This window comes from Eleutherodactylus coqui, chromosome 4 (assembly GCF_035609145.1).
Source record: "Eleutherodactylus coqui strain aEleCoq1 chromosome 4, aEleCoq1.hap1, whole genome shotgun sequence".
In the NCBI taxonomy this organism is placed as follows: Eukaryota; Metazoa; Chordata; class Amphibia; order Anura; family Eleutherodactylidae; genus Eleutherodactylus; species Eleutherodactylus coqui.
The window spans coordinates 35,927,042-36,048,937 of record NC_089840.1 but is presented as its reverse complement, the minus strand read 5'-3'; the positions used below and the strand labels follow the sequence as shown (position 1 = coordinate 36,048,937).

Here is a 121,896-nt window from a genome sequence, read left to right as displayed (position 1 = left end):
CCTGTCTATAAATCCGAGTGGATATTGAAAGTGGGGTGCACATGAGTTACTGTGGGTGGTATGTGGAGGAAGTTAGCATTTAGGGGTCGCTGTATAACTTTGGATGAGAAGTGGGATAATTTCCGTGTCATGAGTTTACAGAAATATAATAGCAGTACAGTGGAGCAGTAGGGGTTAATGCTGTGTATATACACTGATGGAGCAGAGTTGAGGGGTCCCCCCTATATTGGGGTGTCCTGATCTGACTCCTGCTACGTCACTTGGAGCATAGGGGGTTAATGCTGTGTGTAGGGGAGGGCACTGTGTGGACATATTTGGATCCCCCTCTTCCCCCCCTCTAGGTTGGGACTGTCAGTCATTGAGTTGGGGGGTGTGGAGCCCTCCCGGCCCCGGACACTGCAGCAGTGCGGGCTCAGCAGTCAGTGGGGCAGGAGGGCACATGTAGGGCTCCGGCTTGCAGGACCATGAGTGACAGGAGGAGATGCCCGGGGGTCACTCTCAGCTCCAGGGCTCATGCATTTTCGGTGGAGGCGCTGATCGGGGGGCACAAAAAAAGGAAACTTCGGGACTGGGAGCCGGACAAGGGCCTGGATCTCTCCATGGACGGACTGAGCCCACAGGGGGACCTGGGGGAAGGAGAGGACGCGGGAGCCTGTCTGGATCTCAACCCCGGTAAGTATCAGGAGGGTACAGCCCAAAACCTGCATGTATGTCCCCAATACTATACATTACTGTCTGATATGTGACCTAGTGGTATTATACCCATATGTGTGACTGCCTGGTAGCATTGACCTATATACTACTGCTAGTATTATACCCCTATATGTGATCACCTGGTATTACACCTCTATATACTTTGGCCTGGCATTGTACTCCTATAAATGGCCACCTGGTATTATACACCAATATGTGATCGCCTGCTATTGCACTCCTATATATGGTCGCTTGGCATTGTATTCCATATATGTGACCTAGCAGTGTTATATATAACCCTGTGTGGCTGTTTGATGTTAAATAACTATATGTGACTACTTGGTATTTTACCCCCATATATTAATTTTACCCCTATATATTATTGCCTGATATTGCACCTCATTATGTGCCAGCCGGGTATTATACCACCGTATACAACTGCTTGGTATTATACCCCATTACATGGTGGCTTGGTTTTACATCCCTGTATACCACGGTTTGGTATTATATCACTGTAAAGTACTGCCTGTTATTTTACCCCCATTATATGGTAGCCTGGTATTATAACCTTCATGTGGTTACCTGATTTTACACTCCTATATACCACTGCCTGGTAAAATACCCTTGTATACCATTTCCTGGTATTATATCCCATTAAGTGGTGACTTTATATAAAAAGTGTAGTCCACTGGTATTATATCCCAAAATGTGACTGCTTTATATTCTATCCCTATATACATATAGCTGATATTATAGCCTTCGATGTGATTTCCTGGTACTATATCTTCATATTTGACCGTCGTGTATTATTCTCCTGTATATGACCGTTATTGTAGTATTATATGTAGCCGTTTGGTATTATTTCTCTAAAACCGACCGCCTGGTAAAATAATATATTTAACTATATATTACTGCTTGATGTCACGACATTATACGCTGCGACTAAATATGCGTATACATGCCTGGGGTTATATTCCTATACGTGACTGCCTAGTATTTTTCTTTATATGCGGCTGCCGGCTATTTTATTATTGTTTGTGGCTGCAATATATTATATTTTTTTATGTGTCCGCCTGATATGGATAGTATATGTGACTTCTATTATTATCTATATGTGATATCTCGGCAGTATATATGATTGCCCGGTAGTATATTGTTATATGTGACTGCCTGCTGTTATATTGTTATCTGTAACTGCCCGGTAGTATATTCCTATATATGACTACCCTGCAATATATTGTCATATGTCACCACCTGGTACATTATTATATCATTATATGCGACCACTCAGTATTATATGACTTTCCGGTGTAATATTTCTAAGCGTAACTACATGGGATTCTACTATTAAATGCCCTCACGCTTTACAAGACTGAACAAATTTGTGTAGGGATGCAGGCCCCTATGAGGGACGGTTTGATCCATTATATTGAGCGTCTATATTAAGCAAGGAGACATCATATAAGGGTTGTGTCTATGCCTCTCTGAATCTATGGTGTCTGTAAGTAGGATGGGTGTTTTGGATCACGTTTTGGCTTAACATATAGTGACATGAGATCATCGCATATATCAGGAATATATGTCCAAAAACAGCTACCGCCTATGAATTGGATCATTTTCTGTGTCTGCATAAAACTTGCAAGACACACAGCACATAATTGACAACACATATATGGTAACACATATGTAAGATACACAGGGCTTAATATATAAAGACTTACTGGATGCAATACAGTGCTAACTAGATATTACACAACAAGTACTGTACAAACACATAAACATCATATGAGATAACATAATAAGGTAATACATATATAATAAACGTACTAGACACGCAGCCCATATTAAACAAGTTTCACATAAAAATAACATACATAATACAAGATACATAGTGATAGTATATATAACATGTAACATAATGTAATACAAAATGAATAGCACACTATGTACAAGGTACACGACACATAATACATAACATAACATACCTATAATACAAAATAAATAACATACAATGTGCCGGATATAGCGCATAATACATAACATAACATACATACAATATAAAACAAATAGCACTTTTTCTACTAGAAACACACAGCATACATAACACATAAATAATACAAAGTACAAGGCACACAGCGCATAATATATAACATATAACACTTTTGTAACATAGCTTATCTAGCGTGCAAGATACGTACCACAATATACATAATACATAACATATGTGATACACCAACATGTTACACTGTAAATTACACATGTATAACTAAATAAATAAGATAAGAACTAGCCAAATAATATAACGTACAATGCACAGCACATAATCGCATCTATATAACATATGATACACTATAAATAACACACAGCGTGCAATATGTTACCCTGCGTATATCGTACAATTATACCATTTCATAATGTATACCTTGCGCTATACCATAACTTCCCGCCGGCCTGCTTGTGTTTCTGCTGGATTGGTTCTCTGGGAACTTCGTTGCAGAGCTCTATACGTGGCCGGCTCTTATACCACGATGTATACCAGGGTCTATACTTGACTATATTATCATATTCTCTGCTATATACTGGGCCCTACTATTCGCTTTATACTGTAATGGATATTAGGGTCTATACTTCACCCTATTATCCCATTCTTTGTTGTACTGTTAGCTCTATCATGGAATGTATATTAAGCTCTATAATAGGCTCTATACTAAGCCCTATTATCCGATATTCTGCTCTATACTGAGCCCAGTTATGGGCTGTCTGCACTGTTTTCGGATATACCCTAAGCTTTATTATCCTATAGTCTGCTGTATACCGAAACCTCATTCGAATTCTGTACTCCGCTCTATTATCGGCTCTGTCTATACTTTGCTCTATAATGGGCGCTGTTATCCGCTAAATATTCGGCGCATAACCAAATCTATACTCGGCTCTATAGGTGGTAATATACGCGGCTGTATACTGAGACCTATTATTAGCGCTGTACTTGGCTCCATTATAGGTTGTATACTCTGCTCTATAATGAGCACAGCTATTAGCTATATATTAGACTATATATTCGGGCCTATACTCGGCTCTATAAGCGGTAATGCACTTGGCTCTATGCTGCGATCTATTCTTAGCTCTGCCCTTGGCTCTATTATAGGCTGTATACCCTGATCTATAATGAGCATTGTTATTGGCTATATATTATACTCTATACCCGGGATTATACTTGGTGCTCTATAAACTGTAATACTCTGGGCTCTATGCAGGAACCTATTATTGGCTCTCTACTTGACTAATACTGGGTCCTATTATTGTATATTAGGCTCTATGCCCGGGCCTATGCTTGACTCTATACTTGGCTCTATAAGCGGCTAGGCACTCGCCTCTATACTTGGTTCTATACTTTGCAGTATACTCGGCTCTACACAGTGCTCCAGCCACTTGTTACATTGTGGCATTAGTTGGTGACTTAGCTCCATCCGCCCAGTGCAGGTGTCTTGTCCTCACTGGGGTCACTAGTGGCCAGAGGTCAGAGGTCATGTATAGGAGGTGATCTGTTCCTATATAATTGTTATCCGCATTCCCGCAATGGAATCTCTATTCTATGTTATCTACATGATGAAATATATGTCTTCATATACGAATTGTTATTGTATGTATGTTCCTCCTTATAGGAACTGATGATTATGGGGCATGTTTGGTGTGAGATTAATTACTCTCTCTGCCCTTCCCCATATATACTATAATGTGCAGTGTATCACATATCCTATACGTTCAGCCATGCTTTCCCCATATATTCTCTCCCCTGCAGTCTCCGCAGTTCTATATAACCTGTCTATAATCACAGTCCTGTGTAATAGACACGTCCTTGTTGCATATATACATACACAAACGCGTTACATCAATGACTTATAATATAACATAATCAACATTCAGTTCATATATATGTAACCTCATTGATATATAATATTCACACAGTTGATGTTCCCAGTGGTATATAATATTTTTCACACTGATGTATAATGTGTAGCGATTATAATTAACACTCCTACGTAATACACAGAGATTACGATAATATAACGTACAGATCATTTACAATCATACTGGAGTACATTATAACGAAAGTTTATAATCATACTGCTTATTTGTGTCGTTTCTAATTGCACACAGATAATGTATGATATACTGGGAGTTCCTGAATACACTGATATAATTATGATGTACCGATTATTAATATATTTATAACTGTACTTATATACAGCACTTGTGTAATACCATGATATATTCAACAGAACAATTATAATTACAATGTTAATTACACTTATATATAAAACATATAGTTTATAATGAAACATATATAATATACAAAAAAGGTTACAATACTACAAATACATAATATACAGTACAGAAGGTTGTAAACTACAGCCATATGTAATATAGTTTATAGTAACACTGATATACAACATAAACAGTTTATAATCAGTTATTTATAACAAGTAGAGTGTTTATAATGACAATAACATGAAAAAAAAATATATATACTATTAGGAGAGTTTGTAATTGCACTGGTATATTATTTACTGAGTTTCTAACAAGTTTATAGAATATTCAGAGAGTTTAAAATCGTATTGATATATAATTTGACGTTTCTAATGACCCTGACCAATAATATACAGAGAGCTTAATTATGACACTGATATGTACCTACTGTTTAGCTGCACAATGATATATAGTACACAAAGATATTATAATGACTATGATGTATATAATATGTAGAGTTTATTATAATCACACTGATATAGAATATACAAAGTTAATCGTGACACTTATATTTAGTACACAGTTTGAAAGCACAATGATGTATAGTATACTGAGTTTACAATCATACTGATATATAATATACAGAGAGTGTATAATCACGATGCTGTATGATATGCAGACTTTATAATGGCCCTGGTGTATAATACAGAAAGAGTTTAGAATCACTCATATATAATATACCATTAGTTTGTAGTCATGATATATAATATAGAATGTATAATGATGACATTGATATATGATATACAGAGAGTTTATAATCACTCATATACAGTTTGTTTAAAATCACAATGCTACATTGTACGCTATATGGCAAGTTTATAATAACAATGATATAAAATATACAAAGAGCTTATACTCACACTGATATATAATGTACAGAGTTTATAACTACAATGACATATAATAGTTTACAATCACAATGGTTTATAATATACAAATAGTTTATAATTACAGTGCTATATAATATAATGAGAGTTTATACTCACAACAATATGTAATATAATGAGAGTTTATAATGACACTGGCACAATATACAGATTTATAGTGGACAATCAGTTTATAATCACAATGATGTGAAATATACAGAGGGTTTATAATGACACAGATATACTGTATAATATACATAGAGTTTAGAACAATCATAGTTTATAATCAAAGTGACGTCATTTACAGAGTTTAGAATCATAAGGATGTATAATACAGAATTTTTATTTGTGATCTTGATATATACAAAGGGTTTTTTTTATAATCACCATGATACACACAGATACAGTGTATCACTGCCATTACAAAATATAATATATACAGAGGTTATAATGACAATGACATATACATGCAGTTAATGACACTTGATGTATAATGTAGAGAGTTTAGAACTATATGCATTGTACATATAAAATGTCTCATGTATTGTATATGTATATATAGTATCTTGGTCCATATTACCATGTAGTATAGTTAGGTGATTTTCTCAGTATAGATATGATAGATCTATATACAGGTACTCGTATATAGATAGACCACATTCTGTAGATAGGCCAGTGGCCCCCTTTGTTCATCCCCTGTCCCATTTTCCATACTGTCTAATAATACCCTATGATATATTATATTATAGTATACATCTGTAGTTGGCTTCTCCATACAGGTGGTGCTGTATGGAACCCGTATTAGATCCATATGCAGTATGCACGTATAGATGTATAGCACTGTTGTATCTTGACCCTTGTTCCAGCTTGTATCTTTGCCATCTGCAGCTCTCCAGCTGTAGAAATACTACTATTCCCAGCATGTCCTGATAGCCTGCATGTGTCTATAGCCTCACATGTATATATGATGTAGGAGTCAGCACCAGGCATCATATTATACATCTACCATCATGTATATGGGATGTAATAGCAATATTTATGCCATAAATGTTATGGTATGATGTCAGAGAATCATGTACAGCAGGGACATAACTATAGGGAATGCAGGGGATGCGGTTGCTCCCGGGCCCAGGAGTCTTAGGGGGCCCATAAGGCCTCTCTTCTCCATGTAAGGAGCCCAGTACTATGAAAAAAGAATTATAGTTGGGGGCCCTGTTACAGGTTTTGCCTTCAGGCCCAGGAGCTTCAAGTTACGCGCCTGCCCTAGTGGGTTGTAAGCTCTCAGGGCAAGATTCTTCTACAGGATGGGCCACGGAAAATTAGCCCGATGCCATACTCTTTCCTATATTGCTGAGGTAAAATGAAAGCTGCCCTGTGATTGGTTGCTATTTATTATACTGCCGAGGTAAAATGAAAGCTGCGCTATGATTGGTTGCTATGGGCAACAAAAACATATTTTAGTTTAGACAGCTTTCATAAGAGTGGGGTGCTGGCCTATTCTTCCGTGGCCGACCCTGCGTATCATTCTCTTTATTCTGTACATCTTTGTTGCTTCCTGTATATTCTCCTATGACTAAGGTAAGTATGTGAACCCCCTCTTCTACTTCTCATGTTATGGCCTGCAGGTTTATGGTGTGATATAAACCAATCACAGAGCAGCTTTCATTTTACCTCAGCGGTTTGAGAAATGAGCTAATTAATAAATAATTAGTGGCTATGGGCTATGGGCAAGAAGAACATTTCATTCTGTTCGATAGTATACATAGGTTGTATATATATATAATGTGCGTATAGCCATATGTGTATACTGTGTTTCTATATATACAGTTTCCCTGAAAATAAGACCTACCTTGATAATAAGCCCTAGCATGATTTTTCCAGAATTTTTGAGGATGCAGAATGCTTTTTCAGGATTTTTGAGGATTCTTAAACTATTAGCCCTACTCCAAAAATAAGCCCCAGTTACAGTTAATAAAAAAAAAGTAAATTTAAATAGTGTCCAGGCAGCTATACATGTAAAAAAGTGAAATCTTTTGGAGCAAAAATTAATTTAAGACACTGTCTTATTTTAGGGGAAACAGGTAATGTATATACTGTGTATAGGTATATGTACGCATATGTGTACAGTATATTATATATAATGTAGGTTTCTTTCTGTGTACGTACAAGTATTTACAGCATACTGTATGTGTGTGTGTATAAGTCAGGGTATACAGACGTAGCAGTCACAAGCCCACGGTCTCAGTACAGGAGACGGTTAAAGTGATTTGTGCCAAATGTATTATAAAGTTGACGCCTCTAAACATATTTGGTGCATTTTTAGCTCTCTGAAAGTGAAGAAATAAAAACGACATCTGCTCTGAGTAAAATTAGCACAATTTCTTGCTATTCTAGTGAAGAAATCTAGCCGAAACTACGGAGCAAAAACCGCGCTCACTTTTATGTCATTTTACAGTTTCTAAAAGCCAACTGTTTTAGTACTAAAATATCACATTTAGAACACGTGACGTCAGCAGCAAAAGACCTGGCGTAAGTAGATGTGGAGCAGTATATGTATAGTATGTACAGCATAGGGGGTATAGCTAGCAGTGCGTAAAGGGATGCATGTGTACTTACCTACAGAATCTATTGAGGATATATATATCCCAAATATGTAATATGTATGTGTGAGTGTGAATATGCAGTATATACTAGTGGTTTATATCTGAACTCGCATTTGTGTATGTATATTGTAGATAAGGAGAATGTGAAGATATATATATTAGGGCTTCTCCACAGGGTGTATGCCTTTTTTTGCGCATGCATTGGCGCAACGTATTTGTGCTATGCGAGTGGCTTTTTTTGCACACATATCAGCATATTTTGCTGCGCACGCAGGGCATGTTCATTTGTGCGCTGCACACAAGCACGACCTGATTTAAATGGCTGTTTAGCTTAATGATGTGTTCGCTTTTTCACGGAATTGCGCAGTGTATTTCGCATCCTGTTGTGCATTGCATGTGCATTTATATACCTCTCATACACCTCTATTGGGACTTTTACTGCACAAGGGCGCAGAAAGATAGAGCAGGTCCTATTTTTTTGCGCGCGGGACAAATGTGTCTGCAAACTTGGAAAACGTGTATGAATTCATTGACATCAATGGGCTTCATTCCCTGCGCATTTTGTACGTAAATTTTACGCCCGCAAATACGCTCGTGTGCAGGAGTCCTTAGACTGTATTTACACAGGCGATTTTCACGTCTGAGTTCTGCGTATTGCGTGATGGACAGAACTCGCACATGAATAGAGCCATTGTTTTCAGTGGGTTAATTTACTTGAGCAATGTTTTACTGGCAAGTTCGAGTATTTTGGGGCATTTCTGTTACTTCCCATTATTGTCAATGACAGTGTGAAAACACGTTGCAGCACAATTGCGCGCCTTGCACTTTTCCATATAATTTTAACGGTTGGAACCACTTGCGATTTTTTTTCACGGATATGAAAAATGCAAGTAAATCTGATTCATATTGTGCGATTTGCACACAAAATGCATCAAACACGCTTCAAAATTGCGTGTAAAATTGAAGATAAATGAGTGAAAAATAGGTCAGATATTTATGGACCTATATCACAGTGGAAAATCTGCCTTTACTAATGACCACTTACCTCTGTGTACGCGGTCAGATGATCTGCACTATGAGGGCGACCGATGGCTTGTCCCCGTACAGCTGGTGCTGATCAGCTGCACATCTCCCCGTTTGCACAGGAGGATTGAACTCGAGCAACGAGCATTTCTTTTTAGAATTGTCATTTTATTACATTTTTCAAAAATACACTTATAAAAATAACAATAAAAGAGTCCAAACAAATACAGAAAAGCAGAAGGTACAAAACAAAGAGGCCTCAACATCAAGATACCTAAAAAAAAAAGATCTTTGCAGTAAAAGTAGGTCCGTACAAAAATATAATCACGCAATATCTTATCATGTCTGCTTGGAAATGTAATGGAGCATTTCCCAGTTTTTATCGTCCGGACCTAAGACAAACAAACGAGACATCCATCTGTAGAAATAGGTACTGTGTGATAAAATAGAAACCAAGTACTGAGCGCCAAACCACGGCGTCATATATAACAAAACGACAGCAAATAAAGAAGTGGGGTAGACATCCAAGGAGACATTACGGAAGGGCGGATGAGAAGAAGTCAGAGCGAGCATATTTATGATCACGTAAACGAGCTGATCCGTCAAATAACAAGCATTTGCTCCTTCCATGGCTGATCTTTGGTCCCTTTACATGATCTGATTGTTGGCCGAATGAGTATTTGGAGACCCATGTAAAAGGACCATTAGGCTTCATTCACACCCGTGCTTAACCTTCCAGCGACATTTCCATTGTTTGGAGCTGAACAATGAAAATACCAGAACCACCAGACCTGAACTGAGCTAGATACGACCTGTTGACTATAATGGTGTTTATCCGGCTTCTGTTATGCCATCTGTAATTTTATACCATAGCACAGCAAGCTGCGCTATTGCGTCCAAGGTTTTGTGCTGGATTTGCAATGGAGCCTCTGATGCAAAAGTGAATGGTGCTTTATATGATTGCATCTATGGCTCTAGGTAGATATGATGTAGCTTATTAAACAGTATATATTTGGAATGCTGAATGCAGTAGTTCTCTATGTAAATAATATAATTGCTCTCTATAATGTAATATCCCGATATAAACCATGTAGGATTTCTCTATAATGTAATATCCCTGTATAAATAATATATCATCTCTGTATAATAATATACCACCATATAAATGACATCTCCAGTTTGTATAACTTGACATTATTATCATTTTGTTACATTGTATAGACCGGCCTGATCCTCCACACTCTTGCCTATTACTGTAAAGCTAGCTGTACTCAATAATGTTGGCTGAACCCACTAATTGTCGCGGGCAGATGACTAACCAATGTGTTTGAGGGTGTCTGGCAGCCACTCTTCCCATTCAGCACACACAGACCAGTGTGCATTAGGGGTCAGCTGCTCTCTGAGGTGTATGGCCACTTTGCATGCAATAATCATTGGAAACTAGTCTTCACTGTCTGTACTGGTCTACATCAGATTTGCTGACCGCATGATAATATTTGATCTCTGTAGATTTCTACAAGTATCGCATTCATTTATTCCATCTAGTTCCAGTTTCCCTAGAAATCGCTGATATTGATTTTGATTGCCATACTGTTCATTGAGTGTCTATTGAACACATATGACATATCTCTATCATTGACATATGAAATATATGCACTAGTATCTGAAGACGGATCAAAGAGATATTAATGATTGATCATTTGAAATTAAATTTAGCAAATAGAAAGCTAGAACTGATAAATAAAGATGAACTCCTCCATGATTCCGGTATATGGATAAAGGCGGTATTATACATTAATCCTATTGCTGTATCAGTACTTCAATAGACAGTTAACATCTAATTAATTCAGTAGCTCGTTATTCTTGTGAAAGAACGTGTGAGGCAAGAATGCAATAAACTGGACAATATAGATAGTCCTACAAATTAGAAGCCGGTAGATATAAGTCGTAGCCGCACTGAGTGTCTACAAGAGATCATCATTGTGCCAAGAAGAGGTAAAGGCTGTGCCACACTTTTCACTTTAACCGATTGAGCAACATAGGACTGATTAGACTAGATATCATACACCATATTTTATAGTTTTAAGCTCATTGCTACTCATTCCGACACTAACATGCAATGTTGGCATACATACATACGGGCATGTCTTACATGCTACTATGTAACAAGCTATAAGGTGCCTTTAGCAGATAGCTAAAGAATATACGTTGTTGTTAGCCGTTTAGTCGTTCACGACCCTCGGTGACCCTAAAGGTGAGCTCCCTCCATGTTTTCCGGTTGTGCACTGCTTCTTTCAGTTGGTTGATATCTAATAATTAATAATCGTTATTTGTATAGCGCCAACATATTCCGCAGCGCTTACATAGACAGGGGGAATACAGAAAGAGAAAAGTACAAACATTACAGAACCACGGTTACATAGTAATCAGCTGATGGAAACAATAGTGGTGCGGGTCCTGCTCCAACGAGCTTACATACTACAAGCATCTATGCCAGGATCAGCTTTCACAGTATCAAGCTAGAATATATAGAAGATAAAAAGAAATGTTGTGCCAAACTGTTAGTTATTTACAGAACTATCAATCTTTTCTTTCGTTTACAAACATGTCTTTTTGCACTAGACCAATATTATGTGTTAGGCCTCCTTCCCACGAACGGATTTCCGCCGCGTAATTCGCGGCGAAAATCCGCTGCGTTGCACGCAGCTATTAGGTTCTATTGAACCTAATAGCTCCATGCTCACGATGCGTAATTCCACCGCGGAATTACGCACCGCGATTTCTCCCGTCCTCACCCGCAGCATGCTCTATTTTCTGCGGGTGAGGACGGGCTGTACGCACTGACGGCTTCCATTGCAGTCAATGGAAGCCGTCCATTCACGCTATCTCCCGCTGTAACCAGCGGGAGATAGCGTGAAAAAACGCTTTCCCGCCCACCGCCGAGCGTCATATGACGCCAAATGACGCGGTCCGGCCGCGTCACGTGACACGGCTGGTGACGCGAGAGCGGTGGGCGGTGACGAGCGGTGACGAGCGGTGACGCGGCGGTGGTGGGCGGGGAAGCGATTTCACGCTATCTCCCGCAGGTAAGTATAGGGGCTCTGGGGGGCGCCGTGACGGGCTTCACAGCGGAATATTACGCTGCGGAGCCCGTCACGCTCGTGGGAAGGAGGCCTTATTCTGTTCTTCACAAGTTTGTCAATTCCTCACCTTATACTAAACAATGTCTAAACAGACATTTCTCATTTGTAAACGATTTTGACCTGATGCATCACTTCTGACTTCATATATCAGCATCTTCAAATTGTATAGGACCAGTACAAATAGGTCAGCAGTAGAGATGAGTGAACGTACTCGTTTAGGGCGATTTCGCAATCGAGCACCGCTTTTTTCGAGTAACTGACTACTAAAGATTCGGGGGGCGCCGGGGCCGGCCTGGTGGAGCGGGAGTAGCAGTGGGGAACAGGGGGGAGCTCTCTCTCCCCCCCCCCTCTGCAACCCCCCGCTCACCCCGGGCACCCCCTTAATCTTTACGCCCGAGTAGTCAGTTACTCAAAAAAAGCGGTGCTCGATTGCGAAATCGCCCTAAACGAGTACGTTCGCTCATCTCTAGTCAGCACCAAAAATGTTCATATGTAGACCAAATTTGATGCATGACGTGCCACGATGATAGGGGTGGTTGTGCAGATGACACGGATTCTCATTGTTGTGCACTAAAAGTCCTAACAGATCTTTCTTGATCATTTCTATAGGATTCATGCTGCCACGTCCGCCTCATGTGTCACACTTGTGGTTTTCTACAGCAATGGTCTCCAGCCTGTGGCTGCTGAGAAACTACAACTCCCAGCATGCTCTGGCCCTTTCTTTAGGGTGCTTTCACAGGGGCGAGTGCGAAATCATACTTGCATTCTTTTATGCAAGTGTGATACGTTTTGTGAGAAAAACGCATTGCATCGCTGCACTTGTGATTTTCACGCAGGTGAAAAACACACATGAGAAACGCATGTTGGTCCAATGGCAAAAAAAAAAAAATTGCATCAAACTCGTATGAAACTCGCATTTACATGCAAGTGCAATGCAATTTTTTTTTTGCTCCCAAAGAGAAAAATTGGCGATTCTTGAACGGAATCCCCCCAAAATAGGATATGCTGCAATTTTTCTATATCGCAGCGTGAGATAAATCACCATATAAATTAATCTATTTAAAATCTTACAACACACGGAAATCGTGCATGAAAATCACCCGTGAATACACCCGCAGGGCTTAGGCAGATGAATGTGTTTACGGAAGGTTTTGCATGCGGGAAAATCGCGCCCGCAAAATGTAATAAAGCAAAGCCATTGATTTCAATGCTTTCGTTCTTACGCGCAATTCCTACGCACAAGAAAAGATAGGCCTTGCCTTATCTTTCTTGTAATTATTTTCTATACGTGTGAGAAAAAATAGGCCTTGGCCCATCTTTTTAGCGTTTGGTTTTTTTTTTGCATGCGCAATAGCATGGAGTTTGAACTGTAAAAAAAAAATACTATTGACTTATGTATGCATTAATATGCTCCGTAGCGGCGAGCGTATTTGCGCATGCGTTCGTCTGTTTAACCCCTTACAGTAATAAGTTATGTATGTTTTGATGATCAGTCTTTGTACCGTCAGTGTTATCTGTAATAACATGATGTGAGGACGGCTTTACCCTGCATAGACTGCCCCCCTATGTGGCACATGGTACTAAGGTGGGGGTGTATGTATGTCGGTGTGGCGTCTTCTTGAGGGTTGTACAACGGCAGGTTAATCCCAAACAGAATGAATATTGTACAGAGAATATAACATGACTCTACATTTAGAATTTGGATTTCCTTCCACATAAACGATAGTTGATAATATTCCCGCAGAGCCCTGTCATCTGCGGCTCTCCAGCTGTTGTCCAACTACGACTCCCATCATGGCTTGGCAGCCTATGCGTGTGAATCTATGGCCAAGCACGTTTATACGATGTAAGAGGCATCATATGATGTCAGATAATCTATAGCATGGGGCGCGCTATATCTGCTCCCAGATCACTCCGTGAAGGTTCACACACATCTAGAAGGTTGGGGGCTTTCTCCTTCTGCATTAGTCTCTTTATTTTGTAAATGTATGTTCTTTCCTTGATTTGAACATGTGACTGCGGTAAGTATGTGAACCTCTAGATGTAATAATAACAATGGCAATATTAATTATACGATCAGAATTATTAGTAGTTTTAGCAATATAGATTTTTTTTGTTATTATTGCAGCTTTTGATGTTATTTTCCTATTATTACTTCCAGCCGTATTGATGGTATTTTACTATTCGTTGTTTTATTCTATTATTATCCTGTGTATATTGTTATTTTTTCTGGTTATTTAACACATTATTAAAGTCATATGAATACTTTAATCTCACAATGGAACGGTAATATTTACATTATGATGTAGTGTTATATTTGCTGGTATCACACGAGTTCTGATTCATTATTTAATGATGATGATGGTGATTATTATTGACCAATATGATAAAAATATTATTATATTATTTTTTAATTGCTTTGTATCTCTAGCCAATAATTGTATAGTCCATTTATATTTATAATTACTACTGATAAATTATTTATGAGCGATGTTGGTAGAACATCGGCTTTGTCCCATGTCTCATAAAAATACATACAGAGAAGGCGACAATTTCTCCATACTACGGCCTTCCTCAAGCCACTGTACTGTATGTATTTTTATGAAATGTGCAAGAAAGCTGTTTGACTGACACCTTTTGTCCGATGTCTGGCACCGTAGCGTATTTGAATACTTGATTGAATGCTGGAGCGGTGGTGGAGCTTTGGGCCACTTGTGCGCAACAATCCCCACTGATGGTGCTGGAGGATCTGTTCTACTTTTTGATATGATATATTTTATTATTACTACTAATTTTAGTATTATTCATATATTAAGTTTTTTCAGTAGTTACTACTATTATTACTATTCTTTGTAAAATTATTATCATTATTTATATTTTTAGTATTTTTCATATGTGTTTCGAATTGTTTGCCATTTTACTTGTTTGTTACGTTTCCCATTTGTAAACCGCAGCAGAATATGTTGACGCTTTACAGAGATTATTATTATTTACTGCTCTTTTTATTACTACTGCTTTTTGTAATGATTTTTATTTTTCCTACACAATTTTGAGTTGTTAAACCTTTACGGTAAAGGCTCACTCAGATGAGCGTATGCGCCCCATGTATTACGCGCATATTTTTCACGCACGTAAAGCCTATTGATTTCTGTTCGGCCACTCGCACCTTCGTTTTTTTGACACATGTATTGTGCTTGTGAAAAAAACTAAGTATGTCCTATTTTGGTGCGTACCAGTATAGGCTTTGGGGATTTAACATATGCAGTAAATATCTGTATTTGCTTTGTACTGTGTATTTTACGCATGTGTAATATGCAGGGCACATATGCTCATGTGGGTGAGCCCTAAGAGAAAATGAAAGTGATAAAAATTTGTGACGATTCTGAATTCTATGGAGTATCTGATAGCGCTTCATCCTGCAGATATGGCATATCTGTATATAGGAAAGTAATATGGAAGATATTAAGATTTTGCGTGTGGAGAATGTGCTGATATGTGGGAGATGGGGCTGTAACGTGAATGTAATAATGGCCGGAATGATTCCACTGAGGCAGCGCAGTGAGGGATGAAGGAACCGCGGACGAGTGGAGAGACAGTTCTAGAACGGCATGGAATATATCATCGTACGTGCTGTGTTATTACAGTCACTGGTTGTCCCTGCTGATCTGTTAACAGCAGGACAGCAAGGGGTTAATGTTTAAAAATATATAGAACAACATTCTTTTATTCCCGGCCTGGACTGAGCCCGCAACTGACTCTCACCACATTCCCAGATACTAGTTAATACACTTCAAGGCAACATCCCAAGTACGATGATGAGGATGATAAGGGGGATAATAATGGGAATGATTATATTAGCATTGTATTTATTGGATGGCAATAACATTCCATCTGTACATGATGAGCTCAGATGCAACCTATATGTTTTCTTATATATGAGTGCTATATACACATATAAACAATATACGAATGTCCCAAAAAATGTATAGGATTATTAATGCCTAGGCATACATTAACCATCAACCTGATTATTAAATGTCCGATCTTTATTCACTGGAGGACAATCCTACATCACTGGGAGTTTAACATCCTCATGATGGTAGACAGATGGGGTTTAGATATTTTTGTGTGACAGCTGTCAGTGTTGTGTTAGTAACTGCGGATGACCGTCAGAACAAAAAGTTTATCATTGGTCTTAGTCAGTTCAGTAGACTCAACATTGTACACACGCCTCTATAGTGGGCATCTAGGCTCCAAATTGAATATATGGTGGCAATATGTAGCTTTTGTCTGTAAAGATGTCAGTAGTGGAACGATTGCTAAAGCCAACATGTAGCCGTCAGGAGAGTCAAATAAAATGGTGAAGGTGTACTTGATCTTGCAGGCACCGATGTTGCTTCGAGCTGAAGTTCTCCAAAATGAAAAGTCTCTGGACGTTGATGGCGACTACTTTGAGCACCTAGTGCAACCGTGTCAGACATGACTTATAGCAATTAGAGATGAGCGAACGTGCTCGTTTAGGACAATAACTCGATCGAGCATCGCTTTTTTCGAGTAACTGCTTACTCGGGCGAAAAGATTCGGGGGGCGGGGGTGGTGGAGCGGGGGGTAGCAGGGGGAACAGGGGGGAGCTCTCTCTCTTTTTCCCCCCCACTCCCTCTTGCAACCCCCCGCTCACCCCTGGTGCCCCCTGAATCTTTTCGCCCGATTAGGCAGTTACTCGAAAAAAGCGATGCTCGATCGAGTAATTGCTCTAAATGAGCACGGTCGCTCATCTCTAATAGCATCCAATCCTTTGATGTCTATATAAATTTAGTAATACAGCTTTAATGCAGATATATTTCATGTGGAAGTGTGTATATATCTTTTGGGACACCCTGTATGTTCTACTTGTTATACAGTAATGAATAGATAGGCTGCAGTCTCAGTGATGTCACTGCTGCTCTCTAGTGAATCGATAGGCTGCAGTCTCAGTGATGTCACTGCTGCTCTCTAGTGAATCGATAGGCTGCACTCTCAGTGATGTCACTGCTGCTCTCTAGTGAATCGATAGGCTGCAGTCTCAGTGATGTCACTGCTGCTCTCTAGTGAATTGATAGGCCACATTCTCAGTGATGTCACTGCTGCTCTCTAGTGAATCGATAGGCCACATTCTCAGTGATGTCACTGCTGCTCTCTAGTGAATCGATAGGCCGCATTCTCAGTGATGTCACTGCTGCTCTCTAGTGAATCGATAGGCTGCAGTCTCAGTGATGTCACTGCTGCTCTCTAGTGAATCAATAGGCCGCATTCTCAGTGATGTCCCTGCTGCTCTCTAGTGAATCGATAGGCCGCATTCTCAGAGATGTCACTGCTGCTCTCTAGTGAATCGATAGGCTGCAGTCTCAGTGATGTCACCGCTGCTCTCTAGTGAATCGATAGGCTGCAGTCTCAGTGATGTCACTGCTGCTCTCTAGTGAATCAATAGGCTGCATTCTCAGTGATGTCACTGCTGCTCTCTAGTGAATTGATAGGCCGCAGTCTCAGTGATGTCACTGCTGCTCTCTAGTGAATCAATAGGCTGCATTCTCAGTGATGTCACTGCTGCTCTCTAGTGAATCGATAGGCCGCATTCTCAGTGATGTCACCGCTGCTCTCTAGTGAATCGATAGGCTGCAGTCTCAGTGATGTCACTGCTGCTCTCTAGTGAATCAATAGGCTGCATTCTCAGTGATGTCACTGCTGCTCTCTAGTGAATTGATAGGCCGCAGTTTCAGTGATGTCACTGCTGCTCTCTAGTGAATCAATAGGCTGCATTCTCAGTGATGTCACTGCTGCTCTCTAGTGAATCGATAGGCTGCAGTCTCAGTGATGTCACTGCTGCTCTCTAGTGAATCGATAGGCCGCATTCTCAGTGATGTCCCTGATGTTCTCTACAGGATGGATAGGCTGGATTCTTAGTGATGCCAATGCTGCTTTCTAGTAAATGGATAGACTGCGTTCTCAGTCACGCCACTATGGCTCGCTAGTGAATGGGTAGGCTGCCTTCTCAGTCGATCTTCTCCCAACTTTTCAGGCATGCAAGTAGGGAAAGTTAAAATGTTTTGCGTTAGCCATGTCTCTATCCCCAGCCATTCCTCATCCCGGTCTAGTGTCACTTATCTCATCTTTATAGCACTCTGGGCCCCTAATCTCTTCTACCCTATACAGTACATATCACACTGTAGCCCCAGTCTTCTCCTTTGCTTTGTCCTATGTACCCCAGGCACTGGCGTAACTATAGAGGGTGCAGGGGATGCGGTTGCACCCGGGCCCAGGAGCCTTAGGTGGCCCATAAGGCCTCTCTTCTCCATATAGGAGCCCAATACTATGAATAAAGCATTATAGTTGGGGGCCCTGTTACAGATTATGCATTGAGGCCCAGAAGCTTCAAGTTACCCCAATGTACCTCCTCCTGTGATGCTGTCTTCTCTCTGCAGCTCATCTGGGTACTGGAGAGGAACTGTGGTTTGAGCTGCTGTGAGGGAGCAATACATTAATACTGTCGTGGCAATGGTGGCCTGTTAGTGCCATGCGCCATGATACTGATGCCCTGGACATAGAAAGGTGAACGGTTCCAGGTAAATAGGAAGTAACTATAGGCTATGTGGTGGAGGGATGTGTGGCAATAGAGATAATTCAAGGTATCTCTGCCACCAAGCTGAACAACCCCAGATCTCCCAGGGCGTGGGACAGCCACGGAAATCTGGGAAGTTTGGTGATGTCATTGCTGCTCTCTAGTGAATGACCAGTAATGAATATACCTGCAGTACAGAATGAGGCTGTGGGCATTGACATTACTTTGTGGACTGGTTTAGTAGTCTGGGATTTGTGTAAGTGTGGAGTGACAGGATAAGGCTGGGTTCACACACACACACACACACACATATATATATATATATATATATATATATATATATCACTTGTGTCTGGGTAGTTGTTTCATCCCTGTGATGGACACAACTGAGGCCATTTTTGCGCACTTTGTGCACCGTTGCGGCAACCATAGACAGAAAAACTGTGTATGTAGTGTTTTATTCGCTGCAGAATATGTTTTTGCGCTGCGGAATATGTTGGCGCTATATAAGTAAAGATTATTATTATTATTTGGTCCAGTGCAGAGAGACAACAAATGAGTAGTCCTTGCAAATGTACAATATGCCATATCCACAATATGATACAATATCAGGGAACCCTTTTCTGCTGAGCTGCTGTATCTAATCCTATCATGTGTTACTGTCTGTAGACCTGATGTATCTGATCCTTGTTTGTCTGCTGAGCTGTGTATCTAAGCATATCATGCATGATACTATCTGCTGGGCTGTGTATCTAATCCTATTATGCGTGATACTATCTGCTGGGCTGTGTATCTAATCCTATCATGCGTGATACTATTTGCTGAGCTGCTTTATGCAATCCTATTATGTGTGATACTGCCTGTTGAGCTGATGTAGCTAAGCTGATCATGTGAGATACCGTTGGCTTACCTACTATTGTAAAAGACAGGACAGAAACTTTAGTGAATGGTCGGATCCGTGTTAGGCCGGGCTCATACGAGTGGACTCCGGCTGTGAGCCTGGCCGGTGACCTCACTTAACAGTATTGCGGATGACTGCGGAGGCTTGCAGGCGGTCATGCGTAGTATTTTGCACGCCGTCACTAAGCCATGACACGGGTATCCGCAGCCCATATGCTTATTCACACCATTGTACAAGTTGAGCTACAAGTCAGAAGTCGACTAGTAACGGGACATTACCCGGAGTCGAGCCTGTAAGCACAGACTCAGTGATGTTGGACCGTATGCAAACCATGTTCCCAAATTACCGACTCCCCGAGAAGGGGAGCATTATTCCTCTAGAGATGACCTGTGGGGAATGTTCTGTGAGTTGCCATTCTGTTCCACTGTACTGACTTTCGGACTACATTATTGATACTGTTTTGCCTGTGTTAGGCCTCCTGCACACGGGCGGATTTGAATTGCGGAATCCGCGATCGGCACCCGTGAAGAAGATCCACAGTTCAAGCCGCCCATGGAAAAGCATGGAGCGTCCGCACCTCCATGCACACATGTGGATTTGTTTTGCGCATTTTAAGTGTGGAAAGGAAATCGCAGCATGCTCCATTTTACCGCGGATGGGCTCCATTGACTTCTATGGAAGTGAGCGATCCACAATGCATCCGCGCAGAAAAAAAAATTGCATCCGCGATTCCCAGCAAGCATTTAGAGATCATTTCCGTACTGACTCGCAGGTCTTTTGCTGTTAAAATCCGCATGTGCCGTATGCATGAGCCCTTATTTCGTACTGCATATAAAGCATTGGATTTAGCTAGTGTTGTTAGCACTGAACAATACAGTAAAGGTTGGTTTGCGTTGAGTGGTTTCACATGGCCATGCAACGCTTCTTCTTCTGTCCAAAAGCCAGCCAGTTGGGTGGAAAGTGGGCAGATCTCATTATAGTCAATGGATTCCGTCCGTCGCTGTTCAGTTCTGTCCAGAGACGCAACTCTTCAGCCGCGGGTTTTCCCTTTTCCTGCTCTCCAAACAGAGTAGCAAAGCAGAGTCTGCAACGCAAATGTGTACGGACCCTTACATATTGTCTATTTTTGTAACTCCGTCTGCTGCATCGTATCCTGAAACTACATTGTGATACCACCACCCGCGGCTCTATCATGTCTGATACCGTCTGCTGAGCTCCTGTATGTGTGATACTGCTATTCTGTAGCAAGGTATCTAGAACAGTTTCATTACATTTTCTAAAAGCAATGAATATGATGTAACTTTGGGGAGTTCTCGGTGTATACAGTGAAGTCTTCCTGATGACACTTGCCGCTCCCTGTCACTGCTGGTCGCTGTCATTCTTCAGTCTCTAGTTACAATGTTTTCCCTGGTGTTCATGTAACAGACACTTGTAATATGTGCCGGAACGTGTGGGGCCTGACAGCCAGAGAGAAAATCATTACTGCTCCTCGTAACACTGCAGAAAACATTATCTCTGTACTGTACGGTCTCTAGACTCCCCCTTATCAGCAATGGGATTCTGGGGTGCAACTCACATATTGGTGTGTGAATGTGGCCTTACACACATGGTCACCCATGAAATGAAGAAAGCAGTTTTCTAGGGACCAATGCCGATTGGAGGGAGATCCCAGCTATGGGATTTCCTCATACCGTTTCTTTAGCTAAGGTTCAGTTTGAAGGACATGTATACTTTTGCTAAATTTATAACTCCACTGCATCTAAAATAAAAATGAAGCCCCTTTGTACACAGTACTGAAAAACGAAATCTCTCATTTTGTGTATTCATCTCCTATACAGAGCTATGAGTTTCCTTGGTTACAGACTACAAACACAGTGTAGTCTGATCCTGCAGTCATGTGTTATTCCACTCTCATTGCCTACTTGTCACATCTGGATTGACTAGTTTGCACAACTGGAGATGATTAGACAGAATGTGGTAATACAGGTTTTAAACTAGTATAGCAGAGCTGAATATTCCAAGTTACAGAGGATTTCACAGACTAAACATCCAGAAGAGCCTAAACCAGATTAGTCCCTCAAGTTGAACACCCACCCCAAAAAGGGCGACCCAACTACAGGAAGGAGACCAGAGACGAGTCTGAGACTACAGGCACCGAGAACACTAAACATTAAATCTAATATGCTGCAAAACCAAAGATACAAAGCTGGCTAAAACCCCAGTACAAAGCACTAATCTGCTAGGAACTTCACTCAGAGATCTCTTCCATAGCGTGGCCAGTACACGAGTAGTATAACCAGCAACCTATGTTCAGAGCACCAAAAAGATCCTGATTGACTGGTTGAATTTATAATCATCTCAGCCAGCCCAGCAGCTAAAGAGAAGAGATGATGACCCCTTTGACTGCCAAGGCTGAGCGAAACATGGGTGTGCCGGCAGGCGCATCATGAACCTGGAAGTCATGGCACAGTCAACGCTGTCACACTTCTTCTCTAGAGTCTGTAGATAATCAAGAAGAGCAGTCTGATCATGTAAAGCAGCATCAGACTACACATAGGGATTTTCCGTAGTCTGTAACCATGGAGACATTGATAAAATTTGTAATGAAGGCTATTTATTTTAAGATGCGTTGGAGCAATAAAAAAAAGAAAAATTGGTTGACAAAATATACATTGCGTTAAATTAAAGGGGATTGTCTAAAATTGACTTGTAAATTTATTAAAGCAGCTCTGTCAGGTCTTCATCAGAGAGGATCATAGGATCGGAGGGGGGGGGGGGATGACTGAACTCAAGATATATGGTATGTATAAAGTTGTAATAGAGAAAATCACACATAAAGAAGCCTGTAGGTCCTATGTCCTCCAGTCACATACATGTAGGATTGTCAACCACTGCGTTTGGAGGAAGCAGGACTCCCAGGCTTTCTCTATGGGTAGCTGGAGGGTTTCCAGTTTCTATGCCACAATCAGATAGAGACTTGATAGAACTGCTGTAAAGAAGTAATAATGTATACAGACTGTCTCTGCTCACATTATTCATTGGTTGTCTCTGCTCGGTTATCCTCCCAGTCATATATGTTTAGATTATCCAGGGTGGTCTCTGCTCTGATAACCCACTGGTTGTCTCTACTCAGATTATTTTCTGCTCGTCTCTATTCCTCGGTGGTCTCTGCTCAGATTATTCCTCATGGTCTCTGCTCAGATTATTCCTCATGGTCTCTGCTCGGATTAGCAACTGGTTGTCTGCAGAGATTATTCCCTGATCCGCGCTGCTCAGAATGTTCACTGGTTGTCTCTGCTCAGATTATCCACCGGTTGTCTGCAGAGATTATTCCATGATCCGTGCTGCTCAGAATGTTCACTGGTTGTATCTGCTCTATTATTCCCTGGTGATATCTGTTCAGATTATCCCCCAGTTGTCTCTGTTCTGATTTTACCCTGGTGTTCTCTGCTCAGGTTAACCATCAATGGTCTCCGCTCAGATTATTTGATCGTCATTCCTGCTCACATTATTCCCTTATCATCGCTGCTCAGATTATGCACTAGTTTATCTTTCCTCAATTTATTCCCTGGCTGTCCCTCTTCAGATTAGCCCTTGGTTGTCTCTGCTCAATTTACCCATCTGCCATTGCTGCATGTTATTGTTCAGCTCATCGAATCATCGCTATCTCCATTACCATATGATAACCCTTAGTAAGAGTATGTTCACACCTGGCAATTCTGCATCAAAATCTGCATGAAATTTGCACGATCTTGTGTGCATTGTCCCATGGATTTTGGTATGGATTAGATGCAGGTACTTCTATTGTGCAAATCTGCCATGTGTGAATATATCCTTAAAGGGGTTTTCCAAGGCTTTACTATTGATGAGCTATCCTCAGTATAGGTCACCTATAGTTAATCATTGGGGGTTTGCTTCAATGAGCTGATATTGGCCGTTGAATTCACTGCAAACTATGCCTGCAGTTACCAGCCTGGGCCACTACAAGGGGGACGGAGCTGTCAGATTCCTACGTTTACCCTGGTCAGCTGGCTTGATATCAGCTGATCGCTAGGAGTCCTGCAGAGTGCCAGAAAACCTTTTTAATAATCTGTCAATAATTCTTGATGACTGCGTATAAGGAATACTAGGAATGAATATTTGCTCCGAGTTCTGTATGGAAAGTGATTAGCATCAGTGACTGGGATATGGGCTGGATGAAGGTGGGTGGAGGTCGCTTCCCAGTAACAGCATTATATAACGTGGCTGCTGTAGACTGGGCATGAACTGATATCAACAGGATCTGACAACAATCTAATATGTATGAGAACAGCCTGTCTGTGTTGGGAAACTAGGATTGTCATGCTGACTCTTACCATGCCTGATTAGTTGTTCATTTGGGAGATTAGAGAAGTAAAGGCCCATTTAGACACAACAATTATCGCTCAAAATTAGCTCAAAAGCCATCTTTTGAGCAATGATCGTTGTGTCTAAATGTGCCCATCTTTCAGTTTTCTACCGAACAATGGATTTCAGTTCGGCTTGAAGACCTTTGTGCAGGAGAACATCTGATAAGCAGGACCGCATGCTGTGCTCTGCCCAGGGACTGCTGATAACAGCTGACTGCATTGTCTCAGCTGTTCTCCTCTGTCAGCCCCTCTGGCAGAACAAAAGGTATTTATTCAGAGGACAGTGGGTGGTCCTCTGAATAAATTCAGCTCACAGGGGCTCACAGGCTACTAATTGGTACTAATAGGCATTAGTACCAATTAGCAGATTATGCAAAATGATCGCTCAAAAACCATCTTTTGAGCGATCATCTGTTTGTCTAAACGGGCCCTAAGATTTGCCTGGCAGCCGCTTATCCCCATCACCAACTGTATGGTAAAGGCAGATACCAGGAAGACAGAGCTCCCTCCTGTGTAAAAGCTATTGTTGGAGGTACTCTTTAAATCTTTTCAAACATCCATGTCTTGTGCCAGAAGTGTTTGGGAAGAGCTGGGGAGACTGTGTGGTGAAGGCCCCCTAGGGTCCCCAAAGTATGTGTCCCTTGTGCCCTCTGCAGTATAGTCCTGATTGTGATATTAGGCGATGGGAACCCTAAGAATGACCAAAGGATCAATCTATGCATGGATTCAGTGATTGCAGAATTGTAGCAGCTTTGTTATTTTGTGTTATTAAAAAAAAAAAATCTTATTTGTATAGCGCCAACCTTTTCCACAGGTCCATTTGGACCTCTTTCACACAAGGGTGGCGATTTTTGGCCGGCCACATCGCAGAAGAGAATCACATGAATGATAAAAAGCCACGACCAAGTCACGGCTTAATCTTTCTCGCCCATTCCTTCGGCCAACATAAATCCTTCTAATGGCTCAGTAGAGCCAGCTGACATGCTTTAGCAGCACTAGCCGCAGCTAAACACCCTCCTTGGCTCCCATAGGCTTCTATCAGCTAATGGCTCCCATAGGCTTCTATGGGAGCTGCCGTATTTTTGCCGGCAGCTCCCATAGAAGCCTATGGGAGCCACCAGTTGATCGCGGCCAAAAGATAGGGCAAGACCTATGTTTTCTGGCCACATCAAAACATCGGCCAGCATATTCGGCCTCTGATGTCCTATTTCCTCCGGCCAGACGTTTTTACGTGGCTAATCGGCCATCTGGATGAATGCATTGGAATCCATTGCTTCAGATGGTCATGATTACTCCTGTGAAATAATACTGTAGAGCTGGTGTATATATAATGTGTTAACGGGTTACATGTAATGTGTTGACGGGTTACATGTAATGTGTTGGCGGATTACATGTAATGTGTTGACGGGTTACATGTAATGTCTTGGCGGATTACATGTAATGTGTTGACGGGTTACATATAATGTGTTGGCGGATTACATATAATGTGTTGACGGGTTACATATAATGTGTTGGCGGATTACATGTAATGTGTTGTAATGTGTTACATTCGCTATTAGCTGGTGTGACTTTGAGTCATTGATGAGTCCAGCAGCTCTGGGCTACTGAGTGGTCAGGGCAGGGGGGCACCTATTTCCTCTCTGTTGCTGCCCTTGTATATGTTTTCCCCTGTTGCTGAGCCTGTCTGTAATTTATATCTCTGGGATTGTTGTCCCCCTCCGCACAACACCCCTTCTGGCAGCTGTTTGGTGGGGGAGGGGGGCGGAAAATGGTGTCCCCCCTTTCCGGACTATTTTGGAGTTGGTTGGGCTTAACCCCCTACACGGGGTGAAGAGAACAGTTGCCGCTGACACTTAGGAAAACTGCAGAGAACTATTCACGGAAAACCAGCCTGGAGTATCTGATAAATCTGCAGACATATTTGTGCCCCTCATGGGGCTGGAGATCACGGACCAGGGGCAATTACTGAACCATAGCTCCAAACTGATACCCCAGCCCCAGAAACAAACAGGTGGCACCTGCGGGGGAACGCCAAAGCCTTACCAGGCAGAACTAGAGGGATTGTACTGCAGTCTGTCTCCATCTCCTACACAGCAAGCTATTCTTCCCTGTTATCAGCAACTTCACTCTGGAAGAGCTTTACTAGGATAAAGTCTATTGATCTCTGTTATCAGCCATTTCAGATGGGAGGGGAGGGGGGAAGCTGACTGTCAGACAGGTGAATAAAGCCTATCTGGACCAGAACGAGATTTCTGCTTCTGTTGGATTTACCTCATAGAACATTGTTTAGGCTGATACATTGAAACAAACCCTCATTTATTAGAAATTTGCTCCATTATTAGCGTAATTTTGCATGCAATATCCACAGCCAGATGTAGCAGAGCTGACCCTCTCAAAGTGTTGTTCCTGAGTAGTGTGACTTTCTCCGAGTACAAATAATGTCGTAAATGCTTGCTGCAGTCCTATGTAACGCCACAGGTAACACAGTGATAACTCTCTTAGTACAGATAATGCAGTAGCTATTACCTGCAGTCCTATGTAACACCACATAAAACACACATGATAACATCTACTACTTTATCTGCACTCAGAGAGTTAAGGTACCTTTACAAGGGATGACTGTGGGACACATAAGCGCCCCACAACACAAAAATATTTGACTTCTTTAACAGCAGAGTTCTGGCACACGGCATTCATAATTCCCCCCATAGTCTTCCCCAGTTCTTTAGAGATGTTATCATTATCCTTTCCCCTGCACTAGACCACCAGGGATGATACTATTAACCCCACTGACTGCACTAGACCATCAGGGATGATACCACTAACCCCAGTCACTGCACTAGACCACAAGGGATGATACTACTAAGCCCACTCACTGCACTAAACCTCCAGGGATGATACTACTAACCCCACTCACTGCACTAGACCACCAGGGATGATACCACTAACCCCACTCACTGCACTAGACCACCAGGGATGATACCACTAACCCCACTGACTGCACTAGACCATCAGGGATGATACCACTAACCCCAGTCACTGCACTAGACCACAAGGGATGATACTACTAAGCCCACTCACTGCACTAAACCTCCAGGGATGATACTACTAACCCCACTCACTGCACTAGACCACCAGGGATGATACCACTAACCCCACTCACTGCACTAGACCACTAGGGATGATACTACTAACCCCACTCACTGCACTAGATCACCAGGGATGATACTACTAAGCCCACTCACTGCACTAAACCTCCAGGGATGATACTACTAACCCTACTCACTGCACTAGACCACCAGGGATGATACTACTAACCCCACTCACTGCACTAGACCACCAGGGGTGATACTACTAACCCCATTCACTGCCTTAAATCAGAACTAGTTAAAAAATAGCCAAGTGCAGGTGTTGTGATTACCTGTCATATTGATGTTATAAAAGGGGGGCATTATTAGGATCTCCTCTATCTACCTGTTGATTTAAATGTATCTCTGACAAAATCCAACATGCCGGATTCTGCTTTTCCCCATTGTGACTCGGCTGATCCTGCTAAAATCAGTGAGTTTGGCTGACTTTCATTTCATTTAGCTTTAGACTGAAATCTAATGTGTATTGCCAATCTGCCAAACTTGCCTAGCTGACTGGGTCCAGTCAAACATCTAATGGGCATGGTGGCCTCTGAGCACTCCTCCAAGGGCTGATGTCAGGCGTGAGAAGGATTAGGTAGTTGGATTTTAACTTTCTAATCCTTTTGTTCTCGGGGATATAAACCATTCTGATCGCGTCTTTCTCCTCTCCTTGCATTCAGAACACATCCACGCCCAACTGAGTCGAGAGTATGAGGGCGCCATGCCATCGCTTGACCATCAGCTGTCTCATGTTTATGGGTAGATTTAGTCTGAAACTGCCATCTGATTTCCTATACACCTACTGCCCTCTGGTAACAGGAAACCAGCAGAATTATGATTGCAGCTCTGGACCTGACTGGAGAAAAAAAATTAATAATGATAGGCATTTCTGCATAATTACATGCAGATTTCTGCTATAATATTATTTGGAGTGGAGCTGGATATTGGACCTTCATCCCCTAGCCCTGCACTGACCACTAATTAGATAGGAACACATGAAGTAAATGATTGTGGAGTGTAAGGTTGTTTTTGGAGTTGAGAATGGCGAGAACTTGTTCTGAGCTCCTAGTGCTGTAGCTACTGGAGATGGCAACACTTTTCCTTGCAGTGCTTTTGATGAATCTCCCCATTATCTCCTTGGGGTCTTTTATGACTGCTTGCTCTTCACACTTCAAGGTTCTAGAACAATTAATGGCCACTTACTGTGTTGTAAAGATAGCTGGTCTTTCTGAGACTCATCATTTTATTAATTCAGCAGATTTCCCCTGGTTTCACTTCGATTTAGTGATTTATACACTAAAAAGGGAAGAGAGTCTAGACCCTATGCCTATGGAGGACTTACTGTTGGTTGAGAGGAATAGTAAGGGTCACTGGCGTAAGTATAGAGGATGCCGTTGCACCCGGGCCCAGGAGCCTTAGGGGGCCCATAAGGCCCCTTTTCTCCATATAGGGAGCCCAGTACTATGAATAAAACATTACAGTTGGGGGCCCTGGTACAGGTTTTGCATTGGGGCCCAAGAGCTTCAAGTTACGCTTCTGGTAAGGGTATGTGTACACGCGGCTGATTTTCAGTGGATTTTCCGTGCAGACTACTCACACAAAAAACTGCAGCATTTACAGTAGAAGCAATGTGAGTCTGAGTGGAAATTGACATTGATGCAGAATTTCACAAAGCATGTCAATTAGCTACAGCGGATTTGTGGTCCGGATTTCACTTCTTAAAATAAGGGGGTAAATTCCACACCAAAATCCGTGTTACAATCTGCATAAAAATCCACACTAAAGAGTAGATCTTTCCTGCTTTCTTTATTGTATTTGTTATCTGGTCTCCTAACAACTTGCGAGTGAATCCGCGTCCAAACGCACTGTTAATAGTGTATGCACTGTGGATCGAACGCATCCATAGAGATCAATAGAGATCATACACGCAGAAACCACGGTAAAATAGAGCATGCTGCAATTTTTCTTCCGCTCCTGTAATCCGCAATTCCAACCCGAAAGTGTGAGCGAACCAGCGATAGTCAATGCATTTCAATGCCCACGTATTATCACCTATTGTCCGTGCAGACGGCAATCGCAGGATCTCCTATTCAAATCCGCTTGTGCGAGACCCCCTAAGAAAGAATGAAAGAGAGACAGTGGAACAGAAAGAGAATAAGAATGAGAGGAGGAGATTCTCAGAGTGAAATAATCAGAAAGAGAATGGCAGACAGAAAACATATGATATGATTAGAGAGCAATGAAAGAAGGGAGAGAAAAAGGAGGAAGAGAGAAAATGAAAAAAATTGGGTGAAAGAGAAATAGAAAAAATTTTTGAGAGAGGCATAGAGAGAGTTAAAGAGAAAGGAAGAAAGGAAGAAAGAAAGAAAGAAAGAAAGAAGGGAAGGAAGGAAAAAAGAAAGAAAGGAAGGAAGGAAAAAAGAAAGGAAGGAAGGAAAAAAGAAAGGAAGGAAGGAAAAAAGAAAGGAAGGAAAGAAGGAAAAAAGAAAGGAAGGAAGGAAGGAAAAAAGAAAGGAAAGAAGGAAGGAAAAAAGAAAGAAAGGAAGGAAGGAAAAAAGAAAGGAAAGAAGGAAGGAAAAAAGAAAGAAAGGAAGGAAGGAAAAAAGAAAGAAAGGAAGGAAAAAAGAAAGAAAGAAGGAAGGAAGGAAAGAAAGAAAGAAAGAAAGGAAGGAAGGAAGGAAAAAAGAAAGGAAGGAAAGAAGGAAAGAAAAAAGAAAGGAAGGAAGGAAGGAAAAAAGAAAGAAAGGAAGGAAGGAAAAAAGAAAGAAAGGAAGGAAAAAAGAAAGAAAGAAGGAAGGAAGGAAGGAAAAAAGAAAGAAAGAGGAAGGAAGGAAAAAGAAAGAAAGGAAGGAAGGAAAAAAGAAAGAAAGGAAGGAAAAAAGAAAGAAAGAAGGAAGGAAGGAAAGAAAGAAAGAAAGAAAGGAAGGAAGGAAGGAAAAAAGAAAGGAAGGAAAGAAGGAAGGAAAAAAGAAAGGAAGGAAGGAAGGAAAAAAGAAAGAAAGGAAGGAAGGAAAAAAGAAAGAAAGGAAGGAAAAAAGAAAGAAAGAAGGAAGGAAGGAAAAAAGAAAGAAAGGAAGGAAAAAAGAAAGAAAGAAGGAAGGAAGGAAAGAAAGAAAGAAAGAAAGAAAGGAAGGAAGGAAGGAAGGAAGGAAGGAAAAAAGAAAGGAAGGAAAGAAGGAAGGAAAAAAGAAAGGAAGGAAGGAAGGAAAAAAGAAAGGAAGGAAGGAAAAAAGAAAGAAAGGAAGGAAGGAAAAAACAAAAAAAAAGCGGGGATAGAGAAAAACGACACAGGAAAATGAGAGAAGTACAAAGCAGAAAGAGGCAGAGAGAGCACTGTTGGGGGTCATATTAGAAGGGCATTTCATATTTTCTGGCTGCACCTTAAAGTACCCGTCACACACATAATAATCCCATCAGCCCCTATAACTCGTGGATACAGATCAGTCTCTGTCACATGATTTTTTTCCGGGTGTTATGGGGTTAATACTCCCTGCTTTATACATCTGGGCCTCATTTACACCCGCGTCTTAAAGTTTATTTTGCGCAGCGTCTTTGTTAAGCTCAGATTATGGAATATTTGATGGCGGCTTCCATCGCCGCTTTATTACACAAGACTAATTCCAGAAATAAAGCTGTTAGTCAAATACACACAGGCCTAAGGATAATATTACACGAGCCGATAAAATCTGCGCTAACCGCCGCCACTTTCTATATTCAGCCTGTTCTGCGACTAATGACTAGCAGACTCCGGGGCCCCTCCTCCTGCCAAACGATGATGGTGATGATGATTATTACTGCTGCCTGTAGGGGGCACATGGTACAAATAGAGGGGCAGGTGGCACAAACTGGTGCAGCTTTAAGATGGTGCACATGGTCTTGTAAATCTGGATCAGACTGTGTGTCAGGTGGCGTATTACGTGGAAACAGAGCCCAAAAACACCCAAACTGCACAAACACATCATAAACCATCTGCAAAGCCAATCTAATCCAATTTTGTGTTATATGTTACCTAATAGCTGAGGGTTTGTTACAGTTGTATAAAGTCTAGACAATCCTCTGTGGTGTAAACAATCCATCCTGATACACTGTAGCAAACTCTAAAGCATACCTGACTTTACAACTGACTAAGGTGCCCTGTATATACATAATGAGTAACACTATATTTGGCCATTAGGTTGCTTTCACACTTAGTGGTTTTTGTTGCGGCTGTTTTGAAAACACATTGAAATCAATGGGGAAAAAACATAAAGATAGAAAAGCCCTAAAGGAGCCATAATGCAGATATGAACAAGCCCTAAGCTGCTGTGTGTGGACATGTGCAAGAAGTACACTATTTTCTGCCAGTATTTCCACCAGCTTTCCGCTCTGCAGTACTCATCTCTAATTCTCAGTCTTCTCTAAGCCAGTGAGTGGAGACTGCTGCTATGATGGCGCCATGCCCTCCACACAGAGAAAACAGCAGGTTCTGCTCCCTAACTCTCTGTAGCACAAACAAAGATATAACAGTATCATAGAGGAGAGTGTAAGCAGGACTGAGTAGCGGCTGACTAAGCTAATGTGACTTCAGGAGCTGTAATACAGTAAATGACTTTCTGTTAGTTGCAGGAGTCTCTCTGCTTTTGTCTCCCTCTTGCAGCAGTTTAATCCACCACCCTCAGCTCACTTCGCCATAGACTTCTATGGGCAGAATGACAATAGCTACCTCCACTTCCTGTTATCAATCAGGTAACACTGGTACACATTACTGCAGTAAATAGGGGGTGCTATTACATATAGCTGCAATAAACAGAGGGTGTTATCACACATCCATATGGTAAAAGGAGAACAATATCACTCAGCACTAAATAGAGGGTATTGTCACACAAAACTGCAGTAAACAAGGGGCTCTGTCACACATCACTGTAGTACACGGGGGCTCTACTACACATCATTTCAGTAAATAGGGGGCTCTAGCACATATTACTGCAGTAAATATGGGCACTATTACATATCAGTAGAGTTATTAGGAGGCACTGTCACACTTCACTTCAGTAAATAGGAAGATGGACTAATGCCTCTGCTGCGCCACCTCTTAGGTCTGTTAAAAGGTCAGGATCTTTCCAGCCTGCCCGCCTCTATTCACAGTAACCTGGAGTCGCTCAAACATTGGGTAGCTCCTGTTCCACTTGGGTTTAGCCTGTGATTTCTCGCTCAATGCCCTGTCGGCTGCCATGTGTATATGGGACAATTTTTGGAGAAATTTGCTCTTTCCAGCGAGAAATCGGGTGATAGTCTTACCGTCTAGGGTACCCTTAAGTCTCCTCACACCTTCTAGGTGCTCTCCCTAAGGAAAAACTTTACCCATCCTGACTCACATTGAGTTCTCTCACCCAGCAATGATCAGGGGCAAGAACCCTGAAATGGTCTGTCTGTACATGGAGATCTTTACATGAGGTTCTTTTTCTTCTGGAGAAGATTCTGGCTGACTCATAATTCCCAGTCATTGTTATAAGACCTGTTAAAAGATCAGACATTGACTTGCAGGAATACTGCTTTCTTAGAGGTGGCGCTGTAGAGGCATTGTTCCATCTTCAATTTGCATAAATTTCCCAGAGGAGCATGCATGGCCGTATAAGTCTCTTCAGCCTTACTAGGTGCTCTCCCTAAGGAGAAAGCTTACCTTTTCTGACCTCCAGTAAATAGGGGGCTCTAACACATCACTGCAGTAAATAGGGGGCTCCCCTATATATCACTGCTTTAAGTAGTGGACGCTATCTTACATCACTGCAGTAAACAAGGGGCTGTATCACACAATGCTGGCAGGGACTATTAGTGCAGCTATGTATAGAATGCACATCACCCACAGGGTCTTCTGCTGTCTGGTTTGTGGTATCTCTGTACATTATCAGCTCTGTTCTGGGTTTCAATGGCTCATTGTTCCGGGTAACAGAACCAAGCTGGTCTGCAACAGGTGGTTCAAATCTGAACAAGTCACCTTTTCTGCCCGGACACCATGGGATGCCAGGCAGAACAACATTCTGCCAGCTGCTGCCATCTGTCATGTCATACACCCATCTCTGCTATTTCCTAGGTGTAGTCTCTGTATTATTAAATGATCAAGTGCAGTGCGGTGGTGGCGCAGCATGTCTCCTGTTATAAGTGGTATATGTGAAGGGAGGGGGTATAGTGCCAGGAACAAGTGCTGGACTATTGGAATTTTACTTCTATGTACTGTGTAGTGGCTACACTTCTCCATCAGTTTTAGGCCCAATGCACATGGTGTATTTACCTTGCAGAATCCGCAGCGGTCATCCGCCTCTGGATTCCGCAGCAAATACTGCCCATTGACATGCTATGAAAAATCGCTTTTCCATGTCCACGAGCGGAAATCAATTGCGATTTACCGCACATGGATGGAAAATCGCAGCATGTCCTATTCCATTGAAGTCAACGGAAGCCGTCTGATCCACGAAAGGGTCCCGGATTCCACATCATCGTCTAGCGATGGCATGGCATTTTCTGTACTGCGCATGTGCGCCCGTCTGACCATCCACGATACAGAAAAGATGACTGTGGACAGGTATGCAGGGGTCACTGGCCTTAGGCCGCCTGCAGACGGCCGGGTCGGATCCCACTGCGGGAATTCTCTTAGCGGGATGCGGACCCGTGCCCCTGCAGAGGCCTGCGTCTCACCCGCTTCTGGTGTCTTCTCTCTGCGGTATGTGCCAGCCGGCGCATGCGCAGAGAGGAGCCGTCCCGTTACCACTGACACAGAAATAGGACATGCGGCAATTTGTTTTTCGCATGTGTTTTCATGCGGACAAATCAAGGCCGTCTGCGTAGGATTGCGTTATCTAATGCCGTATAAATGGAATTTCGGCCCGTGTGCAGGGGGCCTTCGTGTGAATGGAGTTGTACAATATGAGCGACAGTGTTATTGTTATGTCCAAAACCGCCACAATGTAGTCTTCACCCTCTATTGGTTAATAAAATGTTTTGGATACAAGATGTGATACGGACAGCATGGAGGCTCTAGTACCCTGTTGTACCGCCTCTAGCTTGGATACAAGATGTGATACAGATGGGCATGGAGGCTCTAGTACCCTGTTGTACCGCCTCTAGCTTGGATACAAGATGTGATACGGACAGCATGGAGGCTCTAGTATCCTGTTGTACTGCCTCTAGCTTGGATACAAGATGTGATACAGACAGGCATGGAGGCTCTAGTACCCTGTTGTACCGCCTCTAGCTTGGATACAAGATGTGATACGGGCCAGCATAGAGGCTCTAGTACCCTGTTGGGCTTCCTCTAGCTTGGATACAAGATATGTTACAGGCAGGCATGGAGGCTCTAGTACCCTGTTGGGCTTCCTCTAGCTTGGATACAAGATATGTTACAGGCAGGCATGGAGGCTCTAGTACCCTGTTGTACCGCCTTTAGGTTGGATACAAGATGCAATATGGGCGGGCATGGAGTCATGCGGCCTATTGCTCAACATTTGCTGTAACTGAGCCTCTAAATCGTGCAAACTCATAAGCTGTTGAAGTTGGCATCCCAGAAGGTCCCATACATGTTCTATTGATGATAAATCTTGTGACCGGGCAGCCACAGAAGTGTGACAGTGTTGTGGGGGCTCCTGTGACCCCCTTGTGTGTGCGGCTGAACATTATCCTGCTAGAAGCCGCCATGAGAGGAACACATGTGGCTGCAGGATGTCCTGAACACATCGCTGAGCTGTCATTGTCCCTCGTACCCCTTTTATGGGGACCAACTGTTGCATACGATAGCCCCACAGACTATCACACCAGCAGGGGGCAGTGTGCCGCTCCACAGCAAGGGCAGGATTAAGGCACTCACCCCGAGGTCTGCAGACACAAACATGGCCATCAACAGCGCCCATACTAAACCTGGATTTGTCACTGAAGACAACCGGGTTCCTTTCCGTAGCGTCCAGTTTTGTTCTTCACGATACCGCTGCAAATGGAGGTAACAGTAGGTGGGTGTCAAAGGCACTATATGTAATGGGTGCTGTGAGGCTGGTATTAAATGGGCATAAGTGCATTTACATGCTCATTTGCACTCTGTATTTGCATGATACGTTTTTTTTGCGTTTTTGCGTACGCCTGCGTGTTTTAATGTATTTTTTGCTCATGCAAAAAAACACGCAAGAATGCTTCTATTGATTGCAATGGGCAAATAAGGTAATTAGTTCAATATGCGCTGCTTTTGTACACAAATGCGCAAAAAAATAAAGCGTGCTGCGTATTTCTTTGTGGGAATGAAATGCATGTGCAAAATATGCCTATATGAACGAACTCAATGGATTGAATTCAATGGATTCTATTCATTGCGTATTGCGCACACAAATACGCTTGTGTGACACATACCTCAGCCAAGTGCCTGGAAATGGATTATGATGGCGCCAGCGCTCTCTGGAAGGCAGAAAACAAAACATTTGGAGTTGCTGGTGCTTGTTGGATGATCAGACGCTCCTCCCTATTGCTGGTCTGTAGAGTGTCCTGACCCCGGTCACCTTGTGTGCCCTCACTGGTCCCAACATCTCCTACCAGTCTGGTCAGAACGGCCGGTGGTGACAGTTCATGGATACGACCATCCAGCTTCTCACATCCCAATAATGTGCCCCCCTCAGACCCTGGTAACGGGTGAAATCTCTTCTCTGCATCGTAGAGGGTCTAGTGGTCAAAAAGCTCTACACAAGCGGAAGAAGAGATCACTACACACAAGGAGCCTCCGAGAGCCTCTTATAGGCCAAGGGGGGAACCAGTTTTAGGGCCTTCAGTGGCAAGACTGTTCATCTAATCACCACAACTTTCAACATTTACATATCCGCCTGAGATGGAACTGCATGCCGAATTTTGCAACAAAATGACAACTTTTTCTAGGACTGGATTTATTTTCTTAAAATTCTCTATTTTACTGCGCATTACGCCCAATAGAGCCTATTGATGCGTATGAAAATGCTGTACATACACAATTACATTGTGCGTATGTGTAGTGTAGTGTTTTATACGCATGTTGCTTGGATACAAAACAAGGAAAGTAAAGTTAAAAAAAGAAACCAGAAGCCAATGCATATGAGCATACGTGAGATATGCTGTCATGCACAGGCATATGCGATCGCCGTGATCACAGCTCCATATGCCGGTAAAACGCTGTGTTTTACATACGTTCGTGTGAGCCTGCCCTACCTTATGGTTTGAGGGATAATTAGTGCCGTCATTTCATTATTATTGATATCTATAACACTATTACGTGTTGTATGTATGAAATGTAGAAGTAGTAGTAGCACCTGTTCCCCACCAGGGTCTCCTGTCCTCTCAGCCTCGTGCACTGACATCTGTAACATGTAGCAGGACTTGGCTCTATTCATGATTATGTAATAACAGGGTGGGGAGTGGGTGGGTGATATTCTGGTGGGCAGGTGCCCTTGTGCTAAGTGCTGGGGCACCAAAAAAATACTCTACCTTAGCTGGGGCATATAAACACAAGGTTAGGGGTCTCTAATGAGCCTTCGTCCCAGGTGATGGAAAGCCTATTTACAACCCCGCTGCCATAGAAAATCTACAATTGCTGATGACTCTAGTACCTAGAAGTGTCCTAATATATAATTTTATCTTCTGACCCTCAAAACTTCTAAGAGTACTTTTACACAGGCCAACAGTTACCCAAGTAACCATTAAAAATAGCCATTATGGTTGACTGTCGTCCCATGTACACACAGGTCTCGACAGGGCAAGTGAGTGATAATGGCAAGTGAGTGAGAATGGCAAGTGAGCTCACGTGTTGAAGTCACTTGGTTTCCAGCTCACAGCTCACCTGACTGTCGGCCCATGTAGACAGGCAGTTGTTCATCTATTAACGATTGCCTGTTTACTCTGAATGGAGACTTAGAAGAGATCTTCGGCAAGCTCTACCTCCTTTCAATGAGCGATTATTGCTCCTGTCTAAAAGCACAGGAGTGATCATCTTTGGAACAGCTGTCAGGGCTTAAAAGCCTGATAGTCGTCCTGTGTAAAAGGATCCTAAAGTTGACCATATACTCTTCCATATCCAACAATTTTGATGGGACAAGCCAACCATCTAATGCATAGGGGGCTGTCCAGATGTGAATGGCAGATGCCAGGGGAGATAAGGATCAGGTAGTTGGATTTCAACTCACTTGATCCTATTGTTCTCAGGGAGATAAGTCATTGCCAGAGGTGTCTGGAGAGGCTAGAGGTGTTTGGAGGGCACAGAGGGGTCTGGAGGTGACAGGGGAGTTTGGAAGTGGCTTACTCCCTTCTCCTCACGCAGAACACATGAACACTCGGTTGGTCTAAACTTAGGCTCAATTCACATCTTATTTTTGTCTCCAGCCAAGGGTTGTCCATTTAAAATTTCAAAAACAGACACCCTGGCTGAAGGGAAAAATGCATGCCACACCTGCCCACAGGTTGTGAGTGATACTACAGCTCTGCTCCATTCACTTCAATGAGCTAAGTTAAAGTACGAGAGACAACAGGTGGACGAGTATAGCGCTAACTCTAGAAGACAGTAGCCATGTTTTTCTAATCACGGACAATCTATATAGGATTCCAGGAATTAATTTTTTTAGTGCAGGTTAGAAAATTAAAGCAGTGATCTGATTGGTCAATGTGGTCGCCTTCTTTAATACATGTCAATATATAAGAAATTACCTATATGTATCTATATGTGCATGTATACACATATCTATACACACAGAATCATAAACAGATAGGTAGGTATACACAGACGCATGTATATAAATACACACATGTACACATCTATACATACACACAGAGACACATACAGGATTGACACACTGGAGCAGTGCCTCATAGTGACCAGCAGGGGGCAAGGGGCTCACAGGGAATCCCAGCAGGACTCCGACCACAGAAAAGTCCACAGAGGAGCAGCCTCACATTAACCCTTACATCTCTGTAGCCCCACATTATACATATGGGAGGATTAAAAAGCAGCAGGAATAACGAACACGGATAGGACTAGTGCAGTCATATACATAGCTCACTGTGTCACAGGAGAGCCTTATATACATTGTGTCCTTTTACATTATGTTACCTGTCATTATAGCTTTATTCTAAAAATTGCATTATTTGCTTTTTTATTATATCATGTTTTATTACATTATGGGACATTTTATTCTATTATGGCCAATTATGTTGCTTGTATTCTATCCTAATAGATCACATTACGTTATATTTTATGGTATGTTTTACATTACATTTTCTTATAGTTTATTATGAGATGGAAATGTTATTAGATTATACAGCGTTTCATTTTATGTTATATTATGTTTCAGTTTATTATATATTATATTTTATTAGATTAAACAGGTTGTAGGTCACCAGGTTATTATAGATATATAGAGTCACAGGCAGTGAGGCTTCTTACATTGCACTAAGGGTGCCTTTACACTGGCGATGAAATTGCACGATCTTCCAGCGCTGTGAGGCTGCGTGAAATTGCAAAATTAAGAAGCCAGTGGCTTCCAATGGTTCCATTCCATTGCAGCATGTCCTATCTTTTTGTGATCTCGCCCATTGTTTCCCACCTCCTGAAAGCGCTGACTCTGGCTGAGCGCTGGGACCAATCAAAGGCAGCGCTCAGCTGTCATTCAATGAATGGCTGAGCGCTGCCTCTGATTGGTCACAGTGCTCAGCCAATCAGAGGCAGTGCTTTCAGGAGGCGGGGATTTTTCAATTCCCGGCCAGAAAAGAAGCTGCTAGAAGACGTGTCAGAGATGATAGCGCTTCTAAAGTGATGTATTATTATTATTTTTATTTGTTTTCTACAGTTAGGGATTATTTTCGGGGTAGGGCTTATATTTCAAGCCCTCTCCCAAACATCCTCGTCGTAGGGAGTCCCCTGCTACTGCTGTCACAGCAGTGGCACAGAATCGCGATCATCTACCATTGATTTCAATGGGGCCGGCGCTGCTGTTGCCAGCCTCATTGAGAACAATGGAAGAACATCAGGATCCACTGCTGCAGTTGTGACAGCTGCAGCAGGGGATTCCTTCAGTGATCATGTCCCATTGAAATCAATGGGGGAATATCACTATCTCCTGCTGTGGCTGTGCAGCCACAGCAGGAGATGCCTTCATCCCTGCTGGGATGGGGGGCTGTTTCCCGTGCCTTCTGTAGTGAAAATCCGCAGCAAATACACACCAAATCTGCAGTGGCAAAATCTGGCCGTGTTTTTAATAGTGGATCCACTGCGGGATTTAACCCTTGTATTTCAAAGGTTGAATTCCCCAACATAAATCTGCAGGATAAATAGACACGCTGTGGATATAGAATTCACAAATTTTCCATGCCATGTGAAAGCGATTCTTTAAATCTCCTCCATGTGACTTCTACTGTAAATACTGTGATTTTTGCAGCAAATCCATCAGCGAAAATTCTGCAGCATTTTGGGCTTGTGTGAAGATGGCTGCTGCGCTATATGTTTCATTTAAAAACGGAACAAAAGCAAATAGGAAGCTTTCTGTTTGCTTTCTGTTTTTAGAAACTCCACTGAAATCAATGGGAGAAAAAAAAAATCGCAGTGTTTATATTACAAGTCGTGTGAATGAGATTTCACAAATCCCCTTGACATGGTATGGAAATTTTCCGTAAAACAATCTTCAGTGTTTTTGAAAAGCACTGTAGATTCCAAATCCGCAGCATGTCTAATTATGCTGCAGATTTCTGCTGCGGAATTCAGTCCTTGAAATACTAGGGTTTAATCACACGCAGCACGTATTTGCTGTGGGTTTTCTGCTATGGAAAGCCTGCAGCAAATATGCCACGTATGAAGGTGGCTTTAAAGCTGTCACAGAATAGGGAGGCACTGTGTTTATCACTGTATATATGGAATTGTGACTATTACTGTACATGGAATGCACTGTAGCTATTCTAATTGCCCGTATTCTCCACCAGGAAATGTTGGAGTAATCACTCACTTTAGGTGATCCGCAATTAAAAATGCAGCCAAATCGGCATCATTTAAGTGCAGATTCAGCCACTGTGGATGTAGTGTTTATTTACTGTGGGTTTTTTGATGTTTATGCAGAACCTGGGAACAGCGATCACTGTAGAGGTGAAGTATGGATGATGTATGTACAGAGTGTATAAACAAGAGTTATTGACCGCAATCACTATAGAGGTGATGTATGAAGAATGTTTAGACAGTTTGTGTATATAAGAGGCAGTGACAATCACTACATAGGTGATGTATATACAGGAAACAATGACAATGATCACTATAGAGGTGATGTATAGATGATGCATATAGAAAATGTATGTACAGGGGTTAGTAACAGCGATCACTAGAAGTGATGTATGATGATGAATATACAGGAGTCAGTAAAGGCAAATAATATAGAAGTGATGTACGGATGATGTATATACAGTGGTCTCTCAGCATTAATCCAAGACAATGGCTCAGAAGCCCCCAAAATGTCAGTTAAAAGTAATATAATAAAAGCATAATTAAAGAAGCAGAACATCAAACAGATAAAGCAAGTTCTTACATATAACAATTAGAGATCACTGCTGGAAGCTGTACATCACTTTCTATGGTGAGGACAGCAGCTTCTTCAGGGTGCTACAGTACACTCCGTGTACGAGAAAAGTAACATAGTCTTCCTCACTGGATGTCCAAAGGAGCTGCTTATTCTGTACAGGTAAATGACAGTACAGAACAAGTAAAACTGCACTGTTGTGTACAGAGGTGCTACCAGACAGCCAATCAGTGCCTCCAATTCAGTAATATAGGGGTTTTGCCTATGAAATGTTCATGCTCATTGGCTGGATTTTCCAGCAAAGTTCACATACTGCAGATCTGGACTGTCTAGAATGTCAGATTCTATGCTAAATCTGCTTTCAAAATACAATGGCCAAGGAAAGACCATTGTAATTTAAGGGGTTACTGTGCAGGAAGGGGCTGCAGCTTCTCTCTCTCTCTCTCTCTCTCTCTCTCTCTCTCTCTCTCTCTCTCTCTGGCTGTGAGACTCATGCTGTGAGAAGGGAGGAGGAGCTGCAGAGTAAAAACATCTGATTTGCTGAGAGCACACAGCTGGGTTCAACCTCACACCAGGAAAAGCCCACCCAGCAGGCCTGGAGAGAGAAAACTTACAGAAGTTATATAGAAAAAAGGAAAGAAAAAACAAATCTGCAGATTATACAGAAAATTTGCATCTGCTCTCCATTTCTGGTTGCTGCTTAATTTGATCCTGGGCGTCAAAGCATTTGGATCCTGAGGCTGAGGGTCTTCTTGGTCTCTATTCTCACTACAGATGTGGTCACTCCTCATTAAAGTGAGGGAAAGATCATTGATTGAATTGTGAGAAACGGCTGATCACTGGCAAACCCATTCAATCTAAATACAGGCTCATCTCTTAGATGACTTTTGGGGAATTGGCCCCAATCCTGGCAATGCACCTCTCCTACCTGGAAGGTGATAATGAGCTGATTAGAATGTGGCATATTTAGGGCGTGTTTGGGGTATGTTTGTGTGTGGGTGTGGCTAGGCAGATGAGCCCCCCCTGCTGGCAGGATAAAGAAATAGCCAGACTATTCTGCTTTTTGCTCCACTGTGTAAAAGGAGAATAAGGGTGTAATGAGCTTCCTAGAACTGATCCCCCGACCTCCTGCGGGAGCAGAAGCAGCTGTAATGTGAATCACATGTAGAAATCGTTGAATAATTCAGCGCTTACTGCAATTGTATGCGTGCGCTTCCAGACAAATAATCACCGTCTGACAGTAAAAACATCCTACCGTATACATTTTCCCTCTAACAGACGAGTTCACAGTAAATGTTAGTACAGCATCCAAACATGTGTCCTAGGATGACCTACTGTCTAACGGGGGAGGGGAGGTAATTATCTATTACTAATCCTATGTCCCATCCCGAAGCATCATGGGAGATGCAATAAGTTTATAATAATGTAATCAGTCAATGTAAACTATAATAAGAACGACAATTGACATGAATGATATATACAAATGTGGGGGCAATTTTAATATGCAAGATCATTTCCACAATATTTATTCATGCACAGTGTATGTCCCTTTAACAACCTGTTACCTCAGAGGTAACGCCGGTGACAACGGGGTTAACCATTCCAAGGATCTTGGCAAAACCAGATTTCAGCACTCATTAATTCATTAAAAGTGTCTTTGTTGGGTCATCTTAGTGATTACCTCCAACGCGTTTTGGTCAGTCAGGCTCTTACTCATAGCATGGTCACCTTCCTGTCCACACGCAATGCAGAAAATATTCAGCATCAATAGCCGATCGCCATTTAGGATGGAAAACACAGTGGTGTGCCGGTTACCATGCTTCGAGGAGGGCCCTATGTCGAAAAATGTTAGCAGTGGCTTTATCTTGGCGTTTCCTTTTGAGATGACCCAGTAAAGAGGAACCAATCTCTGTAAGATCAGTACATAAGTAGACAGCAATATAGTCATGTCAGCTTGAAGTGCGTTACTGGTGACTTCTTTTTGGCGTCTCCGGAGGTAAGCCAATTAAGAGGTACCAGGCACAATGAGATCAGTCCAGACACATGACGACACTTGATCAAAGTGGCTTGAAATGTATTAGTCGCCCAAGTTATCGTTCAAAAGAGCGATTACGTGCAAATGTCACTCCGTGTAAACAAGGGACCCAGCAGGGTAAACGAGCAAGAATCGCTCACTTGTTGGAGTCGCTTTTAGTGTAGCTCAACTAAAGACCAATCAACTATTGGCCCATGTAAACAGGCAGTCTTTCATCTATGAGTGACATCCTGTTCACTCTGAATGGAGGCGGTTGGTCGGATGAGATCTCCGGCACGCTCCACCTCCATTGATTATCGCTCTTGTGAAGACGCTCGAGTGATAATCGTTGGGACGGCTGTCGGACACTGAAGCGCCCAACAATTGTCTCATGTAAAAGTAACCTTAGAGTGTCTTCTTCTTGGTGTTTCTATCTCAGAAGACCCAATGAAGAGGAACCAATCACAGTGTAAGGTCAGTACAGACTAAGACAGCTGTATGGTCATGTTGGCTCGAAACGCATTAGGGAAGAATTTCCTTCTGTCTGTCCCTGCTATGAGGGTATCATTCCTACTCAATAAGTGGGAACTAGTCACAAAGTAAGATCAACCTGTACACAATAAGGATGCGTTCACACAAAACGGATTTGGTGCAGTGGAAAATCGAAAATCTGCTTCAAATTCCATAACAGATTACGCAACATTAGTGCGGATTTTGATGCCAATCCCCAAAAGATTTCATCCCTTCAACTGAAAGGGTGAAATCTGCTGTGGATCTGCGTCACAATCCACACGGAAGAGAGCATTTTTTGCTGCAGATTTTGGTGTGAATCTACACCAAAATGCACAGCGCAAAATATGCTACGGAGTTTGGTGCGGATCCACACAAAAATCCACCACGTGTGAACACACCCTAAAACAGTAGTATGAAAGCTTCGGCTTGAAACGCGTTAGAGTGGCTTCTTCTTGCTGCTGTTGACTTCTGCGTTGACCCAATAAAGAAACTTGTAGTCCATGGCCACAATGACGTCCCCGTTGATGGTTATATCAATAGTGAATGAAGATGCCCTTACCAAACTCTCCCTAGTACAGACCCAATGCATCTCACAGATGCCGATTTGCATCCACAGTTGCTTCCAGAGTAGACAATCTGCTATGAGTTAAACACCTCAACAGCACAAATCTCTCCCCTGTCCCAATAGTTTGCTACTAGGCACCAGAGTGGGTAAGGTTATGTTCATACCACATTTGTGGTGTACATGCGGTGTATATAGCAGCACATTCTGACCTGTCCACCACATGCCTCCATGGGGTATCATGGGGCCTGACTCATGCCAGTAGAGTGTTTCTTTTGGCTTACGTCCCGGTGGTGTACATTGGCGCAGCTTTTTTTCTCCCCTGTATTGAAAAGTGTAGTCAACCGCAACACAGAGCGATACACTTTTTGTCTACGTTGGGAGCCATCGGGTGACATATTGTGGTGATACATTTGATGCACACATCAGGAGATATTTCTGGTGCGAACATATCATCCTGGAGCGCAGACTGTTGAGAGGCGTCTGTCTCCCGGGGGAGTTAACGCCTGAATATTCATCGGCGCTCATCAATCTAATTGTTTGCAGGATTAAGCTCTTGATGCCCAACGCTGTTCACTAAATGTTTCCAGATGTGATGACATCACAGGAATATTGTCCATCAGACTTCACATAGTCAGAAAGCCTACTGTACATGGAGGGGAAGTCACACCATCTGCAATTAGGAAGCTCTGCCTATAATGTGACCATCCAACACAAGGGACAAAACCCACCAGGCTCAGGCCTGATTCTATCAAAGCCACCATTATGGGACGTTTAGAGAACTGCAAAAGTGACTGATCACGAATTATTAGGATCTAAATATAAAAAAAATGGTCAGCATAAACTATGTGACATTTCTTAAAGGGCCAGTGTGATGATTTTTTAAAAATACCATTCATTTTGTAACTAGTTCTCCACTATATATAAGTCCTTCTCCTTAGGTGGGTCATATGATCTCATTTTGAACACCTGAAAATTACTTGGCTTTATGTTTTCTCAAGAAGTCACTTTTTAGCAGAATTTCTGTATGATGAAACTGCATGGACTGTACCGCACAGGCTCTTCATGGAGGAAGAAACTCCTATCAAAGTTGCTGCTGATGATTAGAAGCTTCTCTCAAACACTTATAATGAAAAAGATGACAGTTCAGTCTTCTGACTGTATACTTATGATCCTTAGGTTATTTTGCTGACTGTAGAGGTTAATAATAATTGCATGTCCTCCCAGCAGGCATAGATGGTACTGTCTCTAGCTGGTTATCTGATGCTGTAATGATCCATCATGAGATTGCTACCATAAAGAAAGAGAAAGCAGAGATAAATCTAAAAACCAATATGGTGTCTGATAAGCATCAAACAGGAGCTGCACTGCATGGAAGTGACTGCAATATATACAGGAGACCTCCAGGGTGTGATAGACAATCAGATGAGGGGGGCCAGGGATGGAAAAAAGTATTTTCACTGAAGTGGCCCTTTAAAGTCACCTCCAGAGCTGCGATCATAATTGTGCTGTCATCATATGCCTTATCATTCAGTCACATCCAGAGCTGCATTCATAATTCTGCTATTACGTCCGTATCTTATATTTCAGAGCTGCGTACACACTTCTGCTGCTACATGATGCATTCAGTTGGAAATCTGAGATATTTGTTTTTTATGCAGAACCATGCTCCCCTATGCACCAAAATTTTTTATGGCTGTAACCTGCTTCTCAGCTACAGTTTTTATCTGGAGCTCCTGCAGGGCAAATCATAAGTGTGCAAAGCATTATGGGAGCTCAAGTTATGGGAGTGTCTGTATGTTCAGAGCTGTCAGATTGCACGTAACAAACAGAAGAATTATGAATGCTGCTCTGGAGCTGTTATTTGCTCTCTGATTTGGAGGGAGGTATAGGCAAGTAAAGAGGAGCATGTTGTGCTGTCACCATCTTCTCATTTGTTTTTCTGCTTCTTCCCGGCAGATTCTGAACATAGCACCAGCTCAGACACCGAGGTCCTGGCAGAGAGGACATCCTGCTCCTATGAGACGTGCCCAGATTTGGCTCCTTCTCGAGTACCTGACCCCCAACCTTTATCTGTCTCTTCTATGGACGAGATCCAAGTGGAGCTGCAGTGCGCCGACCTCTGGAAGAGGTTCCACGATATTGGAACAGAGATGATCATCACCAAGGCTGGCAGGTGAGCAACAACAGCAGACTTTAGTGAATATTGAGCCAAGTTATTTGTACGCTCGTATGTCCTCATCTATGTCTGGCTGCCTGATAATGTAGAATCTGCCATGCCCTAGTGATCTAGTGGGATAATTCCTGCTCCTAATTTTCCCAGAAGTGTTATGACCAGTCCCAGATGATCAGAATAAGGACTATACTTGAAGATCCAAAGCTGTAATTTCCAATTCCCAGTGATCTAGTGGGATAATGTATGTTCCTGTTGATTCAATGTGATGTCCTATCCCTGGTGATCTAGTGGGATAATATCCGTCTCTGATGTCTGAGTGTTGTATATCTGATCTCTAGGGTTCTAGAGGGATAATACCTTTGCCTCTGTTGATTTGGTGATACAATGTTTTCAGTGGTGTACTGTATCTAATCCCTGGTGATCTAGTGGGATAATGCCTGTCCCTAATAGCTTATCAGTGTAATGTCCTTGGTGATCTAGTGGAAAAATGTTTGTCCCAGAGTTGCATATCCAATCTCTAGGGATCTAGTGGATAATACATTTTCCTTATGATTTAGTGATATAATGCTTGTCTCCAATGATCCAGTGATGTACTTTATCTAATCCCTGATGATATAAGGGGATAATGCCTGTCCCTGAAGACCCAGAGGTTTAATGTCTCACGTAAGGCGATATAGTGGAAAATCATCAATTAAGACGCTACACAACTGGATCACATGTCATAGGCAGCATAAAGCCCCATTTACATGCAAAGATGATAGCCTAAAATTCATTCAAAAGATAGGATGATTGACAGTTTGAGCGATCATTTTGTATGAGCCGCTAATGAGCACTAATGCCCATTAGCAGTTTATTAGCTTCTTTTGCATGTAAATGAGCCTCCCTGAGCTGTATGCAGAGAACAGCAGGCGGTCTGTTCTCTGCATACAAGTCCTTTGTTCTGCTATGGGACTGCAGCTGAATACACAGAATCAGAGAATAGTAGAGTTGGAAGGGACCTCTGGAGTCATCGGGTCCAACCCCCTGCTCAGTGCAGGATCACTAAATCATCCCAGACAGATATTTGTCCAGACTTTGTTTGAAGACTTCTATTGAAGGAGAGCTCACCACCTCCTGTGGTAACCTGTTCCACTCATTGATCACCCCCACTGTCTAATATCTAATCTGTGTCTCTTCCCTTTCAGTTTCATCCCATTGCTTTTAGTCTTTCCTTGTACAAATGAGAATAGGGCTGATCCCTCTGCACTGTGACAGCCCTTCAGATATTTGTAGACAGCTCTTTAGTCTCCTCTCAGCCTTCTTTTTTTGCAAGCTAAACATTCCCAGATCCTTTAACCGTTCCTCATAGGACATGATTTGCAGACCGCTCACCATCTTGGTAACTCTTCTCTGAACTTGCTCCAGTTTTTCTCTCTCTTTTTTAAAGTGGGGTGCCCAGAACTGGATACAGTATTCCAGATGAGGTCTGACTAAGGAAGAGTAGAGGGTGATAATTACCTCATGTGATCTAGACTCTATGCTTCTCAATACATCCCAGAATTGTGTTTGCCTTTTTGGCTGCTGCATCACATTGTTGACGCATGTTCAGTCTATGATATATTTGTATACCCAAGTCTTTTTCACATGTGCTGCTGCTTAGCCTAATTTCTCTCATTCTGTATGTGCTTTTTCATTTTTCTTGCCCAGATGTAGGACTTTGCATTTTTCCTTGTTAAATACCATTCTGTTAGTCGCTGCCCACTGTACAAGCTTTTCTAGATCTTTTTGAATACTCTCTCTCTCTTCCCTAGTGTTAGCTATCCTTCTTCGCTTTGTGTCGTCGGCAATTTTGATCAGTTTCCCATCAATTCCCTCCTCCAGATCATTTATAAAGATCCTGAACAACACTAGACCTAGGACAGAGCCCTGTGGTACCCCACTTGATACATTCTTCCCTTTGGATGTGCAGCCATTTATGACCACTCTTTGAGTACGATCACTCCGCCAGTTGTGAATCCACCTAACAGTTGTCTTGTCAATCCTATATCTGGTCATTTTTTCAATAAGTATGTCAAATGCTTTACTAAAGTTATCAGTGGTCCCATGGAGAATCACAATGTGCGGTCCCTGCTATCAGCTCTCTGGCCGAACGATGGAGGTTTTTATTTTCCAAACTTCTCTTTATTGATTTTGCATATTTTTTCAATAAAAATAAGTACAGACATTTACATCCCACTTGTCGTTTTACATAGCATTAACCATGTGTATGAACTGATGAATTCTAAATCAGCTGTTTGTATTAAAGAACACCAAAAAAAAAAGAAAAAAGATACATAGTTGGAGCAAACTCGTGCTGTACATATACATATAACTAATAATATTCAAAAACTAAACAAAAAAAAGTTTGTTTTCTTCCTGAAACTATTTTATCCCTGTTATCCAAACAATTGTACTGTAATGTTTTCCCAAGTAAAGGTTAGATTAGGTTCCTTTGGTCAATATTTAGATTACCCTTTTCTTCTTTATTGGGTGGGGGGGGGGCATAGCTGGTTGGGTAAAATATGGGTTGGGGGGAGATAACGATGGTGATCTTTCATATCAATTTGCCTCCGTCGTGTCGTGGTTTGTCAGATCCTTGGGATTTTCTCGCAGATGTGTCAGTTCTCTTTGAGAACAATTGCTTCTCTCTCGCACTGTTAGTCTTCCTGATGTTCCCTTCAGTTCCTCTGTTAGGTACAATTTCGTGTATTTGAAGAAAGCAACTATTGCCGAAATCTCAGAATCTGAGAAATGTGATACCAGAAAATGTTTCCACTTTTTAAAATGGTGTTTTGCCCCTTTTTCCTGGTTGCACTCCACTTCTATTCTTTCTAGCGTCATTACATGTATGAGCTGTGCTTCTACCTCCATTACATCTGGCATTGTTTGTTCTAACCAGTGTTTAAGTAATGCCCGTTTGGCTGCCGAGAGAAAAATATGTAGGAAAGGTGGTAACGTCTGTTGGTCTGTCGTGTCCATTGTCTATTGAGTGAAATCCGAACAATGGATTTTAAACTCAACTAAAAATCATCGTTCAGATGAAAAGTAAACAATAGTAGCATTTACACGCAACAATTCTAGCTTAAAATACATAGTTTGAGCGAATTTTGAGCCATAATCATTGGGTGTAAATGGGATCAAGAATCATGGCCACTAAACCACTGGATCAGGAATTATGGACAGTATACCACTGGATGACAGGTCACAGACACTTAAAAATGGGGATGGGAATTTTCTGTGACCTGTGATCCAATGGTATACTGTCCATGATTCATCATCTAGTGCTGTAGTGCCCATAACCTGTGATCCAATGGTTTAGTGTCCATTAGTTGTGATCCAGTGGTTTAGTGCCAATAACTCACGATCCAGTTATATAGCATCTTGATTGGTGATTCAGTGGTTTAGTGTCCATGATTCATGATCTATAGGTGTAGTTTCCATGACTTGTGATCTAAAGCTTTAATGTCTCTGACTTGTGATCCAGTAGTTTAGTGTCCATGACTTGTGTTCCAGCTGTATAGCATCTTGATTGGTGATCCAGTATTTTAGAGTGTGTGACTTGTGATTTATTTGTGTAGCATCTTGATTGATGATCCAGTGTTGTACTGCATATGACTGATGATCAGGTGGTGTTATGTCCATGACAAGTGATCCTATAGTGTAATGTCCATGATCCAGTTGTGCAATGTCTATAATTGGTGATTTAGTTCTCATTATGGTGATCCAGTAGTCTTATCCCTTCCATGTAATCTAATGGTCAGGGGTAGATCAGGACCCAGTGTTATTTGTAGCCACACAATGACAACCTGTAAAGACGTAAAAGCCCCATTATGGGCAGTAACCTCATTATCATTGCTTCCTTTAACCTACAATGGTAGTATGACCCAGAGACATGGGACATTAATTCTAAACCTTTCTCATATGTTGTTGGGTTAATGTCTGCAGAAACCGAGAAGATGGGAAAAACAGATTAAAATAGTGAGTCTAATCTGGGAGCATAAGGGTAGCAGATCTGCAGCATGTGTTCCATACACAAGGAGTTTTTTTTAGGGATTTTCCACGGATCTCATCCACAAATCCACAACATAGTCCAATTTACACGCATAAAAGGCCTGTATGCAACTGAGAACTGGTTTGACACAAACGTACCCTGACCTGTGTATAGTTTGGGTCAGGATACCCGCTGGCGGACAGGGACGCTCATCTGTATTACACTCTCATCAATGTGCCCATGTCAACTTTGCCCGAGAGTAAGACACTTACCAGACTCTTAAAAGAAAATTCCATCAAGAAAGAACATGAAGGAGCAGTTTGGGAGAGGAAGATATCAGACATCTTGTCATGTATTTACTTTATGGAAGATGAAGTCTGAAGTCTCCGCGTGTTTAGATGGAACTGGAATGTGGGATGAATTTTCCTTTAATTCCCAATTAGCTATTAATAGATGAAATACAAACTCGATCATTCACAAGGAATCTCTGCTTCGAGGACAAATCCTAATAAGCCGGAGCCATAGACTCTGGAATGTTCCAAGCTAAGGCGGGTGAAAGAAGTGTCAATGTCTTCACTCCAAATGCAGCATTAAAACGTGTGATACTCGTAAATCAAATCACGTCGCCCCATCCTGATCAGTGCGCTACTTTCTTCTTATATCTGCAAGTTTTGTTCTTGAACTCTCCTTCCCCTGTTAAGATACTGAAGCCGTCTTAAGCAGCCATCATTTAGTCACAGGGTCGCCCAGTCTGATTGTAAATGAACAGTCCCTCCTTGACTGCTTATATACTTGTCGTAGGTGTTAGAGGGGAGTGACAGTGCCCACACCGCCATGTTTCAGCTTGGAGCTACAGGCTCCTGTACACATTAGATTTTAGTTGTCTAAACCTGCAGCTAATAGTGGAGATGGACAACTCCCTCGTATATAGATGATGTCAAGGGATAAAAGGATCGGGGATGTTGAATTTTAATGGCTGGTCCTTTTTTTCATGGAGAGATAAGCTGGTGCCAAAGCTGTCTGGGTGCAACTTAAGGCCCATTTACACGGAGTGATAATCACTCAAACAACAGTTTAAGTGACAGCTTTGAGCGATCATTTTGCTTAAACTTTTAAGTAGCTACTAAACTACCTAATAACAATTAAGTGTGCAAATGAAGCCTTAGCTGAAAGCAGTTAATAGCCAGAGGGCTCTTATCTGCTTTCAGCTCCTTTGTTCTCCAGCGGGAAACAATGCTATCAGCACTCCCCCTGGAGAACTGCTGATAAGGCTGAAGGACGATTTTTAGGTTGGACTGAATTTAACGATCAGCTAGCAGTGCACAAAAAGTGCACGGTGGGCGCACATTCAGACGCAACGATTATCGCTCAAATGATTGCTTTTCAGCGATTTTTGAGCGATTATCGCTCCTTATAAATGGGCCTATACAGATGCAACACATTCTACCTTGATTGTGATATCATGGTGCAGAAAGTCATCTTATGGTAACCCCTTAAAAAGTTATTGTTCTTTTATCTAAACACAACAAAACCCATTGTAAAGTAATTCAAAGTGTAAGCAAACCACCCCGATAGCGCAGCACACCATTAAGGTATATCACATTGAGTCACGCTAAAGAAAAACCCATCTGTACCTCCATAAACACATGAACACTCGGCTGAGGGTTCAGTCACACGGGCAGTGATCTGCGTGTATTTCCGCATGTGGACGGAAATTTGCATGACCAGCTCCATTGCCACCCATATGTTCTTGTTTTGATAGGTGCGGATGTCTGTGGCGCGGACGGTTTTCTGCATAGAAATACGCACAGATCGCCACTAATACGCACAGATCGCCGCCTGTGTGACTGAGCCCTGAGCCAAACATTCATGTATATAGGGCAGCCGTTCAAACTGCCATAGTAGATATGTGGGCACCTTGAGGCTAGGCACCTTTTTTTTTGTGGCAGTTGCATCTATTGGACCCCTACTGATCAGACTTTTATAGCATATCCGGTAGATGTGCTATGTACGTTTGTAGTGGTGAAACACTTTGGCCCATTTTTATGCGGGCGACAAAATAGCGACAAATCTCATATATGTGAAGCCCATACTTGCCAACAGGTTCCTTCACATTAGTGATGTTTTATAGCCTACTAAATTGCGGGGGAATAAAATCGCGGGTTGCTAAATATTGCCACGATTTGCGAGGTTTTGTAGCCCATGTTTCCCTATGGACCCTTCCTATATGTTGCATTGTGGTACGATGCAACTTTTACAGTAGGAAATCCTACTGTAAAATCCCTAAAATAAGCCCTAGTTGCATTAAAAAAAAAATCACCTAAGAAGCACTGTCCGGCTCCGCCGCACGTCTCTTCAGGTCCCCGGCAGACTTGCTTGTAGTTCTCCCTTAGCGCTTCCTGGTCAGGAGTTTGAAAAACCCCGCCTCCAGGAAGCACTGGCTATGATTGGTTCTTAGGTTATGGTTTATTTTTAATGCAGTTAAGCCTTATTTTCGTTATGCTGCGGGATTTGATGCGGATCAGCACCAAAATACGCAACGTGTGAATCCAAATTTTGATTACTTATCTTGAGGCTAGGTCATTAATAGCTCAGACTCAGACATCCCCGTTAAGGTGTAGCTTCATTTTAAAATTTAATTTGTAATTTAATTTTAATTTAATCCTTACCTTTGCTTATCCGGAATCACATAATGTCTGATACTTTGGTCACACCCAGAGCTGCATTCACAGTTCTGCTAGCTGTAACTTGCAATCTAGTAGGATTGGGCAGACCGACACAGCCTTTACTAGATAGCTGTGTGGCACTGCAGTAGATGCAATATTCTCTTTGTCTAAGCACTACCCTTCTCAGCAATGCAGCACATCAGGGAATATTTGTATGGACATCATCCAGCAGAAGGCAGCTGGCGGATGTGAAGTCCTGCAGCCTAAAAGCTAAGCGGAGACTTTTACAACTTTTTGCTTTTATAGCTTCCTGGTGGTTGCTGAAGTTGTAGGGTAATCTATAAAGGGAACCCCAATAGTAAACTACAGGGAGGTGATAATCTGCACGTCTGGAAAAAAACACCAATTAGTCCAAATTCTGGGCCTGGCTGCCTACAGAGACCGTCTAGGTCAAAGTTCATGTTAAAGCAAGAAAATAAAACCATGTTTGTGTAACCACATTAACCTTCCCTGGATACGATGTGTGTATCCCCGAGATCAGACCCAGAGGCTCCGGAATGTCCCCCCGGAGGGAGGGATGGTAAATGTGCAAACCCCATGGATTCAGTCTCAGCCATTTACGAGAATTTTCCAAATACCCAGCATGGCCCAAGCAGCATACAGAAGAAGAAGCTTCTGGAAACCTGTAATTTGTCCATCGCTGTTTGGTTTGGTGCACATTCTGCGGGTTGGATATATGGACATATTTATGATGTGTGAAAACGTGAAGTAACAACTCCTCCTCTAGGGCAAAATATTTTTTTAAGTGTTTTTGGAAACAATTAGTCCTAGTTCTGTGAAGAGTCCTGTGAACAGTCTCAGGAACCCCGACCTCATTATGTCCCAGTATGACCAGACTAAACTTGATCTCCACATCAATCCTTGTAATGACTTGGTCCCTGTAATACCCAGGGGAAAAAAAACCCAATGGCACAATTTCAGTGAAGCCAGTGGTGCTAAAGGTCTGGTAATGGAGAAGACGCTGAGCCGGGTGTGTGGGACTGTGAGTACAGGAGCGTAGTCAGGAAAGCCAAGGTTCTGGTAAGAGTAGTCTAATAAGGAGATTAGGAATCATCTGCTCATATAAGAGTACAAGGCTGCGGATGGAGATCACACAACTTCTTGGTGACTTCTAATATATGTGGTAATGTATTGTAGGGCTAGAATATTCCTTATAATATTTGCATGGCCTTATAAGCCTCCTCACTCACCTCCTAGGTGCTCTCCTCAAGGAGAGATGACATCCCTCCCGACTCACGTCACAGGCTTCTCACTACCCAAGCCAAAATCCTACTGCACACTGATGAGGAGCAAACACCCCGAAACAGCTGTCTGTGTATGGTATTCTGACTTGGTTTTCAACTCCCAATCATTGTTTTAAAGACGTGTTTAGAGGGTCTGATGTTGATTTGAATGAATGCTGCCATCCAACAAGTGGCACTTAAGAGGCATTCTTCCATCTTGCATATTTGCATATATTTCCCAGAGGAGCATGCATGGCCCTATAAGTCTCCTTACTCACCTCCTAGGTGTCTCCACACACCTTCTAGGTGCTCATCTTAGGGAGAGATGATACAGCCCTTGTTACGGCACTCTGCCCCCCGAGCGCCAGGTGGGGTGCCCTGATCTTCCCGCACCCCACTGTCCCTGCCTACTTGCCTCGGCCCTGGCTAACCCCAGGCGGACAACTGGGCGGCGGTCCCTGCGCTGGCTAGGGACCTGGCGACTACCTAGATGGAACTACTAACAGGGGACAGAGTGCCGACAGAAGAGGCAGGTGGAACAGACCAACAAAACTTACAAAGCAGAGTAAGGCTGGAGATGGAGCTCACAGGCAAACTGACAGGATACTGACGAGCAACTAGAGCAGACTGAGACAGACCTGACTAGAGGCTAGCAGAACCAATAACTGGCAGTGAGCTCAGGTCACTGCCAGCCTTTTAACTTAAAGCCTCCGCCCAGGGGCGGAGAGTGGGAAGAGCCAACTCTCCCACTGTTGCATATGGAAGGTGGAGGAGAGCGGGCGGCACCCTACGGGCGGACACGCCCACGCCGCTGCACGCTGGCTGCTCCACGCCGCCGGGAGAGCCCCGACAGCAGAGCTCCGGGACTCCGGAGCCGACATCGGAGCGCCACGCGCCGGCCGCGGGACCCAGCGCCACCCTGCATGGTAACAGCCCTTCCCTGGAGAACTAGCTGACACAACAGTGGAGAGGGGCAGATTTGACTTCTCATCTCTACCATGAAACTATACGTGTTCTGGCTTTAAAGGACCAGAATAGTCCCAATATCTTTCCTCCAGCTGAGCTGCAGAATTGACCTAAATCCTTTAAGGTTTTATGAGGAGAATGAAGATATTGGAGAATATGATAATTCTTCAGTTCTTCCAGGTCAATGTCTTCTTAAGCATCCCACCACCTGTGCTGACTGCATACTAGGAGAGAACTGTTCTAATGTGGAAGGTCCAAGTTCACCGCTCTCCAAATACTTCAAAGGGGAAAAGATGTGTTATTCTGTAGTTTTCCAGACCATTTGCTATAGGAGCAAGGTTTATTTGAGAACATTGGAAGAACTTGGGAAACGTCCAACATCTTGGAGATCTAAATAGGGATGTCTGACTACACATTTACATCTTGTGCTCAGGGAAGATAAAAAGGTTCGATGTCCAGATCAAGTCAGTAAGGACAAAATTACCCTTATCATCATATCAAGTTAGTGAAAAACACATCTAGATCAAATTTTCTAGGTGAAACTTGAAGGTCTTTTTCACTTTTAGAGATACCAATTGATCACATTTGCAAAGGAAAACCTTAAAGGAGGACTTTAGAATCAACTTACTGTGTTATGCTTAGCGCATGGCCGGAGGGGGCAGAACATGACGCAGTAATACAAAGACCACCAAAGACAGACTCCTAGTGTCATACTTTGCCCTCAGACCCTGCACCAGGTACATCACAATGGATCAGTCCTGCCAAAAGTGTTAAAGTGGTATTCCCATCTTGGTTATCCTATTTCAATATGTTCTAAGTAATATACTCACCCATAAGATGGAGTAGAGGCAACCTGCGCATGCGCACTTGTTACCCCCTCTTTCATTTTCATCCGGTGGATGGGTTCTCAGGAGCGCACTAGCTCCTGGCCTGGCCGCCGATACTGCTGTGGTCTTCTGGTTCTTTCAATAGAAGGACTTCTGGGTAGTGCAAACAAGTCCTTGTTGTCTTCACTGCCCATCAGTCCATGCTCGACTTCTACTCCATTCAAGCAGGGGGACTTAGGAGCACAATTCTAGCAATCAAGTGGATAGGGGATAACTTGATATAACTGGAATGCTCCTTTATCAAGGGTTGTTTTAATTACATATATTGCATCCTGAAAAGTCCTCAACATTCATTGTCTTTAAAGGAATTGTACCAAGATTACAAGTTACTCCGTATCCACAGGATAGGGGATGACTTGCTAATTGTGAGGATCTCACTGCTGAGACTGCTGCAGATCTTCAGAACAGGGGTCCTGTGTCCCCCATCTTGCTCACTGTGGGGTTACTGTACCTTCCGCAGTGAGGAGGAGACTGAATGGAGTGCTGGTTGCACAAGTGTGCTAACGCTCCATTCATTTTCAATGAGACTGCAGAGATAGCTGAGCAACAAGCGCTTGAGTATTTTCGTCAGTCCCATTGAAATGAATTGAGCGCCAATCATGCATGCTCAGCCAGCGCTCTATTCATTCTGACGTCTCTGCGGGGGTAAAAGCAACCCTGCAGTGACAGAAAGAGGAGTACATGGGATTTCCATTCTCAAGATCATCCGGGGTCTCAGCGGTGAGATCCCCATTGATCAGAGAGTTATTCCCTTTCCTGTGGATAGAGGATAACTTGTAATCTTCGTACAACCCGTTTAATCTACTCCATGAAAACCTTTGTTCTTAGTCTTATTGTGTTTTGTTATGTTGATTGTAGGCGAATGTTCCCAGCGATGAGAGTGAAGATCTCAGGGTTGGATCCTCATCAGCAATATTATATAGCGATGGACATCGTACCAGTGGACAACAAAAGATATAGGTGAGAATATACTATATATCAAACAACAAATAATAGGAATATAGACTTGTTTAAAGGGTTGGACTGAGGCATATAGGGCCCACCAGAAGAATTCATTTTAAAGGCCCACTTTCCAATTAAATATTCAGTAGGCGGTACAAATGTATAATAATACACGCCTTATAACATGAAAATTTAACCTATAATATACACCTTATATACACTGCAAGCATAATACACGCCTTATATACATTACACCTATAATATATGCCTAATATACATTATACTTATAACACCTCTTATATACATTACCCCTATAATGCAAACTTAACATACATTATACCTATAATTAGAGATGAGCGAACGTACTTGTTTAGGGCGATTTCGCAATCGAGCACCGCTTTTTTCCAGTAACTGACTACTCGGGCGAAAAGATTCGGGGAGCGTCAGGGGGCGGTGTGGTGGAGGGGGGGGGGGGTAGCAGTGGGGAACAGGAGGGAGCTCTCTCTCTCCCCCCCCACTCCCCTCTGGAACCCCCCGCTCAGCCCCGGAGCCCCCCGAATCTTTTCGCCCGAGTAGTCAGTTACTCGAAAAAAGCGGTGCTCGATTGCAAATCGCCCTAAACGAGTACGTTCGCTCATCTCTACCTATAATACACACCATATATACATTATATCTATATTACATGCCTAATAACATATATATTACACCTATAATGCACACCTTATATACATTATATTATATGCCTTATAATCTATATATTACACATATAATAAATGCTTTATATACATTACACCTATAATATATGGTTTATAACATATACATTACACCTATAATGCACACCGTTTATACATTATATCTATATTACATGCCTTGTAACATATATATTACACCTATAATACATGCTTTATATACATTACACCTATAGTACATACCTTACAACATAATAATTCAGGCATACAGGTATTTTATATGCAATTGCACACACATTACCCAGACTTACCCTCCCTATAGATGTCTTTTACAGGGAGCTCAAGACAGCTCATTTCAAAAAAAGAGTTAAGCAGCCACAAGAGGAGGACAGAGCCTCCTGTACTTCTATCTTCTGGCAGTGGCTAGCCTCCCTCTCCCCCTCCCCTTCCATCTGGCAGTGGCTAGCCTCCCTCTCCCCCTCCCCTTCCATCTGGCAGTGGCTAGCCTCCCTCTCCCCTCCCCTTCCATCTGGCCCAATAGCTCACTGCTGCATTGCTGCATCAAGTTACAATCTAAGAAGCCATGAAGGCAGCAGAGGAGGGTGGTGCATAACCTCAACAGAGGCTCCGCACAACAGGAAGAGCCCTGGCTGTATTAGGAACATGCAGTGCGCTGTGGACTAGCCGGGGAGCTGGTGGAAGAGACCTCCTCTCCTCCTCTGCTTGGACAGTACTGTCAGCAGAGAGAAAGATCTGGAGTTCTGCAATTCCAAAGCATAGTGCTACGCAAGTGCAGGACCCTGGGCCAAGTCCTGTGGCAGGGGCTTACTGGGCGATTCACCGGCGAGCCAGTCCGAGCCTGCTTTTCCCTAATGGACGTGTCCACTTTGTATTGCTCCAACCATATAAAATAAAAATAATGCATATATAATCTAACATTGCAGTTATGTGTTACTCTACATCACCTGCTCCCTCTTCCTGTAACCTACAGAAAGTACATCATTGATAAGATATACCTTGTACATCACTTGTCAGAGCGTCAACTTGTTCTGCATTGTGCTTCCAATAGCGATAGGGCAATAAGCCACTTCCGGACTCCTCCATGGATTGAAATCCAATGTGCCGGATCCTTCTTTCCCCCACATCTGCCACCGGGAAAAAGTCAGAGTACCCCATACAGATAAGAGAGTTATCTAGTTCGGCCAACTTGCATCTAATGTTAAGACTCCCTTCACATCCCAATGAATGTAACCTCTGAAGAGCTCATTATTCAGAGTATTGAGGTCATCTTCACCCCCGATAAATATTGCTGTACATATAAAGCATCACAGAGTCTGTCTTTCATTCTTCTCTTTTAGATATGTTTATCACAGCTCCAAATGGATGGTGGCTGGGAATGCGGACTCCCCGGTTCCTCCTCGTGTTTACATCCATCCAGATTCTTTGGCCTCTGGGGACACCTGGATGAGGCAGGTGGTCAGTTTCGACAAGCTTAAACTCACTAACAATGAGCTGGATGATCAAGGACATGTAAGTTCTGCCTGGTCTTGTGACTTTATTTGGAACATGAATGACTGATCACACATCTCACACATACAGAACATTATATTATTACATACACTGACATGCCAAAAGTTATGGTACAGGAACTAATATCAGTAGGACCCCTAGTAGGACCCTCTCTAGTCCAGCGAAGTGCAGCAACTCAATGTGGAATTGATTCCACAAGAGGACAGAAGATGTCTGGAGAGATGTTGAGCCATACTGTCTGGATAGCGACCCATTGCTGCATGGTATTTGTAGGTGCAGGATCTCAAGTGCGAATGGACCTCTCCACCATAGCCTATAAATGCTCGAATGGGCTCATGTCGGACAAATGTGCAGGCCACACCACAGAAGGAACTCTCCAGAATGCTTTCCATGCTAATGGGCCCAATGGCATATTGCATTACACTGCTGGTACATCCCATCAGTGCGGGGGCACATTAAGTCCATGAGGTGCTGCAAATGGTCACCAAGCAGTGAAACATAGCAGACATTGGTCAATCACATGTCTAGATGGACCAGTGGACCCAACCCATGCCATGAGAACACACCCAACACCAGTATGGAATGACCACCAGCCTACACAGTGCCTTGTTGACAACTGGGTTCCATGGCTTCATAGGATCTGCACCACACACAAACCCTACCATCAGTCTGAAACAATTGGCATCATGACTCATTGGACCATGCTACATATTTCCAGTCCTCTAGGGTCCAGTTATCAACCTCACAAAGCCCAGGTGAGGCACTGGGCCCAGTGTCATGGTGCTAACAGAGGTGCACTGGTGGGTCTTCTGCTTCAATATCCCATGGAAGCTAAAGAACGCTGCAGGTTATACGTGTAGGGCCTCCTGCAGTGAATGCAGATGTAATTTCTGTTGGGGTCACTTGAGTGTTTGCAAAGGCAATTCTAGCCAGATGCCAACAGACGCCATCAGTCGCGATCATTAAGCATCTGTAGGCAGCCACTGTGCTGTTCACTGTCGGCTGGTAATGCTTTTTTTAGTACAAATGTGACACTGTGGATCAAGAAATATTAAACGCCTGCACAACTTCAGAAATGGAATGTCCCATCATTCTAACACCCACTATCATGCTTCGTTCAAGCGCTGATATTTCACGTCGCCTTGCCATGAGCACATTGGCCAGTGTTCGACATCACTCACAAAATAATACCTCATAACCTATACAGGTGTGGACATTCCCACACCGTCCCTTAAAGTAACGCCACTTCATAATCAATTTATATACTGCTATCCCATGATTTTTGGCATGTCACTGTATATAACAAAGCGAGTTATTATAGTTATTAGATGAGTACATCAGAGTTCCTCTACTAGGTCTATGCCCCTTGGACCCATAACCACCAAGAATGTAGTAAACTTGGTGAAGTTCACACTCTCCTCTTGCGTTGCTCTGCTTCACTCAACACCTTCTTCAATCACTGAGCGTCTTGTCCCATTAGTAAAGAGTTAGTTGACCCCATTGCAAATTTTCATAGCTAACTGCATTCGATGCGACACTGCATGCCTCTTAATGCTCCATTGGTCTGTGTTTGGATACAGGAAATAATACCATGACTCCCGTGTATGTGGTTACAGATTATCCTGCACTCCATGCACAAGTATCAACCCCGGGTCCATGTCATTCGAAAGGACTTCAGTAGCGAGTTGTCTCCAACCAAGTCTGTTCCAGCAGGAGAAGGAGTGAAGACTTTCAACTTTCCTGAAACGGTCTTCACAACCGTGACCGCCTATCAGAACCAGCAGGTGAGGCCTCCAGCCAAGAGTCAGGATTCTTCATTATAATATTTGGAATGTGCCGTGTATTTTCTTGCAGAATAATTTATTTCATTGAGGATTATTAGTATTATTTTTAGCATGAGTGAGTCATAAGTGTTGTTTTCTTCCAGATTACAAGGCTGAAGATTGACAGAAACCCCTTTGCCAAAGGATTCCGGGACTCAGGAAGAAACCGGTATGTCAGAGAATTAAAGTACGGGCCAAAAACGAGGGTTTATTTGGCTCCATATCCTTCCTGGGATCATTTACCAAACACATTTTCTTGTTAAAAAAACCCTGAAAATTATATTTTTATGTTGATTTACTTGAAGAATGTTGTGAGAGGAATGTAGAGGCTTCCAAGGCCTAATTCCTAATGGACTCAGATCAAACACAAAAACGTGTCCATTCATCAAGCTGGGGTCCTTCTCCTCACCCCTGCGTGAAACCACATAATCTGAGACTAATGGTCAACATGCCACCACTTATCTCCATCTCTATGAAAATCAATGGAAAGGATCAGTTGCAAATAGTGTTTTAGCCGAGATCAATAATGTGCTGTCAGTGTGGTTTTCTGTTTCTATTTCTGTGAGATGCTCCTTACATTCCCTTCTTGGAATTTCCTCAAACCACCGCACTTTCCTTTGGGCTACCTAAATGAATTAAGATGAACATTTGTGACTGATATTTATAGACTGGTTCATAATCAGAAATTTCACAATACTATGCCAGTTTTTATAGTATGTTTACTGATGAGGTCTTTCACCTTATCTGAATACTTCAGTCCATACTTGTAAACTATAGACCTCCATTGTAGACCAGTGCATCCAGTCCCTTCATGTAAGCCATAGATCTCGACTATAGACTAGTCTTTGTAAGATTTCTTGCATTATTTTGGACAAGTCCATCTATATAAGCCATAAATCTCCACTGTTGACTAGTCCATACAGGTAAGCCAAAGACCTCGACTGTAGAGTAGTCCACCCATGTAAGCCATAGACCTCTATTGTAGAGCAGTGGTTCTATGAAAGCCAAAGATCTCCACTATAGGCTAGTCTATTAAGATTTCTTGCATTATTTTGGACGAGTCCATCCATGTCAGCCATAAACCTCTACTGTTGACTAATCCATACATGTAAGCCATAGACCTCGACTGTAGACTAGTCCATCCATGTAAGCCATTGACCTCTATTGTAGACCAGTCCCTCTATGAAAGACAACGTTCTCAACTATAGACTAGTCTACGTAAGGTTTCTTGCATTGTTTTGGACAAGTCCATCTATATAAGCCATAAACCTCCACTGTTGACTAGCCCATGCATGTAAGCCAGAGACCTTGATTGTAAACTAGTCCACCCATGTAAGCCATAGACCTCTAGTGTAGACCAGTCGCTCTTTGAAAGCTAAAGATCTCCACTATAGACTTGTCTATGTAAGATTCTTTGCATTGTTTTGGATGCCTCCATCCATGTAAGCTGTAGACCTTCACTGTAGACTAGTTCATCCATGTAAGCCATAAAACGCCCTTTATGTGGGTCCTTGGAAAATAGAATTTCAGTGGGCCTCTGTTTTTCCCCCACATTTACTACATGATTAAAGCAATAAGGTAACTTTATATACTGTACCTGGGTATTACTGAAAGAAAGCTTTTGTATACTTGATATAACAGAGCATTATTGGCAACCCATTGTGTGCTATAGAAGTTTTAACCATGTGTATCTGCAGCTTCTAGTATGACTTCAACAATGGTATGGATATGCTGAGAGTTGTACTTCCACAAGCTAGAATGCAGTGGACCTTACATGAGAATATAGTACTGATGTGATGGCATGAGAGACAGAATACACAATGGCACTGAGTGACTCACGGGTGACGTCCTCTCTGATAGGTCCTTTTCTTCTGCATCGTGTCCAGATTTTCTTGACTTCTTCCAGCTATGTTTTGCCTCTGCAGAGTTTTCTGCCCTTTTAACTTTCCTCTAAAATGATGAGAGCCCCCTACTGTATCACCTGAATACTGCTACTCACTGTGCCCCCAGAAAAAATACCTTACGCTGTGCCCCTGAAATGAATAATGCATAGTGTCCCCCAGAAATGACTTATAATAAATGCTGTGCCCCCTGAAATGATCTTTTCTTCTCTATCCGTGTCCAGATTGCCATAAAGACATCTTTCAACCACAATTCTTCTTTGCACATAAACTCCCCATCTTGCTGCTGACTCCAATGCCCCCGACACAACAAATAGCCCCCACCGAGTCCAAAATAATGCCCCCTCTGCTGCCTCCTGCACAGTAATAATCTCCCTTTGCTGCGACACGTTGTAGGTCATCAATTGAAAAAATAAAAATTCCCAGAATACTGCTTTAACTCATTCTGTCCTGGACATGCTGGAAATTGTAGTTCTTTCCTCTAATACAGGGGAGCAACTGGGGGATAATTGAGACATGTAACCTGGACCAAGCTACGATTTCCCTGCGCTAGAACATAGATTACAGCAGGAAGCAGAAAGTGCTGACTGTAGCGCAGTGGTCCAGGTTGGTATTGCAGGTGCAGCTCCCACTGAATTCAATGAGAGCTGTGCCTGCAGTACCAAACCAGGCCACTGTGTTGCAGTCAGCGCAATCTGCAGTGATAGCGGCCCTGTGGTCCCCCGCCGATCCTCTATTGATGACCTGTTGGTCATCAATAGAAAAAAAATAAAAAGTTTCACAATATTTTTTTAACAGAGGCAATTATAAGGGGAGAATATGAGAGATTGAACTACAAGTTCCAGCATGCCTCATGCTGTCATGTGATATTAGAAAACATTACAAAGAGGGGGTATAAAAGAACTTCAACTCCCAGTACACCAGGCTAAGGGAAGCCAGAACAGGAGAGAACTATAACTCCCATCATTTTCCCTGGCTAGGATTTCTCACTCAAAAATCATTAATCTTCAGTTTTCACTGTGGAGTTCCACCCATCACGACATCATTACTGGTCCTGCTTCAGCCCTAGAATAAGGTCTATTCTCCATTGCTGAGCTCTGCTCCTCGTGACATTATCGCAAGTCCTGATCCTCTCCACAGCACAACACAGGTCCTTAACTTCTGTCCTTTTGTTTGCCCTGCCTTCAGTCGCAAGAGGCTTGAGTGTGTCTTAGCACTTGCCCAGGTTTGCCGGGTGCAGGCACTGGACATACATCTATGTAAGCTATAGACCTCCATTGTAGACTAGTCCATCCCTGTACATCATAAACCTCCACTGTAGACTAGTCTATCCATTTAAGCTATAGACCTTCACCGTGGACCAGTCCATCCAAGTAAGCTATAGATCTTCACTGTAAACCAGTCCATCCATGTAAGCTATAGATTTTCATTGTAGACTAGTCCATCCATGTAAGCTATAGATCTTCACTGTAGACCCATCCATTTATATAAGCCTTAAAACTTCATTGTATATCAGTCCATTCATGTACACCATAGACCTCTGCTGTAGCTCAGTCCATCCATGTAAGAAAAAGGCCTTTATTATACACCAGTCCATCCATGTAAGCTTTTGATCATCATTGTAGACCAGTCCATCCATGTAATCTATAGATCTTCACTGTAGACCTGTCCATCCATGTAAGCTATAGATCTTCACTGTAGACCCGTTGATCCATGTAAGCTATAGATCTTCACTGTAGACCTGTCTATCCATGTAAGCTATAGATCTTCACTGTAGACCCGTCGATCCATGTAAGCTATAGATCTTCACTGTAGACCCGTCGATCCATGTAAGCTATAGATCTTCACTGTAGACAAGTTCATATATATAAGACTTAAAACTCCATTGTATATCAGTCCATTCATGTAAACCATAGACCTCCGCTGTAGATTAGTCCATCCATGTAAGAAACAGACCTCTATTATAGGCTAGTCCATCCATGTAAACTATAGACCTTCACTGTAGACCAGTCATCCATGTAAGTCATAGACCTACCCTCTAGACCAGTCCATCCAAGAAAAAGACCTCTATTGTAGACAGGTCCATCCATGTAAGCCTTAAACATCCACTGTAGACCAGTTCATCCTTCTAACCCACAAACCTTCTCTATAGAACTGTCTATACATATAAACTATAGAGCTGTATTATAGACCAGTCCATCCATGTAAGCTATATAGACCTTCACTGTAGACTGGTCCATCCATTTAAGCCATAGGCCTCCATACTAAATTTTAGATTGCTGAGCCATTGCTGATCTTGTGATTCATGGCAGTTGGATTGTTACTGAAAATTCTACATGAAGCAATAATCTTCTTTATCATCTTCAGACTTTTCGGTACCTTATATGAAAGTGCCATTATTAAAAGTCCTCCTTATAGTCATTATGGAGCCTTCAGCTTCGCATGTCACATTGGATCCATTATAAGCAGAAAGGGATAAAAACTGTTAAAAACAGAACTTGTCACGTTAAATTTCTCCTTCTTCCTTGAGATGGGATCCAGAGTACATGGCGCAGGACCGACAGTCTATAAAATCCTACTTTAATTGCCTGCAGCACTCTCAAAATAACTCAAAGTATCTGCAGTAGAAGAGTGGTCTGGTCTATAAATACTTTGCACAATAAAGCAGATTACTGGTTGAGGTGAATACTGATAAATCTGGAAGGTTTGGGCTTTGCATCAGACATTGGCCAGCCCTGTAATTCATGTCTTAATAACAGAGGATTAGGAGGCATGGCCAAGGCCGTAACATGTGGCTAATTTCTATTGATACTCAACATAGACATGAATGCTGGCTATAAAGAAGAGGAATCATTCTCAGGTTGTTACAATGAGATGTAACAAAGAATTTATTATTCAACACCTTTTCCTATAATCACATTTTTGTGTATTGGTTGGAGCAGTAGGGGGCTGCTATACAAAAAGCCACTTTTACAATGGTCACCTTGTATCTCTTGTACTGATTTAAGGTTACATTGTGTTCTCCGCTCATGAATTTTGTCTACCTGGGAGATCATATGACAGATCTATAGAATTGAAGGGGTTGTCCAGTTCAAACTATTTGTGTCCTATTCTTAGGATAGACCATCAATAGTAGATCGGTAGTGATCTACTGCCCTGGATCCCTGCCGGGCAGCTTTGTCCTGTGCCCTACTCGTGCACAGAGCTGATTTTTGCAGGAAGCCGACGGCTCCGTTCTCACTTGGTATTGTCCATGTCCAAGCTTGGTATTGCTGGCCAAGTTGCCATTAAAGTGAATGGGTGTAATGCCAAGACTGGCCACTGCAGAGAGCATAGAGCTCTCTGCTTCCTGCAGAAATTATATCAGTGTATGAGTGCATTGGCCTGGCAAACAGAAGATCAGTAGGGTTCTTGGGCATCATACCACCACCAATCTACTATGGCCTACCCTAAGGATATTGTACAGCTGCCCTTTAAACTGATAGATCTTGTGTCTGATTATGGATGGAGTAATAACATTGTCTGGGTGGAAGGCAAGCAAATAGTAAATTTTAAACCATTTTCAGATACCTTTATTAGGGAATTCATAGTTAATGGAGAAATCTTCCTTTGTCAGGACACTCTTGACAGACAACCATCTAATAATATTAAGCCGTCAAGTCAATAGATACTCTTGATGACAGTCCCTAATTTTTGTAAACCCATCCTCTTCTTTCTCTGTTCCCTTCTATCCCGCTATGTGTAATTTCTGTATTGACTCCCAGTCATCTCCGAATATGTCCAGAATAAGGGAGGAATCTTGGGCTTCATTTGGTCATGGCCTTACCTTTTCATTTTCCTTGCTGTAATCTCAAAAGTCAACTTTCAGGTTTTAGTCATCCTTTATCATGTTTAAGAAGTGAGTTTATTTTTCTCCTCACAAGGGACCTTCACTTTATCAATTCTCAAGGGACCTTTCGATTTTGCATTCAGAATATGTTCATCTTGTTCTTTTCTTGGCATTCATTCTACTGTATTCATCACAGATCCTTACATGTCCCTTTGGCTCACATCTAGCCATACATTGTACTACTGTACCTGCTATCTATTCTAACCACTATCCTACTGTGTTGTACTGTATCTCTCTTACCTGCAGTATATTGAGTTCCTATGCCCAATATTCTTCATCCCACTGTAGCTTTCACTAACCTTCGCTCCCTTTTTACTCATAATTGGTCTCCACTTTCAGTAGTTTAAGGCTCCTTTTAGACGGAATGACTGTCGTTTACATGAGCAAACAAGCCAGTGACGCCTTCGCTAGCTCATTCGTTCTCGTGCAGTCTGTTTAGACAGGCAGATTCATCATTGACTGGTTCAATTGTTCAGCGTTTCACATAATGAATGTGAAACAATAAACAATCAGTGTTTAAACTGAATGAAAAGTGAATGAGCCAGCGATAATTTTTATGCCTGACTAAAACCAACGCCGATGAGAAGAGAACGATTCTCGTTCGCCGCTCAGTCGTTGGCTTGTGCTTAGACAAAAAGATTATCGCTCACTTTCGCTCATTTGGCCAATTTTTTGAACGATAATCGTTCCGTCTGAAAGAACCCTTGAGCTTTCCTCAAGGTTCCTGAACTTTATCTTTTTTTTACTTCTTGAAGCTCTCTATCAATGCTACTGACCTTCTTCGTCCACTGATCTACGATCTACACACATTTTCCCTTTCTTCAGCTCCTAAGCCTACTAAAAGTTTGGTTGCAAGTTAAAAAGACCAGTTGAGCCAATCCTTATGTCCTGAGTACACCAGTGGTCCCATAGTCTTGGGTTGCTTTGATATGATAAAAGTATGAATCTGCCTGGTGCTGCCCAGCAGATGTTTTCCATTCTGTTTGACTATCTGCTCTTGCTAGTACTTTGTCTACTGTATCGAGATGTGAAATCTGCAACAGGTCAAACATCTAGCTTCAAGTTCTAAGTTTGATAATAAAAACTGAATGCGAGTGAATTCAGAAGAGCAAGCTGATCATAAAAGTCTCATATTTCCTCATACATCCAGTCATCTTCCAATGAGCTCCTCAGATACTTAGGAGACCTGGCTGCTGGTTGAGCAACCAAATCTTTTCCAGCTAGGTCTCACATCTGTGGCCAAATTGGAAATGTTTCTGACAGCCAATGTACATGCACCCTGATTTTGTTGCTTGACTCTTGGACCAACTTCACGGGGTTTGGCCAACCTTAAATGATACTGCTCAACTTGTGGCTTTCTTCAACTACTTCAAGATGTTCCTGGTTCTTCTTATGGCTTATCGTTATCTAATTTTCTAGAATACTCAGCTGTCCATCACCTATGACATATTTCTGAATCATGGAGATATCACTCATCTTCCCTAAGACATCTCTTACCTTCTTCTGCTCCACAATGGTGACGTAGCTGACCCAGTACAGGCCATGTGGATCCTATTATCCAGATATGCAAAACATCTTGTTCCATTTTTCATACAATACAACAGTTTGATTTATTGCTCGATATTAAAAATGTGGAGCGCTAAGACAAGGGAAAGAAAGATGAAAAGATACATCAAATTTTTCATACCTATTAAAAGTACAAAACTCTGTTTAAATGGATCCAAATGTAGAGAGATCCAAGGAGCAGGCCCTCAAATAGCTTTGCTTTGGTTTTCATTTGTGTTCAACACAAAAGCACGTATGTAAGGTCGGTCCTGCTCCGATGTCTAGCACAAGAGCAGCTCAAAGTCACTTATCGTCACATTTTCACGAAGTCAACTCTGACAGTGGAGAAGTAGAACCAGGTCCTTCAGCAGATTTCTCATATATAATGTAGTCCGTTCAATATGAAAGCTGAAAACGCAAGTCTATGAGTAAAGTCTGAGTATTTTCATTAAGGTATTAGTAAGATGAGTATTACAAATGGTAAGGATACAATAATACTAATAACTGAAATGACAACTTGATCTAAAATATTGTTAGATTGTTACTAGAGATGAGCGAGTATAATTACTCAAGCGAGTAGTGCCTTAGCCGAGTATCTCCCCGCTCGTCTCTAAAGATTCGGAGGACGGCGCGGGTGACAGGTGAGTTGCGGCGGGGAGCAGGGGGGGGGGGGGGGAAGGGAGAGAGAGATCTTCCCTCCGTTCCTCCCCGCTCTCCCCCGCCGACCCCCGATTCTTTAGAGACGAGTGGGGAGATACTCGGCTAAGGCACTACTCGCTCGAGTAATGTGCCTTAGCGAGTATACTCGCTCATCTCTAATTTTTACCTATAACTGGCCCATTAAACGTTGGTTCCTTGATCTCCGCTCCACTTGAGGTATATGGTTTCCTTCAAGGTTCCTGTTGCACCTCCATGGCCACCTCATTATTAGACAGTCTCTCTACTTTCTTTTGTGTTTTGTTCTTATGTTTGACTTGAAGTTTGGAGCAATTCCATCTTCCTAAGGTACACCTCAATGATCTATTGGGTAGATCACACTTACGAAGTGCTTACACGGGTTACCTTTGTATATCTCAGGAAGTAAGTGGAAAATTAGACCCAGTTTTGTAGATGGTTGACAGGAGGAAACCTACACTTTAAACGCCCATGAGATAAACTTCATAATATTAATAGTTAGAAATGTAGATATGGTAGAAGATGATCCGAGCCCAGCAGCAGTCAGCTTTTATCAATGAGCATTAGGTTCAGACAAGGACTGTCATCAGACCCAGGGGCGTAACTATAGAGGATGCAGGGGATGCGGTTGCACCCGGGCCCAGGAGCCTTAGGGGGCCCATAAGGCCTCTCTTCTCAATATAGGGAGCCCAGTACTATGCATAAAGCATTATAGTTGGGGGCTCTGTTACAGGTTTTGCATTGGGGCCCGGGAGCTTCAGGTTACGCCTCTGATTCAGACCCATACAGGCAGATAAGGGACCCAAACTCTACAGTGGGCTGCTGTAATGGACTGGAAGAGTCAGAGGCTAAGGGGTTAACTTCTGCAGAAAAAGTCATAGTTTGCTTATCTTTAGGAATCAAGGCCAGGTTCTGGCCAAACTGGTTCCAGGGAGGGCCACATGTTGAACTGGGCCTGATTGCTCAGAGAGCACCAGAGGGTCTACGGGTAAGTCACAAACCCCGAAGACATAGCCACTGGCGTAACTATAGAGGATGCAGGGGATGCGGTTGCACCCGGGCCCAGGAGCCTTAGGGGGCCCATAAGGCCTCTCTTCTCCATATAGGGAGCCCAGTACTATGAATGAAGCATTATAGTTGGGGGCCCTGTTGCAGGTTTTGCATTGGGGCCCAGGAGCTTCAAGTTATGCCTCTGGACATAGCCATTTGTTTGCAGCAGAAATTAGTTTATATCCAACAAACAAAACTATAGAAACTTTGTCTTTAAGGCCGTTGATATTGGATAATGGAAGTCAGGAGAAGAACAGAAGAACTGCTCTTATTTAGCTGAACTTTGCACTGTGTAGTCCGGTATTACCAGCAGAAAAGCGGTCATCGCTTAACGGTTTCTACTTGAGAATTTGTTACCAAGAGGGACAGTTTCGATCACACAGTGTATCAGAAGATGCTTCTGCTGCCACATCATCTTCTGCTCCGCTTGCTCTTTACCACTTCCTGTTCTCTTTCCACTTTTACAGTCTCCTCCGTTCCTGCCCCCTCTTAAAGATACAGTCTCAGAATAAAATAATATTTACATAAAACATCACTAAACAGCATTCAATGTAACCCTACCGTCTTATACTGTCAGCAACCAGTTACTCTTCAGGCCCAGCATGGAACATATGAAGTGTCCCTTATAAAAATAGAAGGGTCCTACGTAAAGTAACAATGGGCAAACATGGTTCCCAACATGGTGCCCTTGTTGTATGGGCTGGAAAGGCTGTAGAAAAATCATAGTTTTGTATTTCAAAAACAGAGGTCACTGTGCTTGACCAGATGCATAACCCCATAATGATGTGTCCAAATGTATGAAATAGGGTACATGATGCAGGTTTAGGGACATCATAGGAAATTCGAGCCCAGACCATTTGCCTATATGGGGCCCAGATGTTTCCGATGCAGCCCTTGGTTCAGATTAATGGAGTTTTGAAAAGCTACATTTGGTTCCTACAGTTTTATAATATTTTCGAGGGTTGTATCAAACTTAAGTCCTAAAGCCACATTTCCTCTGGAGAAACATCTTGAGGTACAGCACAGATGAGATGGTCATTTGCACCATATAAAGCAGCTTCTCCAGGGAAATGTCGAGTCTGTAGAGTAAAGCATCAGGTCTCGTTCGCAGTTTGTCAGGAGATCTGCTGTGTACTTTTATTGAGTGTGATATAAATGGATCCTGTCTTCGATTTACCTAATTGTTTCTCTCGTTTGCAGGACGGGCCTGGAGGCTATCATGGAGACGTATGCATTCTGGAGGCCACCAGTCCGCACTCTTACCTTTGAAGATTTTACGACCATGCAGAAGCAACAAGGTGAGCTCAGCCTCTATTCAGATCCCATGAAGTTCCACTTGTTTGGGGGGGATTTTCGTCTTTCATGTGTTGAACAGCTGAGGTTCTTTACTAGTGGTTTTACTTAAAGATGAAAAAAAAATACTCCGAGGAATAAGCTATGGAGGTGATGAAAACAGCATTTCTCTCTGGTTATCCACCCAGAAGTTTATGATAATTCCTGGCTCCAAATCAGCCACACATTGCATCACATTAATCGCATTAGAGAAATGAAGTGGACTGTAGGCAAAGTCTGGTCTGTAATAACTCAGCCTGTTTGTAACATCATGGCCGTCCTGAAAATCCCTACCATGCAAAAACTCAAAGCTGTTCCGTATGTTGAGTGGAAGAATAGTCAATGAAGAAAGTTTAATGGGAGGGAAGTCCAAGTTTAAATGGCCTTGAAATTTCTTAGGGAACTACCCTGAAAGAGTTTGGCTACCTCAATATACAATTACATTGAGGTCATCATATGGGCTGGGCTGACCTCAGCAAACCCAGGGGACCCACTTAGGGGTGGGATGGATCTGGTTCTCGTCCTATGAAATCAATTGTATCTGAGTCTTTATGAAACAGATGCAATTGACTATGACAGCGGGACTGCAGGAAGCCGAGTGATGTCATTGCGCCACCTGTATCGTTTCGCACGAACCAGGCCAGAAGACGCCAAGGCAGAGGATGGTGGATGCTGTGGGAGAGTGATGGAGATGAGGATATTATTTTATTGCCAGATCACAGTAGGACTTATAAAGGATTAAGGGCACACAATGTGGCCTATAAATGACTCAGGGGGCACATAAGGGCCAATAAATTACTAAAGGGGCAGAGAATAAATTACTACGGGGCACAGTGGGGCTTATAAATGACTCGGGAGACATAAGTGGGCCAATAAATGACTAAAGGGACAGAGTAGGGCCTATAAATTACTAAGGGTGCATTGTGAGGCCTATAAATTACTAAGGGGGCCAACTGTGACTCTCTCGCCCAAGTGTCCATGTAAACCTGGAACTGGCCCTGATAGGAGCATGCTTAAGTGACCACAATGGCAGCGCAGATGTAATATATATGAACTATAACACTGCTTGACCCTTTCATTGCTGGAATCATGCCTGCACAAATGAGGAATGCCCTGTACCTGTGATCTCTGGCCCTAGTATAGATGATGGGCCTTGTACGGTATACTTACTCACAATTGTAAACCACTTGTGGCACAAAAAACAAGACATCACATAGCTGCATCAATACAGGGGGCTCCGTTGGCATCTCTGAAGTTGGAGCTGTACTTTTTAGTTTCGCAGCTGGTGGTGACCTTCATGGTCAGGTGGATGTGGGCCATTAGGAATCATTACTTCAATGTTCAGTAGAGGGTTATTAGCTGTAGTAACGGCTGAGTATCACATGGGTAGACACCCGCCTGGCATGAATCTCTATGATCTGCTGACTGGGAGCGGGTCAGACATCACAACAATCACTACTGTTGACTTTAACCCCTTAATGACGCGGCCCTTTTTCTTTTTCCATTTTCGTTTTTTCCTCCCCTCCTTAAAAAAATCGTAACTCCTTTATTTATCAATCGACGTCGCTGCATGAGGGCTTGTTTTTTGCGGGACGAGTTGTATTTTTCAATGGTGCTATTTAAAGTGCCATATAATGTACTTAAAAACTTTAAAAAAATTCTAAGTGGAGTAAAATGAAAAAAAAAACGACATTTCACCATCTTTTAGTGCGTCTTGTTTCTACGACACACAAACGGCAACAAAAACGACATGATAACTTTATTCTATGGGTCGGTACGATTACTACGATACCAAACTTGTATAGTTTTTTCTTTACTATACTCTTCTTTTTTTTCAAAGACATTTAATTTTTTTCAATTATTTTCTGCGGTCATTTTGTGCGCGCAATAACTTTTTTATTTTTCCGTCGACATAGTTTAGCAAGGGCTCATTTTTTGTGGGATGTCCTGTAGTTTCTGATAGTACCAATTAGGAATACATACGACATTTTGATCGCTTTTTATTGCGTTTTTTCTGGGAGACAGGGTAACTAAAAAAGTGCATTTCTGGCGTTTTTATTTTATTTTTTTTTCGGACGATGTTCACCGTGTGGAAAAAATAATGTGCTACTTTGATAGTTCGGACTTTTACGGACACGGCGATACCAAATACATATTTTTAATTTATTATTTAGATTTTTTAATAAAAGATATGGCAAAGGGGGGTGATTTAAACTTTTAAAACTTTTTTTTTCAATTAAAAAAAACTTTATTGATTTTTTTTTCTACATTACTTTGAAGTCCCCCTGGGGCACTTTAACATGCGATGCTTTGATCGCTCCTGCAGTATGACGTAATGCTATAGCATTACGTCATATTGCTTTCTGACAGGCAGTCTATCAAGCCACCCCATGGTTAGGCAGTCTATCAAGCCACCCCCTTTCATTAGGCTCCCGCCTGCCATGACACCTGCACGGCTCCCCCGATCTCACCACGGGGGGGGGCCGTGCGGGACCCCAGAACGATGGATTTAAATGCCGCTGTCAGAATTGACAGCGGCATTTAAATGGTTAATAGCCGTGATCGGCTGCTTGCGGCTATTGCTCGCGGGTGTCAGCTGTTATAAACAGCTGACGCCCGCACTGTTTGAAGAGAGGTTGCCACGCAACCTCTCTTCATACATACCCTGACACTCCATGACGTACCGGTACGTCATTGGTCGTGAGGGGGTTAATATAGTATAATAAGTGTGTGCCGGTATCCTATTCAGTGGTTCATTATAATAATGTCTTTTTATTTCTTTTATTTTTGGATTAAATCAGTTCAACATTAATGCAATATATATGAGTGTGGAGGATCTGTATACTAATATATATGAGTATTTGAAGGGTCTGTGTATATATATATATATATATATATATATATATATATATATATATATATATTTATATGTATTGGATGATCTGCTTACTGATATATATTAGTGCGGTGGATTTGCATACTGATATGTATGAGTGCGGAGGATCTGTGTACTGATATGTATGAGTGCGGAGGATCTGTGTACTGATATGTATGAGTGCGGAGGATCTGTGTACTGATATAAGTATACAGATGTTCCATACGAATTTTGTATATAATTGTAAAATATTAAATATTTTCATTTTTATTCTTGTTCTTTGAGAAATCTATGAAAACGTTCTCTGTATATGGGCGGTGTGCTCATTAATATGCTTATTAGCCGCCGTACTTCTACATTTTTACTAACGCCACCTATACATGAGCACTCATAGATTGTAAGCTCTTGAATTGTTAAAGGGGAACCTGTCACCTCTGAATAGCACCATAAACTAAGTTAGGGCTTTTACCTACTAGTGTTTTTTTTCAATGGGGCTTTCTAATGTTAGAATCGCATCGCACAAAAATCACAAGTTTGCGCTGTTGGGATTTTTGTGCGATACGATTTTAACATTACAAAGTCCAATTGAAAAAAAAAAACGCTAGTGGGTAAAAGCCCTTATGGTGCTGTTCGGGTAGGTGACTGGGAGCCAGGGGACATCATTTTTATACTTACCCGCTCCCTGGTCCCCGCAGTGTCCCCAGTAAAGTCCATCGGGAGGGGTATCATCACTCCTTAAGGAGAGCACCTAGAAGGTAAGTAAAGAGACTTACAAGGCCATTCCTCACTCACCTTCTAGGTGTCTCATTAAGGAGTTAACACCCTCCCCACCCACGTCACAGGCCTCTCACTGGCCAAGCCAGAATCCTACTGCACACTGATGAGGGGAAAACACCCTGAAACAGCTGTCTGTATATGAATTCTGGCTTGGTTTTCAATTCCCAGTCATTGTATATAAAGGGTCCGACCTTGATTCTCATGAATGCTGCCATACAACAGGTGGCGCTGTAGAGGTATTGTTTCACCTTATTTGGTGAAGTCCATGCATGGCACGAAAATCTGACTCTTTTCAGACTTCCATGGCCGGAACAGGGGAATGAATGAGTATAAAAATGACATCCCCCGGCACCCTGTCACCTGCCGTAACAGCATCATAACTTAGTTCATAGTACTGTTCGGAGTTCATAGGTTCACTTTAATTAGTCTGTTGCCATGTACTGTCTGATTTTGTTGGTATATGTGCCCTCTGAAAAGTGCTGTGGAATATGCTGGCACTATATACATTGTTGTTATTACCTGCCCTGAGCCCCAGGACTCTATGTAATCATATGTTCTTGTCTATCAGTAAATGGCTAAAATTTTTCTCTCCACTTTTGTCCTAGGTGGCAGCACAGGAACATCTCCTACCACCTCCAGCACTGGGACTCCATCTCCCTCCGCATCTTCTCACCTACTCTCTCCATCTTGCTCTCCTCCGACCTTTCATCTGACGCCCAACTCCTTCAACGTTGGCTGTCGGGAAAATCAGCTATGCAACCTTAATCTGTCGGAGTACCCTGCCTGTGCCAGGAGCAACATGGCTGCACTCCAAGGCTACTCAGGTCTGAGTGATAATGGCTACAACAGGCTGCAGGGAGGAAACTCCACTGGTACTCAACCATCTGAGACCTTTATGTCCCAGAGGACTTCCACCTTAATCTCTGGCATGCCAACTCCTTCCTCTTTGCCAAGCAACAGCAAGATGGATGCATATAGCGGTCAGCTGGGCTCTTATCCAACCTCACAATTTCAATATATGATGCAAGCAGGAAATCCTTCCTCCAGCTCCTCATCCTCGCACATGTTTGGAAGCAGCCACATGCAGCAAGGTTCTTATAATGCCTTCTCCATCCACAACCCTTACAACCTTTATGGATACAACTTCCCAGCTTCTCCTCGCCTGGCAGCGAGCCCAGAGAAACTGACTGCAACACAAGGCACTTTACTCTGTTCCTCGCCCTCTAATGTCGCTTTTGGGGACAGGCAGTACCTGCCCTCAGGTATGGATGCCATGCACATGATTGGCAACCCTGCAACCAATCAGCAGGCCACAAATGCCTGTGACACCAGACAGTACGGAGCTGTCCCAGGGTCATCGTCACAGATGTCCGTACATATGGTTTGAAGACCATACAGATCTTCGTGGGTTGAACAGTAAAGACCACAGTGCCTTAAAATAGTAGGATTAGCGTGGAGCCATGACCATCTCATGGAAAACGGTGGATATACAATGCAATTATCATGGACGCAGCTTGCAGTGTAACTTGTAGATCTCTCCATGACTGTTTTGGAGACTTTTGAAGATACTCTGGACGTATGGTGGAATCATCCTCACACCTTGATACATCTGAAGCCCAACAGGGGTCTTGAACCTGACAATCATTTCAGAGTGGTCAAAAAAGTTTTACCAACTATGAGAGTTCATGAAATGTTGCCCTACGGATGGACATCGGTGGATGGGACTCTGGATATCATTGGGTAGTGATTGTTGTGGTATTGGAACGTGGATATACAAGGAATGTTGTGATACAAGACTTTTGTTGGCTGTAGACTTGTTCTCCGAGGTTGTAGGTTGAACTTGTGACTCCACGTGGCAGAGAGGCTGCTGGGAAATTGAAGAATGGAGCCTAATCACGATTAGGAAATGAAGGGGAAAAGGCACCTTTGAACTGATCATTGGAAAGTGAAGTGGATTGGGTACAAGAAAGTTTTAGACAGATGCCTTAGTTGGTGTAGGAGGCCTTGTTAAGATCTGTAGGAGATTATCACATGTCCAGATTTCGAGTTAAGCGTATCTTCTCCTCCATCCTGTAATTTTTCGCCCAGATAGTTACTAGTATTATTTACACCCGTGTAAATAAGGACAAAGCTTTTTTTTCTGCTATCTGCCAAAGCAACAAGCTATCACCTAGACAAGTTCACTTTAAGACATTTTGCAATTGTAGAAAAGTTGTGATGTAAGAATGAAAGCCCTTAGTGCACTTTGGAGCAGTGGGTGATGGCTCCTTCGTCAATGTCCGTCATCTAAAATATATACAGCAGTGATGTTATAATAGAGCAGGATGGAAAGATTGACCCAGGGTTTCTGATCCCCAAGATCATCACGTAAGGGGGTGGAATCTGAAACCCTCTTTCTGGTCTGAGAAAATAGTTGTGGAGAGAACAGCCACGGGCTGCTTCAATGTAGAAACCAGACTGTAACAGCGTTAAAGCCGTTTTTTCTGGAGTTTCCCTTTAAGGTTTGTCTTCATCTTCAGAAAGATAAAGCATTTACACCAAATCACCTCACCAAAGATCACTTAGACAATGTCTTCTGATTCGGTGCCTTGAACACTTGTCGTCTCCCATTGCAGTAAACACTGTGATACAATCAGCATTTACTGTGCCTTACACTAAGTATTTGTATATTATAGATGATATTTGCCAAAGTAGTGTCATTGCTGCAGAGTTTTACAATATACAGGGTGTCCACTAAGGTGGATTGTGTTAAGATGATCCCCAGCCAAAGCATTAACGTGACTCGTGCCACCCTGCCAAGTAGATGTATTAAGACTCAATGCATTCCTACGGGTTGTGGCCACATAGGATAGCATGTGCCATGGCTCAACACTTGGCATAAGCGCCCCTGGAGAACTAGATGGATATATACTTAAGTGTCCTATTTTCTGTCCTACCCAAGAGGAAAAAGTCCATTATGAAGTTTCTGTAACAGAGGCGTAACTTGAAGCTCCTGGGCCCCAATGCAAAACCTGTAACAGGGCCCCCAACTATGATGTTTTATTCATAGTACTGGGCTTCCTATATGGAGAAGAGAGGCCTTATGGGCCCCCCAAGGCTCCTGGGCCCGGGTGCAACCGCATCCCCTGCATCCTCTATAGTTACGCCCCTGCTCTGTAAGAAGAATGACTTGCACATTTACAATTAGCAAGAATGTGTCGTGACACTAATGACCTTGAGGTGCTCCAGTATCAAGGCATGGGGAATTTTGTTTTTTTTTTGGTTTGAGATAAGCTCTTTTTCTAAAATGATGACAATTGGATTTTTCATCCTTCACATCCACTGAGTGGGCCCTCACACTCATCATACCCAATGACCGTAAAGGAATTCAGCAGCCATTGAGTACCAACTATGGACTCAACATAGACTGAGCGCACTCTCAGGCTTTGGTGGGTTCTTCTTTAGGGCATTGTCCCTCTTTTTCGACCCATACATTAAGGACAACCTTACAAAATACTCTATTGTTGGCCCACAGCTATGAAGAGATAGGGCAGGGCCATGTAGATGCTGGCGTTCTATATCCATCCTAAACCTTCAGTCCATAATAGAAGTGCCTCACAGGCTCAGTCTTTCCTCCTTTAACTCTCCATTGCCACCTGTGCCCATTCTTTCTTAAAAACAGACGAAGGTCATAATTGTCTGGTCATTTCACTTTTCAGTCTAGGTTCTGTTTTTATCCACTGTGTAATTATTGCTCTGCTTTATCAGTTTATATTGCTTTTCTTTGTGTCTTCTGGCTTCATGAGAGCAGCGGGTCCCAGCAACTTGCTCAATGCTATGCATTAATCATAGAGGCACCAAAGCCTAAAACTAATGCAAAATATCTTTTGGGGCAACACATACATTCTATTTATTTGTCATTTTATATACTTTTATCCTTGATGTGTACACCCAACGAGGGGAGGAATACATAAAAGACCGGGGACGGGAGTAGGGGCCCTCTTACACAAGCCGATTCCTGCCACTTTAATGAGTACTGCCCTCCAATATATTGTCGGCACTCATTAAGAGGTCTCACACAGGAGACCAACGATTATTACTAGGATTGTAATGCAGCTTGCACTCGTTGGTATCACATCTCCCTCTGTGTGTAGCGGATGAGCAAGCATTATACCCACGGGAAAGATCCATATACCCAATGAACGAGCATTCACTGGCTCGCCAGCTGATTGGGGGGGGCATATGCCCAAAGCCTGATGATCAAGCAAACAAACAAACTTTCTTATGAGCGCTCACACCCAATCATCGGCTTGTGTAAAAAGGCCCTTAGCCAAATGTGAGCCAGGGGTCAGGCTTGCAGGCTTTGTCTGCTGCTCTCATGAACAGTATAAAATTGCAGCTGTGTGATAATGCAAATATGACATAATCAGATTTCTGTTTGGATGTGATGTAGATAAAGATATTTAAGTAAGAAGTGGCTGTGTGGGGAGGGAGAGCAGTGTTCAGCTATGTAACATATCACTGTGTATAAGAATGCACTCTGTCTATTAGTGCCAAGCACACAGACGCTCAATAAATATCTCTGCTCTCTGTTATTATGTGTGGTTTCTTCTGCTTAATTGTCCAAGTAACAAAATATTATATGATCTATGGAAGATTTAGCGAGAAGCTCCTGTAAGATAGGGAAATCGTTGTTTAAGTCCGCCTGTCCACGGGCGATGATATCGCGGGCGATTTATCACTGCGGATCACGCTCTTTGAAGCTTTCCACAGCATTGCTATGAATAACGCAGCGCCGGCGTTCACGAGCGGAGAATCATAGCGATTCTCGGCTCACGGTATTTAAATCGCGGCATGCTGCAATTGCCGCTATTCTCCGCGGTGAGCCTATCTGTTAGATAGGCTCACCCCTGAGACCTGTCAACTCTCCCCCTCCTCCCCCGTGGCAGAATATCGCTAGTGATACATATTCCACCTCGGCTGTGGACAGGGGGCCTTAATGTACCTATGGTCAGTATTCTAGTAGTTATATTCTTGCACATAGAGGGCAGTAGTATAGTAGTTATATTCTTGTACATAGGGGGCAGTATTATAGTAGTTATATTCTTGTACATAGAGGGCAGTTGTATAGTAGTTATATTCTTGTACATAGGGGGCAGTAGTATAGTAGTTATATTCTTGTACATAGGGGGCAGTAGTATAGTAGTTATATTCTTGTACATAGGGGGCAGTATTATAGTAGTTATATTCTTGTACATAGGTGCAGTATTATAGTAGTTATATTCTTGTACATAGGGAGCAGTATTACAGTAGTTATATTCTTGTACATAGGGAGCAGTATTATAGTAGTTATATTCTTGCACATAGGGGGCAGTAGTATAGTAGTTATATTCTTGCACATAGGGGGCAGTAGTATAGTAGTTATATTCTTGTACATAGGGGGCAGTAGTATAGTAGTTATATTCTTGTACATAGGGGGCAGTATTATAGTAGTTATATTGTTGTACATAGGGGGCAGTAGTATAGTAGTTACATTCTTGTATATAGGGGGCAGTATTATAGTAGTTCTATTTTGTACCTAGTGGGCAATATTATAGTAGTTATATCCTTGTACATAGGGGGCAGTATTATAGTAGTTCTATTTTGTACCTAAGGGGCAGTATTATAGTAGTTATATTCTTGTACATAGGGGGCAGTATTATAGTAGTTATATTTTTGTATATAGAGGGCAGTATTATAGTAGTTATATTTTGTACCTAGAGGGCAGTATTATAGTAGTTATATTTTGTACCTAGGAGGCAGTATTATAGTAGCTATATTCTTGTACATAGGGGGCAGTATTATAGTAGGTATATTCTTTTACATAAGGGGACAGTATTATAGTCATTATATTCTTATACATAAGCGGGCAGTATTATAGTAGCTATATTCTTGCACATAGTGAGGTAGTATTATAGTAGTTATATTCTTGTACATAGGGGGCAGTATTATGGTAGTTATATTCTTGTATATAGTGAGGTAGTATTATATTAATTATATTATTGCACATAAGAGCAGTATTTTAGTAGTTATATTCTTGTACAAAGGGGGTAGTATTATAGTAGTTATAGTCTTGTACATAGGGGGGAAGCATTATAGCAGTTATATTCCTGTACATAGGAGCAGTACTATCATAGTTATATTCTTGCACATAGGGGGCATCATTATAGTAGTTATATTCTGCTACATAGAGGACAGTATTATAGTAGTTATATTCTTGTACATAGGGGCAGTATTATAGTAGTTATATTCTAGTACATAGGAGATAGTATTATAGAAGTTATAGTCTTGTACATGGGGGGCAGTATTATAGTAGTTATGTTCTTGTACATAGGGGCAGTAATATAGTAGTCATATTTTTGTATATAGAGGATAGTAGTTATATTCTTGTACATAGAGGGTAGTATTATAGTAGTTATATTCTTGTACATAGGGGGCAGTATTATAGTAGTTATATACTTTTATATAGTGCGGTAGTACTATAGTAGTCATATTCTTGTACATAGGGGGCAGTATTACAGTAGTTTTATTCTTGTACATAGTAAGCAGTATTATAGTAGTTATATTCTTGTACATAGGAGGCAGTATTATAGTAGTTATAGTCTTGTACATGGGGGGCAGTATTATAGTAGTTATGTTCTTGTACATAGGGGCAGTATTATAGTAGTCCTATTTTTGTATATAGAGGATAGTAGTTATATTCTGTACATAGAGGGTAGTATTATAGTAGTTATATTCTTGTACATAGGGGGCAGTATTATAGTAGTTATATTCTTTTGTATAGTGTGGTAGTACTATAGTAGTCATATTCTTGTACATAGGGGGCAGTACTACAGTAGTTTTATTCTTGTACATAGTAAGCAGTATTATAGTAGTTATAGTCTTGTACATGGGGAGCAGTATTATAGTAGTTATGTTCTTGTACATAGGGGCAGTATTATAGTAGTCATATTCTTGTACATAGGAGGCAGTATTATAGTAGTTATAGTCTTGTACATGGGGGGCAGTATTATAGTAGTTATGTTCTTGTACATAGGGGCAGTATTATAGTAGTCATATTCTTGTACATAGGAGCAGTATTATAATAGTTATATTCTTGTTCTTAGGGGGCAGTATTATAGTAGTTATATTCTTGTACATAGGGGGCAGTATTATAGTAGTTATATTCTTGCACATAGGGGGCAGTATTGTAGTAGTTATATACTTGTACATAGGGGGCAGTATTATAGTAGTTATATTCTTGTATATAGTGTGGTAGTATTATAGTAGTTATATTCTTGTACATAGGGGACAGTACTATAGTAGTTATATTCTTGTACATAGAGGGTAGTATTATAGTAGTTATATTCTTGTATATAGGGGGCAGTATTATAGTAGTTCTATTCCTGTACATAGGGGCAGTATTATAGTAGTAATCTGGTACATAGGGGGCAGTATTATAGTATTTCTATTCTTGTACATATGGAGCAGTATTATAGTAGTTATTTTCTTGTACATAGGGGGCAGTATTATAGTAGCTATATTCTTGTACATAGGAGGCAGTATTATAGTAGTTATATTCTTGTACATAAGAGCAGTATTATGGTAGTCATATTCTTGTACATAGGGGGCAGTATTATAGTAGCTATATTCTTGTACATAGTGAGGTAGTATTATAGTAGTTATATTTTAGTACATAGGGGGGCAGCATTATCGTAGTTAAATTCTGGTACACAGGACACAGTATTATAGTAGTTATATTCTTATAGATAAGGGGGCAGTATTATAGTAGTTATATTCTTGTACATAGGGGGCAGTATTATGGTAGTTATATTCTTGTATATAGTGAGGTAGTATTATATTAATTATATTCTTGCACATAAGAGCAGTATTTTAGTAGTTATATTCTTGTACAAAGGGGGTAGTATTATAGTAGTTATAGTCTTGTACATAGGAGGCAGCATTATAGTAGTTATGTTCCTGTACATAGGAGCAGTACTATCATAGTTATATTCTTGCACATAGGGGGCATCATTATAGTAGTTATATTCTTGTACATAGGAGGCAGTATTATAGTAGTTATATTCTTGTATATAGTGTGGTAGTACTATAGTAGTCATATTCTTGTACATAGGGGGCAGTATTACAGTAGTTTTATTCTTGTACATAGTAAGCAGTATTATAGTAGTTATATTCTTGTACATAGGGGCAGTATTATAGTAGTTATATTCTTGTGCATAGGAGGCAGTATTATAGTAGTTATATTCTTGTATATAGTAAGCAGTATTATAGTATTTATACTCTTGTACATAGGGGGCAGTATTATAATAGTTATATTCTTGTACATAGAGGGTAGTATTATAGTAGTTATATTCTTGTACATAGGGGGCAGTATTATAGTAGTTATATTCTTGTATATAGGGGGCAGTATTATAGTAGTTCTATTCCTGTACATAGGGGCAGTATTATAGTAGTAGTCTTGTACATAGGGGGCAGTATTATAGTAGTTCTATTCTTGTACATATGGAGCAGTATTATAGTAGTTATTTTCTTGTACATAGGGGGCAGTATTATAGTAGCTATATTCTTGTACATAGGAGGCAGTATTATAGTAGTTATATTCTTGTACATAAGAGCAGTATTATGGTAGTTATATTCTTGTACATAAGGGGCAGTATTATAGTTAGCTATATTCTTGTACATAGGGGGCAGTATTATAGTAGGTACACTACCGTTCAAAAGTTTGGGGTCACCCAAACAATTTTGTGTTTTCCATGAAAAGTCACACTTATTCACCACCATGCGTTGTGAAATGAATAGAAAATAGAGTCAAGACATTGACAAGGTTAGGAATAATGATTTGCATTTGAAATAACATTGTTTTTACATCAAACTTTGCTTTCGTCAAAGAATCCTCCTTTTGCAGCAATTACAGTATTGCACACCTTTGACATTCTAGCTGTTAATTTGTTGAGGTAAGCTTGTGAAATTGCACCCCACGCTTCTAGAAGCATCTCCCACAAGTTGGATTGGTTGGATGGGCACTTCTGGCGTACCATACGGTCAAGCTGCTCCCACAACAGCTCAATGGGGTTCAGATCTGGTGACTGCGCTGGCCACTCCATTACCGATAGAATACCAGCTGCCTGCTTCTGCTGTAAATAGTTCTTGCACAATTTGGAGGTGTGTTTAGGGTCATTGTCCTGTTGTAGGATGAAATTGGTTCCAATCAAGCGCTGTCCACTGGGTATGGCATGGCGTTGCAAAATGGAGTGATAGCCTTCCTTATTCAGAATCCCTTTTACCCTGTACAAATCTCCCACCTTACCAGCACCAAAGCAACCCCAGACCATCACATTACCTCCACCATGCTTAACAGATGGCGTCAGGCATTCTTCCAGCATCTTTTCATTTGTTCTGCGTCTCACAAACGTTCTTCTTTGTGATCCAAACACCTCAAACTTGGATTCATCCGTCCACAACACTTTTTTCCAGTCTTCCTCTGTCCAATGTCTGTGTTCTTTTGCCCATCTTAATCTTTTTCTTTTATTGGCCAGTCTCAGATATGGCTTTTTCTTTGCCACTCTGCCCTGAAGCCCAAAATCCCGCAGCCGCCTCTTCACTGTAGATGTTGACACTGGTGTTTTGCGGGTACTATTTAATGAAGATGCCAGTTGGGTACCTGTGAGGCGTCTGTTTCTCAAACTAGAGACTCTAATGTGCTTATCTTCTTGCTTAGTTGTGCAACGCGGCCTCCCACTTCTTTTTCTACTCTGGTTAGAGCCTGTTTGTGCTGTCCTCTGAAGGGAGTAGTACACACCGTTGTAGGAAATCTTCAATTTCTTAGCAATTTCTCGCATGGAATAGTCTTCATTTCTAAGAACAAGAATAGACTGTCGAGCTTCAGATGAAAGTTCTCTTTTTCTGGCCATTTTGAGCGTTTAATTGACCCCACAAATGTGATGCTCCAGAAACTCAATCTGCTCACAGGAAGGTCAGTTTTGTAGCTTCTGTAACGAGCTAGACTGTTTTCAGATGTGTGAACATGATTGCACAAGGGTTTTCTAATCATCAATTAGCCTTCTGAGCCAATGAGCAAACACATTGTACCATTAGAACACTGGAGTGATAGTTGCTGGAAATGGGCCTCTATTCACCTTTGTAGATTTTGCACAAAAAAACAGGCATTTGCAGCTAGAATAGTCATTTACCACATTAGCAATGTATAGAGTGCATTTGTTTAAAGTTAGGACTAGTTTAAAGTTATCTTCATTGAAAAGTACAGTGCTTTTCCTTAAAAAATAACGACATTTCAATTTGACCCCAAACTTTTGAACGGTAGTGTATATTCTTTTACATAAGGGGACAGTATTATAGTCATTATATTCTTATACATAAGTGGGCAGTATTATATTAGCTATATTCTTGTACATAGTGAGGTAGTATTATAGTAGTTATATTCTAGTACATAGGGGGCAGCATTATCGTAGTTAAATTCTGGTACACAGGACACAGTATTATAGTAGTTATATTCTTATAGATAAGGGGGCAGTATTATAGTAGTTATATTCTTGTACATAGGGGGCAGTATTACAGTAGTTTTATTCTTGTACATAGTAAGCAGTATTATAGTAGTTATATTCTTGTACATAGGGGGCAGTATTATAGTAGTTATATTCTTGTACATAGGGGGAAGTATTATAGTAGTTATATTCTTGTATATAGTGAGGTAGTACTATAGTAGTCATATTCTTGTACATAGGGGGCAGTATTACAGTAGTTTTATTCTTGTACATAGTAAGCAGTATTATAGTAGTTATATTCTTGTACATAGGGGGCAGTATTATAGTAGTTATATTCTTGTACATAGGGGGAAGTATTATAGTAGTTATATTCTTGTATATAATGTGGTAGTACTATAGTAGTCATATTCTTGTACATAGGGGGCAGTATTATAGTAGTTATATTCTTGTATATAATGTGGTAGTACTATAGTAGTCATATTCTTGTACATAGGGGGCAGTATTACAGTAGTTTTATTCTTGTACATAGTAAGCAGTATTATAGTACTTATATTCTTGTACATAGGGGGCAGTATTATAGTAGTTATATTCTTGTACATAGGGAGCAGTATTACAGTAGTTATGTTCTTGTATATAGTAAGCAGTATTATAGTATTTATAATCTTGTACATAGGGGGCAGTATTATAGTAGTTTTATTCTTGTATATAGTATCGTGGTATTATAGTAGTCATATTCTTGTACATAGGAGGCAGTATTATAGTAGTTATATTCTTGTACATAGGGGGCAGTATTATAGTAGTTATATTCTTGTACATAGGAGGCAGTATTATAGTAGTTATATTCTTTTACATAGGGGGCAGTATTTAATAGTTATATTCTTGTACATAGGGGGCATCATTATAGTAGATATATTCTTATGCATAGAGGACAGTATTATAGTAGTTATATTCTTGTACATAGGAGGCAGTATTATAATAGTTATATTCTTGTACATAGGAGGCAGTATTATAATAGTTATATTCTTGTACATAGGGGGCAGTATTATAATAGTTATATTCTTGTACATAGGAGGCAGTATTATAGTAGTTATATTCTTGTACATAGGGGGCAGTATTATAGTAGTTATATTCTTGTACATAGGGGGCAGTATTATAGTAATTATATTCTTGTACATAGGGGGCAGCATTATAGTAGTTATATTCTTGTACATAGGGGCAGTATTATAGTAGTTATATTCTTGTACATAGGAGGCAGTATTATAGTAGTTATATTCTTGTGCATAGGGGGCATCATTATAGTAGATATATTCTTATACCTAGAGTACAGTATTATAGTAGTTATATTCTTGTACATAGGAGGCAGTATTATAGTACTTATATTCTTGTATATAGGTGGCAGTATAATAGTAATTATATTCTTGTACATAGGGGGCAGCATTATAGTAGTTATATTCTTGTACATAGGGGCAGTATTATAGTAGTTATATTCTTGTACATAGGGGGCAGTATTATAGTAGTTATATGCTTATACATAGGGCAGTATTATTGTATAGTGCTAATAATATCAGTAGTGATATGTGCTGTCTTTAATACAAGGCAGATCACTTTATGATTACGGAGTTATAAGGGTCCTAAATATCTGTCCCCTCTCTTTGGGTTTTATCATGTTTGCGTGTGATGCTCACAGCTCTGTCTCCTCTGCTGTGCAACGTTTTGTTGCTTACTAGTATCTGATCAGAACAGATAGATTGAAATGTAGGGTTGCTGGGTGCCTCATATACGATACAACTTTGTGTGAGGTCTCCACAACCACAAGAATCTGAGAAACCTCAGTGAGAATGTGATAGAAATGTTAAATTAGCCCCTCAGAGCTGTGGTTATTTCTATACGTTTCTCCCACATTTCTTACATGGGTAACAGGAAGCCGATAATCATAAAACTCCCCCCTTCCTCCCTGAATCTGCAACTTTCATGGGGGTCCATAATTGCCTCACAGTATAATTTAATGATGGCTCCAACACATACCTCAATTCACAGCAGGGGACGAAACCAAGGAATATTCTACCTATCATCGCATTTCAAGTGAAATTAAAGTTTTCCTACACAATACAGATATAATCATACAATGCAGAGAAGCTTTACAAAACTTTTTGTCACACAGTTTTCCTGTTACATCATATCTTGTATTTCAGTCACACCCAGAGCTGCATTCACAATTCTGCTCTTACATCATGTCTTATGCTCTAGTCACATCCAGTGATGCAGTCACTATTCTGTTTTTACGTGCCTTACAGTCGCAGGGACGGCTTATGGGCACTAAAGGAATCTTAAGAAATGTATCAGAACAGAAAATAGTCACAAACGCTGAACCAGCAGGGGGTAACAGTGGCTGAAGTGTGAGTGCAGCTCTGGATGAGACTGGAATATAAGACCTGCCCCTTCATGATCCACTGATGAGGCAGCAGAAAAGTGGAGGTGTTTACAGAGATCTCCGCTTGATTTTAGGGTGATTCCTCCTATTTTTCATCCTCTCCAGATGGAAACCAGATCTTGTTTTAAGTGCAAATTTCCTTGGCGTTATGTCTTCAGCCTCCTCCATATAATAACATCCAGACATCGTCCCAGATCAAAGATAAGGCGATCGCTTGTGGTCGCTGAGCGCACCACATATCTTCCTTACCTGCGCATACTGTGAGCTGTGGGGGGCTCCCAGAACATCAATCCCCCAAGAAAGGCCTGAAGTTGTCAGGAGACCCAGTGACAAATTCACATCTGCTCTGCTGAGAATGTCTTAAAGGGCCATTACATAAAAAGGGATTTACTTGACCTAAGTACTTAAAGGGGTTTTCCTACCACCTGAAAATTGCTCCTTACCCACTCTATACTTCCTGGTTGCAGCTAACCAGAACATGTGATTGCTGCGACCAATCATGGGTTATAGAAGGTCACTGCTGTGGCTGGTGATTGGCTGCAGCAGTCACATATCCTGGTCAGCAGCAACCAGGAAGAAGAGAGTAGCTGTGAATCAATTTTAGGTGGTGGGAAATCCCCTTTAAAAGTACCTTCCCTAAGGAATATTAGACTACTCCAGTTGCAAAGTGAAAGTCTGAGACTAGGAAAAATCTTCTAGAATAGAAGCCTCATTAATATATTTTTCCATTATGTCTTATACTCCAGTCACATCCAGAGCTGCACTCACAGTTCTCTTGGTTTCCTGCTAATTTACATCTTTTTGTACCCACTGCTCGTTCAGTGTCTCAACAGAACATGCAGAGCGGCAATGTATCTGTTAGCCAGAAGGGTGTTAGGGCCCCGTGGCAGGGATTAAAATAGGGCCCCGATCTGGTGCTGAATAACACTTTCGCACTTTAGCTGGGCAATTCAGATGCAATCTACAGAACTTTGAATGCAGCTCTTGATATTACTGGATTAATTTGTTACAATGTATCTAAAAATGAGTCTCAAATAGTTTACATTTCTGTCTTTTACTGCTCACTCATGCAAAGCATTGGTGATCCCATGATGCAGCAAGGCTCACATCGCTGACCTCATGATGGAATAGGGATTACTCATGTCTAGTCCAACGATGCACCAGGGCGTACATACAGCTACAACAGTCCCACAATGCATCATAGCTTATTCACATCAAACACAGTAGTCCCACAATGCACCAGCACTCACTTATGCCAACAGGGTAGTCCCACAATGCATCAGGGCTTGCTCACTTCAGTGGTACTAGTACCACAATGCACCAGGACTCACTCATATCAGCATTGGTAGGCCCACAATGTACCAGGATTAATCATCATAGCAGTGGTTGTTACACAAGGCAATGGGATTTACTCATGTCAACAGTTGTAGTCCCACAATGCACCAGGGCTCCCACACTTCAGTAGTGTTAGTCCTACAATGCACCAGGACTTACTTATGTCAGCATTCGAAGTCCCACAATGCACCAGGGCTCACTCATGTCAGCATCAGTAGTCCCACAATGCACCAGGGCTCACTCATGTCAACATCGGTAGTCCCACAACACACCAGGGCTCACTCATGTCAGCATCAGTAGTCCCACAATGCACCAGGGCTTGCTCATGTCAGCATCAGTAGTCCCACAATGCACCAGGGCTTGCTCATGTCAGCATCGGTAGTCCCACAATGCACCAGGGCACATGCATGTCAGCATCGGTAGTCCCACAATGCACCAGGACACATGCATGTCAGCATCGTTAGTCCCACAATGCACCAGGACTCGCTCATGTCAGCATTGCTAGTCCCACAATACACCAGGGCTCACGCATGTCAGCATCGTTAGTCCCACAATGCACCAGGGCTCGCTCATGTCAGCATTGGTAGTCCCACAATGCACCAGGGCTTGCTCATGTCAGCATCAGTAGTCCCACAATGCACCAGGGCTTGCTCATGTCAGCATCGGTAGTCCCACAATGCACCAGGGCACATGCATGTCAGCATCGGTAGTCCCACAATGCACCAGGACACATGCATGTCAGCATCGTTAGTCCCACAATGCACCAGGACTCGCTCATGTCAGCATTGCTAGTCCCACAATACACCAGGGCTCACGCATGTCAGCATCGTTAGTCCCACAATGCACCAGGGCTCGCTCATGTCAGCATCGGTAGTCCCACAATGCACCAGGGTTTACGCATTTCAGCATCGGTAGTCCGACAATGCACCAGGGCACACTCATGTCAGCATCGTTAGTCCCACAATGCACCAGGGCTCACTCATGTCAGCATCGTTAGTCCCACAATGCACCAGAGCTCACGCACGTCAGCATCGTTAGTCCCACAATGCACCAGGGCTCACTCATGTCAGCATCGTTAGTCCCACAATGCACCAGGGCTCACTCATGTCAGCATCGTTAGTCCCACAATGCACCAGGGCTCACTCATGTCAGCATTGGTAGTCCCACAATGCACCAGGGCTCACTCATATCAGCATCATTAGTCCCACAATGCACCAGGGCTCACGCACGTCAGCATCGGTAGTCCCACAATGCACCAGAGCTCACGCACGTCAGCATCGGTAGTCCCACAATGCACCAGAGCTCACTCATGTCAGCATCGGTAGTCCCACAATGCCCCAGGACTTACTCATGTCAGCATCAGTAGTCCCACAATGCACTCTCAGGATAAGTAGGATATTGAGATCCAATCACATAGCTACCAAATTAAATGTAGACTGCAAGGACTGTGTGATAAAAGCCATACACAGCACTTATGAAATATTAAAGGACCCCGCAGATCATTGCAGCCTCCTGCTGCCTGACCATTGAAGCTGCACAGTCGTAAGCTCTATGAGGAGGTGTTGTGTTCTTCTGGTGCCCACACCCTGCCAGGCTGAGGCGGGCGCCAGTCAGACTTCTCGCTGGTGTGTTGACTCCGCTCCCTCTCATTACCAGATTTTTTTCGCAGCATGAGGCTAAGCCCTGAAAGTCTCTTTTCTGCTGTTTAGCATGGAATCCTCATCAAAAACTTGGCCAGAATCTTTTATAATGTGTGTAAAACATGGAGCTGAGGTTTATTCCAGCTGAAAACTCACATCTTGCTATAAAATGCTCAGCAATTTCAATGAGTCCATTTGGCTCAGACACAAGACTCAGGAAGGAGGGGGGCTTTCATGTCATTGCCTCAGTTTATTTCCATTTTCTGACTTGCAAGCTCAGAATGGAAAACTTTTCCCTAATGCCTGGGATTCACCAGGGTGGAGCGTGAGGGCCTTCACCCATGGAGCCTAAGCTCCACTACTGATCATCACTTAACAGATTAAATTCACATCTGTTAGGTAAATATCTAGTACAGTACCAAGAAGACATCACCAGTCGGGGACGTAGATATAAAGGGTGCAGAGGAAGAAGTCACACCTGGGCTCGAAAGCCACTTTGCTGCAACTTAAGACATCTAAATGGCACATGGTAGGTGTGGGGACCTAGCACATATTTTACATTGGGCTCAGGAGAGATGTTACTCATCTGTCACTGGTTATACTGACGTAACTAGCTCTACCCACACTTCCTTTACAGGCAGCCATATTCAATCCCACCTCCTAATATATTTCTCCCCCACGCAGTCCTCCATTTGTCATGCTAACCACATCATCTGACAATGTAACCCCATACATCTCAAAGCAAATCGTGTTCTTTCCCTTTAAAGGTCATCAGGGGCTGTTTTGTAAGGAGAAACAGGTATAGACGACCATGAATGGGACAAGGATGACTCTGATTTAGTTGACAAACTTCTACTCTATGTTCTACGCAATGCATTCTCCACTGCCTTACTTTTCTCCCTTACTCTGCCATCTGTGCCTGTCTTTGTCAAGAAGAAGAACGTGGAAGAGCAGACGGAAGACTCTTCCATAGTATGCAGTTATTTTACAGCTATCTTTCGCTCTCTTGTCATTGGTGTCCATTATTCGCAGATCAGTCATGGATATTTGTAGAGACATTTCACAATTGAGACCTTCTTGAGTTGAATGCAATATAATTGTCCCCTCTTAGTCAACCTTTCATCTACTCCTTTTTCAAGTTGACATAATGTGGGGCAAGAACATCCTGAACTGGAGAAAACAGACAAAAAGGATCTCAACATTATATACATGAGAGGACTCTGGAAAGGGAAAGTTTGTGGCAAGATTGACCTTCACATAGTCAGGAGCGTTCTTCTATTTGTTAGACTTTTGTATAAAGAGCAAATAATTTCGATGTCTGAAGTGTGATTAATATCAGTGATAAGATGGATGATGGTTCTGCTGCTCCAGAAGTGGTAATCACATACAATCATTTTGCCATTATAGCCCTAAAATAAGGTACAGCAGAGACATTGCCAGCACCTAGGACATATGAGGTAAGAGGCTGAACTGCAGCCAATGGACACTAAAAGCATGAGATCAGCTTTAAAGGCTCATATAGAATAATAATAATACAATGCAGAAGTGTGATTGCTCTCAGTGAGAGAAAACAAGTAATCTTGTAGATATGATACCTTTTAATGACTAACAAAAATATATGATGTTATAGCGAGCTTTCTAACCTAATAAGGGTTCTTCCTCAGGCATAATGGAATAGATCTAATGACACATTTATATAAAAACGTATACACATTATCACATGGGAGGACATAAACATGGTGTGATTAATTTTTTTTCTATATAAATGACCAGATATGAGATTGACAAGGCAACTATCAGGGGGATTCACAACTGGCTGAGTGATTGTACTCAAACAGTGGTCATAAATGGCTGCACATCCAAGTGGAAGAATGTATCAAATGGGGAACCACAAGGCTCTGTCCTAGGCCCAGTGTTGGTCAACATTATTATAAATGATCTGGAGGAGGGAATTGATGGGAAACTGATCAAATTTGCCGACAACACAAAGCGAGGAGGGATAGCTAACACTAGAGAAGAAAGCGACAGGATTCAAAAAGATCTAGAAAAGCTTGCACAGTGGGCGGCGACTAACAGAATGGTATTTAACAAGTAGAAATGCAAAGTCCTACATCTGGGCAGGAAAAATGAAAAAACCACATACAGAATGGGAGGAATTGGGCTAAGCAGCAGCACATGGGAAAAAGACTTGGGTATACTAATAGATCATAGACCGAACATGAGTCAACAATTTGATGCAGCAGCAAAAAAGCAAACACAATTCTGGGATGTATTAAGAGAAGCATAGAGTCCAGATCACGTGAGGTAATTATCCCCCTCTATTCTTTCTTAGCCAGATCTCATCTGGAATACTGTGTCCAGTTCTGGGCACCCCACTTTAAAGAAGACAGAGACAAACTGGAGCAAGTTCAGAGAAGAGTTACCAAGATGGTGAGCAGCCTGCAAATCATGTCCTATGAGTTAAAGGATCTGGGAATGTTTAGCTTTCCAAAAAGAAGGCTGAGAGGAGACTTAATAGCTGTCTACAAATATCTGAAGGGCTGTCACAGTGCAGAGCGATCAGCCCTATTCTCATCTGTACAAGGAACGACTAGAAGCAATGGGATGAAACTGAAAGGGAGGAGACACAGATTAGATATTAGAAAAAACTTTCTGACAGTGAGGGTGATCAATGAGTGGAACAGGTTACCAAGGGAGGTGGTGAGTTATCCTTCAATGGAAGTGTTCAAACAAAGGCTGGACAAATATCTGTCTGGGATGATTTAGTGATCCTGCACTGAGCAGGGGGTTGGACCCGATGACCCTGAAGGTCCCTTCCAACTCTACCATTCTATGATTCCTCCGTTTCATCTTTATCTTCCTCTTCTTCATCCTTCTCCTTTTTACCCTCATCTTCTTATTCATTATTATTCCTAGTTGTTTACTTTAGGCTTCTCTTAGTGTGAAAAGTTACTCCTTATACTCCTTGATCAAACATAGGAGGATACATTACAGAGACAGAATGTATATCGTATGTAGCTGTGAAGGCTTTGTGATGATGTTCTAGATGTTTGAAGTTAATGGGGGTCTACTGGTCAGCTATCCCAGCATCAGCCAATTTAATCAATGGTTCAGTGAATCAATCAAATGTCTACCTGATGAAATAATAAGCTGGTGAATTGCCCATGAAGATCTCAATGCCTCCTACTATGGTAGCGTGTCTAGTAGCTGGACTTATTAAGAACCTTTGAAGACATTATACCATTCATCTGAGTGTCTTCCCTAGCCTATATACTGTACCCTTGTGGGTAAATCTGGGCCATGGATGAGACAAGTTGATCCACCAAATGTAATAATCAGACATTACCAAGAGACAGAACCAATCGGATGGTACAATTTAAAGTATAATATCCCCCTTTGGTTAGGGTTATGTAATTAGTCGGAGTTTAGATGCCTCTATTTCACATGTGTCAAACTTAAGGCCCGCCAAATCAATTTATGTGGCCCTCGAAGAGGTACGTACACAGAAGGACCAGCTCTTCACTTTCCCCAGAGGACATAGCCAGCGCTTGGCAGAGGGGACAGCACTAACACAGGGAGCGGGTGCCATCTTGGATTCTGAGCTCTGGCGCGCACCTCCACAGTGCTCTATTCAACAACTCACAGGTGGTAGCATAGCTCTAACAGCCCTACCCAAGCACTCCAGCCACCCTTCAAGCTAGGAAGCTTGGTGCAAGAGAGGTGGAAGAGGAGAAACCCCATCATAATGCATAGAGCTCCACAGCCATGTTAAAGAGTAGTTACATATAAGGCTCGTTCATACAGGCATATGCAGTTTTCGTCCATGAAATATGCAGCATTTTCACAGACTCAAACTGTGTGCATTGCCTGAAGGAAATGCTGATGTCTAAGCCATTTCTTACTATGAAGGAGTCAAACAGTCCCAGAACTGCAAGTGATGCTCACTGCCTTGTCATCTGTATGAGCCTGTGTGTGAGCAGAAGCCTGCCGCTGCCAGGTACTGCTTACGGCCTGCCTCATCTGCGTGCAGCGACCAAGAACCAGGGCTTCAGCCGGGAAGGCAGCAGGGTAGAAGATAGCAGTGGTTTACGGTGGCTCTACCGTCTCCTTCCCCAAAGGCTGAAGTATAGCCTAGCTTAGTCACTAGCAAGGGAGATAAGATTTCAGCAGACTTGATTACCACAGATCAGTCCTAGATTATTGTCGTGACGCCAGTGTCTCTTGATAAGCAATAAGTTACTTGCGATGAATAAATGAATCCACAAACAACGGTGCTTTTCAAAACCGGGGACAATCGGTTTTCTTTTACTCATAATCCAACTTCGATTTCCCAACACAGGCAAATTACTTGTACTTTTCAACATGATAGATACAGGCTTCTGAACAGATTTTGGAGCTCTACCTTTGTGAACACACTCGAGAACAGAAAGTTCTTTTTCCCAAAGCACACACATCCTCAGTCACTGTTATCTGAAGGACACTTTCTTGGGTTACACGGCCTTTCAAATCACTCTTACTTTAGCTCTTAGCTGTTATGCCTTTTGCACTTCCCCTCAGGATGCAGTTCAGTGGGGGCGCGTATGGCACTTACATTCGCACATCCACTCTCAAGCAGCATCTCCTATGCTTCCATCCCCGGAGCAGACAAGCCTTCTAGAAGAAGAGACATAACTGCGGCTTAGCCCAAGCAGGAGCATCTGACCACCAACTACTACTCCCAAACTACCAATCACATCACAGTAATAGGACAGAGAGACAAACAAACTTACTTAAAGACAAACAGACTTACAAATGAAGGAGGGATCCTACTCTGGGTCACTACACGTGCACTATATGAAACAGTAGTGGCGAAATATCGTGCATTAGCACTAAATAGACTGCCGAAAATTCGGCATTCCCTGCTAGGCACACTTGTAGCGTTCACTGCCCTACAGGAAGTGAACTGCGGCTAATGGACGTTCCAAAACAGGAAGAAGAGGATCCGAATGGCTGGAAGTGACGTAACCCGGGGAACTGGAGTAACCAGGAGAAGATTGGTGAGGAGAAGATGCGGTAAAGATACTGACGGTGGAGGAATAGGTAAGTATAATGACAAAACCCTTTTAACAAAAACAGCTTGTCCCACAAGAAACAAGCCCTCATATGGCTCTGTTGACGGAAGAAGTTATAGCTCTTGAAGCTTGGGGATGATAAGTGACAAGGAAGAACAAAAAAGTCATTGGAGGGAAGAGGGTAATGGCCTCACACAATTTTTTACAGAACTAAAACTCCCAGCATGTCCTAAAGATTGCAACTATCAGAGTTGTAGCTCTGCCAAAATCTCAATGGCTGGAGGACCAAGATTTTGATAAAACGTCATCTCCCAGCATGCCCTGCCCAGAATGCTGGGTTTACCCGAATAACTATTTTATCAACATGTAAGTGAGTTTGTTGACTGGTGACAGCAAGGCACTTACAGGTGATGGACCAAAAAATATGGAAACACCATACGAAATGCATGTAATTTTAATCATTTGCACTGAGCTGCCCTTTTGACCCCTGTTTGACCGAGGGCTTTCCCATTAAATTTGTCTTTACTTCACCTCTTGCCCTGCTCTGGGTGGTTTTGGAAGCCAGCTGGCAACAGCAGCTGAGTGGCTCAAACCCCTGAGCAATAGGACCTTGTTGCTCGGACAGATGTTCACTTCTGCCTGGCATCATCTGTGTCATATTACTTCCGCTTAAAATCAGCCTCTTCATGTCTTATGGAAATATGATTTATAATCCCATATCATTTAACCCCTTAGTGACGGAGCTTTTTTGCTTTTTTTCCATTTTTGTTTTTTCCTACTCCCTTTTAAAAAATCGTAGCTCCTTTATTTATCCATCGACGTCGCTGTATGTGGGCTTGTTTTTTGCGGGATGAGTTGTATTTTTCAATGGCACTATTTATTGTACCATATAATTTACTGAAAAACTTTTTAAAAATTCTTAGTGGAGAGAAATGGAAAAAAAAACGACATTCCACCATCTTTCGGTGCGTCCTGTTTCTACAGCGCACAAACTGCAACAAAAACGACCTGATATTTTTATTCTATGGGTCAGTATGATTACTATGATACCAAACTTATATAGTTTTTTTTTTTGCTGTTGTACTTGTATTTTTTTTAAAGATATTTAATTATTTTCAATTATTTTCTGCGGTCATTTTGTGCGTGCAATAACTTTTTTATTTTTCTGTCGACGTAGTTGTGCAAGGGCTCAATTTTTGCGGGATGTCCTGTAGTTTCCGATAGTATCAATTTGGAATACATACAACTTTTTGATCGTTTTTTATTGCATTTTTTCTGGAAGACAGGGTAACTAAAAAAGTGTATTTCTGGCATTCTTTATTTTTTTTTTCGGACGACGTTCGCCGTGCAGAAAAAATAATACACTACTTTGATAGATCGGACTTTTACGCGGCGATACCAAATACATATTTTTATTTTATGATTTAGATTTTTTAAGAATTGATATGGCAAAAGGGAGTGATTTAAACTTTTGTAACTTTTTTTTTTTTTACAATTTAAAAAACTTTATTGATCTTTTTTCTTACTTTACTTTGAAGTCCCCCTGGGGGACTTTAACATGCGATACTTTGATCGCTCCTGCAGTATAACGTAATGCTATAGCATTATATCATACTGCTTTTTTACAGGCAGTCTATCAAGCCACCCTGTGTGGATGGCTTGATAGGCAGTCTGCTAAGGCAGCCCTGGGGCCATTCATTAGGCCCCTGGCTGCCATGACACCTGCACGGCTCTTACGATCTCACCGCGGGGGGGCCGTGTGGGACCCCCAAACAGCGTTAGGGGGATTTAAATGCCGCTGTCAGAAATGACAGCGGCATTTAAAGGGTTAATAGCCGCGATCGGCCGAATGGCTGAGCGCGGCTATTGCCCGCGGGTGTCAGCTGTAATAAACAGCTGACGCCCGTGCTGTATAGAGGGAGATAGCGGCGCTACCTCCCTCCATACATGTCCTGCAACAGCAGGACATAGTTTTACGATAGCGCCGTCACTAAGGGGTTAAGGCATGCATTTTGTATGGTGTTTCCATATTTTTGTCCACCCCCTGTACTAACTACATGCAGACTCCCACTCCGCTGCTTCACGTGCACTTTAAATCCCCCACCTAACTTGGCGCTCCTTCTCCCCCAGCCTGGCTGCCCACTTCTGAGCCTAGCAGCGCCAGCCGAAACCACACAGTGCTGCAGTTTAAAGGGTTTTTTGGGAGTAAACTACTGATACTCCATCCTCAGGATAGTTAATCAATAGTTGATCGGTGGTGCTACGTCTCTTGAGATCCGTGCCGATCAGCTGATTGAAGTTACAGTATCGCTTGGGTTAGTCCATACCAGGCACAGCGCAGTACGTTGCATAGCAGCTCAATCCCAATCTACATGACCGATGAACGTGGCGTCCCTGGCCTGGGACCGGCATCCAGGTGAACTATTGGGCACGATGCTAAGGGTGTATGCACACACAGCAGAATTGTTACAGAAATATCTGCGAGTGTCTCGTTCATCTAGATATAGAAATCCACGTCCTCCCCACCATTACAGCCCTATTTAGATGAATGGTAATCGCTTTCAGCTGCAGACATTTCAGCGTTATAGCATGGGAAGAATATCTAGAGACATCTGCATCTTCTAGGTCCGTTCATGGTAATGAGCATTGTCAATATTTGGATCCAACACTTTTGTGTGGGAAGTTTTCACATTTGGTTTTGTTTTCACAAAATTCTCCTTGTGAAATGTCCACGCTCAAATCAAAGGCGCCTTTGTCTGAACTGCAGTTATTTCCAGTGACTTCAGCTATTTTCCAGAAGACACAACACCCCGTATACCAGGAAGGTGATATTTGTGGCTCTCACCAGTCCCAGTTACAAGACCAGAGGGAAAGAACAGACATTTTATAGCCACCTTTTAACCACATCATTAGGAACTTTCCTGAGATCCCAGGGCATGGAGACATCTCTATGGTATAAACGATGCACTATCTTGGGCGGAGGAACATCTCATTGGTTCACTGATTCTACAGACTGCAGGCTTCTCACATACACAAGACGAAGAGCTGGAGAAGGTTATTACAAAAACAGACCCCAAAATCCTTTTACCTTTGCCAACTGGTCTACACAGAGATTTCTGGGGAACAATGAATATAATATACAGTCTCTGTGACTATTATAATGTCTGGCCATAAATACATCATATAAGGCCTATTCTGGCACTTACAAAGTAAAGTTTGCAATGTAGTGTATATACTAGAGCCTGGCATATAGGGGTGAACATAGAGCACATAGAGACCAGATCCATATTCTCCTAATAAGGGAAAGAATAAATAATGGGAGAAAGGAAGGAAGGAAGGAAGGGTGCAAGAGGCTCAGGGAGAGGAAGGAAGGGTGCAAGAGGCTCAGGGAGAGGAAGGAAGGATGCAAGAGACTTAGAGAGAGGAAGGAAGGATGCAAGAGACTCAGAGAGAGGAAGGAAGGAAGGATGCAAGAGACTCGGAGAGAGGAAGGAAGGAAGGAATAATGCAGGAGACTCAAAGAGAGAAAGGAAGGAAGGGTATACGAGTCTCAGAGAGAGGGAGGATGGATGGAAGGAATGAAGGGTGAGTACAAGAGACTCAGAGAGAGGGAGAAAGGAAAGAAGGGTGCAATAGACTCAAAGAGAGAGGATGGAAGGAAGAAAGGGTGCAAGAGACTCAGAGAGGGAGGATGGAAGGAAGGAAAGGTGCAAGACAATGAGACTTGAAAGAAAAAAAGGTGTAAGACAATGAGAATTGAAGGAAGGACAATGAGACTTGCAAGACTATGAGACTTAAAGGAAGGAAAGGTGCAAAGGAAGGAAGGAAGTAAAGGTAGGAAGGAAGGGGATGTGCAAGAGAATAAGATAGGAAGAAAGAAAAAAAAGGAAGGGATAGATGAAGGCAGGACCACTGCAAATAAGTTTGGACTTAATCGGTTGGTCACGGCCCTTAGAATAGCCACCACTTTGCTGCAGGAATATGCAACAGTGTCAAAACTGGAGAGTAGTCAGATGTAGCTGTGGATCAGAAGATCAGTAATCTGTAAAAAGCAAACAAAGGTTGATTCAGAGTTCAGGCCAGACATCAAAACATGCAGAGTAGAATCATAGAATGGTAGAGTTGGAAGGGACCTCCAGGGTCATCGGGTCCAACCCCCTTCTCAGAGCAGGATAACTAAATCATCCCAGACAGATATTTGTCCAGCCTTTGTTTGAAGACTTCCATTGAAGGAGAACTCACCACCTCCCTTGGTAACCTGTTCCACTCATTGATCCCCCTTCACTGTCAGAAAGTTTTTTTCTAATATCTAATCTGTGTCTCCTAACCTTCAGTTTCATCCCATTGCTCTAGTCTTTCCTTGTACAAATGAGAATAGGGCTGATCCCTCTGCACTGTGACAGCCCTTCAGATATTTGTAGACAGCTATTAAATCTCCTCTCAGCCTTCTTTTTTGCAAGCTAAACATTCCCCGATCCTTTAACCGTTCCTCATAGGATGTAATAATCCGAATGACAAGTCAATGGGCAAAAAGAGCACAGTGAAAACACAAACAAATCGTACAGGTACATAGATGGCTAGAGGCAAGTTAGGCAAGGGTCAGGAGACTCTTCCATGTTTAAATTGGCTACCAGAATTGCTTTACACCATGAATGTTGGAAATATTTCCTTGTTTTTTTTTTCTAGAGAATTGCTTTGTGTCTTGTTGCAATGGTAGCAAGACACTTGGGCCGGTGACATCATTGCTGAACACCCAATTGCTGTGACAACACGACACACATGTTAGCAAGACATGGAAGAGTCACAAAATGTATGCTACAATTAGACTCTGCAGAGTCAATTATTGAGAAGAAAGAAACAAGACCGGGACGGACAATAACCTGATGTGGGCCACTCGGTGACTGGAGACATCCAGAAGATTCTTACAGACACACAGATATTTTGCTTTCATGACTGATGACACAAATCTCCTTTTTAATGATCATTTTTAGACATTTATATATATGCAGAAGAGATGTTGTTAGGCTTTTCGATTGTCTGGTATAAAGATTCAGTTTGCTGCCATGGTCTGTGCAGTCACTCTGGCCAGACAGAGAGGTCTGTTGGTTTAACGCGCCACCCTGACACCAAACCCCCTCCCCAACAGTTACACCCCTGATATGTGTTGTGGGTGGAGGTGTAGCGATGCAGGATTCAGGATACGATGCAACAGATTGAATAACTGGAATATAGAATATTTATTTAGTAACACAGGAATAAAAGTGAACAATGGAATAATAATGATTATGCAGTCAAACTTACATCTTCAAATACCTATGCACTATCTATGGCTAACTAGAACTTTTTGAGCAATCTATAGTAACAGTAATCCTCTGTGAACAATATCAATAACACTTTTTCTCAGAAGTTTCCCTTTTAGAGGCTAATACCCTTCAGGAAAATCCACAGTAAAAAAGACTTTGATGTGACACTTGGGAAAAAGTGTATTACTGCTTTATTGCTAATACCCTTCACCTCTGTTTCTGTTTTCTAGTTCTCTCGCAAACTATCTCAGTCCATCAATAAAGAATTTGCGCAATGCCGAATATCTTCCTCAGTCTCGTCTCCTTGAAATCCGCATATGCGTCTGCAAGCCTGCTGAGTACTCAGTTCCTGTCCCTATGGACGTGCACACTTACTATTCTTTATTGAGGCCAGCCTCACTGACAAGTCAATGAGTGGAGTTGCAGCTACTACTGACTTGTGGTCCCAACTGCGTCATCTGGGGGTCAGGAGCACTCCTCTCTGCTTCTCTCCTGGTCCTTTAGGTGGTTCTTGTCCAGTCTACTGCACTCCATGATGAGACAATCCTGCTTCTGTCTTGCATCTTCTCCCTTACCAGTCTGACTGGCAGCACCTCCTCTACTATTACTTTCAGTTCCTGCACTCCTGTTGTACCTTGTATGGTCAGGCATTAGCCAATCAGCAAGTTTCTATGGAGCTCACTCAGTTGGGCAATTTTGGTGCAATTTTTTGAGCATCTTTTCTAGTTTGTCTCTATGGCAATTTTTTTACCTTTCTAGAGTGAGTCCCTTTTTTACAGTATAGCATATGATTTGTGGTTGATAGGATTACATTTTTACCATATTAAATTATTGGGTGTTAATAAGAAAGCAAATTTTTACATTTTACATATTCGAAATCATAGCGTGTAGAACATGGGATGCAAGTGAAGAAATGAACAGATCCTTGACCGAATCAAAGTGACCACAAGAAGCACCAAAGACCAAACTAAGGGGCCAAGTAGTAGAGCTAAAGCCAACAAGGTGATCAGGAAGATACCTTCTTGAAGCCTAATGAACCAAAGATTGGACATGCTGGAGATACACTGCTTATAATATAACCATCTGAAAGGAATGCTTCAGGCAAGACTGATGGCTATCCACTAGGCATTCCACAGTTTGACCCAGAGTCTTCCTTTAAAGGGGTGGTCTCGCGAAACAAAGTGGGGTTATACACTTCCGTATGGCCATATTAATGCACTTTGTAATATACATCGTGCATTAAATATGAGCCATACAGAAGTTATTCACTTACCTGCTCCGTTGCTAGCGTCCTCGTCTCCATGGTTCCGTCTAAATTCGCCGGCAGCTTGCTTTTTTAGACGCGCCTGCGCAGTCCGGTCTTCTCCTTTCAGCACGAGCCGCTTCAGTGTGCTCCCCGCTACAGCTCTTCTGCGCATGCGCAGACGAGCTGTCACTGCTCGGGAGCGCGCTGGAGCGGCCATTCTGTACCTTCCTCTGTTAGAGGAAGGTGCAGAGCTGCTGAGCTGTCCGGAGAAGCCGCCCAGCTGTCCCGCCGTCCAGCTGTCCTGGTAAGTGATGGGCCGGGGGGGGGCTGCCGCTGCGCCGGGGGGGGGGGGGGGCTTTCGCTGCGCCGGGGGGGGCTGTCGCTGTGATGGGGGAACTAGCGCTAGGCCGGGGGGGGCTGTCGCTGCGCCGGGGGGCTGCCGCTGTGATGGGGGAACTAGCGCTAGGCCGGGGGGGGGGCTGTCGCTGTGATGGGGGAACTAGCGCTAGGCCGGGGGGGGCTGTCGCTGCGCCGGGGGGGCTGCCGCTGTGATGGGGGAACTAGCGCTAGGCCGGGGGGGCTGCCGCTGTGATGGGGGGGGGGGGGCTGCGCCGGTTACCTTCTGCCTGGCGGTGGGTGACTGGTCGGCGGCTGCGGAGCGTCCGGTCGGCGGCTGCTTGGCGTCCGGTTGCCATGGAGACACAGCTGGCAGCGTCTCGGGAGCGCGCACGTCGGGCTGCAGCGAGCGACGGGGAAAGAGCCGGCGGCCATCTTGGGGAAACTTTTATAAGTTGCTGAAACGCTGGAACGGTAAGTAGAAACCAGCTAGGAAAGTAATTTACAGGGGTAATTAGTAATGTATGTTTAATTAGGGGGACTGGGAAAAAAAAAAAAATCACTGCTTCCTCGAGACATCTCCTTTAAGTTCAGTCTTGCCTAAAATAGCAAGTTGTAAGATACAAAACCTGTGGAAATGAAGTTTTGATGGAAGGAAAACCTCTTAGAATCCAAGGAAATTCATTGTCCAAACAGAGGGTTCCAGAATCAGTAGATCATGGATGATGGCTTGGTGGGCGATGCCTCAGGGAGTGAATATATATGCACAGTGTTGAAATGGTTTTTGAGCGTTTTATCCATGGGAACTTCCACTGGCTGCTTCAGAGGAACTGGCTTCTTATGCCCCTGACTGTGAATCTTGGATATGGATGTAGCATGGTATACAGGAATCCTGCTACTTCCAAAAACTCATATTGACATGTCAGAAGTTTTTCTCATGGAATCAAGGTCCTAAGAGCCAAAAAAATTGATGAGAGCCAAAGGGGCGCAGTGCTCATATGATGGCTTCTGCCCAATCGTTGCAGTAATCATTGGGAGTGGCAGGGGCGTAGCTATAGGGCAGCAATGGCGAATCTTTTAGAGATGGAGTGCCCAAACTGCAACCCAAAACCCACTTATTTACAGCAAAGTGCCAACATGTCAGGGGGCGGGGCTTATCACGACATGCGATTTTACCCTCATCGTTCTAAAAAGGACAGGACACCAATCAGAGAGAGCTCTCAGCAATTGAATGACAGCCGAGCACTGCCTGTGATTGGCCCCTGCGCTCAGCCAATCAGAGACAGCGCTCAGCCATTTATTGAATTAAAATGAAAAAAAAATTAAAAACGCAGGCTCCATAGGAAAACATGGGAGCTAAAAAAAAAATAAAAAAGAAATTGCACATCGCAGAAAGATAGAGCACGCTGTAATTTTTTTTATCTCTCAACATGGCATCAGTGAAAACATCGCACAAGGAAAGGAAACCATTGTAAATCATTGGTTTCCTAACTGCTTTTTTTAATAACGCATCAGGCAAAAATAGGTTAAATTAAAGGAGATGTCCCGCGCCGAAACGGGTTTTTTTTTATTTTTCAACCCCCCCCCCGTTCGGCGCGAGACAACCCCGATGCAGGGGTTAAAAAAACCACCCGCACAGCGCTTACCTGAATCCCGGCGGTCCGGCGTCTTCATACTCACCTGCTGAAGATGGCCGCCGGGATCCTCTGTCTTCGTGGACCGCAGCTCTTCTGTGCGGTCCACTGCCGATTCCAGCCTCCTGATTGGCTGGAATCGGCACGTGACGGGGCGGAGCTACACGGAGCCGCTCTCTGGCACGAGCGGCTCCATAGAAGACTGCTGAAGACCCGGACTGCGCAAGCGCGGCTAATTTGGCCATCGGAGGCCAAAAATTAGTCGGCACCATGGAGACGAGGACGCTAGCAACGGAGCAGGTAAGTAAAAAACTTTTTATAACTTCTGTATGGCTCATAATTAATGCACAATGTACATTACAAAGTGCATTAATATGGCCATACAGAAGTGTATAGACCCACTTGCTGCCTCGGGACATCTCCTTTAATGCTTTATAAAATACATAGATTTAGCAGGCATTTCACATAGAGGTTTTTGTATCAGGGTGCCTACCCACTTGCGTTTTTTTTTCCTGTGATGTTTTGCGTTTTTTCTCAAGAGCAATTAGTATAGAATGTGTTCTTGTCCATCTGGGGTTTTTTTTCCGTTTCGTGGGTTTTTTTCACATAGGAACTGTCAGTTGCATATGTGTTCTTATTTTTCTCTTAATGCACCCATGATTGTCAATGGAGGGCTGCAAAAAACGTGTAAAAAACGCCACGAAAAACGCGCAAAAAACGCCATGAAAAACACGCAAAAAAAGCGCAAAAACGCCGCGTTTTTCATGTGCGAAAATCGGCAACGCAAGTGGGTAGGGAAGGACAATAAACTTTGGGAGCAAAGTACTGTACTGCGGACTGGATGGCTTCTATAGACTTCAATAGAAGCCGTCAATGTAGAATCCGTACTAGAACAGGACATGCTGGGATTCTTTCCCCACGAGCAGAAAATCGCAATAGATTTTCGATCGTGAACAGGGAAAAGTGATTACGCATAGCGTGTCTATGGGCCATATTTGCTGCTGAATCCGGAAGTGGACGTGCAAATACTCCCGTGTGCATTGGGCCGCAGTCACTTTAGACAATGCTGCACTTGCTGCTACAAAAATTCTTATTTCCACATTTTGGTGGTTATTGTCGGCTTCCCGGATATTAAACAGTAACTTTCCTGCCTTGCGCACTTGTTTGGTTTGCAGTAATGTAGAATATGATGTGGCGGTACGTGTGCGAACGCATGGAATAAAGGAAAATGTCCACAAAAAGAGCACAAAGCACCTCAAACTGAATGTTGTGGCTATACGTCACAGCATATAAAAAAGAGTTATCTCCGCACTTATCTGGTGGTACGTCCCATTATATCTGAGGTTGTTCATATGTGATGTCCTTGATAATTAGGGGGTCGTCACCTATAGGAACCCATTTTCTTCCAAACGTTGTACTATTGTGAATATTAATGGGCTACCCATAAATGAAACCCAATGCTGCTTCATCCAAAACGAGACCTAAGAAAGACCATCTGGGAGACAAGAACCTACGGAAAAGATATAGAGCGGGCATTCCGGGAAGAAGGCCTGATATCGGCACGACAGGCACGTGGCGAGTCCATATGTGCTCATAGGAGGCTACAACAGATTCAACTGCTTTTCGGTCCATTAAAACCTTTAGGCCGCTCTCACGCATACAGTCAGCAAAACACTGCAATTTCGATTGCAGTATTTTGCCGAGATTTCACTATCGTTTTCAACAGTGGGTTTTAACGCACCCCATCATTGTGATGGGTGATGAGGTGCGCTAAATGTTGAAAAATAGAGCGGATCACACATAAAAATCGAGGTGCTGCCAAGCGCCTTCCCGCACCGCAGCTGCGCACACGTCTGCGAGGCCCTATTGAAATAAATAGGAGCATTATATTGCAATTACCGCGGCGTTCAAAATGTCACAGTAATTGCAGTAAAAAACGGACATGTGAGTCACCTTAGTTTAACCGAATTCACATGAGCGTATGTATAATAGCACGCTGATTTGCACCACGTTTTTTTTCACATGGAGCATTATATATTTGCGCGCACAACTGCATTTTTTAACTGTACTTTTTGCCTGTGCAAATCGTTCACATTTGAGCACAAAACAAAACCGGCGTTTTTCTTGCGCGTTTTTTTCACGCAATTGTCAATGGGACTTTCTAATGTTAAAAATGCATCGCAAAAAAACTGCAGAAGCACAAACTTGTGATGCGTTTTTAACATTAGAAAGTCCCATTGACAATCGCGTTAAAAAACGCAGCGATATCGCGTGAAAAAAACGCACATGAAAAACGCAAGTGTGGAGGAGCCCTAAGACATACATGTATGGAGGGGACCAGTAAATGATATACTGGGACACTACAGGCATATATAAGTGTAGGTTATGGATCTGTCAGTGTTATAGTCACTAGAAATGACTACAAAATTATACTCTATGGAAATAATGACATTATTGTCCATTGCACAAGGTTTTTAGGGGCTGGGGGTGAATTTAGAGACCATTTTATCTATATGGAATTTGATTGGCTGCCCTGCCTCATCTGGTGTCTAGCAGCTGCAGCGTGTGATGTCATGGAATGTTGCAGTTGCTGGCTCCTCCCCCTCCCTTTATAACCTCATGACATCAGCCAGTTTATATAAGGAGCTGCAGCGCTAACATTCAGTTCAGAGTTGTAGTTCTTGTTGGCGGTATGTAAGCTGTTTTGCCCCCCGCTATATTCGATCATGCCTTCTATTCTTCAGTTCTGATCTCTTCTTTACCCCTGCAATAGGATGTGATATAAATGTATAATGTGATGTGATGGGGTGCCGGTACAAGATGGGTGTAGGGATGTAACAAGTGTCATCATGTCACCTGGCTGCACAGTTCTGGGGCTTCTAGTTTAGATGACACGAAGTCCCGGGAGCCTCTTTTCATACTTACCCGTCCCCCTCTGTGATGGGTGATGGGGTGCATTAAAAAACGTGACATAACTTGTGCCACACAGGAAGGTTCAGGCCTCCACCTCGCACATCTTTCAGCTGTTATCAGATTTTAAAATCCAACGCCTCTCATCAAGACTGGTAACAGAAATTAAAAAATTAATGAGCAACCATAATAAAACTTCCAGGAAGATTTCACACCTGACCAAAAACTTCGCCTCGTCTCCTGCATTATCTTATATCTCGTCATGGGAAAAGGGATCGGGCATAAAAATAACGGATGCGGGAATTAGGAGAATGTTTAAAAACACATATGGGATCTCACCTCGTGTCCGTCTTCAGGAGAATCATTACAAATTGCTTATAGGGGGTACCAAACTCCGGAATGGTTACATGCATATGGACCCTCAGAGATGGACAGATGGAAGTGCCTAGAGCACACAGGATCACACCTTCATATATGGGGGAACTGTACTAAGATCAAGACTCTTTGGGCAGAGGTAGAGAGGGAAATGGGCATTATACTGCAGGAAAACATACCGCTATCCCCTGACACAATCATCCTTAGCAGACCTCAAGCGTCCTACAACCCGCAGAAAGATAGGCTGGTTTCTTATATGATTGCTGCAGGTAAAGCATTAATCCGCCTCTTTTGGGGAAAAACATACTGTCCATCTTTAGAGATGTGGAAGAATAAGCTAAACCAAATCTACATATTGGAAGAGTTACTTAGCTGGTCTAGTTTGTCACACACTGCAATACCCCAAATATGGACAAAAGTACTTATCACACCTCATGTGATAACTAAGACTACCAACAAAATAAACTAAATGCTTTCATGACACTTTCCTCTCATTCTTATATCGAGGTTGATCTGTGATGAACAGGATAGGAGTGACGCGATCTCCTTAAAACTGCGCTACATTCAGGTTCTTAGACTAATAAAGGATACTTTATCTTATTTGGGACCCCTTCCCCTCCCCCGCCTCTTCCTCTTTTCATCCCCCCTCTCCCCCCTACTATCTTTCATTTAGTTTGTACCAGCGTACTCCCCGTTTCTCTCTATTTCTCCCTGCCAGGTATGCCGCGATTGTGCGGCCTCTCTGGCTTTACGGGACCTACTCTCTGGTTAGGAGGGCGGTGGGTGCCCGAAAGTTAGTCTGGTGGGCAAAATTACAGCGGCTCCCGAGGTCACTAAGATAACGGGGAAATTGTTAATTGCCATTTCAGTTCTCGGGAAGATCCCTTTTTATTTACTTCTCTTTAATTGGGACGATTTCCTGCACATATAATGGGATCGTATCTAAGACTAATTTTGTAACCAACAGGAATCCCCATAAACCAGCAGTTGTGGACGTCCATAAAGTCCTGATGATGTCGTTACTTTGTTATTTCAACTGAAAGAGCAAAATCGCATCTATGTTATTATATGAATACGAAAATGCAAGAATATGTTGTAATTGTCTGTAAAATGGAAATCTTTTGAATAAAAACTGATTTAACCCCTTAAGGACATGGCTTATTTTGGGCTTAAAGGGGTTGTCTCGCGAAATCAAGTGGGGTTATACACTTTTGTATGGCCATATTAATGCACTTTGTAATATACATCGTGCATTAAATATGAGCCATACAGAAGTTATTCACTTACCTGCTCTGTTGCTAGCGTCCCCGTCGCCATGGTTCCGTCTAATTTCGGTGTCTTCTTGCTTTTTTAGACGTGCTTGCGCAGATGGATCTTCTCCCTTCGGCTCAGCGCGGAAGCATTGGCGTTTTGGCTCCGCCCCCTTGTACGCGTCATCGCGTAGCTCCGCCCCATGACGTGTGCCGGTTCCAGCCTCCTGATTGGCTGGAATCGGCACGTGACGGGGCGTCACGGCCGGCGCTGATGTTTCTGATCATACATCTTTTAGTAGACAGATGATTTTTGAGATTGTCACTAGAGATGAGCGAGCATACTCGCTACGGACAATTAGTTGAGCGAGCATTGTCCTTAGCGAGTACCTGCCCGCTCAGAAGAAAAGATTCAGGTGCCGGCGCAGGTGAGCGGTGAGTTGCGGGGGAGAGCAGAGGGGAGCGGGGGGGGGGGGGGGGGGAGAGAGCTCCCCTCCCCCCCCCTGCTCTCCCCTGCCTTTCCCCACCCCCCCGCTGGCACCCGAATCTTTTCTTCCGAGCGGGCAGGTACTCGCTAAGGACAATGCTCGCTCGAGTAATTGTCCTTAACGAGTATGCTCGCTCATCTCTAATTGTCACCATTTTCTTTACTCTCTTTTAGGACCTGGGATGATGTGGATGTTGTCCCAAAGGGTTTGGATGATCCTCAAGAACATGCATACTTCATGAAGAACATGTAAGTATCTGACTGCAGGACCTCCACGATAGTGACTGTTAGCCCAATATCTGGTGCTAGCCCTCGCAGACATGACCCCCACACTGATCAGAAGACTAGACCTCAGAGACAAGGGGCCATTTATAACACTATAGTAATAGTGAGACTGTAGAAGGACAAATAATACAAATGTCCCCGACCCCCAGCAGGCCCTATTATCAGGGGACTCATCTGCATTACTCTATTAGAGGTGGAGAGAAGCCAATAGCCGCTTCTGGCCAAGGCAGGCAAATAATACAAAATAGCCCTTCATATAATCACTAGAAAATGTCATCTACATTCTGATTGGTTATTGCAGAAAATTCCTTGTTTTGTCTGTTCTAGATTTTAGTATATAAATATAGTTTTTCTGACCATTTTATAACCTGTAAATGTCATATTTATAATTGTTTCTTCTTTTCCTTCTTCCGCAGGTGGCACCAGACCATGGACTGGAGCGACTGCATCCATTACCAGTAATTATCTTCCAGTATAACCACCCTATTTCTCTACTGTTTTTGCAATTGCTGTTTTTTTTGTTATTTCTCCAACTAAAAAAAGTAAACCCCCATCTATCCCAAAATGGTGCACAAAAAATAATTAAATTATCCCACAAAACTCTGCCCTCATAGGGTGCCGCTGATGGCAAAATCACAAAGTTATAGTTATTAGAATGTGGAGATTAAAAATATGAAAAATTGTTGCATCTTTATAGCCTAAAAAAAGGTTCTTAAAGGGTTAACCTGACCACCTATAGGCTTTAATTTTTATACTCATACATAACATATAATATTCTCTGGTCACATTAGCTGCCAGAACTAAATTTTTATATATGTGATGTGTTGCTCCGCAGAGAAGATGATGAGTACAGAGGTGCGGATGCCTTCACCTATTACCTGCATTCACTCATCAATGAATACATTGAAACCGGATCCACTAACACCAATGTGTAAGTACAGAATCACCTACAATGTTCTTATTGTATATAGACACCATATATTGCACTACATTACAGATAGTTCATAGATGATGCGTCAGGTTGGTACACAAGACACATTCATGGTCGGCGCTGATGTTTCTGATCATACATCTTATAGTAGACAGATGATTTTTGAGATTGTCACCATTTTCTTTACTCTGTTAGGACCTGGGATGATATGGATGTTGTCCCACAGGGTTTGTATGATCCCCAAGAACATGCATACTTCATGAAGAATATGTAAGTATCTGACTGCAGGACCTCCATGATAGTGACTGTTAGCCCAATATCTGGTGCTAGCCCTCGCAGACATGACCCCCACACTCATCAAAAGACTAGACCTCAGGGACAAGGGGCCATTTATAACACTATAGTAATAGTGAGAATGTAGAGGGACAAATAATACAAAGGTCCCCGACCCCCCAGCAGCCCCTATTATCAGGGGACTCATCCGCATTACTCTATTAGAGGTGGAGAGAAGCCAATAGCCGCTTCTGGCTGAGGCAGGCAAATAATACAAAATAGCCCTTCATATAATCACTAGAAAATGTCATCTACATTCTGATTGGTTATTGCAGAAAATTCTTTGTTTTGTCTGTTCTAGATTTTTGTATATAAATATAGTTTTTCTGACCATTTTATAACCTGTAAATGTCATATTTTTAATTGTTTCTTCTTTTCTTTCTTCCGCAGGTGGCACCAGACCATGGACTGGAGCGACTGCATCCATTACCAGTAATTATCTTCCAGTATAACCACCCTATTTCTCTACTGTTTTTGCAATTGCTGCTTCTTTTGTTACTTCTCCTCCTAAAAAAAAGTAAACCCCCATCTACCCCAAAATGATGGGGTAAATAATTAAATTATCCCACAAAACTCTGCCCTCATAGGGTGCCGCTGATGGCAAAATCACAAAGTTATAGTTATTAGAATGTGGAGCTTAAAAATTATAAAAAATTGATGCATCCTATAGCCTAAAAAAAGGCTTCTTAAAGGGTTAAAGGGGTTGTCCCGCGCCGAAACGGGTTTTTTTTTTTCAACCCCCCCCCCCCGTTCGGCGCGAGACAACCCCGATGCAGGGACGTAAAGAAAGCTTACCGGAGCGCTTACCTTAATCCTCGCGCTCCGGTGACTTCAATACTTACCGCTGAAGATGGCCGCCGGGATCCTCTGTCTCCGTGGACCGCAGCTCTTCTGTGCGGTCCATTGCCGATTCCAGCCTCCTGATTGGCTGGAATCGGCACGTGACGGGGCGGAGCTACACGGAGCCTGCATTCTGCACGAGCGGCTCCATAGAAGACTGCAGAAAACCCGGACTGCGCAAGCGCGGCTAATTTGGCCATCGGAGGGCGAAAATTAGTCGGCTCCATGGGAACGAGGACGCTAGCAACGGAGCAGGTAAGTAAAAAACTTTTTATAACTTCTGTATGGCTCATAATTAATGCACAATGTATATTACAAAGTGCATTATTATGGCCATACAGAAGTGTATAGACCCACTTGCTGCCGCGGGACAACCCCTTTAATTCGGCCACCTATAGGTTTTCATTTTTATACTTCCATACAACATATATTATTCTCTGGTCACATTAGCTGCCAGAACTAAATTTTCTATATATGTGATGTGTTGCTCCACAGAGAGGAAGATGAGGACAGAGGTGCCAATGCCTCCACCGGACCTATCACCATGACCGGACTCATCAATGAATCCATTGACAACAGATCTGCTAACACCAATGTGTAAGTACAGAATCACCTACAATGTGTTTATTAAATACACCATATATTACACTGCATTGTAAATATTTATAACTTTAATATATATGTTATGTGTAGGAAGTGCTGAATGGGGAGCGAGAAGCAAACAAGAAGCCCGCGAGCGGCCGGCAAGTCTTTCAGTGTGAAAGCACTGCATGAGCGCTAATGACCTTAGCAGTGACATCAGCGCTCGTGCAGTTGCTTCACAGACTGTCGGTCCAGGTAAAAAGGGCTTTAGACACAATATATTACACTACATTATAGATGGGTAATTGATGATTGATAAGTGTCTGTAACAGGATGGAGAAGGATACGGATGGGATAAACATGGAGGAGAATGAGGAATTGGAGGGTGATGATGAGGAAGATGAGGTGGGATACATGATGGATCTCATTGTAGGACCCCACAGCAGTGACCGTTATCTCAATATCTGGGCTCATCCTCCTGGACATCCCCCCAGACTCACTCATCAGAAATCATCCTTCAGAAACAAGGGGCGGACATGATGGGGAAATAATATAGAATAAACCATCATTCAATCATTACAACACATGACATCAGTAGTTCATGGTCCGTTGTGGACGCCACCAAATATTTTGGCTTAGTTTTGTTTTTGGGCATTGGGTTTCTCATCATGTATATTTTTCTTCAACAGCAAAACACCCGGCAGATGGAAGAGATTCAGCAGGTGAATACAAAATTCATTCATTCATTCTTTCATTCATTATGTCTTAGAGGTTTTTTCTCTGTTGTTCATGAAAGTCAGGCTTTGGCTCTGTTCACATTTGTGTTGTGGATTCTGTTTTCCTTCTATATTATGGGGGCAGGAAGACAGAATCTCCTGGCTAAAAGGTTCTATCTAGAGATGAGCGAGCCTACTCGGCCACGCCCCTTTTTCGCCCGAGCACCGCGATTTTCGAGTACTTCCGTACTCGGGCGAAAAGATTCGGGGGGCGCCGTGGGTGAGTGGGGGGTTGCAGCAGGAAGTGGGGGGGGGGAGAGGGAGAGAGAGAGGGCTCCCCCCTGTTCCCCGCTGCTACCCTCGCGCCGCCACGCCTCCCCCCACCCCCCGACGCCCCCCGAATCTTTTCACCCGAGTACTGAAGTACTCGAAAATCGCGGTGCTCGATCGAGTAAATACTCTAAACGAGTAGATTCGCTCATCTCTAGTTCTATCATATAATGGGACTGTGTGGCACTAAAGAGGAATGAGTCTGTTTGGTTCCTGTTATCCTGGACATAAATGTTCTGCATATAGGACTTTTTTGTCCATTTCATGCATTATCTGCACCGCGGCTCCAGACAGAACCTACGGCACAGATGTCAGCAAAGCCTTATTTCCTCACCTAAATCCCCCTATATACAGATTAGAGGTAATAGTGATCTAACGATTACCAGCCATTAACCACTGTTACCAGTCATCTGTACAGAGAACAATGCCCAGAACACACAGCTTGTGCCCCCTTGACATCTCTCTCCTATCCATTCAATACAGGGAGACCCTCAATATTATCAGTAGCCACACTTCTCTACCGCCCAAGTCTTTATTGGCCACCTGTATTGTGCTCAGTATATACTACTGTATACTGTGAGCTACATGCTATGGGGTATATGGATGTACAATGACCAGATTCATGTTCAGTAGATAAAACCCCAACCATCTGAGACAATGCTAAGTACATCTAGTCCATGTAACGAAGGATAATGGCAGGCAAGCCCCCTCTAAACCCTCACATTGGTTTATTGTATTACCTAGAGTTGAAACCTTATACATTGCACCACTTCTCTGACCCTGAACTTCCAGCTTCTTCCCCATTAGACACCTCCCCTGACCCTCCATCCTCCAGTATTCCCCAGTGACTAATACTTGTTTTCTTCTTTATTTAGAGCCTTCAGAAGAATATTTTCCTGTTTTGCCTGCAAAAAAATCAAATACCAGCTGAAACGTCCTGCCTCTCCTAATCCCCCTCCCTCACCCACATAAGCCTCTCCCCTTTCCCACCCAATAAATCATTCCCCTTCCCCCATCACCTCCACTTCCTCATCCCCATCCCCAAATCCCAGTGTTCAATGTCTCAGGCCATTCTTAAAAAGATAGATAGGGATACGAAAAATATATAAGATAGATAGGGACATGAGATAGATAGGGATATGAGAAAGATAGATAGGGATATGAAAAAAATATAAGATAGATAGGGACATGAGATAGATAGGGATATGAGAAAGATAGATAGGGATATGAAAAAAGTATATGAGATAGATAGGGACATGAGAAAGATTTGAGGTAGATAGGGATATGAGATAGATAGGGATACGAGATAGATAGGGACATGAGAAAGATATGAGATAGATAGGGATATTAGATAGCTAGGGATATGAAAATATATGAGATAGATAGATAGGGACATGAGATAGATAGGGATATGACAAAGATAGATAGGGATATGAAAAAATATATGAGATAGATAGGGATATGAGAAAGATATGAGATAGATAGGGATATGAGACAGATAGGGATATGAGACAGATAGATAGAGATATGAGAAAGATATGAGATAGATAGGGATATGAGACAGATAGATAGGGATATGAGACAGATAGATAGGGATATTAGATAGATAGGGATATTAGATAGAAATGCCCCCATAACCCTCTCCCCAATCCCTTCCACTCCCCCACCCTTCTGTCACCTTCACAAACCTCTCCCTTCCCTCCCCCCACCCTCCCTCATCAGAAATCACATTTGAGAGCAAGGGGCAGTCCTGACAGAGAAACAACATTGAAGAAATGTTAATCCCTCCATTGCAGTGCACGGCTCCATTCCACAATCTTCTTCCTGTCCCCCACCCCCATAACTCTCTACCCAATAAAAACATTTTAAAAAATGGATGAACTTGTACTGGACTCTTGCATCATAAATGGACAAGGAAAGAGTGAACCAGAGCCTTGGTCGACGGCGGCTCTAAGTTTACATAGGCCTTTGGGCAACAAAGTCTCAGTGGACCACCTGAGTAATTTATAGATTCCATTCAAAACCTGAGTCATTAATATGGCCCCATAGTACCCTCTAAGGGTGACTACCCACTACAGTTTTTTTTCACTGCGAAATTCGCAGCGTTTTTTTTTCTGCAGGGGTCTATGGGACTTGTAATGTTAACACCGCGATCGCGCAAAATCACAATTTATCGCGAAACCGCGATTTTAACATTACAAGCCCCATAGACCCCTGCAGAAAAAAAAACGCTGCGAATTTCGCAGTGAAAAAAAACTGTAGTGTGTAGTCACCCTAAGTCATTAATAAGGCTTCATTGTGCCCCCCCAAGTTATTTATTGGCCCACTCACCTCCATCACCATTCTATGGCACCCCCCATCCTTTGCCTTGGCCTCTTTTGTCCAGGCTCATGTGGAATACCACAGGCTATATAATGAAATCTTTGTACCCGGTGTGATGGAGAATACACCAAGCAGGGGAACAGAAGTGCTTGGCTTATTGTAGTGCTGCTTGCATAGCGAATTGTATCTGTGTCTTAAAGACATAGCTACAATAAATTTAAAAGAATAAAGACAGGATCAATCCTACCCTTGAGTGCCCCTCCCCCCCCCGGTCAGTGGGCCCTGATGGTGCTGATGCCAGCCAAGCCCTGGGGCCTACACCAACTTTGCCCCTGAGATAGACCAATTTTGTCCATGACCTCTTCAGGCTTCTTTTATGTTAATCTGCTTCCTCTTTTCCCTTTAAGTCTGAAAACTTTGGTTTCTTGCATTGAGTTTGGTCTTGTCATAATTTCTCCAGAACATACCAATACTTGGTCATTGTGATTCTCAATCAGACGACTGCAGCTGTGGAGTGCATTAATACAAATGAATTAAAGGGGTTATGCCAAGAGAAACTTTTAAGATAGGTGATAAAAGTCTGATCATTGGGGGTCTCAACGCTGAGGTCACCACAATTCTGGAGAACTGGGGTCTCACATCCCCCTCTTCTGTCACTGTGGGGATGCGTCTCCCACCTGCAGTCACATCAGATTGAAGCCAGCGATGGGAATGCACATACATGCAAAGCCTTCTAAAATAGACAAAGTGACTGTGCACAGTGACTTCCCCAGAGGACACCTCAGGAATGGGGGACCAGGTGAGTAGGAAAAGAGGGCGCCCGAACTCCACATCACCTAAATTGTAAGCACCATAACTAGTTTATGGTAGTCATAGTCGATGACAGCTTCCCTTTAAGGTTCATCAAAAAAGAGTGGAGGGGAAAACAGACGCCAGACCTTTCTGTCCTAGATATCAAAATCCAGCACTTCAATAACAGGCCCATTTTGATCTTTGCTATAGGACAGAATTTTATGGCAAGACTTACAGTCATTAAACATATAGGTATAGACATTCCCACAACATGGACTAACACTGATTCACATTCTGCAGGAGTTCTCTATTTCAGAAACAGTCCTTGGAAATCCCCACTTTCCGATCACTAAGTGGCCGCACACTCTTTACATCATCTTTTAACGCTCTTGATTTGTTTGTTTTTCCAAATAAATTAAACAATTATTACAATTTTACTGCTTTATTTACCATACTGGATACAGGTAGTAACAGCCTGATGCTGTCTGGTAATAGGGGACGACAGTAGTAGCAATGGGAGGAGTAGAGTAGGGGGCTGTACAACGTTACTGATCAGGGGGATCAGCACACTTGGGGGAGGATCAGCAGATAGGAGCTGAGCTCATCTCTGACTCACACACCTCCGTAGACAAATACGTTAGTCGCAGGAGCAAGAGACTGCAAAGTGGCGTTAACCGCCTTTAGCCACGCCAACCCAGAACTGCTGCCCTTCCCTGGTAATGGGCGAAGTGCCGTGATGCGATTGCTGCAACTTTCAGAGCTGTGAGCGGTAGAGTGGCGGTGACGCAAAAGGCAGGCGGCGGCCGTCACCCACCTCACTGCACTGCGGCAGTGGCCGGGACCAAGCCTCCATATCCAATGGCAGTGGGGGACCACTGCTCAGCGAGCGCAGAGGTGGCGCCCAGCACCGACATCACAGCAAAGGAGCGGTGGCCGAGATCGAGGCTCCAGATGCAATGGGGGACGGCTGCTGCAGTCACACTGAGGGTTGAAGCGTCTGCAGGCTTTTTGCCAGCTTCTGCAGGCTTACGGTGAGGGTCACTTTACTTGGTTGGCTAACATTATTACATTTACATGTTGCCATGTTACAGGGCAAACATGGCAGCATTTACAGCTACTGATATAAGCTGCTAGAATCTTGCAGCCTTGACCCTAATGGGAGCTAGGGGTGTGACAGGGGCATTTCTAGCTTTCGGTGGCGTCAAGATACACTAATACCGATAGATACCATGGATAGACAGATATGTGATAGATAGATAGATAGATAGATAGATAGATAGATAGATAGATATTATAGAGGGGATGTTTAGGTAGGACTCACGCCCGAGTTTCTTGGAACACAAGGGCCCCTCTAATACTTTAGGAGACAACAGTATTATATATGGGACATGGTAGGTTAGAGGGGTGTCAGTTACCCCCGTATCTGCCTATTTAACAATTTCCTGATCCGATGCAAACACTGTAACTACTGATCACTGATCAGTATTCCTACAGGCCAATGCATTTCTGTCCTTTGGCACCTATGAAGTAGCTGGGGCTGATATTGGAGGCATCCGTCTGCTGTTTTCATAGAACCTTCTGCTACTTAGTGAAGCGATGAGTAAACTGTCATCACCAGATACAAGTCACATTCTTCTACCCCCCATTATAAAGCTAAAGCGGGGTCTGCACTTTCCGTTCTGGATACTGATAACTCCCCCTTGCACAAAATCCCTGGAATAACACCCAAGTGATTACGCTTTCAACGCCATTAAGCAGATTAGGAGTAGTAATTCCACCAGTAAGTGAGGGTCCCAGGATGCTCTACAGGCTGTTGTGCTATAAACAGGTGCTGATCCATGGATATCGTCCTGGGAGAGACAGTCCTGCTAATGCATTAGGACTTAATGCTCGAAAATGAGCAGATGAAAGCAGAGGGATTGTAGGCGCAGAATGTAACCTTGGTTCCTCTGAGTGACCGGGCAAAAACTTTTGTTTGTTGTGTCCCATACTGCAACATCCGAGATCCTGACAGCATGTGAGGCACTGGATGATGGGTGCCGTTATTCTGGGACACAAGTCTTCTCATACAGACCAAAATTGCTGGCAGTGAAACCTTATTAGGAGGACAACCCAAACCGTCAGTGCAAAATGGTATTCTGGTGGGGTGGGCTTCCCAAGCCCAATATACATAAGGAACTGATTAGGGGTGGTCTTAGGGAGAGCTGGATATAGACCCATTGCATTAAAAATAATGCACCAAGTTGTTGGAATCGGATGAAACTTTTATATATGTGAATGTAATGATGCTATATGGAAGTGATTACAATATTAGACCAAAAGGATATGGGTATTGGGGAAAATTGTACAATTCCAAGGAGGCTCTACTACCCTCTAGCCTGATACATGATGAGATACGGGCGGCCATGGAGACATACAGGCTCCGTATGTTATCCTGCAGCACATTTGATAACTGGGCAAAATGTCTTCAGGTGCGTTGTAGGGGCATTGCCAGGGTCATAAAGGATCAGGGTTACTAGCACCAAGGTACCGGTATATGTCCTGACCCAACACACACTAAATATAATAATAATAATAATCTTTATTTGTATGGCGCCAACTTATTCCGCAGCGCTTTCAGGCATGGATAAATGCAAAACAATACAACAATTACAATATAAGGTACATTGGGTTAGACACAAATGGATAAATAATTTATATATATATATAGTTTATCAAATAATGCTCCCATACTAGGACCAAATATTACCTCCCTAGAGTCATTAAATATTACCTCCATAATGATATTGAAAAAAACCCCACTATAAAAAATACCAATATTAACAATAATATCACTATACAAGGCCCAAATAATATCGCCACATCCTGACCACTACCATTGCTATAACATATTACCTATATACTGGTACTGAATAAAAACGAGTGTACAAACACCAATATTTACAATATCACTATACAACACACAAATAAAGGTGGTTTCACATTTGTGCTCGGGGTTCGCATTTCCTGCTCTGTTCCCTCGGCCGAATGGCTCCATCTCAGTATGGAACCGAACAGAGCCCAATGGACATGATTGATTATAATGGATTCCGTCCGCCTTCCGTCCAGCTGTCACAGATTCAGGATATGATGCAGCAGAAGAAGTTACAAAAATATGTTTATTTATGAACAAAGAAATATAAGAGAATAACGTTGAAATAATAATCAAGCAGTTTAACTTTTACCATAGATTTACCTAAAGGTAACTACGACTATCTAAATCCTAGGGTCAATAATATGATGCACAATATGAAATAACAATAATGTGGAAAACAGTTACATTAAAACTGTAAAAAGAGAAGTCCTGTTGGACAAGAATATAAATCACAGTCCGTCCTTTAAGGGGTTAATGGTCTAGTAGTGCCAACCCAGTCCACTTGAGACACAGTGTTGGAAACCCAGCCGATATGTTTATGTTGCTATCCATACCAGGCCTGCTGGCTAACAAATTTGTCCCCGGTGGTGTGCACACCTATTTGTTAGAGATCAGCCCCACTTACAGTTGTGCTTCATGGAAGTCACCACTTCCACTGACCTACGATGCCTCAGTTTAGATGTACCACTCCACTGCATTGTTCCCGTCGCGCCTGATTGCAGTCCAATATCTCCAGCAAGTTGTCGCTCTAGCACAGATACTTTCTCTCTTTTGGTAGCAAGTAGTCTTTGATTCCTTTGGTCAGCGTAACAGTCCCTTTCACTTCCAGACTCCTACAGGCCTTCCAATCTTTCTCCAGCAGTGATTCTTATGCAGACTGTTCTGCTGCTTCAGCTTCCAGTTCTCATAGATGATCCCTGCTGCTCTTCCCTGTAACAAAGCAAAAATTGTCCTTTATATAGCCAGGGCTCCAGCCACCAGAAAGTTCCCGGTGAGCACGCTCAGTTTAATTTTGGAGCAGCCATCTTTGTACTCCAATGAGAAACCCAGTACACCCTTAGGCTTCGTTCACACGAGCGTGTATTTGTGCGCGCGACAGTGGTGGAGAGGTATATATATATATTTTTTATTTTTTTACACAAGCTAGGGATGATTTTCAGGGAAGCTATTATATTTAAAGCCCTTCACCGAAAATCATTGCAGGGGTTGCCAGCAATGGGCACGCAGATTCGTCTGTGCGCTTTTTTTGCACATCCGTGCAGCACTGTTTTGCACACAGATACGAGGCCTTAATACAGTACTAGACACCCTATTGTGTTAGGTTACAAAGGTATTCAGTGCAGGACAAATAAGTCAGAGGTAGGGAACTTGTGAAAACAGCAACTAGAGGTTTACTGAACAATACACAAGCCAGGGAGCTCTTCTGTGGGTCTGCCAGCAGCTTAATCAGAATGACTTACTTTTGGTGATCCCAGCTTTTCTCCTGTACTTTCACTAGCCTGTACCCCTCACAGTAGCGCTTGTACCTCATCCAAGCCTTGGGGTTCACTTTGAGCACAATCTAGGTGTACATTACTCCTGCTGGTCTCCACATACAACAGCTGAGGCTCCTTTCTGGGCGGGGAACAATCTTGCAGTGTTGGGTGCTGAACGCTACATGATTATTACCTCCCCTTCCAGAAGCTTCTTGCATCTTCTGACTCAACCCTTTCTCTGCCAATCAGAGCTAAGGTACCACAGAGGGGCTGACTAAGGACGCCTTCACACTGGCGATTGCGATATCGCCGTGAGAAAATCGCGGCAAAATCACAGGTTTGTCCAGGCGATTTTTGAGTATCAGCGATGCTTTGTCTTGTGAAAAACCGCACATCGCTGCCGACCGCAATTTTTTTGCGTGATAAAATCACGCTATTTTATTGCTCGAAAGTCAATAGGAGTTTCTAATGTTAAAAACACATTGCACGAAAATTGCAAGTTCATGCATTGCCATGTCATAAAGAGGAGGCTCCATAGGGAAACATGGGCTAGGAAAAATGTAAAAAAAAAAAAAAT

General features: G+C 42.6%; 1 protein-coding gene across 1 annotated transcript; it reads left to right on the top strand.

Moving 5' to 3' along the window:
• Nucleotides 1–380: 380 nt before the first annotated feature.
• TBX15 (T-box transcription factor 15) lies at nucleotides 381–79,855 on the top strand. The gene is made up of 8 exons (XM_066599233.1): nucleotides 381–672; nucleotides 46,226–46,442; nucleotides 57,112–57,213; nucleotides 59,243–59,414; nucleotides 61,031–61,198; nucleotides 61,342–61,406; nucleotides 71,498–71,595; nucleotides 75,887–79,855. Exons 1-8 carry the CDS (start codon nucleotides 465–467, stop codon nucleotides 76,666–76,668), a joined length of 1,812 nt encoding a protein of 603 aa, XP_066455330.1. The 5' UTR covers nucleotides 381–464; the 3' UTR covers nucleotides 76,669–79,855.
• The last annotated feature ends 42,041 nt before the right edge of the window (nucleotides 79,856–121,896 follow it).

Coding starts and splice junctions, on each gene's coding strand:
- TBX15 (XM_066599233.1), top strand. CDS start 465: ATGAGTGACAGGAGGAGATGCCCGGGGGTCACTCTCAGCTCCAGGGCT. Junction 61,407..71,497: donor CGGGACTCAGGAAGAAACCG/GTATGTCAGAGA, acceptor TCTCGTTTGCAG/GACGGGCCTGGAGGCTATCA. Junction 71,596..75,886: donor GACCATGCAGAAGCAACAAG/GTGAGCTCAGCC, acceptor CTTTTGTCCTAG/GTGGCAGCACAGGAACATCT.